The 144,179-nt window shown below is 33.6% G+C and overlaps 11 protein-coding genes, 1 long non-coding RNA gene and 1 pseudogene across 18 annotated transcripts in view; 9 read left to right on the top strand and 4 right to left on the bottom strand.

Moving 5' to 3' along the window:
* The window catches only part of LOC100261590 (uncharacterized), a 76,356-nt gene extending 61,087 nt beyond the window's left edge, over positions 1-15,269 (bottom strand). The window contains exons 1-8 of the mRNA XM_010663024.3: positions 14,962-15,269; positions 13,748-14,039; positions 13,383-13,611; positions 12,916-13,255; positions 12,718-12,831; positions 12,466-12,594; positions 12,198-12,389; positions 11,899-12,093 (exon numbers count right to left, since the gene is read on the bottom strand). Coding sequence (XP_010661326.1) covers positions 11,899-12,093; positions 12,198-12,389; positions 12,466-12,594; positions 12,718-12,831; positions 12,916-13,255; positions 13,383-13,611; positions 13,748-14,039; positions 14,962-15,060 — 1,590 coding nt within the window. The 5' untranslated portion in view covers positions 15,061-15,269. The remainder of the gene's footprint in view (positions 1-11,898; positions 12,094-12,197; positions 12,390-12,465; positions 12,595-12,717; positions 12,832-12,915; positions 13,256-13,382; positions 13,612-13,747; positions 14,040-14,961) is intronic.
* A 7,793-nt stretch (positions 15,270-23,062) lies between these two features.
* On the top strand, positions 23,063-28,456 carry LOC100266783 (RGS1-HXK1-interacting protein 1). Its single transcript, XM_002277963.4, has 9 exons — positions 23,063-23,464; positions 23,951-24,017; positions 24,137-24,214; positions 24,775-24,827; positions 25,690-25,773; positions 27,303-27,355; positions 27,446-27,510; positions 27,621-27,679; positions 28,081-28,456. The coding sequence occupies exons 1-9, from the start codon at positions 23,231-23,233 to the stop codon at positions 28,168-28,170; spliced, it is 783 nt and encodes a 260-aa protein (XP_002277999.1). The 5' UTR covers positions 23,063-23,230; the 3' UTR covers positions 28,171-28,456.
* Positions 28,457-29,715: 1,259 nt separating this feature from the next.
* Positions 29,716-31,107, bottom strand: LOC100244467 (GATA transcription factor 4). The gene is made up of 2 exons (XM_002277923.4): positions 30,633-31,107; positions 29,716-30,506 (listed from the first exon to the last, which is right to left on the bottom strand). The coding sequence occupies exons 1-2, from the start codon at positions 30,846-30,848 to the stop codon at positions 29,910-29,912; spliced, it is 813 nt and encodes a 270-aa protein (XP_002277959.1). The 5' UTR covers positions 30,849-31,107; the 3' UTR covers positions 29,716-29,909.
* An 11,011-nt stretch (positions 31,108-42,118) lies between these two features.
* Positions 42,119-43,177, top strand: LOC132255221 (uncharacterized). Its single transcript, XR_009467883.1, has 2 exons — positions 42,119-42,243; positions 42,424-43,177. It is a non-coding gene; the product is annotated as an uncharacterized LOC132255221 (long non-coding RNA).
* Positions 43,178-60,956: 17,779 nt separating this feature from the next.
* Positions 60,957-63,663, top strand: LOC100241050 (protein transport protein Sec61 subunit beta). Its single transcript, XM_002277854.5, has 2 exons — positions 60,957-61,166; positions 63,313-63,663. Exons 1-2 carry the CDS (start codon positions 61,044-61,046, stop codon positions 63,559-63,561), a joined length of 372 nt encoding a protein of 123 aa, XP_002277890.2. The 5' UTR covers positions 60,957-61,043; the 3' UTR covers positions 63,562-63,663.
* A 2,468-nt stretch (positions 63,664-66,131) lies between these two features.
* LOC100246159 (large ribosomal subunit protein eL15z) lies at positions 66,132-69,941 on the top strand. The gene is made up of 4 exons (XM_002277800.4): positions 66,132-66,275; positions 66,950-67,116; positions 68,962-69,159; positions 69,471-69,941. The coding sequence occupies exons 1-4, from the start codon at positions 66,272-66,274 to the stop codon at positions 69,714-69,716; spliced, it is 615 nt and encodes a 204-aa protein (XP_002277836.1). The 5' UTR covers positions 66,132-66,271; the 3' UTR covers positions 69,717-69,941.
* A 1,523-nt stretch (positions 69,942-71,464) lies between these two features.
* LOC100259848 (uncharacterized) lies at positions 71,465-74,480 on the top strand. Its single transcript, XM_002275150.5, has 4 exons — positions 71,465-71,843; positions 72,497-72,679; positions 72,778-73,019; positions 74,122-74,480. Exons 1-4 carry the CDS (start codon positions 71,556-71,558, stop codon positions 74,360-74,362), a joined length of 954 nt encoding a protein of 317 aa, XP_002275186.1. The 5' UTR covers positions 71,465-71,555; the 3' UTR covers positions 74,363-74,480.
* A 2,350-nt stretch (positions 74,481-76,830) lies between these two features.
* On the top strand, positions 76,831-82,404 carry LOC100251298 (cell number regulator 6). The gene is made up of 5 exons (XM_002277699.5): positions 76,831-76,964; positions 77,311-77,421; positions 78,332-78,446; positions 79,848-80,113; positions 82,019-82,404. Exons 2-5 carry the CDS (start codon positions 77,311-77,313, stop codon positions 82,241-82,243), a joined length of 717 nt encoding a protein of 238 aa, XP_002277735.1. The 5' UTR covers positions 76,831-76,964; the 3' UTR covers positions 82,244-82,404.
* An 882-nt stretch (positions 82,405-83,286) lies between these two features.
* Positions 83,287-100,071, top strand: LOC100265034 (elongation factor G-2, mitochondrial). Its single transcript, XM_002275126.4, has 20 exons — positions 83,287-83,758; positions 84,972-85,193; positions 85,754-85,875; positions 85,985-86,135; positions 86,758-86,829; positions 88,687-88,782; positions 88,890-88,978; positions 89,119-89,185; positions 89,718-89,756; positions 90,007-90,067; positions 90,558-90,667; positions 90,747-90,821; positions 90,911-90,979; positions 91,125-91,246; positions 92,910-93,035; positions 93,198-93,318; positions 93,478-93,578; positions 93,673-93,733; positions 99,625-99,678; positions 99,774-100,071. The coding sequence occupies exons 1-20, from the start codon at positions 83,387-83,389 to the stop codon at positions 99,882-99,884; spliced, it is 2,241 nt and encodes a 746-aa protein (XP_002275162.1). The 5' UTR covers positions 83,287-83,386; the 3' UTR covers positions 99,885-100,071.
* Positions 100,072-100,097: 26 nt separating this feature from the next.
* Positions 100,098-117,703, bottom strand: LOC100242746 (3-hydroxyisobutyryl-CoA hydrolase-like protein 1, mitochondrial; annotated as a pseudogene).
* Positions 117,704-117,731: 28 nt separating this feature from the next.
* LOC100247890 (probable aquaporin TIP2-2) lies at positions 117,732-118,708 on the top strand. The gene is made up of 3 exons (XM_002275077.4): positions 117,732-117,741; positions 118,014-118,267; positions 118,334-118,708. Exons 1-3 carry the CDS (start codon positions 117,732-117,734, stop codon positions 118,706-118,708), a joined length of 639 nt encoding a protein of 212 aa, XP_002275113.2.
* A 1,124-nt stretch (positions 118,709-119,832) lies between these two features.
* On the top strand, positions 119,833-123,775 carry LOC100256452 (malate dehydrogenase). 7 transcript variants are annotated; one of them, XM_010663027.3, is made up of 8 exons: positions 119,833-120,041; positions 120,229-120,261; positions 120,952-121,110; positions 121,209-121,384; positions 122,007-122,284; positions 122,379-122,514; positions 122,629-122,740; positions 123,395-123,775. In XM_010663027.3, exons 1-8 carry the CDS (start codon positions 120,008-120,010, stop codon positions 123,487-123,489), a joined length of 1,023 nt encoding a protein of 340 aa, XP_010661329.1. In that variant the 5' UTR covers positions 119,833-120,007; the 3' UTR covers positions 123,490-123,775. The 7 variants fall into 7 exon arrangements, with proteins under 7 accessions (XP_010661329.1, XP_010661330.1, XP_010661331.1 ...); XM_010663028.3 differs by having other exon boundaries at positions 119,836-120,041; positions 120,235-120,261; XM_019225424.1 differs by having other exon boundaries at positions 119,851-120,022.
* A 3,067-nt stretch (positions 123,776-126,842) lies between these two features.
* On the bottom strand, positions 126,843-127,634 carry LOC104881796 (uncharacterized). Its single transcript, XM_059743176.1, has 2 exons — positions 127,542-127,634; positions 126,843-127,423 (listed from the first exon to the last, which is right to left on the bottom strand). The coding sequence occupies exons 1-2, from the start codon at positions 127,553-127,555 to the stop codon at positions 126,892-126,894; spliced, it is 546 nt and encodes a 181-aa protein (XP_059599159.1). The 5' UTR covers positions 127,556-127,634; the 3' UTR covers positions 126,843-126,891.
* Between the last annotated feature and the right edge of the window lie 16,545 nt (positions 127,635-144,179).

The raw sequence follows: 144,179 nt of genomic DNA, 5'->3' as shown, positions 1-144,179 counted from the left end.
TCATGGGGATCTTGCTGAGGAAGTTTATATGGAGCAACCACCTGGTTTTGTTGCTTAGGGGGAGTCTGGTTTAGTGTGCAAGTTACGCCGTTCTCTATATGGCTTGAAACAATCTCCTCGAGCATGGTTTAGCCATTTTAGTTCTATTGTTCAGGAGTTTGGCATGTTCCGCAGTACAGCAGACCATTCCGTTTTCTATCATTATAACTCTTCGGGGCAGTGTATTTATCTAGTAGTTTATGTGAACGACATCGTCATTACAGGCAGTGATCATAATGGTATTCAGAAACTAAAGCAACACCTTTTCACCCACTTTTGGACTAAAGACATGGGGAAACTCAAGTATTTCTTAGGGATTGAGATAGCTCAATCCAGTTCCGGTGTGGCTCTTTCCCAAAGGAAGTATGCTTTAGACATCTTGGAAGAAACCGGTATGTTAGACTGTAAACCGGTAGACACTCCTATGGATCCAAATGTCAAACTTATACCAGGACAGGGGGAGCCTTTAGGAGATCCTAGGAGATATCGGCGACTTGTAGGTAAATTGAACTACCTCACCATTACTCGTCCAGACATTTCTTTTCTTGTAAGTGTTGTTAGTCAATTCCTACAGTCACCATGTCATAGCCATTGGGATGTTGTAATCCGCATTCTTCGATATATCAAAAGCACACCAGGCCAAGGTGTGTTGTACGAGAACAGAGGTCATACCCAGGCTGCTGGTTACACAGATGCAGATTGGGCTGGCTCACCCACAAATAGACGTTTCACTTCCAGGTATTGTGTTTTTATTGGAGGTAACCTAATATCCTGGAAGAGTAAGAAATAAGATGTAGTGGCCAGATCTAGTGCTGAAGCCGAGTATCGAGCTATGGCTCTGGCAACATGTGAACTCATATGGCTGAAACATCTTCTTCGAGAGTTGAGATTTGGAAAAGATGAACAGATGAAGCTCATCTGTGACAACCAAGCCGCTTTGCATATTGCATCCAATCCATTCTTCCATGAAAGGACCAAACACATTGAAGTTGACTGTCACTTCATTAGAGAGAAGATTGCATCAGGATGTGTGGCGACTAGTTTTGTCAATTCAAATGATCAACTAGCAGATATTTTTACTAAATCTCTCAGAGGTCCTAGAATTAAATACATTTGTAACAAGCTTGGTGCATATAACATATATGCTCCAGCTTGAAGGGGAGTGTTAAATAGTGTACAGTTATTTCAGTTATTTACTTTTCCTTTTCTTTCCTTATTGTATTGTGGGTCCCACTAACATGTATATATATACTCAAGTCCAATGTGTATTATTAACAGTTTTTAATAACAAAAATTAGGGATTCTCCCTTTTCTATCTTTTCACAAATGCAACACACAATCTCAAAATGGACCTTTTTAAGGAGCATAATTAGGATGGCTCTTTCCCACTTCTACATAGTTGGTCCAACAATAGCAACTTGAGTTGCTTCATACAATTTGCACATGGCTTTTCTTTAAAAAATGTCATTTGCTTTCTCTTATAACTCATTAAAGCAAAAGGAGTTATCAAGTATTCTAATTTGGTGTCTCTCCTCAGTATTGAACCTCTTATACGTCTTGATTTCAAGAGAATTTTAGTCCTCCAGATTAGCATGAAAAAGATAACAATGCTCTTTTTATTTTTAATTGGCAAATAAATGAGATTTAAAAAAATACCAAACAAAAAGGGCTCACCCTATGCACAAGGGGGTTATTTAAGAGGCACCACAAAGGAGATGAAAACCAATTATGGAAAGAAATAGTCTGCTCAAAACATAAACAAATCCCAACTTCAGCTATCAATAAAATTCAATAATGACAGTTTGCTAGCTCCAGCAATGCCCTATACCACTCCATAAGAGACTTGTTGAAAACTTATTTCAATTTTTTATCTTAGCTCCTGCCCCTAGAAGGTCCTACTCTTACGTTCTTTCTAGATGCATCAAAACAGACAAAGGGAAACAAAATCTTTCTCCTCATAAGAAAAAAAAAATATATATATATATATATATATATGCTCTCAAGGGAGCACAAGCACCCCAGACCTCTTTGGCAAGGAACAGATTTGAGGACACTGTGCAAAGGAAACTATAATAAGACTTTACATGGAACCTTCCCCCAGTCTCTCCTTCTACAAAAGGTTATCCTCTTCCTCTCCATAAAATCTGAGCCTCATTCATGCAAGTCATGAACTGGCAGACCTCCCAGCTCCCAATCCTAACAATGCTTCCAAAAGCTAGAACACCCAAAAATCATCTTCCTCTCCAACCTCCCAAATTTAGCATCTTTGGTGAAAGTGATTCTAAAGAGCTAACAAAAAGCCTCTTTTGAAAGGCATTCACCTAACCACCTGTCCATCCAAAATTTGGTTCTCAATCCATTTCTAACCTAAATAAAGACTCCAAGACTAAACTCTTTCCAACTTCTTATGATGCCATTCCACAACCCCATCCCAAAAGTCCCCCACCTCTAGTGCACCATCCCACATCTCTTTCTCCAAACTTGCCTTTAATTGCTCGACTACATTGTTGAATATAATGTATTTATAGTGTACAATCTTTCTTTCCTTTCTTAATATAGGTCACATATATGGTAGTTAGTTCAACCTAGCCTTGTATATATATTTCTCTATTGTAAGAAGTTAATATATGAATGAGAATTAAGGTTTTCTCTCTCTCTCTTTCAACATGGTATCAGAGTCAAGGGAGAAAACTTTATTCTTTCTGGTTTACCCGTGTAATTAATTCCGGGAATCCGTCGAGTGACCGTGTTTCATTCCGGTCACCTTTTCCATCTCTCAAAGCTTTCTAGTCAGCCATATCGTGGTCAGAAAACCCTCATCACCGTCAACATTTTTCCGGTGATATTTTCCAGAGACTTTTCCGACGACTTTTTTTCCAGACGATATTTTCCGACACCGACCACATCATCAGGAGCGCAAAGAAGAGATATGCAACTTTTTTCAAAGCACCGGAGCCAAAAATCGATCCACGCGCCGTTTTTCTCCGGCAGCCTAAATCCCACACGCCAGCGCGTGGCCCACTTTCTGGTGCCGAGCTTCTACCAGCAGGCTCATCCGACACCATCTTACACTTCTAAGCCTCCGTCAGTCCTCTCCAAACCCTGCTTCTCCATTTTTTTGGCATTTCAGCCTCCGCAAGTCTTCTTTCAGCCTCTGAAAGCAACTCCCTTCCTTGGCCGAGACCTGTGTGTGCCTTAGGTTGGCCTCTTCTTCATCTCCAGTCCTTTTCTCCTTTGTTTGGGTCCCGACATACCAAGTTCTTCTTCCACAGCTGTGATCCGACCTCCCTTTAGGGCTCTCTTCGATCCAAACATGATTCAATCTCAGGTGAAGTGGATATGGCGACTAAAAATCCTATTTTTACATCCGTCATCTCTGGATCTCCCACTATCACATCGGAAAAAATGATTGGTAGTGATTATGATGCCTATCTCCGATATCAGGCAGCCACATCAGCTTCTGTTGCCCAGACCGGTAATATCTTTGTCTGCTTTACACAATCTCCTTCTCTTGGCCCATGGATTCTAGATTCTGGAGCATCTGACCATATCTCTGGTAATAAACACTTTTTCTCCTTTATTACTACTACCTCTGCCTTACCTACTGTTACTTTAGCTAATGGTTCCCAAACTATGGCTAAAGGTATTGGTTTGGCTCATCCTCTCTCTTCCCTACCTCTCCATTCTGTCCTTTATGACTCTGAATGTCCTTTTAATCTTATTTCCATCAGCAAAATAACTCGCACTCTTGACTGTTCTATCACTTTTTTTTTATAAATCTATCATCTTGCAGGACCGGAGTACGGGGAAGACGATTGGCATAGGGCGTGAGTCTCAAGGCATCTATCACCTCACATCACCTTCATCTCCTGCAGCTTGCATTTCCACCGATGCTCCTCTTCTCATTCACAGTCGTCTGGGTCATCCTAGTCTCTCCAAGTTCCAGAAGATGGTCCCTCGTTTTTCCACTTTGTTGTCGCTTGCGTGTGAGTCGTGTCAGCTTGGGAAACATACTCGTGTCTCGTTCCCAAAGCGTTTGAATAATCGGGCAAAGTCTCCTTTTGAACTTGTCCACACTGATGTTTGGGGTCCATGCCGAACCACGTCTACTTTAGGATTTCAATATTTTGTCACTTTCATTGATGACTATTCAAGATGTACTTGATTATTTTTAATGAAAAATCGAGCTGAGTTATTCTCTATTTTCCATAAATTTTATGTTGAAATCCAAACACAATTCAATGTTTCTATTCGAGCGTTACGCAATGACAATGCTTGGGAATATTTTTCTACACCCTTTACTTCTTTTATGTCCCAACATGGGATCCTCCATCAGTCATCTTGTGCTCATACTCCACAACAAAATGGGGTTGCTGAACGTAAAAATCGACATCTTGTTGAGACAGCTCGTACCCTCCTTCTCCATAGTCATGTTCCTTTTCATTTTTGGGGGGATGTTGTTCTTACAGTCTGTTACTTGATTAATCGTATGCCCTCATCTATATTATATGACCAAATCCCTCATTCCCTCCTTTTTCCTACCCAACCTCTTTATTTCCTTCCTCCTCGTGTCTTTGGCTATACTTGTTTTGTTCATACTCTCACACCTGGACAGGACAAGCTCTCCGCCAAGGCTACGAAATGCATCTTCTTGGGATACTCTCGACTTCAAAAGGGTTATCGTTGTTATTCCCCTGACACTCATCGTTATTTTATCTCCTCTGATGTCAACTTCTTTGAGGCATCTCCATTCTTCTCATCTTCTTAATCTCTTTCCATTTTTGAAGTATTGCCACTTCCCTATATATCCCCCCCTTCAGATGCGTTCTCTCATCCTCTTCAGGTTTATCATCGTCGACATTGTGTTGTTGCTCCTCCTCTCTCTTCAGCTGAGGTACCTGATGACTCACTTCCTGTCCCACCAATTTCTCCTACCCCGGCCCTGTCATCTACCGACCATTTGTCTATTGCTCTTCGGAAAGATAATCGATCTACTCGTAATCCTCATCCTATTTATAATTTTTTGAACTACCATCGATTATCTTCATCCTATTCTGTCTTTGTCTCTACTTTATCCTCTGTTTCTCTTCCTAAGAGCACTAGTGCGGCACTTTCTCATCCTGGGTGGTGACAGGCAATGGTTGATGAAATGGCTGTTCTGCACTCCAATGGCACATGAGATCTTGTTTATTTACCTCCTGGTAAATCTACAATTGGATGTCGTTGGGTCTATGCTGTTAAAGTTGGTCCTGATGGTCCGGTTGATCGCCTTAAGGCCCGCTTGGTTGCTATAGGTTATACTCAGATTTATGGTTGTGACTATGGTGACACCTTCTCTCCTGTTACCAAGATTGCTTTTGTTCGCTTATTTCTCCCCATGGCAGCTATGTGTCATTGGCCTCTTTATCAGTTGGATATTAAGAATGTTTTCCTTCATGGTGAACTTCTCGAGGAAGTGTATATGGAGCAACCACCTGGTTTAGTGTGCAAGTTACACCGCTCTCTATATAGCTTGAAACAATCTCCTCGGGCATGATTTGGGCGTTTTAGTTCAGTTGTTCAAGAATTTGGAATGCTTCAGAGTGAAGCGGATCATTCAGTTTTCTATCATCATAACTCTTTGAATCAGTGCATCTATTTGGTGGTTTATGTGGATGACATTGTCATTACAGGCAGCGATTAGGAGGGTATCCAAAGACTAAAGCACCACTTTTTCAACCACTTTCAAACCAAAGACTTGGGCAAACTCAAGTACTTTCTGGGACTTGAAATAGCTCAATCTAGTTCAGGTGTGGTTATGTCACAAAGGAAGTATGCCTTAGACATCTTGGAAGAAACAGATATGTTATGATGTAAACCTGTTGAAACTCCTATGGATCCAAATGTCAAACTTGTACCAAGACAGGGGGAGCTTCTAAGAGATCCTGGGAGATATCGACGACTTGTAGGCAAACTGAACTACCTCACCATCACTCGGCCAAACATCTCTTTTTTCCTGTGAGTGTGGTTAGTCAATTTCTACAGTCACCATGTGACAACCATTGGGATGATGTGATCCGCATTCTTCGATATATTAAAGGAACACCAGGCCAAAGTATGTTGTATGAAGACAGGGACTATACCCAAATTGTTGGTTACACAGATGCAGACTGGGCTGGTTCACCCTCAGATAGGCATTCCACCTCAGGGTACTGTGTTTTTATTGGAGGTAACTTAATATCCTAGAAGAGTAAGAAACAAGATGTAGTAGCCAGATCAAGCGCTGAAGCTGAGTATCGAGCTATGGCTTTGGCAACATGTGAACTCATATGGTTGAGGCAACTCTTTCAGGAATTGAGATTTGGAAAAGATGAACAGATAAAGCTAGTCTGTGACAATCAGGTTGCATTACATATTGCATCCAATCCAGTCTTTCATGAAATGACCAAGCATATTGAAGTTGACTGTCACTTCATTTGAGAGAAGATCGCATCAGGGTGTGTTGCTACAAGTTTTGTTAATTCAAATGATCAACTAGCAGACATCTTCACTAAATCTCTCAAAGGCGCTAGAATTAAATACATTTGTAACAAGCTTGGTGCATATGACATAAATGCTCCAGCTTGAGGGGGAGTGTTGAATATAATGTATTTATAGTGTACAATCTTTCTTTCCTTTCTTAATATAGGTCACATATATGGTAGTTAGTTCAATCTAGCCTTGCATATATATTACTCTATTGTAAGAATTTAATATATGAATGAGAATTAAGGTTTTTTCTCTCTCTCTTTCAACATACATAACACACCATTTACAAAGAAAGGTGCAATTTACAAAATCCCAATTTTTATTCCCAACCTTCCACACTTTTTATTCATGAAAATTGTCTTCCATTTCACAAGATGCAACTTGCTCAACTCTAGATGGTTTCCCAATAGGAAAAGGGATAACAGACTCATATGTTAGGAGAAACAATGAAAAAATGATTTTTAAGAAAAATAATGACCTAATGAGCACCGCCACACAATTAAATAAATAGGCATCAATTAAGGTTTGACAAGGAAAGCAAGCCAAAGTTCCACAATCATTTTAAATTTCTGAAAAGGTTTTGATAAAATGAAAAGGAGTCACTTAAACAAACAAGAAGGTCAACAATTAGTGATTCTTTGAATCTAAAGGTGCCTAGAAGGACAAGAGAAAGACTCTTTGATAGACTAGTCTCCCTATCAAAGTTCCTCTAAGAACTCAGCACTACATTCATTTCCAATCATAAATGATGTAGAAAAATAGCTCATATTATTCTTTGACTTCCGACAATTAACGTCAAATTTTCTTCCTAATTTAAACATAAAATTTTTGGGCAATGAAGGATAGGATCAGAATTAAGAAAATAAATATTATTCTTTAATGTATTTTCATGTATATTACAACCGATTTCTAGGAGTTCTTTTTTTTTTTTTTTTGGATAAGAAAAAAAAAAAAAGTAATATTTTTTTTTCTAGGATTTCTAGGAGTTCTAGTTGGATATATTTTTTCTTATATATTTTGTATCTACTGATATTGTAAAGTATCAGAAAAAGTCTTCCTCAATAAAATCGTTTATTCTAGTTTCTCCATGGTTGCACACATGGTATCAAATTCGATTCCTTACTATTTTTTTTTCTATTCTCCTCTGTTTTTCATCTGTTAAAAAAAAAAAAAAAAAATGTCATTAGGTGTTTTTTTTTCCAGCCATACTCGTCGTTGCCCATTCATATTAGCTCCACTCATGTTTTTTTATTTTTCGTATTGCAATATTGTTTTTGCCTTGTTTCACTTTTTTTTTTCTGATCGTTTTCTTTTTCTCTTCTATTGAGGAGTATTATAGCCTAATTCAATCCTATTTTTGTAGAAGAGAGACAAATTTTAGATATGAACCTTATAGCAAATGAAGTAATCAATTCTTTGTAGAAGAATGGTACTAATGGTGTCATTAATAAGTTAGATGTTAGAAAAGCTTATGACCATGTCAATTGAGCTTTCTTATTAGCAATTATAGAAAAAAAAGGCTTTTGGCCAAAAATGGATTACATGGATACATTGGTGTATTTCCACAACAAAGTTTTCAATGCTAGTAAATGGAACTCCTTCAAGTTTCTTTTAGAGTTCAAGACGGTTGAGACAAGGGGACCATTTTTCCCTTTTTTTGTTTGTCCTGGCCATGGAGGTGTTGAGTTGGTTGTTGGAGAGGACAAGGGAGGGGGGCTCCTTGTTAGGTTTTCGAGTAGGGTGGGGGGGTGGAAGGAGGAGGGAAGGGGAGAGAGGGGATGGAAGTCTCTCATCTTTTGTTTCCAAATAATACTGTGGTCTTTTTTTAAGATTCATAAGATCAATTGGTTCATCTAAGTCGGTTGCTCATGTGATTTGAGGATTTATTAGGGCTTAAAATTAATCTTGAAAAAAACTAATTGATCCCAATTGGGGGGGTTATAGATGTAGAGGTTTTGGCAATAGAATTGGGCTACTACCAGGTGGGGAAAATTCTTTCTTTTTACTTAGGATTGCCTCTAGGAGCCTCTTGCAAGTCTAAAACAGTTTGGAACAAAGTGGAGAAGAAGTTTTGTAGAAGACTTTCGAAGTAGAAAAGACAATACATCTCAAGGGCAGGGAGTACTTACTTTGATTAGAAGTATTTTGTCAAGCTTGCCAATCTACTTCATGTCCTTTTTTGTAATCCCTAGAAAGGTAAGATTGAGATTAGAAAAAATTCAAAGGACTTTCTTTAGAGATGTAGGAATTTGGAAAAGAAGCTTCACTTGGTTAGTTGGTCTACTATTTGTAAGGATAAAAGAAATAAGGGATTGGGTAGTAGAAGAGTCTCTTTGCTAAATCAAGCCCTCTTTGGAAAGTGGTGTTGTGAATAAACCTAAAGGGGAAGTTTTATGGAAGCAAATTATAGAGGGGTAGAATGGGAAGGAAGGAGCAGGTTAGCACCCTTGTGAAGTGAGAGGTAGTTGTGGGGTTTGTGTTTGGAAAGCTATAAGGAAGGGATGGGATCTATTCTTTAGAAAAACCTCGTTTGAAATGGGTGATGGCAAAAAGATTAAGTTTTGGACGGATAAATGGTGTGCAAAGGAGCCCTTGTGTAACTCCTTTCCCTCTTTGTATGCTTTAGCCTCGTCAAAGAAAGCTTGGGTGGCGGATTTGTTGAAAGACTTTGGAGGAGGGACTTTGGTCTCCGCTATTCACAAAGCATGTTAATGATTGGGAAATGGAAGTTGTTGAAAAAAATTTTCCATTGTTGCAAACAAAGAGGATTATAAGGGAAGTTAATGACAAGATGATATGGAAAGAAGCAAAAAAAAAAAAAAAAAAAGGATTGTTTTCAATCAAATCTTTCTATACAACCTTAAAGGTGGAAAAGGCGGTCCTTTTGCAAAAGAACATTATTTGGAACCCATGGGTCCAATCTAAGGTGAGTTTTTTTGGCATGAGAAGCAAGTTGAGGAAAAGTTTTGACCTTAGACAATCTTTAGAAGAGAGGGTGATCAGTAATGAATAGATACTTTTTGAGCAAATAGGAGGAAGAGTCCATTGATCATATTCTTCTTCACTGCTCCAAAGTAAGGATTCTTTGGCACCTTTTGTTCTCCCTTTTTAGTGTAGATTGTGTGATCTCTTCCTCGATCAAAGATATCCTTTTAAGTTGGTATGTGTCCTTTGTAGGGAAGAAAAGGAAAAAGGTGTGGAAAGCCTCCCCCCTTCGCATATTTTGGACAATCTGGAAGGAACATAATCAAAGAGCTTTTGAGGATAAGGAACAAACGATCAAGAGTTAAAACTTGTGTTCCTTTGTAACCTTTCTGCTTAGGTTAGCTTATATATAAGAGAAGGTTCAATGTCTTTGTTTGATTTTGTAGAGTAAGTTGGGTCTCCTTGAGTTTCTTAAGGGTTTTTTGTGTACTTTTTCGAGGCCTTCCTTTTTGTGCTCTTTGTATACGTCTTGTGTACTCCGGTGTATCTTTTTCTATTTTTAATCTATACATTTCTATATTTACCTATAAAATAAATAATAATAATTAAATAAATAAATAAATAAAACAAATGAATTTGGATGCAAATCAGTATAGCACCTCAACACATGGCATTGATTAGGATGACAACAAGGTAGGTATTTTCAAGGATCCACCCACAATGTTCTTCTATAGAATAAGTTTTGTTGAGGTTTAAATAAAGCAAGTTTAGGATTTTGTTTTTAAACTTAGTGTGGAATTGGGGACTACATTGACCAACCTTTCCCCACCCCAATTATTAATAAAATAAAATAAAATTTAGTCTAATTTAATTTTTTTCATCTTTTCCCCTTTTGAGCAAGTATAAAATGAAAATGTAAGTTTACTTCCCATAAAAATAAATAAAAGATACAAATCTATTATTGAGGACACTTAGCCCTTAGCCATGATTGGTGCATCCTTTATAAGAGAAGTAATTAGACGGTTGATCATCTCTTCTTACATTATTCAATTACTTTGGGATTGTGGCATAGAATTTTCTCACAACGAGGATGGCGTGGGTTCAGCTAGACAGTATTCTTGATATGATGGTGATTTTTTTCAAGTGTCTTGGAAACTATATCAGAGGCAAGACTCTTTGGAGGCTCGTGTGTTTGTTTTCGTTATGGATTGTTTGGAGAAAGAAGAACGCTAGGATTTTTTAGGACACTTGGAAGACGCTAGAGATGATGTGGGATGTATTTCATTTCTTTGTTTCTTTTTGGGCTTACTGTACAAACATTTTTAAACTCTATCCTTTGAGTGTAATTCAGCTTAGTTGCTTTTTGATTTGCACACCTTAGGGTAGGGTTTATAGGGCCAAGAGTTGTTACACTTGTATAGACTTTTTGTTCATTTTGTTTAGTCCCTTGTATTGAGGAGGTTTACTTAGTTCTTTTTTATTAGGTCTATATTTCATGAGGAGGATTTCTCATCCTTCTCATGTTTTATTTATTCTTAATTAATACATATGTTTGTCTCTGATAAAAAAAAAAATACAAATCTATGGATAACTTAATTTATTTATTTAAAAGTTTGGAGAAAAAAAAAAACTTTTAACCATTAAAAAGATTAATGGGGCGAAGGCCCAATGTGAGTATGGAAATTCCTGTACCTCACTGCCCTAATTTGAGTTTGGGAAGATGATGATGAAAACATCTTAAATAATCAGCCAGGGACATGATAGGAGGCCCCACCCCAAATCTGCCCCCATTAACATCCCTTTGCATCAAAGTTGTTGCCCCAACCATTATCCTACAAGCCATAATTTTAATCACAAGCTGCAACAGAGAATTTATCTCTCAAGGAAACCTTCACAACCATTTATAAATGCAAGCCTTAACTCAAGATTACATAGCCTAGTCCCAAACCATCCTCTTTCTTAGGATGAGACGGAAGTTCTCAATTAGCTAAACAGTATCTATTGGAGAAAGACATCACTTAAAGCAATATGCAATACACCTCCCTAGGAACATAAAGAGTTCAAGATAAAAATACCTCAAAAAGGCGCTACCTAAAAGCGGATGGCAGAAGAATGGTGAGAGCAGGAAAACAAATAAGCTAGGTGATGTACCAAACAAACAAGATGCACTCATATGATACAATTAAACTCAGCTGAAGAGTGCATTATCCTGCTTATTCGGATCACTTGCACAAATTATGTTCCATAATAATCCCAATTTGGGTCACCTAGACAATTCTATTCCACTAACCCACTATCTAGATCAACATGTCCAATCAAATCATAACCTTTAATAAACACTAACAAAAGTAAAGAAACATACAAGCACTTAGGAGGGGAAAAAGATAGTGTGATAAGGACAAATACCAAGTCCACTCCAATTTTTACCTTTAGCTCCTTGCAGATATCCAAAATTCTAGTCATGTTGTTTGGATCAATGATGTGAACATCTACAAATCCCCGCAGTACAAGATCAGGATTAACATGCCAGAGGTGAAGAATCATACCATTTCCCATGGAATTCCCAACTATCAAGGGGAAAGCAATGGAAGACACTTCATATTGGAGGACATTATATGCAGTCTGCAGAAACCAATGCAAAATTTTTTTTATCAATCAACAGGTATTACATGGAGAAATAATAGGAAACCATATAACAAAAATGCACATAACAAAAAGAACATTACATTAATATGCGCAAGTCCAAGAAGCAGGATTTCAGGATAGTGTTTTAGAGGATACTCAAGCATTGATTGGACAGAACTACCATGACCTCTTTCAGCCAGTTGACACAACACACTCAAAAGGTCAAGACATAACCATGCATGATTTGCATGCCCAAGTTGGAATTTATGGCCATACACAGCATCAACATATGCCTGCAAGAATAATTGGCTAGTCACACCATCAACCAGACAATCCATAATGAAGAACTGAACACAAAAAGTATCATACCAGTTGTCTTGCAGAATGTGCAAACGTAAATATTTCTGGTGGTGCTGATACAGCATATTTAAGAAAAGATAGCTGGCCTTGAACATTCTTCCAAACAGATCCACAAATAGCATGCAGTGGAAATTGATCCTGCATAACTCAGTTTAACAGCTTCAGACTAACATGGAAGAAACTCCTAAGTTCACTTTCCAATCTCAATAAAATGTACTTAGCAAGCTTTGTAACTTTTCACATTCATGTTATAAAACATACCGGACATGCATGTCTATAAGCAGCCATCAAAAAAGAGAATGCATCATAATTTGGCACATAGAATCCTTCGTGATCTAGCTTTTCAATAACACCTATCCAGTTGGTCCCTGGAGCCTGTATTCAAAATAAATACTTAGGAACAAACAATTCACTTTTCCTTGCAAAATTACAACAAGATGATTGTAAAATAGAACTAACAAGTTGCTTCACTGAATCTATGAGGATTTCAATATTCCAGGAGCTCAATAAGGGCAGCTCGGACAAACTGTTGCTACCAAGGGCCGAGAGGGATTCAACAAATGTGTTCTGATTGTCCCCGAGACCAGCTTGGGTGCGTGCAACTGTGCCGAGTAATCTAGAAATGGTGGCTTCAGTCAGTGGTAAGAAAAGGCATAAAATCTCTTTGCACTGCAAAGCATTAACAGTGCATCCATAACCCAGTTCCATCATAATGTTGTCCACGTTTCTTTCCTTCTCCATTTCTGCTAGAATAGCATCAAAATCATTTTCCCTGCTTTCACAGAACAAATCCAAATCTCTGCAGCAAATTAGACAAGTAGTCAAACAAAATAAATAACTGAACAAAAAAGGCTCGTAATCAATTGCAAAGCTATTTTGAGAAGAAAAAGGTTTTTTTTTTCTATTTTTGATAACATAATTAGTACCCCAATAAGTTTGCCTTGCGCAATTCATCTGAAAGCAATGGAGCTAAAACAAAGGAGGCACCCCTTTCCAAATGAACTAAGGATAACATCTGTATAAAGGAATCTAAAAGCGGGTAAAGGCCCTCAGCCTGATGGAGGTACATAATGATATTCTGAATTTGCTCAACAGATTTCATGGGAACAGGATTGGCACACAATTCCTCAATCTGAGCCATGCAGAAATTCCTCCCTGGAAAGCAAACAAAATTTAGTTTCGAGATTGGCATAAGCAGCGAACATAAAAGAAGCTAGTAATGCAAGGAAACTAATAAAGTAAAAAAGGTGTTGATATAGCAACCTGCACTCATTGAAAAGCTGCAACTTACCACACGTTCTGAATTCAAGATGTTCAGAATCCAAAAGAGCCAGACCAATGCCAATTTTTTCACAAGCTGAAAAGTGTAGGGTATTAGAGAGATTTTCAAGAAATCTTTCACTGATTGCTGTACTTCTTAGTGACTGGCAAAATATCGTGCAGAAATTCGGTCTATCAAAGATGTACTTGAATAATGAAGCAAAAATTGCTTCCACCTGTGTATTCTTCAACTCTGCCCTACTCAGATAATCTAAGCAGGTTTCAAGTAGTAACACACTACCTTCAATTCCATAATCAACAAACTGCCAAAAAGAGATAAGAACATCACCAAGCAATCTGATGAAACAACATGGTGAAAACTTAATAAAGTCATAGTCCGTCTATTTGAGATTGATCAAGGAAATTTTGTTTCCCCTCGTGCATTAAATCATAAATTCCAAAATTTATGTTCATATAGATGTGACTAGATATATTAATATATCAACTATTATTAATAAATACTTTATTGAGTCCCAAGCATGAGCAGGTCACACCACCCAAAACAATAGGATTGATTTATCTAGTTTATATGCTTCAAATCCAGAAATTAAGTTGAAAAAACTCGCAGCAAACAAGGGCATTGGAAAGGGAGAACATTTAAATATCCAGTTTGATAACATTTTCCTTTTCAGATGTAAAGGGCCTTAATGGATGCATAACCCAAAGGCAGCTCTTCCTGATAACCCCATAAGAACAGTAATGGTTGCGAAGGTAGAATTCAATCCCAGCTCCCAGAGGCAACTGCTTAGAGACTCTACCTCTCTACCGCATGACACTCTGGCATCCTTAATGCCCACATAGATTATCATCTGGCCAGATGATAACTTCAATAACTCCTAGAGGCTTCATTTCAACCCTGACTAACTCCTTCATTTCTCTATTGTTCGCTGGCCCACAGGAACCACTGTTACATCGCCAATTTTATTGTGATTTAATCAAATTCAAGCACTATACTAATCTACACTCCCCAATTCTACCAGCACAAACATAACAATTTCAAGACGGCAAACCACCTACAATTCTATCAATCGAGTCGAATCTGACCAAATGGACAACCAAAATCCAGAAACCTCGATCCATCAACAAAATTAATAAATAATAAAACACCAAAAAAAAAAACAAAATTCTAGGGTTGTGAAACAACTAATTATGATTTACAAGCAATGTATGATTAAAAAATCGTACCTCACGGAGCTCCTCGAAAACATGGTCAGCGTTTTCTTCGTTCAAGCTCTGAAGCAAGAACCGAATCTGGTTCGCGAAGGCGGCAGAGGAATGCGTCATCGCAAAAGCGACAGAGCAAGTGCTAGGGTTTGTATAGATAGAGTGAGTGTGTTTGGAAGGTGAGAAAATGTGATTCGATGGGCTTGAGAAAATTGGGACAGAGAATCGCTCAGAAAAAAAAGTGAGTTTCAAGCACTAGCCATGTGTATCTTACATATCAGGTTCCAGACGAGCGTTTCCATATGGGGATTTCCTGAGACACGTACGGCTTATTTTGATATGGATATCTCACGTGTGTGCTTTTTATTCTGAAAAAAAAAAAAAAAATCTCTTAGGGCCCACTCTATGATTTGGTGGTTTACGTTTCTAGTTGAACTCCAATTCCAGTTCAAAAAATGTTAATAGTGTTTAAATCCATTGATTTAATCTAAAATATTAATTCAAAACAATGGAAAATTTTAATTTCCTGGCAAAATATCTTCTTCTGTTCAATCTTAGGGCCCTTTAGATATCATGGTCTAAAATCTAATTTATTTTATACTTAGAAAAAAAAAAAGTAATAATAATTAAAGAGGTGCCACCTTGTACGCTTGAAATCCATGTCATGGAATTTAGTTCCGAGATCTGTGTTGTTGAAATCTTCATGTCATTCTTTTCGCCTTTTTTTTTGCTCAACAACCAAATCTAAACCATCTCCTTCAAAGCTTTATTGTTAGCAAAAAAATATTTGAGATAAGTTCAAAACTAATTCCATTATCTTTTATACATTTTTTTTTAATCCACACATCAATATTATATTTGTATCATATGAACCTATTTTAAGGTCTTATGATTATGTAAATCTTGGCAAAAAATTATAGTAAAAATAATTTTTTTTAAAAAAATCAATGAATAATTTAAAAATGCTCTAGAAGTGAAAATTATTCGAAAAGTGGAAAACAAAAGATTACAAAAAAAAAAAGTTTCATGGTGTCCAAACTTATAAGGTTGAACATCAAAAGTATGTCCAAAATTATAGAAAAGTGGAAACAAAAGATTTAAAAAAAAAAAAAAAGTTTCATGATGTCCAAACTTATAAGGTTGAACATCAAAAGTATGTCCAAAATTATAGTTCCCAATGATGTTAGACTGTCCCATCCTACAACCTCGTAAACATGAAACTTTATTTTTTTAATCTCAAGAAATACAAAAAGAAATGCAATATATATATGTCGTAAAAAATTACATCAATGCACCTGATTATTCATTTATCTATGGATTTAATACATTTTACCTCTTCAACCTATCTTGTGTTTTGCATATACTCTAAAGGTGTAATGTGCAAAACATGGGATAAGTCGAGAAGTAAAGTGTATCAAAACCTTTATCTATTATTGAAAAACATAAATTTTTTTAAATTTTTTATTACATATATGAATAAAATAGAAGATAATAAAAGAACGACTAAGAAGAGGAGATCCATGTATATTCACTTTAATTGTACTTCGATTATTTCATCAAATGTCCTTTTTCGTCCTAGAAAAGTTATTTTTTTGGTGGATATATAGAGATATACCCATAGAAAGTAAGAATTGTTCTAATTAATATAAATAATTTTTTTGAATGTAAATATAAATAATTTTTGAAGTATCATATAAAAATAATTCATTGATTTTTAATATATTTAAATTTTTTTTTTTTAGGTTTTATCTAATTCCTAAAAGTTTTGAGGGAAAATGCAAATGAAAGAAAGTTGAGAGAAAAAATATAACGAAAATTAAAAATAATTTAAAGTTGATTTATTCATTTTATATGCTACTTGAAAATAACTTTACTTATTTTAACAATGTGATGTAACAATTAAATGATTTAAAAATGCATAAATGTCTAATATTTTTAATTATATTTTGTTTTTATTCGGTATTTAAATATTAAAAAAATAAAATAAAACATTTTTCTTAACAATTTTTTTTCCTTAATGTTGTCGAAACCAGGCATAACTTTGCTTTTTTAATTATAATTTTTTATATATATATTTTCATTCACTTAAATTTTTCTATAAGGGAACTCTTTCAAATGTTATGAAGTGTTTTTAATCCCTCGTAAAATAACTTTTCAACAAGCTATTAATCAAATCATTTCTAAATCGGATTTTTATATAATATTTTATAATTGCAAAGTAAATTTTTATTATTATTGAGTAAATTTTTTTTAAAAAAATAGCAACTAATATTGCTAGATGAAATAAAACACGTTTTAGAATTTTTAAACAAAAATAAAATAAAATTAATCACATATTTTACAAGTATTTTCATCCTTCTCTTATCCCAAATTTTCTAATTATTTAATAATCGGAATAAAGTATAAATTGTTATAAATGAAGTGGTGAATGACCACATTGATAGTTATTTATGAACTCCATTTACTCATCTTTAAGATGAGTAATGAGAGTTCATATAGTGAAACCTATAAAAGGCTTCTTACACCCCATATAAGCAACATCCAGAGTAAAAAAAAACTTTCACTCTTCCTCTCATTCTCTCTTTCTTTCATTCTCTCAACATTTCTCTTTTTTTATTTATTTATCCTCTTTATATATACTATTAAAGTAATATATAGTCATCTCTACTTTTATTCGAGTCACATTTATTATCGTTTTACAACACGTTATCAGCACGAATTGCTTTGAAGGTAATTCTCATATCTTAAACTTGAAGTTATTTATATAAAATAAAATTTTACATATTTATATTATTGTTAATTTGTTTTGTTAAAAGTTATAAACAAATTATTTGATTTTTTTTATAATCAAGGTTATACCAATGCTATCAATTTATTATAATTGATTCTAATAATATTGTTTTGTCATATATATAAAGTTATTTGACAATGTCGAATCTCACAAAACTCGAATTTGTGGCATTTGACATTTTGGGAAAGAACTATCTATCTTGTATCTTTGATGCTGAAATACATCTTGATGCAATGAACCTAGGAGCTACGATCAAAGAAGAAAATCAAACATCCCTGCACGATTGCGCAAAAGCACTAATTTTCCTTCGACATCACCTCCATGAAGGTTTAAAAAATGAGTATCTTACAGTAAATGACCCTTTTACTCTATGGAGTAATTTGAAAGAAATATATGACCACCAGAAAACTGTGATTCTCCTAAAAGCTCGATATGATTGGATTCACCTGAGGTTGCAGGATTTTAAATCTATTAGTGAATATAACTCTGCACTTTTCAAAATCAGTTGACAATTAAAGCTATGTGGAGAAAAAAAAAATCACATAATAAGACATGTTAGAGAAAACTTTTTACTACATTTCACGTTTCGAATGTGTTCTTGCAGCAGCAATATCAAGAGTGTAGATTTACAAAATATTATAAATTAATATCATGTCTTCTTGTTGCTGAACAAAATAATGAGCTTTTGATAAGAAATCATAAGTCTCGTCCAACTGGATCTGAAGCATTCCCTGAAGTGAATGCAATATCGTCCCAAACTCGTGAACGTGGACGAGGACGAGAACGTGGTTGTGGTCATGGAAGAAATCCCCGATACTATGGTTTTTATAGTAATAATTCATCAAATTTTGAGAAAAGGAAAGTCTCATTGCACCACCAAAAGTGGAACAATACTGAGGCAAAATAAGAAAATGGGAAGTGTTTACAAGATAAACCTCCAAGAACCATGAGAATAATTGTTATAGATGTGGTATGAAAGGACATTGGTCGCATACCTGTCATATGTCCAAACATTTGGTCGATCTTTACCAAGCATCAATAAAAGCAAAAGGAAGAGAGATAGAGATGAACTTTACCGATGGTGATGGATTGGACCTAACCTACTATGATATTGATTTCTTTGGAGGTCTTAATGAAAAAACAAATCATTTAATAAATGATGAGAAGATTAACATTGATTAATGTTACTTTACATATCAAATAATATATTAGTATGTCTTATATTTACATATTATTTTCTTTTGTTATTTACATTATGTATTTTTTTTATAGTTATATCTGAAATCCATATGTTATTTGGTCTCAAGATGAATGAGGATGATGTATGTCTCACAGACTATGCAACCACGCACACAATTCTTCGAGATAAAAGATATTTCCTCGAATTGACATTAATAAAAGCTAATGTAAGTACCATATATGGTACTACAAACTTAGTTGAAGACTTTGGAAAAGCAAACATAACGCTACCAACTGGAACAAGATTCAATATAAATGATGTTTTATATTCTAGAAAATCCATAAGAAATTTGCTCAGTTTTAAAGATATCTGCATAAATGGATATCATATTAAAACTATGAACGAAGATAATATAGAATATCTTTACATTACTTCCATTATATATGGTCAGAATCTTATAATGGAAAAACTCTCGGCTTTCTTCTCTAGATTGTATCATACAACTATAAAGTCTATTGAATCATATGTTGTCGTGAACCAGAAGTTCAACGACCCAAAAGTTTTTATCCTTTGGCATGATAGGCTAGGTCACCCAAGGTCTTTAATGATGCATCGAATAATCGAACACTCACATGGGCATCCAATAAAGAACCAGAATATTCTTTCACCCAATGAATACTCATGTGCTGCTTGTTCACAAGGTAAATTGATAGTCAGACCACCTTTTACTAAAGTCATATATGAGTCACCAATCTTTTTAGAAAGAATACATGGGGACATATGTGGGTCTATCCATCCACCATGTGGACCATTCCATTATTTTATAATCTTAATAGATGTTTCTACTAGGTGGTCACATGTTTGTCTCATTTCTACACATAACGTTGCCTTTGATAGACTCCTTGCACAAATAATTAGATTACGAGCACAATTTATAGATTATCCAATTAGGACAATATGTCTTGATAATGTTGACGAATTTACTTCTCAAACATTCATTGACTATTGCATGTCAGTAGGAATAAATATTGAGCAAACTCATACCCAAAATGGTTTAGTAGAATCCTTCATCAAACGTCTCCAATTAATGGCTCAGCCATTACTAATAAAAACCAAATTATCTACTTTCGTATGGGGACATGCTATTATGCATGTTGCAGCTTTAGTCCGTATTCGACCTACAACTTACCATGAATACTCCCCTTCACAACTTGTGTTTAGAAAACAACCAAATATCTCTCACTTACGAATCTTTGGTTGTGTAGTATATGTACCAATTGCACCTACACAACGCACTAAAATGGGTCATCAAATTAAGACTTGGGATTTATAGGTTTTGATTCTCCATCTATCATAAGATATCTTGAACCTTTGATAGACGATGTTTTTACAATTCGCTTTGCAGATTGTCATTTTAATGAGAGTGTTTTCCCGTCATTAGGGGGAGAAAAGTCGATTCCTGAAGAACGACGAGAAATTAGTTGGAAGACATCTACTATGTCTCATCTTGATCCTCGTACAAATCAATGTGAACTAGAAGTTCAAAGGATCATTCATTTACAAAATCTTGCAAATCAACTACCAAATGCATTAATTGATACAAAGAAAGTGACAAAGTCACATATCCTAGTTGCAAATACTCCAACACAGATTTATGTCCCTGTAAGACAGTTAACAAATGAATCTAATATAAACCCGAAGTGTGGTAGACCTGTCGGCTCAAAAGATGTAACTCCCTAGAAGAGGAGAACCCTAGAAAAACTTGGCACTCTATAAGAGACCATCAAAACGATTGATTAGTTCAAAATTGATAAGTCTATAGCCCCAGAAGAGGCACAAGTAATGCAGAAAGCCCCTGAAGATACACATATTAAACAAGAAGCCCCTGAAGAGGCACATATTGAACGAGAAGCCCTTAAAAAGGCGCATGTACTTGAAAATTGTGAAATCTCAGTAAGTTATGTATACATGGGATAAAAATGGGATCGAAATAATATTGTTATTAACAATATTTTCGTTTTCCAAGTGGCCTCCGATATCATAAGAAATGATGAAAATTCCGAACCATGAAATGTGGAAGAATGCCGACATAGAAATGATTGGCCAAAATGGAAAGAATCTATACAAGCAAAGTTAAACTCATTAACAAAACGAGAAGTTTTTGGACCTGTAGTCCAAACACCTAAAGATGTAAAACCTATTGGGTACAAATGGGTATTTGTACGAAAGCGCAATGAGAACAATAAGATCATAAGATATAAAGCACGTTTAGTAGCACAAGGTTTCTTGTAGAGACCTAGTATTGACTATGAACAAACATATTTTCCCGTCATGGATGCAATCACATTTCATTTCTTAATTAGTTTGACAATCTCAGAAGGACTGGATATGCGTCTCATGGATGTTATTACAACATTTTTATACAAATCCATGGATAATGATATATACATGAAAATTCCTAAAGGATTTAAATTGCCTGAAGCAAATAGTACAAAGCCTCGTAGCATGTACTTAATCAAGTTACAACAATTCTTGTATGGATTAAAGCAATCTGGATGCATATGGTACAATCGCCTTAGTGAATACTTACTAAAAGAAGGGTATGTGAATAACCCTATGTGGCCATGCATTTTCGTTAAGAAATCAAAAACCAGACTTGCAATTATTGCAGTGTATGTTGATGAATTAAATCTTGTTGGAATTCCAGAAGAGCTCACAAGAATAACAAATTACTTGAAAAAAGAAATTGAGATGAAAGATTTTGGAAAAACAAAATTTTGTCTCGCCTTGTAGATCGAGCATTTTCCAAATGAAGTTTTAGTATATCAATCAACATACATTAAGAAAGTTTTGAATCGTTTTTACATGGATAAAACACATTCTTTAAGTTCTCCAATAGTTGTCGGATCACTTGATGTAAAAAATGACTCATTTTGTCCTTGCGAAAAAGATGAATAATTACTTGGTCCTGAAGTACCATATCTTAGTACTATTGGTACACTTATATATCGTGTCAATTGTACACGTCCAAATATTGCTTTTTCTGTCAATTTATTAGCAAGATACAGTTCTACTCCAACTCGAAGACATTGGAATGGTATCAAATATATATTGCGTTATTTTTGCAGAACTACTGACATGAGTTTATTTTACTCAAGGGAATCAAAACAACAATTGCTTGGATATGCAGATGCAGGATATCTTTCAAATCCACATAAAGGTAGGTCACAAACATGGTATGTGTTTAATTGCAATGGTACTGCTATTTCATGGAGATCTGTCAAATAAACAATAGTGACCACATCATCAAATCATTTAGAAATACTGATAATTCATGAAGCAAGTCGTGAATGTATATGGCTAGGATCTATGATCCAACATATTCGGGAATGACGTGGACTCTCCTCTATCAAAGATGACCCAGCAATATTATTTGAAGATAATGTTGCATGCATTGCACAAATAACATGGGGTTATATTAAAGGAGATAGAACTAAACGCATTTCACTAAAATTCTTTTATATACATGAACTTCAAAAGAGTGGTGAAATTGATGTGCAACAAATACGCTTAAGTGATAATCTAGCAGATTTATTCACAAAATCATATTCAACCTTAACATTCAAGAAGTTAATACACATGATTGGAATGCATCAACTCAAGGATATTGACATGAGGGGGAGTATGCTTGTAAAAGGGTGTTAGTGTACTGTACTCTTTTTTCCTTTATCCAGGTTTTGTCTTACTGGGTTTTACTGACAAGGTTTTTAACGAGGCAGTTATAACATACCAATAAAACAATATTATACTCTTTTTCCTTCTCTAGGTTTTTTATATAGGATTTTTACTAACAAGGTTTTAATGAGACATATTCTTTTAATATGATGATCATAAAAGGGGGAGTGTTGTAAATGAAGTAGTGAATGACCACATTGATGGTTATTTATGAACTCGATTTACTCATTTTTAAGATGAGTAATGGGAGTTCATATGGTGAAGCCGTAAAAAACTTTTTACAACCCTAAGGAGTATCAAGAGAAAAAAAAAAACTTTCACTCTTCCTCTCATTCTTTGTTTCTTTCATTCTCCCAACACTTCTTTTCTTTCTCCCCTTTATATATACTATTAAACTAATATATATTCATCTCTTCTTTTATTTGGGTCGGATTTATTATTGTTTAACAACATAAATAAAGGGAGAAGGGAGAACACTCTGTTCTCAATTATCCTCGTTATTTTTCGCGAGCAGGTTTTCCTTAAAACTGTTTTCTGAAACGGATCCAAAAGCAAGGGTTTTAAACTTCGGACCTTCTCCTCCGATGGCGACAACAGTAGCAGAATGCGAATCAAAACCATCACCTGGAGATTATCCTCCCGACGAAAAACCAAAATCCCTAGAAGAAGCAGCCTCGTCATGGATCGAATACGGGGTCAATCAAGCTCAGCTCTTGCACAAAACCCTAGACGACACTGTCAATTCATTCATTGAAGCCTCTGGATCTCGCTTCTCTCAAATTCTGTCCACTTCTTCTGCTCATCTCCAACAAACCATTGTAAGTTTTTAAAATGTGTTGCCGAGAAAACAGAGGGAAAGAATGTAAGAAAAAACGGAGTTAAAAATTGGAAAACTCGATTAAACTAGGCAAAATAGTTGTTATTTGTTATTACTATTACTGTTTTGGTTTCACCAGATCATAGGCAAGAAATTTCAAAATTTTGATTTCTTTCACTTTCCTACCCTTTCTCGGCAACCATATGGAGAATTTCTAATGTTCTGCCAAGTGGTTGGATTCGAACCTGTTGATGGAGGAATAGAAGTGAAAAGAGCGCAAAAATTTTGAGTCTGGTTTTTGTTCTCTTTATCTTTATATATATGTATATTGGCAACCAAATGGAGCTTTTTTTATAGGTAATTTCATGTTTCCATTGGGACTTGAACCTGGAACCTCCCACAAACCCTCCCCAAAAATGGAGCTTTTTCTTATACATATGACTTTTTTTTTTATTCACTTGCTCTTTGTATTAAAATGTGAATGCAGGAATCTCTGAAAGATGTTAAATCTGAATATGATGTCTACGAGGATCTTGCTGTTGGAAAGATTAAAGGTCTGTTCCAAGTTCATGCTTGCTTGGAAAATAATTGGTTTTTTTTCTTTTTGAGATCTTAAGTTATAGTGTTTATAGATGCGTATACTTCAAATACTCATTATCATATTTTGTTGCAGAGGGTATTCTCGTTGCAGCATCAAATCCATTGATTACATCCGGGGTGTGTGTTGGTTTGGGATGTTTGCTGCTAAAAAGTGTGTTTCTTTAACCTATTAATCTTTATCTCAAATTAACCATATAAAACTGTTTGAAGCTTGATCCTATTGCTACCTATAATAGATGACAATTAATATCGTTGTTAATATATCTTTTTCAAAATTAAGAGATCCTATTTTGTTAGTGTTCAAGATTGTTTTCTCTATTCTTGCTCTTTGGCATTGTATATTAATTTCACTCAACCATATTAATAATTCTTGCGAGGCTCTTAGTCTTGGATCGGCTGGAAACAGGTTGGGTGGGGATAGAAGGTTGCAGTTTCAACTGAATGGATGGAAAAAAGTCACCTATCAAAACATTGTTAATAAGTTTCGTAATATTGTTGTAATGGGATTAGTCTCAGTACATCGTTGTCAGGAGTTTGATTTCTGTACCGAGTATCTAGAATGCCTTCTTTTTGATAAATAGGTTTATATTTTCATGTCAAGATGCAACATATATTCCTGGAAACATTACAAAATAGTCTATTCTGAATGGTTTGATGTCATATTAGACATCAATTTGTTCCTCCTGCCTATAATGTATTTATTATCTGCAGGGCCAAGGCATTTCTTATACTATAACACCTTGCGGCTTCTTGTCAGTGAAGAGGTGGGTGTGTATAAATATAAGTGCAGTTTTCAGTTTTTTTCACACTATAGATTATCTGAAAGAATTCCTTGTTTTAAATGCTGTTTATGGTCTAGCTAAGCTAAAAGTAGAAATACATGGGTTTATTTGCTTTTTATGAATGTGAGTCATTCACATGGCCACATGTGAAAATCTGAAATGTTATTGAAGCAGGGGTTTATGTCATGCTTCTACATCCTGTTTTCATGGTGAAGAGGTCAAAAATATGTTGTTGTGAACTTGCTAATGGCAGTTTTGCATTTTTTTGCCCAATGTTTGTAAAAATTGTTTAAATTTCATTTGTTTCAACCCAAAAAAAAAAAAAAACTGAGAAAATAAAATAAATTTCAAATCTAAAGAGATTTTTATTTGCTGAAGCCAGATGAAGAGACATGATTAAATTTTCCAAGCTCCATGGTAGTATGTGCATTGAGATAATTGGAGGCTTATTTGATTTTTTTAAATTTTTATTTTATGGGTTGGAGTGTGGGGTTTCAATAATACACGAAATATTCCTTGAATGCCTATGGAAGATGACATGCCATTTTTTGGTACTTATTTTCATTGGAAAATATTCTTTATTTGTTCCTGGCACCAACAATAGTGATCTGCATTTATCACTTGATTGATTTTTTTATGCTTATATGAGTTATACCTTAAGAACTCAAGAAGTATCATGCTGGAACTCAAGAAGCATGTTATACTTTAGGCGTGTTTTAGGCGCTCTTAATACAATTGCTTTTACCTATCAAAAAAGAAGCATGTTGGCCATCTTCTCACTACACTGGTCAGATTTTGAATTTTAATTGACAATAGCTTCATAGGTCTTCCTTTCTTGGTGCAGTCCATGGTTGCCAGAGCTGATGCTAAAGTGAATGAGTTGCGGAAATCAATTGACCTTCTGAAGGCTGAAAGTGAGAAATTGGAGGTGACCCATTTACTTTGTGTCAGTTGAATTGGTGATGAACAATCCCTTACATCAGTTCTCAATTCAATGCTTTCATATCGTATTATGTGTTGGTTCTTTTTTTACTTCTTTTGTGTTCTAGAGAACTGTTCTTTTTCACTTCTCAGTGTGGAGAGAGAGAGTCTGTAGGTGGGGAGGGTGTGTGTGTTGTATCATGCATCAGTTTGTTTTACTTATGTGTCTGTGTGCATATGTCTGGAGACAGGTCTGTTCCTTTACACTGCTCAATATATACAGAGGTTGACTCAGTCACTTCTCAGTGTGTGTGGTAGAGAAAGTGTGTTCTATCATGCATAGTTTCCTTCTTCTGTGTGTGTGCAGAGAGTTGATGCTTTTTAACTACGAGAGTTTTCGATTGTGTGTGTCTAGAGAGAGGTCGTGTATTAGTTCCTTCTCTCCTTTTGCTCTGTGTTGACAACTGGGTTCCTTTTTCACTGTGAGAGAGACAGAGAGAAAAAAGTTTTTTTTTTTTTTTTGGTTGGGGGGGGGGGGGGGCGGTGGTTTGTTTGGTTGTTTGGTTTGAGGTTGAATGAACAAAGGTTTGGCAGACTCATAGAAATATGTTGTATGATCAGTGTTGGGAAAAAAGGGAGAGGGAGGGAGAGAGAGGAAGGAAGACCCTCCCAAATGAAGGATTAAAATTCAGGGCAGGAAAATGAAAGAATAAATTAATTAGAAAGAAGAACTTGCTTTCACAATTGCAAATCCCATTCAATAATTCTTCCATTTGCAACATAACATAAATTTGTACGGCCAAGCTGGGTGCACTTCATTTATGAGAGTTACCCAAATCATTATTGACATTTGTAAAACATGATCTCATTAAAAATAAAAAATTAAAATCAACATTGTGAGAAAGTTGTCATACAAAGTTGACACTCTGATAGCTGTCTTATTTAGCAGAATGGTTAGCTATTAATTTTTTCTTTTTAACTTTCATGAGATCGAGAAAGAATTTCTTCCGGTCATAATGAGATTAAAAAACGAAATACCCCATAGGCTGTACCTTGAGTTGACTAAGCCTGAATTTGTTCATAAGTAACCAAGTTGTTCCCATTGTAATGTATATAGAGATTAGCGAGCAAGAGCTATCTCATGATCATGGAGGGTGTCTCTGATGCCATGTTGAAAGGAGAATGAATAAAAGGAAAATGGGAAGAGTTGCTTTTTTTAGTCAACCTGCATTGAATGGGACTGTTTGCTGAAGTTGGCTATCATTATTTAGCAGTCAACCAAAAAATAAAAAGTGAAGAATCCTTTACAAAAGCTCCCTTGATGTGACAATGGAAAGATAGATTTGCAGAAAATCTAATCCATAAGAAACTCATATGTTACACTACATACCTGACCATGCAGCTAGGCCTTTGGCCTAATGCTTGTTGTGCTATGATTTCTCAGTTAAACCAGTGCCTGCTCTTAAGTCAATGTATCAGTTCCTAAACAATAAGTTACTGTAATGCAACTGATAAATATATAATTATTGTTTCCAGAAGAGGGCATTACAAGCTGAAGATGAGATGAAACGAGGGAGGACAAAGCTCAGGTAGATGAAAAGCTATGAAGAGAGTGTGCCTTTCATGTCATCCTGAACTAGGCTGATTTGTCATTCGAACTTTTTTCTTTTCTGTTACAGACAAGCTGGGAATCAGATTCAAAGTGTCATTCGCTCAGCTTATAAGATTGAAAGACAAGCAAGGGGTATGCAAAATTTCCTTCCCTCTTTCTCACACACAAACACATACACAAGACTGAGAATGTGGATATGAGATATCTATATCTTATCTTGAAAGTGTTCTATGTTGTGTCAGGCTTGAAAGATATTCTTGGAGAACTTCCAAGTAGAGAAGCATCTCGATTCCGATCACAGGTAAATTTCTTGGTTATCAACACTCATTTCTTCTGCCTTAGTTGAAGAAGTTGGAAGTAGTGGACCATTCATGTGGTTTTTATTCATTTCCACTGTCAGCAATTATGAGTTTTTTCAGGAATCCTAGGATTAGCTCAAGAGTCATTATAAAACTGTTCTGATTAGACTTGAAGATTTGATACTTTGGATATTATTATTATTATTATTATTATTATTATTATTTAAGTTTTTGGTGTTTACTCCTTGTCAAATTTGAATTGAATAATGCCTGTATTTGGTGATAAATTTTGCTTATTGCCTTTCCGCCTTTTAAGATGTTTGCCTGGTTGTGAGCTTTTGATAAATTTTCTTTTGTTTGCATACTGAGGAAATCGCTTATGTCAAGACACTCTTGCTGGCAGGTTTCCAAGCTTGCTTCTGAGGCAAAACGAGAAAGGAGTGCTTTGAGCAAGGAGGTCTCAAAAATCAGTAACTATGGGATTTCTGTCTAAGAATTCTTGTGGCTGCCCTCTGGGTGCTCATGCACTGGAGTTCTTTGGTGATAATTACAAGATCTTGCGTCTAAAATGATGGCATCATTTCTTTCAGAAATAAATGCAATCTATATAATAACATTTATTCACCGAATTTTGTTAAACGGTGACACAAGTTTGTTTCAAACTGTACATCCTTTTTTGCTGGGATGGTATTTGTCCAAACGTTTGGAAGAACCAGTACAATAATGAATAGTTACATCATAGGGATATATAATGACAAAAGTGCCAAAATTTGAGGTAATTTGGTCCGCCATGTTGTAGCCTTACCCTCCCGGAAGTTGACTAAAGAGGTCATCCAGGTTCTTTACTGGCCTTGCTGGTTGCATCTTACAAAGAGCAAATTGGTTCAAATCTTTTCAACATTGAACTGATGAAGGATTTTTGGAGTTTCAAATGATATCAAAGGTGCCTGAGCTCACTCTTGGATTAGGTGAACTTGTTAACAATCTAGATGTTTCAATACCGCCTTATTTTAACGTATTAAGTGTTTATTGATGGTCTTCAATTGTCTTGACTTTTGAATTAGAGCTAAATGGTCCAGTGCCTGTATTGTATGGCCAGAATTTTACACTGACAAAAAAAAGGCTGGAACCCTCAGTGAGTTTGCGATTATGAATGTTGAGTTATTATGTTTGGTTCTGAAAAGTAATTAAGAAAGAAAAATAAAAATACTTTTTTTTTTTTTTTTTTTTTTTATGTTTAGTTGTTTTGCAAAAAATATAAAAAAACAAATATAATTAAAATTATTAAGAAGTTTATATATTTTTAAATTATTTAATTTTTACATTAAAGAGTTAAATTAGTATATAAAAATAATTTTTATTTGTTATTCATTTATATTTATTTTTTTCCTATTTTCTTTTTCTTATATTTACCCTTAAATTATCTCTAACCTATGTGCCTATCCTTCAGGTGGTTTACCTTGCCACGTTTATGTTTGGACTCCAAATGAAAATAGAAAGAGAATTATCTCAAATATTGACACCTGTCCATTCCAGTAAGAATTTTACTTGAAAGAGTTACTCGGTTGGTGATTGGAGGTCCCAGAAGTAGACTACCCCACCCAAAACCAAACTCGAAAGACCCGCACAGTGGGTCCCAAATCTGAATCCATATCTGGAACTGGACCAATCCCAAAGCCCAAAAAACACAATCCACCATCTGATCCAGAGTCAGGGCCCATTAAATGTCAATCAATCTAATATTTACTCACAACCTCATCTTAAGCGAATTGTCCCCAAAAGATGATAAGATCGAATCACAACCGTCGATTTCTCTAAAATCCATAAATGTGCACCTTTTAATTTTCCCTGCAAACCTCTCGCCGTTGGCCCTCCTCAGTTTCCATGTGAGCGCCCTTTCTAGAGAGACAAAGAAAAAGGGTAATGTTTGTGTGATGAGAGTGGCCTTCCACGTGACCCTCCCTGCAGATGAGGCTGACCGAATATTCTCTCTCCTCTCTTTCTCTCTCTCTCACTGGTAGTTGAAGATTTTAAAGCATCAAAGCAAAGAAAAGAAAATTTAATGAAACTTCCTCTGAGAAAATTACAAAGAAAGTGAAGGAAAATGAAATTGAAAAACGCAAAAGAAAAAAAAAGGGGAGACTTTGATAACATCGAACTAGACAGTACTATCTGGTGATCTGGTTATGATGGTGATGATAACACGAGATGTCGACACGTATTGTTGTGACGTCAGCAGACCTCGAAGTCGTGGTGGTGATGGTAGAGCTGTTGTTGTTGTTGCTGTTGCCGGAGGATTTCCTTCTGGCGACGGAGCTCCATCACCTTGCGGTGCGAGTTCGAGTGCTGAGTCAGCACAAACGTTGGACTCGCTGCAGGTCGGTACTCCGGAACCAGTCGGCCTGACTTGTAACGCACGCCGCACGCGTTGCATAGTGTTTTTGGACCTAGAGGACCCGTGCGCCACTGTGGCGTTTTCTCCGAAGCGCAGTGCGTGCACTTACGCGCTCCCGTGGGCGACGATGCCGGCGACGAGGACGAGGATCTCTCTCCGCTAATCACAGATGATGACGATGAGCTTTCTTTCTTTACAATACTGTTTTTGTTGCTATTCGTCTTTGATTTCCCGATCATCGGAATCTCAGATACCGGCAACGAAGTCCATACTTTGTTCGTCGACGATGCTCTGGACCGCTTACTACGTGTCCGCCCTGGAAATGATGAGTCAGGCCGGGCCATTACGGTTCCGGCGAGTTCATTCTCCGGAAAATCCGCAAATGAGTCGTCCACGAAGTTCGAAAGCCACTCGAGCTCAGCAACATCATCACTCTACAAACCAAAGAAAAAACCACCAAACCACAACAAAAATCACACAAAATTCCCCCAAAAAAAATGAAAGAAAAAAAAAAAGGTAGGACATAAGGTCTTGTTTTGAGGGAGTAGCGTAATGCTCACAGGAACACAGAGGTCGTCAGTGAAATCAGCAGAATGAAAAGTATTAGGCTGGTCGCGGTTGCCGGAGGCCGCCAAAGAGCGGTTGCCGGAGGCTATCTCCGGCGGAGGGAGATTGCCGGAATCAGTGGTAGTGGAGGAGAAGAGTTCGTCATTAGTAAAGTCAAGTAGGTCATCGATACGAAAAAAGTCGGACGTCTGTAGACCGTACAAGTCCATCCCCAGCAAGTTCTCTCCCCTAGAATAAGAAGAAGAAGAAGAAGCAGAGAAAGTAGCAAAGTAATAGTAGTGGGTAGTAATAGTAGCAGTGGAAGTAGGCGGGGGGCTCCCTCTCTCTCTAGAGTCTGAGCTCAGCCTGTATAGCTGAGGAGTGATAGAGAGAGGACTGGAGAGAGGGGGTGGGGGTAGGGGCAGAGGAACGCGCAGCGAGTGTGAGCATGCAGTGAGTGAAAGACTAGACTCTCACAATACCTAAATATATAACTCCCATTAATATTAAATATTAAGGTGTAGGTGCATGCAAGTGCATGGTTTGTTTGTTTCATTTATTAATAGACAAATGGCTTGACATGCATTCACTTATCACTTATGTGGCCTCCCCCTCCCCCTCTCCCTCCTCCTCCTCCTCCTCCCCCCTCTCCCTCTCCCTTTTCACTTCCCCCTCTTTCTCACCTTTTCCCTTCCCTTTTCCTCCAAATTCAATTTTATTTTACACCCATATTTTAATTTTATTTTTACATGTAACATCCCTTCAAATAAGGAAGAGTTTGTGGTTGGCCTTTTTTTTCCTAATTTCTGAAAAATTAAACAAAACCGAATTGACTTTTTGGTAGAAGAAAAGCGGAATAAAAACCAAATCAAAATTAAATTTGTTTAAATTTGGGGGGTTAGTTTAAAATGTATTTAAAATTTTAATCCAAAATTTAATAAATACATAAAAATTAATTTCATCATAATCTAATAATAATCAATTTCCTTAACCGATTCTAAAAAAATACATAATAAAAAATATAAAAAATTTATCACATATATAAATAATAAAAATATTGACGAGTATTTATGTAAAAAATAAGTTATTCTTTAAGTTAAAAAATGAAAAAGGTTAGTTTTATAAAATTGAGATTATTTTATCCCTTTTAATTGATTAATCCAGTTTTAAAAAGAATTTTTCAGCATCATAAATATCTGCACTTTTTTTATAAGAATTCTAATAATTTATGAAATTTTTTATTTTTAATATATATATTCAAACACATCGTTATCTCAGCTTGTTCATTACAAGTATTTACGAATAATAAAAATTAATTGAATAAATATGAAAATAAAGAAGCAATTTAATTGAAAAATAATTCAGAAATTGCATCTTTGTACAATACTATACATTACTCCACCTTCAATTTCCCCTTCTATGTCACACCATTGTTTCCTATTATTAGTGTAATCATGAATACATTATAAATCGCCAAACCCATTTGTCTAACTTTTTTTCATAGTCTCCAATTCTCTCAATTACATCCATATCCTTTTTTTCTTAGTCTTTTGACTATGCACAACCTTATTTTATTTTATTTATCAATAAAAATAAAATATTTTTATGAAAATATATACTAATTTCTCAAAAAAATAAAAAATTGTTTGAAGTTTTTAAATATAAAAAATATTTTCTTAAAATATTTTTAATTGAAATTTTCAATATGGGTTTCTACTTTGAAAATCAGAATTTTCAAAATTTCAAAATTTCAAAATAATCATAAATGCATAATATGATAATACCCCATGTGTGATGATTAAGATTTTTTTCTAATTATACACAAACCACCATCATTTCACAGTTGAAAGTTGAAAAGGAGTTGTGAGAATATTCATGATTTCGATTAACATTTTTCAGATCCCACCAAATCACAGGATAAAAAGATGTGGTGGAAAATGATTGAAAATGAACTTTTTCTTTTCCCCCTAAAATGATATTAACAAAAATATTTTAAAAATTCCATAAAAGATTATAATGAAAAAAATGAAAAAAAAATAAAAATTAGAAAAATAACTATATATTTAACATTTCTCTAAGAAAAAAAAATATACAAACAAACAAAAATTCCAAGCAAGAGATAAAACCCTTCAAATGGTGTTAAAAATTTTGACATATGAGCTACTACCACTTCTTACTTCTTTTTTTTTGGTGCCATAAATGATACAAAATAAAAATATCTTGAATTTGTACACCTATGTTTTAACTATTTTAAAAACTAAAAAAATAAAAAATAATTATATACATTTATTCAAAAAATAAAAAAAGGGTAAGTATATAACAAGTTGAAATTTTTGTTATATTTAATTCCTGAAAAAATTGAGGAAAAATATCGGGATATATTTAGTTCCTGAAAAATTTGAGGAAAAATATAAAGGAAAGGAAACAGGGAGGACAAGCAAAAGGAAAAATAAATAAATGAAAATAAATAAAAATATTTAAAATCAATAATTTTTTATATATAATATTTCAAACTCATTTAACTTATTTTAACTATTTAATATAAAAAATTAAATAATTTTAAAATGCATAAGTTTCTTAACTAATTTTAATTATGTTTGATTTTATTTAATATTGTTTTATTGTCCAACTTAATCGGACAAAATAATTTCTCTTAATATTTTTTTCTTTCATTAGTAATTTTTATTTTTACAATTTTTGAATATTCATTAGGCATACTTACTAAATAATAGTAAAATATAAGTGAATTGTGTGTTGATTTATTATTTTAAATTTCTTTTATTAAATTTGGGAATTAAAAGAGTTTTCATCCTTTACCTAGTTAATTTTTGTTATCAAATTTTAAAAATTTTTGAAAATGATTTCAAATAAAAATTGAAAAATAGAAGTAATACCAACATTCCTTTATATTTTAGAATCTCTAATTTATTTTTAATCATTAACGTTCCATAAAATCAATATTATTTACCCGAGATAAGAATAAATAGATTATTTTTTAACAGATAAGTTTAAGTAATGTTTTGTCCATTTTTCACCTTCTATCCCACCCCTTTTAGCATATTTAAAATAAAATTTTATTTTTTATAAAATAAATTATAAAATTTTATCATATTCATTTCTTTGTGAAATAATATTATTTTGAATATAATTACATATAAAAGGACAGGAGGGGCAAAGATGATAAGTGGGTATGGGAAATTCTCAACCCTTTCCTAGCATGTCCTATTTAATTTTATAAAATGGATTTAAATAATTATGATACGGTGACCCGTCTCGAACCGACATGTTTTCATGCCTAATATGCATATGATAATTTTTTTTTTTATATAAAAAAAAACCTTCATTTCTTTGTTGCTTACTTTGCTCTACTTCGAACCTCTTTATATTCATATCTTTTTTTTTTTTAATTTCATTTTTGTTTTGTCTTTGATTAATGGTACAAACTTTAGGATTTTCCACAACTTCATAGATTACAAAACGCAGGCATGTGAAGTATGAAGAAAAAGTAAAATATTGTAATTGAATTAATTTGAATAATGTAAAAGAGAAAAACATCACGAGAGTCCCTCTCTTGATACATTTGACCATGGAGTCATGGACCACCGACACTCTCCCATGGCCTCAGGCCTCCTCCCCTTAATTTACTAGCCTTCACCACCGACAAATTAATGCCTCCCCCTCTCATTTAACCACACCCATATTATTTATCCTTGACTACTAGAGTTTTAAGATTAAGAAATTCGATAATTTCACTTATTAATTTGGTGATCAAAGTCTTATTAATTAATCACAAAGTCAATGATGAAAAAGTAATGAAATTATATCGTATTTTTACTTATTTTATTCTTTGTGTCAAATAGTGTATAAAGCTAATAGAATACTATACTCATATCTCTCAAAATATAATGAAATATAAATTTTGACGAAGTTACCAAAAAAAAAAAGGTTATTTGATTAAAAGAGTATATGAAAATCTAATTTTGAAAATTTAACATCCCATCATTTTTTTGCCTTATTTAGATAAAAACGATCTCATTATTTTTTATTGTAAAAATAACATTTTTTTAAACTTATATATAAATACTTGAAATGACGAATGACATTTATGTAAAAAATAAGTTACTTTTAAAAAAAAAAGGGAATTATTAGATTTACAATTTAAAGATTATTTCATCATCTTTAACGAAATATTAAAAAAAAAAAAAAAACTAGGACACAAATGAATAAGATCAAATATAGATACACTAGAGAATAGCTATGCTTGACTTACGGGTTAAGATATCCCAAAATATAACATTCATTGAATAAGAAATGTATATCTTAAAATATATTTTTTAATGAAATATAATATCTTAAAATATATTTTCTAATGGAATATAATATCCTTAATATTAAATCTAAGTATTCAATGAGATATATTATATTATGGTTATATTTAGGTTATGAAATGAATAAAAATGTAAAATGAAATATATATCATTTTTAAATATTTAAAATAAAATTTATATTACATTATAATATTTTTTAGTTTTTTTTAATCACATATTTAATTTTATAATAAAAAAATTATTTTGCAAAATAACTAGTATAAAAACCAGATAATTAATAAAAAATAAATAAATTTATACTATATATTTTAGGTTAGGATTAACATATTTAGTTAAATATAGAATATGATAAAAGATAACTTATTTTATCTCATCGGTTAAATATGGGATATGATACGTTATCCCCTTTCTTATCTATCTTTGTTAAATACAGTCAATCAAATATAATTCAAATGTATAAACAATAAAACGAACATTGATACAAAATAATAAGACTTAAAAAGTGTACACATGGTATCATATAATTGTTTGTTTTTATAAGTATGAATTGGTATGGTAGCGAATACCTATATATATGGTTTTTTCAATATTATTTACTATTTAAGTACTATTTCTTACATTTTCTTCAACCATGTGTCACATATTTAATAATCCATTTTTTTTTATACTATCAACATTGTAGAAAATAGATAAATTCATTTTTTTTTTCCTTAAACGTTAAGTAAGAAGCATATTTTGTTTAATTATTATTTAAAAAAATCAAAAAATTATCTTTAATGATTTTTAAAAAAAAATACTAATATATAACTTAATTATAACTACTTCTCCTACTATCTCTTCTACTTATAATGATAAAAAGTCAAAATGTTATTTCAATGAGAAAAAAATATTTTTTAATTGACTTAAAGTTTACATTAAGTGAAATATATTTTTATTATTTATTTTTTATGAAGATAAAATATGCACTAAATGGAAAAGATAAGACAACTTTTTTTGCCATTCCAATGTATTTTTTTTTCACTTAAATTTTCTATGAACCAAACATAAGGTAATGTTTTACTTTCATTTCTTATAAATGGAAATTTGAAGAAAATGTAAATTATAAAATAAAAATTATAATTTTTTTCTTATTTAATTATTAAAAAATAATTGAATAAAAAATTTGTTAAATATACCCTTTTCACCTTTCTTTTCAACAAAGTTAGTTTATTTTGGTTTTGTTATTATTGACTTTTGAAAATTTGTAGTAAATTAATCTATAATCTAAATTTAATGATTTTGGATGTTTTTTTTTATTTTTGAAGGAGAAATTTATAAAAATTAATCTCAAAATGTTTTAAATATTAAGGCAAAATAAAGTAATAAACACCTCCTAATTCTTAAATGAGGGTGGGGGGGGGGGGGGGGGGGGGGGGAAGTGGTAGGGAAGAAACACGTGGGAGCCACATGGCATGGATGCATCGCCGTTGATTTGCAAACGGCCGTTACTACCGACACGATTACTGGATCCAGCTGGCGAGAAAGGAGAAAAGGATAGCGGCTTAATCGAGATTATTATGACGGCACGTAGCAGAGAAAGCAAGGAAAAGAGTAAGACGGCGATGATGAAGGCCGACTTTATAAGTACATTCCGTACAGTGATATTTCCCAAAAAGTACGTTATCATTTGATCTGACCTGTACCTCTCCCATTGACATGGACACAAATTTGTTTGCCAGCCTGGACTTGCCAATTCCATGTCAGCATCACCACTGACCTTTTTCTTTTCCCTTCATGTCATCTACCGTACTCAAATCCACTACATGTCTTGAATTAAAACGTGAACATGAAATATTAATGTGTACTTTTAATTTTATAAAAACTATAAATAATATATTATTAAGTTTATTAAAAAATAATTAAAAAAATATCAGTATGATTAAATATAAATCATTATAAATAAAATCAGAACGATCTTTAACTCTAATGTGAAAATTTACTTGATCTCATAAAAATATTTATCTGTTTGTTTTCATAATTTCATAAGAAAGGTATTTATGATGTTCATATAAATCTTTTTAATTTTATAAACATATTTTAAATTAAAAAAATCATTTGAATTCATAATGAACGTAAAATGCACAAACTTGGTAATCACAAATTCTCATTTTTATTATTACAAGAAAATTTACCACATGATTATTGTATTCATTCTATTTCCAAGTGCAAAACGTATCTTCTCAGCACCTATCTTGGAATAAAGAAAAACAAAAAAAGAGTCAAGAAATAAATTATGTATAGGAAAGGTGAGAAATTTCTAAAGCGTCGATGGGAGAGATCTCGAATCACGTGACATGGTAGGGCAGTGGTGATCCCGAGGACAGAGTGGCACGTGCACATCATGTGCTCATGTATTAAACAAATGCAATCAAATATTTAGTAATGGCTGATTTATTCTATTAAAATACTCCAATCTTTATCAAATAATTTTTTAAAAGTCTTGGTCTGTCCATATAATACTCATTCTGATATAATGCGAAGGTATGGATCTTAATTATTTTTTTTATATGGTAGTAAATTGAAATTAAAGATTTTTTTATTATTATTTTAAAATTTATAAAGTTAATTCCACGTAGTATGAGAAGTGGACAATAAATAAGTGTCAATGTCGGTGAGATTTTAAGGAAGAAATGGAGGAGGGACACGTCGGGTAGATTGAATATGGGGAGTGGGGCCCAGCATGCACGAGATAAGATAAAAGGGTAGCCCAAGGCACATGGATTGCGTCAGGAGGCATGCATGGTGGGAGACAGCTCCATCATGCTACAATGCTCCTTCATGTTGCTTCCCTTTCCTTTATCCACGTGTCACCTCTTTATTAGGCAACTCCATTTTCTATTCCTAGCCCCTACCCATTCCTTTTCTTCTAAAAAACAAAAAAAAAAAAAAACTCTAAATTCAAAATTCAATTTTACCCAAATTTTTTACCACGGTAAAATAAATAAAACGGAAAATACTTCAAGAAAATAAAAAAATAAAAAAATTATTTTTGTTTTTAAAAGTTGAACGTAATAATTAATTAAATATTTATATAATTTAATTTTCTATAAAAAAATAAAATGTCAGAAATTATTATTTTTTTTATCTCGGTTAAGTTTTGATGAAATGAATGGAGCTGGCGTTAGGATGGAAATTGTAAATAAAAGGGAAATGAGCATTAATTTAGGTGGAAAGGCACGTGACACGTGCGTTGCCTCATTATTGTACGGGGCTCTCATGTGGCCTCTGACTTTTATCTCATCACTACTCCTTTTCTTAATCTAATAATTGCCCAATAAACAAAGTTTCTATTACTAGATTCCCGGAATAATTATGCCTTTCTAATTTTATACACTGTTATGGACTTTTGATTTTATTTATTTATTTATTTTTTAATGCAAGAAAGCATTATGTCACCAAAAATCTTTGGAAATCAATTTTTAGTTTATACTTTTTTTGTTAATAATATTTATAATTGAAATATTTAAAGTTTATAAATAAAAAATATTATATTATATTATATTATTAAATATATTAAAAATATTTTATATATATTAAATAATCATATATATTATTTTTATTTCATAGAATATATTCTCTCATCTTTTACTCTATAATGTATTTTATCCAATCAATCGCAAATAATCTTAATATAAAGGATTATAGGGCACTATTTATATTCTCTATAGTATCTCTCATATCCTTTATAGGATTTGAATTTTTAAAAATCAATTTATGAAAAGCTTAACTTTAAGATAAAACTTCAATAAAAAAATATTTTAATATCTATAAATACTATAAAATAATTAAATTTTTTTAAATAAAAACCAAAAAATGAAGTATGATAATATATCTAGATAATATTATCATTATATTGAATCAATGATGTGTTACATTAGATCGATAATTTTGTTCCATTATTGCATTGAATCCGATATATTTTATGTTTCAGGAGAGTTGTAGGCGATTTGAAGTTGCTCAAAAGTCAAATTCATTTAAGATACGAAATTGTTAGATGTCTATGACATATTAAATGAATTATGGAAATTTAGAGAAAATGTAGATCTTAATATTAGGGCATGGTAACACGTTATGGATCCAGTCAAGGTACATTTCACTCAATAAATGTCTATAACATTCAACAAAACGGTTGGAAAAATTAAAAGCTTTAAAACTAGGCATTTATATGAACTCTATATGTTCGCGTTTGTGTCGGGAAGCAATAGGTGAGTTTTAGGTATGATGTTTAGGAAAAATCTTTATGGGGAGTTATTAATTTTTCATACTTCCCCCTTGCAAATTGTAGAAGAAAACTTCATATTAGTTAAATCATTTTAAAATTAAGTGTATTTTATAGTGATTATAGAAAATATTTCTAACATTTTTAATATTTCAAAATTTATATTTTGGTAGTGATTATAAGAAGCGTTTATAGTATTTTTAACATTTGAAATTTTTTTATCTTTTAAGTGTTAGAACGGATAAAAACATTTTTTACAATCATTATCAAATAGGCTCAAAGAGTGCATTTGATTGTGATTCTAAGAAGTGTTTTTAACTGTGAAACCAATGTTTGGTTAATTTCGATTTTGATGATAACAAAGTAAGGTTTAAAACTAATGATTATATTTCAAGTGTGATTAGGTAAGACAATTTTCAAAGTGGCAATCACAAAGACAAATCAAGCCAAGGAGAATTCATGAAGAAGAAGACCATCTCAAAGAGAAGTGTTTTTCAAGATCCAAGCTTTATAAAATCTCTTTGTAAAGTTGTTTGTATAATAAGATTTTCATGCATTACATTCTTTACTTATGCACCAAAATCATCCAAGAGTTATTTTGTTTTAAATATTTTAAAATTGGATGATTTCATGTTTTTAACTAAAATCTTGTGTCAAATATTTTTCAAACTTGTTTAAAAGGTTTTAAGTTGAAAAAGTTGGTTGTTGAACAAAAAACGGCTCAATTGGTTGAACCGGATGAGGAATCGGTCGACCCCCAACTCAACCGGTCGAAGAGTGCAAAAAAAACTTTATCTCTCTTTCATAACGATTGTTCAATCGATCAAGGTTGAATAAGAACCGGTCGACCCCCACCTCAACCTGTTGAGGTCCAATCAAGGGCCAATCGAGGTCTAACAGTCATTTTCCAAGCATTAAATGCCAACAGCTAGTCAATCGGTCGATCCCCAAGTCGACGGGTCGAACCTCCAATGACTATTTTGGTTGTTTTCTTCTATAAAAAGACTCCAATCTTCATTGTTTCATAAGCTTAACCTTCATAAATCTTTCTTGAATATATTTGAGCATTGGGAGATTTTTTTTGAGTGCACCATTGTTCTAAAACTTGCATATCATTAGTGTACCATTCAATCATAGTTTTCTTGTTTTGAGCCTAAATTTTTGTACTAGGATTTTGTGAAATCATTTGTAAATCTTTGAGAAGAAAAGTCTAAGTGTGAGATATCACTTAGGGATTCTTAAGTGATGAGTATTACTTGAGGGGTTGTTCAAGAGTGGGATATCTCTTGAAAAATGTAAAGGGTGCTTGGAGCTAAAAGTCCAAGAAGATAGATTGGAACCATAATTCAATTGTATTGCTTGAAGGCTTGGTTTAGAAGCCTTGAAATAGTGAAACTTCAAGCTCGGGATTGAAGCTAGAGGAGAGTGGATATAGGTCAGGTTGTGCCAAACCACTATAAAATCTCGTGTTTACATTATCTCTTCCCTATTATTTTACTTTATATGCAATTGTCTTTATATTGTTTTATCATATACTTGCATATAATTGTCTCTTACATTCAATCTTTTTAAATTTATAAAAAGAGACTATCACCCTTTTCACCCCTCCTTTATAGTGATTACCTTTGGTTGGATTAGCATAATTTTTCTAACACTAACTTTTGTAACACTTGAAAAATTTTATATTTTAAGTATTAAAAAAGTTAAAAACACTTCCTAAAATTTTTATATTTCTAACACTAACTAGAATGTGTTTGGTAGTGATTTTAGAAAAAGTTTATAGTATTTATAACACTTGAATGATAAAATTTTTCAAGTGTTAAAAAAGTTAGAAGCACTTCCTAAAATCACTGCCAAACGAGTTGATAATGATTTTAGGAAGTGTTTTTATTTTTAAAGTATTAAAAAAATATAAATACTTTATAAAATCATTGTTCAATGCACTCTAAGAGTACACTTGACATTGATTTTAGGAAATATTTTTAATAGGTAAAAATTTTCAAGTGTTAGAAATACTAGAAACACTTCTAAGAATCACTAAATATTTTAAATAAAATAAATGGTAAAAATGTAAAAGAATAATAATAATTTAGAGTTTGTTTGTTAGTAATTTTAGGAAGATTTTTTTAGTATAAAAATTGTTTTTGAAAAAATATTAAGCGTTTGACAAAATTTATAAAACATTTTTTAAAATTTGAAAAATCACTTATAATGTTTTTTGGAGACACTTGTGATTCTCTTAAAGATGATTTATGTGAAATTACTTTTATTGAAAACAATTCAAGTAAAAACACTTCAATACGTATTCTTATATTTGATAGTGATTTTTGAAAGTGTCTTTAACATTTATGATATTTGAAAATAAAAACTTTCAAATGTTAAAAATGATATAAATACTTTCTAAAATCATTATTAAACTCACTTTTAAAATACATTTAATATTAATTTTAAAAAACCTTTTTAGACTTTCTAAACACTTAGAATAAAAGTTATAAAAGTTAGAAGTGCTTCCCGGTCCAACAGGTTATTAATGATGCACCCTTAATGAAAAATTTATTGTCATATTGGAGAAGATAAATTGGAATATTTATTCAATATATTTTTCAAATTCAAATTTATTTTCTATTTTAAAAATTATTTTCATTATATTTACAATTTTAATTAAACAAATTTTATAAAGAAAGCACTAATATGTAAAATTTTAATATTACGCGTGTTTTAACTAGTTTTTATTAATATTATGAAAATGTCAAATAATTAGGAAAGTCTTTTTATTTTGAATTATTTTTGGATTAATTTTAAAATTTTACAACTTGATAAAAGGAAAAAAAAAAACTTTCCCTTTGTTTTATCCTTCAAGTAACCGTATTGTTCATTCCTTAAATGTTGAGGTACCAGATAACGTAGCAGCAATTTGTGTGATTATGTGTATCTTTTTGTAGGTGTTCCTACTTCGACTGCTGTAGCTGCAACACGTTCCGGTTCCAGTACTACTGCTGTTCAGACATCATCATCCCCGGTAGTAGCTCCCAGTAGAGGGTCAGTATCATCTTTCTTGAGTGCTAATTTCTACTTTTGTTTATCCTTGAAGTAACCATATTGCTCACTCCTGAAATGCTGAGGTACCCAGATAAAGTAGCAGCAGTTTGTGTGATCATGTATATAGCAAGAATAATCACTTTTCAGCGAATGTAAATATTTTTTTCTCTAATATTTCAGAAGATTTATCTGTCATGGTTCACTCAAGGCAGCCACTGGCCCTCATTCCTAAGGCCAGGTTTCGAAAAATATGCTTCAAAACAAGAGCCATGGGATTGAAAAAAAAATAAAAATTTATGAACTCTCAACTCCGTGGTGTGGAGGCATGCCTGATTATCTCTGATTGGAAGGGTGATGAGGAGCGGCCAATGCTGGCCTCCAAACTGAAAAGAGGTGAAGTCTGGTATCAACTGATATAAAAGAAATAGCAAGAAGACAACAGGACTGAAAACCCTGGAAGGCAACCAAAGTACAGAACCAAAGATAAACTTGAAGCGATTAATTACCAAATGGAAACACTGTTTGTGCAGCAATTTCTAGCGGAAGAACCTGATGAACCAGTGATGGATGAAGAGGAGGACGCAGCAAGAAATTGTTGTTGATTCAAGTGGATCCTTCTAAGCTGTGAAGCAAATAGTTCAGCTGCTCAAACATGCCTTCATTTTTGTATCTGGTCCTTTGTATTAGAAAGCGCCTCACTGTAGGATGTAAATGTTTGTCTATTTTAGATTTTCTGGACTGGTTGGGCTTGTTAATAGGAGGATGTTTTCTTTTTCTTTTCCTTTTGCCCTTTATATACTTACTGCAGGCTGGGTTTTGATCCCTTCTTTAATTAGGCATTTTTTTTAAAATAAATCTATGTTTGCCAATCAATATATGTACATATACCAAACGTCAAGTTAATTCTATGTTTTTTTGTGACTGTTACTCATCAGTTAATGTAAGCACATTCTTTTCTCTATTATTTTCATTGTGATCTCATATTATATCCTTTGCTTTAGGTTTTGCTAGATTTTTTATTTCTGCAAAACCATTGACTAGAAATAATATTGAAATATTGTAATGCATTACTGCTGATTTTTTTGCCTCAAAGGTTGCCCATAGTATCTAGCATATAAACCACATGGTAAGATTAAATTTTGGTATTCATCATTTATTCCATTTGAAAAACTTTCAGTAACATATCATGGATCTGAGTTAACCTCTCTTTTTCTCAGTGTCTGTCTCTGTTTTCCCCCTATTAGTCTGTTGGACAACCTCAATTGTCAGAACAGTGGTAGCACCTACTTTGAAAATACTATCAGAGATAACTGGAAGAACTGTTGAAGAGGTACTTTAGAATATGGATTTTTTTTATAAAGTTGTGCTTATTTTTATCCTTTATATATGCAAACAAATGAAATCCCAGAGTAGAAACTATGCCTTCGGAGAAAGAAAAGGAGTCTGGGCATAATAAATGCTTTAAGTATGGCATAGTCATATGGTTGAGAATGACATATTGCATATTTATCCAAATCTTTGAGCATTGTCCTTCAACTTTTACTGGCTTCCCTTGTTCTATTTGTGTATAGGACTATTTTTTTTTTTTACCAGAAACGAAGAAAAATAAATTAATAGAAGAAAAGAAACAAGAGAAAGAAGAGATACAAGAGAAAGAGAAGAAACCAAGAGGAGAAGGATGAGAGGTCCTTCCCACAAAAACTAAAACTAAACAAACGGAGAAAACACCCAACTATAGAAAACTAAAAACAAAAAAAAACCCCAACACTCCCAAACTTTTGAATCACAAACCGCAGTCCAGTTGAGTTGTAAAACACTTAGAGGAACTCTTCTAAAAGCTGCAGTACAAGAGGCCCAAAGAGAGGAATGGAACATAATCAAGTCCCATAACATCTCTTCCGTTCTCCCCTTATCCTCAAAGATCCTATTGTTTCTCTCTTGCCACACCATCCATAACAAAGTAAGGCAAACGATTTGTCAAAGTCTCTTGCCTTTTAATGAGTTCCCCAAGCCTTTAAAAGAAATAACCAACATGTCCTCAATACTTCTTGGAGGGACCTAAGCCAACCTTGCTAGATTGAACAACTTGTGCCAGAGTCCAATGGTAACAGGACAATGAAGAAAAAGGTGGTCGATCAATTCTCCATTTCCTTTGCAAAGAATGCACCATTGAGGACAAAGGGATTTGTAGGGTCTTCTCAATTGCAACTTGTCATTGGTGTTTACCTTCCCATGTGCCACTAACGAAGCGAGGGCCTTAACCTTTGAGGGGGCTTTTGAACTCCACAAAAACTTGGCAGGAAGGAACAAGATAGGATTTGAGACTTTTGACAAGGCCAAGAAAAAAGATTTCACTGAAAACAAGCCTGATGATGACAAAGACCACACTCTTGAATCTACCAAAGAAGGAAAGAAAAACACTGAACTAAGGGAGGACATTAATCTCTGAAGGAGATCAATTTTTGAATATTGCGGTGAAAATTAAAATTCCAACTTGTATAGGACTATATTACAAAATCACTTTTCAGTTTATTCTTTATTATTTTTACTTCGATTGTTGGTTTCTCTTCCATTGTTACTTTCTCTTCAGAGTTGAACTCAATAGTTTCACAGGCTTGGGTTGGCAGGTTTTTGTGTCATTATGAGCTCAAGTTGGCCTTCAGTCTAGCTATATTGGTTTTCAATTTTGAATGCCTTACTGAATGCATTTGATAGTGTAGAGATTGCCAACTATCAAGTGACAAGTGGCAAGGCTGTTGACTAAGCAAATAACAGATGGGAGCATTTGTTAGTTAGTTAGAGGCTTGTGATTGATATAAAAGGGTGCAGTCTCGGGAGAAACAGAGTGGAGGCATTCAGTTGTATAGAACAGAGAGCAAGAAATAGAAAAGAGAGCTTTGCAAATCCATAACCATAGGTCTGTTTAGGTTATCTTGAGATAGAGAGAAACAGAGGTGAGGAGGGTTCTTGGGAAAAGCTTGTAATTTCTTTGTTTTGATTCTTGTGTAATCTCTGGTTGGCACACTTGAATAAAGGCTTCAGGAAATCAGTGTGGATGTAGATCAAGTTGATCGAACCACGATAAGTCTCTTGTGTTCTTGACCTTGGTTGATTGCGTACCAGCTGTTTGATTTTAGTCCTAAGAGAAGTTCTTGCAAACTGGTTGTTTTTCCTTTTAGTTTCTGCTCTAACAGTCCCTAGTTCAAGGCTGGTTCTTCTTCAACAATTGGTATCAGAGCCTTTGGGTTATAATGGGGACTGCAAAGTTTGATGTAGAAAAGTTTACGGGCAAAAATGATTTCGGGTTATGGAGACTAAAGATGAGGGCATTGCTGGTTCAACAAGGGCTCCAAGATGCCCTACTTGGAGAGAAAAACCTACCCAGTACCATGCAAGAAAAACAAAAAATAGAGCTGTTGGAGAAAGCTCACAGTGCTATCATTCTTTCTTTAGGTGATACTGTGTTGAGAGAGGTGGCCAAAGCAAAGTCTGTAGCTGAGGTGTGGCTCAAGCTTGAGAGCCTATACATGACCAAGTCATTAGCAAACCGATTACATAAGAAGATCAAGTTATATACTTTCAAGATGACCCCAGGTATGTCAATTGAAGATCATCTTGATCACTTCAATAAGATAATCTTGGATTTGGAAAATATTGATATCACAATATCAGACGAAGATAAAGCAATTCTATTACTGACTTCTTTAGATGCATCATACACTAACATGAAAGATGCCATAATGTATGGGAGAGACAGCCTGACCTTTGATGAGGTGCAGTCCATTTTGCATGCTAGAGAATTACAGAAACAAGAAGAATCCAAGGAGGAGTCGGGTGAGGGTTTAAACATCAGGGGCAGATCTGAAAAACGAGAAAAGAAGGGCAAGAATTCAAAGTCCAGATCAAAATCCAAGACCAAGAAGTTCAAGTGTTTTATCTGTCACAAGGAAGGGCACTTCAAGAAAGATTGCCCGGATAGGAGACAAAACACAGTCAAGAAAACCGTGAATGAAGGTGATGCTGCTGTGATTTTGGATGGATATGACAGTGCTGAGGTGCTGAATGTGGCAGAGGTGGACTCGAGTAAGGAGTGGATACTTGATTCAGGGTGCTCTTTTCACATGTGTCCTATCAAAGCTTGGTTTGAAGACTTTAAAGAAGCTGATGGAGGTTATGTTCTGCTAGGCAACAATAAACATTGCAAGATTCTAGGTACTGGTACTGTCAGGATCAAGCACTATGATGGCATTGAAAGAGTTCTTGAAGATGTTAGGTATATACCCGAGTTAAAAAGGAACCTTATCTCACTTGGAATGTTGGACAAGTCAGGATATACATTCAAGTCAGAACCTAACTCTTTGAGAGTTGCTAGATGTTCACTTACTGTCATGAAAGGGACAATAAAAAATGGGTTGTACACTCTTATAGGCCAAACTGTGACAGGGAAAGTTTCTACTGTGCTGAAGGAGGATGTGGGGACAACCAAGCTATGGCATCAGAGGCTTGGTCACATCAGCCACAGGGGACTACAAGAGCTGGAGAAGCAAGGAGTGTTGGGAAACTACAAGCTAACAGATTTGCCCTTTTGTGAACATTGTGTGTTTGGCAAGGCTACAAGGGTGAAGTTTGCCAAAGCAATACATGAAACACAAAACCAGCTGGACTACATACACTCTGACTTGTGGGGACCATCACGGGTACCATCAATAGGTGGAGCAAGGTACTTCTTAACTCTTATTGATGATTACTCTAGGAAAGTGTGGATTTATTTTCTTAAAAATAAAAGTGAGACCTTCCTAAAGTTCAAAGAGTGGAAAATTCTGGTTGAAACTCAGACAAGCAGAAAAGTGAAGAAGTTGAGAACGGATAATGGGCTTGAATTCCTATCAAATGATTTTAATTCATTGTGTCAAAAGGAAGGCATAGCTAGACATAGAACTGTCAGATATACACCTCAACAAAATGGCCTAGCTGAGCGCATGAATAGGACCATTTTGGAGAGGGTGAGATGCATGCTGTCAAGTTCAGGGTTGTCAAAGGTTTTTTGGGCTGAGGCTGCAGAAACAGCTGTCCATTTGATCAACAGGAGCCCATCATCAGCATTACAATTCAAAACCCCTCAAGAAAAGTGGACTGGGAAAGCTGCAGATTATCAACATCTCAAAGTTTTTGGATGCACAGCTTATGTACACACCAAAACAGATAAGTTAGAACCACGGGCTGTAAAGTGTATTTTCTTGGGGTATCCGAAAGGAGTTAAAGGTTACAAGTTGTGGATAGAAACACAAGGCAAAGGGAAGTGTATAATTAGCAGAGATGTAACTTTTAATGAGCAAGATATGTCAAAACAAACTCCAGCCAAAGATGTGGAAGGGTTAGATCAGTTACAGTTTGAGGTGGAGCATGAGACTTTGCAACCTGAAAAGTCTAAAGAGACTTCATCAAAGACAACTCAAGAAGAAATTGTACATGAAAGACAAAATGAACCAACTCAAGGGCTGGAATCCTATAATCTGGTAAGAGACAGGCAGAAAAGACAAGTCAAACCTCCCAAGAGATATGGCCAAGCTGAAATGACAGCATTTGCATTGAGTGTAGCTGAAGAAATAGTGGATATGGAACCAAAAACATACCAAGAAGCCATCAATAGCAATGAGGCTGATCAGTGGGTAAAAGCTATACAAGAGGAGATGGATTCCTTAAGGAAAAATGAGACTTGGGAATTAGTCACTAAACCCAAGGACCGAAAGGTAGTAGGCTCCAAGTGGGTTTTCAAAAGAAAGCAAGGGACACTAGGGAATGAGGCTCCAAGGTACAAGGCACGGCTGGTGGCTAAGGGGTTTTCACAAAAGGAGGGAGTTGACTACAATGAGATATTCTCTCCTGTAGTCAAACACAGCTCAATCCGATTGCTGTTGGCTTTTGTAGCTCATGAAGACTTGGAGCTGGATCAACTAGATGTGAAGATAGCATTCTTGCATGGAGAGCTTGATGAGCTGATTTATATGCAACCACCTGAAGGCTTTGGGGAAGGAATCAAGGATGGTCAGGTATGTTTACTTAAGAAATCTCTTTATGGTCTAAAGCAATCACCTAGGCAATGGTATAAGAGATTTGATAAGTACATGCTGGATATTGGATTCAATCGGAGCAGCCATGATGGATGTGTATATTTTAAGCTAACTGAAGACAGCATGGTATATCTTTTACTATATGTAGATGACATGCTGGTGGCATGTAAGGAGAAAAGACACTTGGAGCAAGTCAAAGAGATGCTTAAGGCTGAATTTGAAATGAAAGATCTTGGTTCAGCCAAGAGGATTTTGGGAATGGAGATAGAAAGAGACAGGAGCAAGAGGGTACTTAGGCTTTCTCAAAATTCATACATCTCAAAGGTACTAAGCAGATTTGAGATGAATAATGTAAAGACAGTGAGTACTCCTCTAGGACAACATTTTAGACTTTCCATAACACAAGCACCTGAGACTCATGAAGAGAAAAGGTTTATGGAAAGGATACCTTATGCTAGCATGGTGGGTAGTGTGATGTACACTATGGTGTGTTCTCGGCCTGATCTTGCATATGCGGTTAGCATGATAAGTAGATACATGAGCTGCCCTGGAAAGCCACATTGGCAAGCAGTAAAGTGGCTTTTTCAATACTTAGCTGGTACTAGAAGCTTGGGCCTGGTTTATGGAGGTAATAGTCAATTGGAAACTCAGCTACAAGGGTTTGTAGATGCTGATTATGCTGGAAACATTGACACCAGAAAGTCTCTTACTGGATATGTATTCACAGTGTTTGGAGGAGCAGTGAGTTGGAAGGCCAACCTTCAATCAGTGGTAGCTCTTTCAACCACTGAAGCTGAATACATGGCAATGACAGAGGCTGTGAAGGAGGCAATTTGGCTGAAGGGTATTACAGAAGAATTGGCTATGTACAGAGGTAAAGTTGTTGTATATTGTGATAACCAAAGTGCAATCCATTTAGCCAAGAATCAATCCTTCCACGAAAGGTCCAAACACATTGATGTAAGATTGCACTTTGTGAGAGATATCATTGCTGCAGGAGAGATTGGAGTAGGAAAAGTTCATACTAAAGACAATCCATCCGACATGTTGACTAAGTCTCTAAATGTGACTAAGTTCAAACACTGTTTGAATTTGATCAACATGGGAGATTGCTGAAGACTTCCCATTAGGGAAGGTACTGAGACCTGAAGGTAGTTCAGACACTTGTCAACTTAATAGGTTGTCAAGGTGGAGTTTTGTAGAGATTGCCAACTATCAAGTGACAAGTGGCAAGGCTGTTGACTAAGCAAATAACAGATGGGAGCATTTGTTAGTTAGTTAGAGGCTTGTGATTGATATAAAAGGGTGCAGTCTCGGGAGAAACAGAGTGGAGGCATTCAGTTGTATAGAACAGAGAGCAAGAAACAGAGAGCAAGAAACAGAAAAGAGAGCTTTGCAAATCCATAACCATAGGTCTGTTTAGGTTATCTTGAGATAGAGAGAAACAGAGGTGAGGAGGGTTCTTGGGAAAAGCTTGTAATTTCTTTGTTTTGATTCTTGTGTAATCTCTGGTTAGCACACTTGAATAAAGGCTTCAGGAAATCAGTGTGGATGTAGATCAAGTTGATCGAACCACGATAAGTCTCTTGTGTTCTTGACCTTGGTTGATTGCGTACCAGCTGTTTGATTTTAGTCCTAAGAGAAGTTCTTGCAAACTGGTTGTTTTTCCTTTTAGTTTCTGCTCTAACAGTCCCTAGTTCAAGGCTGGTTCTTCTTCAACAGATAGATATGATTAGAATGATGTGGCTTTATATAAATTAGTTCATTTAATGCTACGAAACCCCCCCACTCTATGGATCAGGAAATCTTTCTTTTAACCCTAGAAATTTTCTTGAACTGCCACTGGAACAGTGCTTCTTGTCTGTCAGGGAAGTTTCTATTTAGCAATGTGTATGACCAAATTGTTAGGATCGGTGGAGATTTTTTCCTTGGCAGTGTGTTTATTAGCAACACTTTTTCATTCTCATCCTGTAGGACAAATTGGCATATTTTCAAGTAAAGGAGCTCAAGTACATACTGGCTCAACTAGGTCTGTCAAAGCAGGGAAAGATTCCGAAAGAAACAGGGGTGTGGTATCTGAAATAGTGCTTCTGTTGCCTGTGGCTTCATTCATCTTTCTTCATTTCTTTTGTTTAATCAGAAACAAACTGATTCTTGTTTAAAGGAGCTCAAGTACATACTGGCTCAACTAGGTCTGTCAAAGCAGGGAAAGAAACAGGGGTGTGGTATCTGAAATATTGCTTCTGTTGCCTGTGGCTTCATTCATCTTTCTTCATTTCTTTTGTTTAATCAGAAACAAACTGATTCTTGTTTAAAGGAGCTCAAGTACATACTGGCTCAACTAGGTCTGTCAAAGCAGGGAAAGAAACAGGGGTGTGGTATCTGAAATATTGCTTCTGTTGCCTGTGGCTTCATTCATCTTTCTTCATTTCTTTTTTTTAATCAGAAACAAACTGATTCTTGTTTGAAGTGCTGATGGATTTTTATCTTTATCCACATTTAGGCTGTTAATTACTCGCAGATTGGAGCAATGATGAGAAATTTTGACAGTGTTTTTAACAAGTTCTGACGGATTTAGGTGAGAATAGGATTAGTGTGGCCTTCAGGAATGTTTTTGTTATATGTTATGTTTTCTTTTCTTTTTTAAAGCTATAACATTGCATTCCTTTGTCCCTAAATGATTTTTTATTTTTGAAAAATTGAGTGGTTCCCTTGTTATGATTTGTGATCTTCAGAGAATCAATATGAAGTTTACTGCTAGGCTATGATTGTAAGTGTCCATGATGATCTGGATTTGAATCGGATGTAAATTTCAATGCTCAGACAGCAATCTCAACTACATTACTTTCTTCTATTGTTGGTTCAGTTCCTTTTGCAGAAATTTTATTTCAGTCGTTACTTCTATTTTCAGGGAGTGTTACTTCCAAAGGGTTCACTGAGTTCATGTATGAGAGAATATCTGTGTTAAGTATGACTGCTTCCATTCAGGATGTTTGCAAAAAAAACCTGTTATCTTGTTTCTTTTGGTATGGTTTTCTTAAAACTATTTTCTCTCTGCTTTGTCCTGTGCATGCTGTTCTACTAGCCTGCATTGAGAGCCAAGATCCTGTAATTCGATCTCCTGGTCCTCAAAATCTTGTTCATCTTTTTGAAGCTGATGTAATTGGTAATCCTGATTGTGTTGTATAATTAAATTCTTATGCTTTGATTTTATTTCTTAAATGCAGCTTAAACTTGAAAGTGTGGTGCCGAATTGGTTGCTTATGACTGAATTTGAAAAACTTTACATTATTTCCAAGTTGGTTGCTTATGACTAAATTAAATTTATTGGAAAAGATTAATTTGGTTGGATATTGTGGCTATCCTGTTAGTAGAATTTTTATTGTGACTAATTGTTGCTGTATTAGTAAATATTAATAATAATGATAATAGTTTTTTTATTGTGTTTAATTGCTCAAAATAATGACATGGTGCATCCATGATATGACAAATTCGCACAGTAGCCATGAGCAGTCGGGAAAATTTATAGATTTGGTGTAATTAGTTTTCAGCAAACAATGTTAGTGCAATAGTTGGCCCAGGGAACTTCTTGTTTGAGCATTTATGCTAAATCACTAAAAACTTTGGAAATTGGTGCAAGCTAAAAACATGAAAATTTTCCTCTTCTGTTTTTTTCCCCCTGGAAAATCTGACATCAATGAATTCATGACCTAGAATGTGCAGCTCCCTGGAAAATCCTGAACAAGAATATTGCACCTATCATTGTAAATATTTACCCTTTTCTTAGTCTATATGGGAATGGCAACTTCCCTTTTGACTATGCATTCTTTGATGGAGTAAGCAGTTCCGTTAATACCTTGGTTTCAGCTATAAAAGGGGTGGGATGAGGGGACATAACTATTTTGGTAGGGATCTGGACTGTTCCACAGATGGGGATAAGAACGCAAATGCTGCTGTCTGTTCAATCCAATTTCTGTTGATATAAGCAAACTTGGAGATAACATTACGCATATTCTCAAATTGGACTGCAGTTGGATATGGGTCTTCTTGTAATCACTTGGAGAGAGAAGCATAACAGTTCTTGCATCTTCATAACTGAGAAAATAGCTCACATACATTGTCTTCACTCTTCAGTGACATGCATCACTCCCAGTCTTCTTATCTGAATCAAGCTGCCAATCTCTCTTGCTATGCTGCCACCAGCATATACGCCAGTAAGGGTTAGGAGGCTTTTAATTCTTCCCATGCCTTTTGGTATGTCCATTACAAATGCTTATGCTGTTGTAACATGTTGAGGTGTCTTAATCGCAGAAGATTTAGTACCCCAGTTAGCATTGCTGTAAGGTTTTCACATCATCTGATGTCCGAAATTGCAGGACTCATAGATTGCCATGTCTCTCAGGAAGCTCACTTATACCTGTCTGTTTCAGACATAGATGCCCTAGGTGCACCAGGTCTTCCACTTCATCTGGCAAGTGCTTGATCTTGGAATCTTCAAGATCCAGCTCCCACAAAGTTTTGACCCATAAAGATTAAGCCAATTCCAATTTTCATCGGAAGAATCTGTTTTACCAAACAGTAAGGAAGATCTAGTTTGGACATTATTCAAGATAGGCTCAACTTGCTGTCATGTCACAATGGATTGAAACACAGCAAACAGTATGGGGGATGCTAGAATCTGGATTGGGACATGCAGTAATGAACTTTTCTTCCTTTACAGTGAAGAGAGACTTCTCTACAATGAGAGGGTACCACTAACTTGATTCCATTGCCTGGATGATCTACTACTTGAAGCATTCCCATGTTAATTGAATTGTTGAGTTCTCTCATTCTATGTACAGTTTCAGCTAGATAAAAACCTGTGTTTTGCAACTCACGTCTGAAATCATCAATCAACACCATCTGATCAGGCCCATTGCGTGTATCCATCAGAATTATTAATTCGCCAACAGAATCATCCATTTCATTGATTATGTCTTTTAGTACATGCACCCAACTATAAACAACATCAAATTTTCTGTACTGCCTGATTCTGCAGAGAATGATCCTATCTCCCTAAGTATGCCCATGATCCGCAGCACTTCATCTGCATAACCAGAGAAGCTTTCTGCCTCCTGAAGTTCAGGAAAGCCTCAACCATTTCCTTCAATTCATTCAGAGGACTGGTTCTTCAAAAGAAGAGAGGATCATTGTGCTTAATGTGGTGTTGGAGAACTGTTCCATATACCTGCTGCAGAAAATTTTGCTAGTATACAGAGGCAAATCAGCAGATTGAGACTTACTGGTGTATGGATTGGGTGAAAGTAAGTGCTAGGATTACAAGATCGAGACGCCAATCAGTGAGCTACAAACCTAAAACTAAAATTGCTATTTCATTAAAACTGAACTTCAAAATAATAGCTGCTGCTCTTGTGTTACATTGACGAGTTATCTCAGGTCTGTCTGTCTTAGCATTTTGTGTCATCATGCATAATTTCCCTAGATTTTATTTTCATAGGCCATATTTTGAAGTTTTCATTTAGAAAAGTCTTGAGTGCTTGGGTTTGATATTAGGCCAGGAAAGAGTTCAAATTGATAGCTCTGCTGACATTTAAGTTTTGCATTTTACATTTGTTTACATTTGCATCAACGTGCACAGGAAAAAAGTCATCAATGTTCGACGGTCCAATCATCGAAATACAGGAATTGATTGCCTTGATAAAAGAAGATATCATGCACACAATATAGCAGCTGCCTTAAAAGTGATTCCTGTGGAGAGAGAACGAAATCAAGGCAAACTGAACAGGTACTTTCTAGCTCATTTATCCAAACTCACACAAACACATGGATTTTTGTCTTCCAAACGATACAGTAGAAGCATTATTTTTGAGCTGATAAGAGTTTCTCAGAGTTTGATAACTTAGGAATTTTCCAGGCAAAATTCTCTATAGTATATGATGCTGAAAGATGTCAATTTTTGTAGTCATAGTTTGGGATACATCCAAAACTTCGGATTTAAATAATGTTCCCATAGAAGAAAAGGTTTTTTAACTTCACTTCTATTTCCATTGCTAGAATACTAATGACCATTCTTTTCAGTCTGAAGAATTTAATTCTTTGGAATAAATCTAAAACTTGGGATTTAATAATTGTAATTTCCCTAAATGTTCCTATAGAATAGAAGGTTTTTTTTTTCTTTACTTCCATTTTCATTGCTAGAACACTGACGTTAATTCGTATCAGGCTGAAGAATTTAACTCGCGCATTAATTCAGAAGCTTGTGAGTCAAGGTCCTACTGCAGAGCATGGATCAGCAGGTCCAAAATTCTGGATGAGTTAAATCTTTGTTGAAGTCAATCTCTACCAAGTAGAGTTCATATGACAAGAGATACATCTAGGGTGCATGGCACTGCTTCTTTTTCTTTGGAGTGAATGAAGTTCCTTTCCCCAGCAACTATTTTGGAAGTTCTGAATGAGGATGATGTAGTTCTGGACTTCTGGCAAACCCTTAAAAAAGTTATGGAACATTCTGAAAATTGAAGTTGTTGAAGTTTGTTGAAAGTGGCAATTGGCAAAGGTCTCCTTGCATTGAAATGAAAGGAAGGAATATAGTTAAGTAATCATCTTAGTCCTATACTGTTTCTTGTTTACTTCCCATGTTGATTATCATTTGTATGTTGTCATGTCCAATTTTTCTTGAATAAGAATTTTCTTGATTATCATAGATATAAATACATGCAAATATTTCAATATATTAAGCTTACAGTGTTATACAAGGTAGTGCTGGTGTTTGGTGTCTGGTTTTCATGGAAGACTTACAGCCAAAATGTTGATAGATTTAGTGATCTCCCTTCAATGTCCCACTAGGTGATCCTAATGATTCATGATCATATAATTTATAGTCATAGTAGTTCTTTCCATGGAATTTGACGTATGTCCTTTGTGGACAAAAGTATGTCAATTGATCATAATATAAAAGGATTTTAACTCAAGTATTGAGAGGTAATCCTAAAAGGTTAATAGCTACTATCTTGTCGGATTACGGACATCAGTTCACATAAAACTTGCATGCAATGGATAATAGGTCACAAACTCGAATTTTGTATCTTAGTCTAATATCATAGAATACTAGAGTGTAATGATTTTCTTTAGTGAAATGTTGAGTCAACTTTAAAATTTAATTATGAGAGAGTCAAAATTTTCTTATGGGTTCTAACGGTCACTCTTTAAGCTCATACTCTTTTGTAGCATTTATTTTGAGAGGGTTTTTTTTAGTACTTAATTATAAAATACAAAAAGGTGCTTTTGTATAAGCATAAGGTTGCACAAGAACTTATAATTAAATAACTTATGGGTTGTCTTTTTAGGATATTTAGTTAATTCAAACCCTTTGGACTAATTAATTAAATATGACCCACTGAGCTAGATTAAGTGAGTCAAGCCTGTGACTTTAGTTACTTAAGCTTAGTTAAGAGTTTATATAAACCCTCTAAGTTTTTAGGGTTAAACTAATTGTTATCTTCCACTTTGTTTTGAGAGAAATCTGAACTCCCACTCCCACTCCCTCTAAAGAGAAACCCTATTTCTCCATTGCTAAGATCTAAAAGAAAGTCATTGGGTTGAAGATCATAAGTTATTCAAGTTTTTTTCCACAAATCATAAAAAGGATTTGGGAGCATCTAAATCTAAAGACATGTTTTCTAAAAACATCACAACATAAGTTTTTAAAAAATTAGGCATCTTCCAATGCACTTACTGTTGAGAACTCCAAATTACTCTATTCCCTAGCTGTGGATCATATATGGTGCATGCTATCTACCCTAGGCTCCTCTAAATCTAATGTAGTGGAAAAGATGGTATCAAAAATCAATATAATAAGTAGATCTAGAGAATTAAACGAACATGCCTTTGAATTGGATGTTCTTAAATCATTTTCAAGCCGATGAAGATGTCGAAGAAAATCCCAAAACCATAGAAAACTCTATAGAGCTTGTCTACTTGGTGTCCTTTCACTTGATCACCTTTCAAGCAGATCTAGACATGAGAAAAGTGTGGGTTTTTCTCTCTAGAAGGTGGCTAGGGCTTTTTTTTAAGATGCTCTTTGGAATAAGACAGACAAAAGTTTGGAACCCTAACTGCTAGGGGGTATTTATAGGGCTCCTTGTGGGCTTATGTGACTTGAACCCAAATTGAGTTTGAGTCACTTAATCTAGTCTACCTAAGTCTAAATTAATTAATTAGCCTTATTAGACTCTAATTAATTAGTCTAGTAAAAAAATATAACTCATAGGATCTAGTGTAACCTTATGCTTTTTCCACAACGTCTTTATCCACACGTATGAACTTAAAACCCAAATCCCTTAAAACAAACATGTCGCCATGAACTAGGAGATCGATCAAGGACCACTGAGATCCATAAGAAAATGTTAGTTCTCTCATACTTTAATTATGAAGTCGATTTAACATTTCACTAAAGAGAATCAATTGCACTTCAATATCTTATGAAATTACAACGAGGCAAAACTCAAGCCTATGTCCTACTATCCACTACATGCAGACCCCTCATGAGCTAGTACCCGTGATCTAATAAGATAATGCTATCAACCTATTAAGATTATCTCTCTAATCATTAAGTTACAGATCCACTTATTATGTGACTAATTGATATACTTTAATTCCAATTAGCATATGTCAAATTCTACTAAAGGAAATGTTATTACCATAATCTTCTTGATCACATGTCATTTGGGTTACCTAAGAGGACACGCTATCTCAATCTTGTAAAATATCATAGTGCCGCTATTAAGAATACTTGTTGCTACTAGCTTCTATTAGTGACCCAATCCATAAGGATATATGACTGCATTGGATCTCACCCATAGGTCAAAGTCTCTTGTTAATTTTGACACAAACTCAATATCTTTTTAAGGTTGAGAGTCAATGTAGTATAGTAGCTTGATGAATCATGACAACTTGATAGTCTTAAGTCATGATTTATCATAGACCTTGTCCAATATGTAACTGTAGACACTAGTGTACTCACAATGAGAATCTTATTTTGATGGCTAAGATAAGTCATCCCTTCAATTAGGAGGTAATGCACTACAGTCTCTATCGGCTTGTTTAAACCCATAAACCTATTATGAACACTTATCATTTTGTAAGGAGCCTATGATTTGTATTCTTTGTGCAACTCTTAATGCAATGTACAATGTAAGTGATACAAGTGTGTATGCTTGGATAACCAATTAATGCCAAATGGATAGAAAAAGAAACAAGAAACATAAATAAATAAATTTATTAATGAATCTCAAACTGTCACATTATGTTGTACTTTCTAAGGCTCTATCCTAACACCTAGGATCTTAGTTGCTACCCTTTAATCTATATCCATGGTTTGTTTTCCCAACACTTAGAATTGAGAATCCAAGTGTATAGGATTAAAGTTTGGTTCAAGCTTTAAAAGTTAATGGAATCCTCAACTGACATGAAGAGAGTGAACATAGGTTGGGTTTGGGGTTGATCACTATAAATTTTAATTTTGCATCTCTTATCTTTTCTTTTAGTTTATTTCATTGCTAATTTAATTGTATATTGTTTAACTTTAGTTTATTGCATTTGTTTGGATAAAAATTGCTACTTTAGACCTCACCTAATTTGACCCCTCTTGGGTGATTAACATAGATAGATTAGCTTAACTTCATAGGCTTTTTTTGTTTGTTTGTTTTTGTTTTTGTTTTTTGTTTTTTTGCCTCTTCTTTAATTACAAATGATGATTAAGGTTTATTCCATTAAATGATGCAAGTCAAAATTTGAAAATACCATGTTATGATATTAACACAAAGAGGATAGAGCTTTGTATAATAAAATTAGATCTAGACAATTGGGGTTGTAAGAATTTAATTGATTGAGACAAAATATTTTAATTGATTCACATTCCACAAAAAATATTTTAAATATTTTAAATTATTTTTTCCAAAATTCAGCCTTTAGATTGTAAATTTATTTGATTTTAGTAATCTTTAAGTTATGTTAAATCTAATAATGCATATCATTTTTATGAGAAGAGGTCATACTCATTGAGGAAATGATAAGAATGGAAGATTAATGATAATGGTTGGTTAATTTATAATTAATTAAATAAATAACCGCTAAGGAAACATTAATTCAATTGCCTTTGAAAATGCACAAATTGAATGGATACCCTCAAAAGAGGAATAAGTTGAACAATAACCTTAAAGGGGTATGCATACACAAAAGTAGAAAAAGATCTTTATTGGTTATACATATGATTGGAAGACTAATGTTTAAGAATGTCAACATCAAAATAATGGGTTAAACTGAAAAGAAAAAATTGATAAAGGACTAAACTTGTCTATATAAGTATTAGGACTTAAAGTCCAATACTTAGCGGATATAAAGCCAAATGGACATGAAGTTGATGCATGAAGATGTAAAAAATGTTTAATACCAATGGGTTTTGAGATCAAGCAAAAGTTATAGCGTAACGTTTCATGCACAAACCTTCTATAACTCCCATAATGACTCAATCATATTCCTAACTAACATGATTGATCATTCCTGAAGGACTTGATAGATACTTTATAATGTATATAAATCCATGCTTATCTAAAAATCTTTGAAGGATGAAATGGCATGAATCCAAGTCCTTAAATAATTTAAAATGTCTAAAGCAAATAATTCCCTAAAGGATTAAGATGCTTTAACAAATAATTTCTTGAAGGATTAAAATTTTTGAAAAAATGAATGAGAATCTCATATCATATTCTAAGTCAAGTCACAATGATAATATATTTGATCAAATTATGTCCTTGTATGATTGAAGTAAAGGTGTAAAGGTTTGTAATTGTTACAATCTTATTAGATTTTTTGAAGAATTTATAAGAATGATTAATTATCTAATTATGAAAAAATCTGAAGTGAAAGATCTTAAAAAACCAAAATTTGGTCTTGGCCTACAAATCAAATATTTTCAAGTGGCATGTTAGCTTATCGGTTCACATATATAGAGAAAGTTTCGACATGCTTCCATATGGACAAATCACACTAACTTAACTACCTTATGATTGTTTGTTCACTTGAAGTGAATAAAAATATGTTTCATCTCGGATAAGCAAATAAAGAATTATTTAGTACAAAAGTATCATATCTCAATGTGATTAATGCATTGATTTATCTTGCATATTGTATATGATCAGATGTAGCATTCTCAACCAACTTGCAAGCATGATACAATTATGCATTAGTTTGAATACATTGGAATGAAATCAAACTTGTTCTATGATATCGTTATGGAATAACCAACATGAGTTTATTTTATTCAAAAAAAACCAAAATTTTAATTAATTGGATATGCATATGTTGGTTATTTTTGAGATGTTTGCAAAGTTCAATTTCAAATTGGATATGTGTTTACTTATGGTAATAGAACAATATTGCATGTGAAGATTACTTAAACCAACAATAGTAGACACTTTTTCAAATCATTTAAAGATGTATGAAGTTCATGAAGGAAATAATGAATGTGCATGGTTAAGGTTAATAATTCAACATATTCAAAGATCTTATAGATTATCCTCTATTTATGATAATTTGGTCAAGTTATATGAAGATAATATTTCTTGTATTGCACAAACCGAAGGAGAATTTATAAAAGGTAAAAGAATATGTATATCTCCCTTAAGTTCTTCTTTTTTGAGTTCTAAGATAATGGTGAAATTAATGTTCAATAGATTTTGTTGTATGATAATCTAGCAGATTTATTTACAAAAGAGTTATCATCTATTACATTGAAAAAGTTAAGAAATAACAACATTAGCGTGTGGAGATTCAGAGATCTACAAAATGAAATGTTGAAGAAAACATAATCGTGTATACATAAAGAAGAGAATACTATTATGATTTTTTTTTTCCTCTCATACAAGTTTTGTCTCACTGGATTTGATTGATAAGATTTTTAATGAGAAGTTCTAATGGTTAAATCATTTAAAAAATGTTGAACTTTTTTTCTTCATTATAATTTTTCCCACTAGGTTTTTCTTAATAAGATTTTGATGAAACTTATTCTTAGGATCATCAAAGTGATAATGTTATAAAAATATAAGAATTTGTCGTATTGGAAGATCATCTCTATATTAATATAAATTTTTACTTGACTATCAGTAAAACATAAAATATGATATTAAATTCTTTGTGAGTATTCCAATTTCTTCTTTTAATTATTTTATTTTATTTTATATATATATATATATATATATATATATATATTAACACAAAAAATTTTGATTTTATGAAATCATAATATCATGTCTCAACCCTTATAACATGCTTAAAAGTTCTTAATAACTAATCACATGACATTATTATCACTATTATTATTTTGAAAATTAATAAAAAATATAAGCAATTATTTAAATGGTAATATCCTGTCCCATGTGTTTTATTTAAAAATATTATATACAAAAGTGATATTTAAAAAATATTAAAAAAAAACATAACAAATTCCAAGTGTTTTATGTTAAAAAAAACATTAAAAATTGTTTTTAAAAAATTATCCTTAATTTTTTTTTTTTTAAACAATCTTTAATTTTTAAAATTGTCAAATGTTGTCTACGCTAGTTATTGTAGTTTGATTTAGATTTCTCCATCCGACCGGAACAAAGGAGAGATCTACCATCTGCGTTTAATTTGTATTACGTGGCGAAATACAATTGGTTGAATAGACGTGGAATGTGTGGTGGTCCCCACACGCTTGTACGAAATAAAGGGCCATTGAAAACGCCTGAGCCGATTATTCACGAAGTCAAAACTCGGAACTCCGATCGCGATTCTCTCGACTTCGAAGCCTCGAAGGTGAGTTCCTCTCCAACTTTATTCCTCTCTCTGGAATCTATATGCTTTTGGCCACGATTTCTGATGTACAAATCACAGATATGTAGATCATTAGTGTTGTGATGATTGCTTTAGGGTTTTGATTCTAGGTTTTTGAATCGGGAGAATCCTCGCTCCTACTCCAACTCCTCTTTTATCGTTGTTGGTCCTTGCCGCTCTTTCTCATTCATTCCCACGTATGAGCTAAACAAAAAGGGCGGAAGGAGCCTACACCTATAGTTGATCTCAAAACCCCCGCCCATAGAATACATACTCAGATCTGATTTTGCCCAATTCATCCTGGTTTAGGGTTTCTGAATATGGTTCAGGGTTTTGATTGGAATTTTGGGATGTTTGTGGTTGGATCTGATTTTTTTATTTTTTATTTTTTCCTGTCCAGATTGTCTCTTTGTTCTGTTTGGTTTCCGAGATAAGGGAAGAAAAAACAAAGAAAAAAAAATTCAAATTTTGAGTCTTAGAAACTGAATTCACAATTTGGTTGGTATTTTGTATGTTTGTTTATTTTTATTGCGTATGACAAGCTTAAACTCAAAACATTAATGGTGTGTTTGATACGTGCATATGACAAGCTTAAACACAAAACATTTATGCTGCGTTTGGTACGTGGAAATGAATGGGAATGGAGGGGAATGATGATAGCGTGTAGAAGAGGAATCGAAAAGCTAGTGAGAGTGGGATTTGATTTTCACAACAATGAATTTTGATTCAAAGACAATCCAAACATGTGAAAGAACAGGAGATGGAATTGATTTCCCATTCCTATTCTCAATTCCAGCATTCCAAACATGGCCATAAGGTTGATGTAAAAGCCAACTAAAAGCTTATTTTTATGATTGCATGATTAGATTTTTCCTTTAACAAGAGCAAAATTAAGTTGTCAATAGGTACAGATTTCTACCGGCAAATTTTACGTATCTTTTTGTTAAAACTTTACTTTTTGTTTGTGACCAATCTACCTAGTGTTCCATGGCTTAAACAAGTGACCCAATGCTCATGATTTTGGTGGGCTCTGTTTCTTTGTCTTTAGAAAAGGAAAGAGTAATCCTTGTTTCTTGAATGATTACACTTTCCCAGATAAGGATGGGGATAAAAGCTGCTGGGATTCAGACAAACTTGGTTGCCTGATTCTGGCATAGGGTTAAAAAATTCAAAAGGTCACTTCATATTGGATATTTTTTCCCAATCCTGGAAAAGAAAATTTACCTATCGAAAGAAAAATAATTGTTTTACAGGTATCTTTATACCTATTCTAATTTGTGAATTGACTCCCAAAAATATCATTTTTATTATCAAGTTTAGATGCTGATGAACCAAACACGCTCTTGGAAAGGGAAACCCTTTGGTAATGAGAGCAATAGAAAGATTACCCATTTAAGCAGATTTCCCTTCAGAAGTTTGGGTATGGGAACACAAAGTGTAAAGGTAGTTGCAGGGAGAGAATGTAGAATAGTGCAATGTCTTTTCAAGTGATTTTCCTATGTTGCCCCATTCTTTTATCAATCTTTTTTTTTCTTTCCATTTATTTTTTTTGAGAAAGGAAATTTTTCATTTTATTACACCAGAGGTAGGGATATCATTTTTTTTCTTTACTTACTTTATTGATGTTTATATGTATAACCGAAACTAGCAAGTATTTTCCTGCAATTTGAGACTAAGCTCTATGGTAGTAATCATGATCAATCAGGGTTTGAGATTATTTTTACTAATGGCTCCCAACCTTGATCGATCCTCTGTTGAAACCCAAAAACTTGGTACCTTAAACGCTGTTTGTTGAAAACCATTCCATTTATAAGTGGTTTCTATCATTTTGTATTTTAGATTCATATGCAAGTGACTAAAATGCATTTGCTTGTATAAAATTACGAAATCTGTTTGTTCCCTTTCCATGTTTTGAATCCCAGGAACATGGCTCTAGTAAAGAGTGTATACCTCATGGTTACATTAATAAAATGTGCTTTGACATAGGATTGATGTGACAAAATGAACTAAAAGAAAATGGTTTAAGACACCTAGATCTTACCCATTTTGAGTGACCAGAGGCTTGCTCTTATGGATATCTTTACCAAACTGTTTTTGGTTGTTTCTAAACTTCAAATGGATGTAACAGATGGTTCAAAATGGAGCAGCTCCCCCAAGAGGAAGTGCAGCAGCTGCTGCCAGCCTTAGGAGGAGGAGGACAACAAGTGGTGCGACTGCTGGAGGTGCCAGTGGGAACATGCTGCAGTTTTACACAGATGATGCCCCTGGGCTCAAGATTTCTCCCAATGTTGTACTTGTCATGAGCATTGGTTTTATAGCCTTTGTTGCCATTCTTCATGTCATGGGCAAGCTCTACTTTGTCCGGAAAGAGGCCTAAAATGGTATACTAAATAGGAAAGCACAGTTGAATGTGCTTTATTTTGGATCTTTAATCAACAATTGGTTTAGATGATGGAAGTATAAACATTGGTTTGTTTTAGATGGCGGCTTATTATTCTGCCTTGCAAATTGTGCATGGTTGCGAGAATAGCAGGTGGGTTTGGGTGATTCATGAAAAATACTTCTTGTTTCATCGTAACACAGTGAAGCTTTGTTTCTGCAACGTAATGTGGGATTGCTGGGTTCCATGGTTATTACTGTTGGATATGCATCTAGAAACCTTCACATCTTTACTTACAAGCTCTTTGGAGGCCTCCCGTTGTTTCCTGAAATTTTAGTATTGCCTTGACGGTAGGTTAATGATGCTTTGGGGTCCTCTGTGCACCCCCTCGGTTATGTTTGATTCCGTATCATTTGAAAGAAAAGAGAATAGAGAGGAAAAACAAAAGGGAAAAAAATAAAAAATGGAAATATTTAAAGTTAATAAATTATTTTTATATGTTATTTTAAATTATTTTATTTATATTAATTTTTTGAGATTAAATAATTTTAAATTTTAAATTTTTTAATATCTTTTATAAGATAATTAAATATTAAAAAAAAAATTAAATTTTTTGTCCTTCTTTACTCTTATGTTTCCCTGTCTGCATGAGTTCTTTAATCTTATCAAAAAGGATACATCTGATTAAATTTTAAAATTTCTGCAAATTTTCATTATTTTTTAGGCTGGGCTTCAGCACTTCTAATTCACAGTACTCGTAGAATGCTTCGTGTACTTACTGATGTTTGTGTTTGTAGTTTAAAAGGTATTACTAGTAGTAGCCTAGTAGGACCTTTTTTTTAAGAAATATTTTTAGGATTTGAATTTTAAGATTGAAAATAACAAATATATATTATATATATTTAAAAAAAAAAAGTTATTGTAGGCATAAACTGAGTTTAAAAAATAATAATTGTCAAAGTAGTTATTTCGATCCATGTGATATTTTGTTTTAAACCAATCTTGGGTAACGTTGGCTTTGGTGTAATTTTAAAATTGATTTAAAACCCCCAACAGCTATGCTTTTAGAACAAATTTAAAATTGAGTCAAAACAACCATATAATTTTGGATTTGGTTTGAAGTTACTTTCGTTAATAGACCAAATTTAAAATTGGTTTTAAACTGTGGTTAACATTGTTAGAGTTTGTTTCGCCCTATGATTAAAATATAGTCTTCATAAAAAAATGTTTTTTTAAAAATTGATGACAGTTCTCTATTTTCGACTTTTAAAAATAAAGTAAAATAGATAATAATTTTTAAAGAAAAGTAAACATTATTGTCATAATTTTATTTTCTATTTTATAAAAAAACATATATAAGTTTTTCTCTCTTCACCATCAAATACCAATACTGAAAATATTCAAATATAATCTTCCTTTAAATTACATTTTATTTTTTAGATTTATTTTAACTTCTCTAAATTTTGTTATTAAACAAATAATTTTTTAAACTTTGATACATAAAATTTATTAATTTTTTTAAAATAATTTAAAACTTAGAACCGATGTAATTAATTTTAGAAAGTCATAAAACTCAATAACATTAGAAAGTCATAAACCTAAAATTTATTTTAAATAATTTGATTAGTTTTTTCTTTTTATACAACATATTTTTATAAATTATTTTATTTGACAAATAAACTTCAAATTATACAAAACTTAATGCCTTTGATTCATTATGGAGTATAATAATTTTTAAAAATAACTTAAAATTAAAACAGTGATCTAATTAATATTATAAATTTATGGACTAAAATTGGTTTACAACATATAATTATTTCTCGTCCAAATAGAATCAATTTTTTTTTTCAAAAATTTTCATTAAGCAAATAAACTTCAAGTTAAACAATACTTACCATATCAAATTCATTAATAAGTAGTGATTTTAAAAAATAAATTAAAACTCAAATAATAAACCCATTGATACACAAAATTTATGGATAAAAATTAGTTCACAACAACTTTATTATTTCTTTTGCAATAAAAGATTATATATTTATAAATTTTTTCATTAAAGAAATGAACTTCAAATTAAACAATACTTTATATTAAATTTATTAATAGGTCTAGTACTTTTTAAAATTAATTTAGAACTCAAAAATATATCTAATTACTAAATTTTCTCATTAGAGAAATGAATTTCAAATTAAGCGAAATTTTATATTAAATTTATTAATGGGGTTAATAATTTTTAAAAATAATTTAGAACTAAAAAATAGTTAATTTATGTAGCTTTGAGCTTTATTTTTAACTAAGAAAATAATAAGAAATATTTAAAATGCAACCCTATAATTATTCTTAAATTATTAATTTATATTTAGAAAATTCATATTCAACAAAATGATGTTCCACATAACATTAAATTAAAATTGATTTTTTAAACCAATAACTCTATCCCTTTTAATAAAATATTTCTATATTTATTGTTCACAAAATAATGGGCCGTCAAATTTCAGACCTAACCCCAAAGAAAAGCCCACCTAATTTGGGCCTCAAATTAGGCCTAGCCGAATCTGAAAGCTGTACAGATGGCCGGCTAAGATCCATCCTTCATTGATTTTTCTTTCGTTCATAACACTAGGGCGTTACACCAGAACGTAGCTCTCCTCTATTTAAAGAGAAGGAAGAGAGCACCTCCAGAGGCTGTGGACCTTTGAGCCTGTGAATTATGGGTAAGCAACCAAGCATTTTCCTTCGCTCAAAAACCCTAAAATTTGATGTTTCAGTGTAATTTACTTGTACATATCTGTGCTACGAACCCTAGTTTCTGTTATTATTTTATCTTGATTTGTTGATCTGACGCAGACAACGAAGTATGGTTTTTTGGTTTCTATTCTTTGATCTATTGTTTAAGCTTTCACGTTTAGATTTTTATAGTCTTGATGTCATAAAGTGTTTTTCCCCGATTACTGGGCTGTGTTTGGTTGGAGGAAATGTAGGAAAGTGAAAGGAATCTAGGTTGAATCAGTTGATCGTTCTTTGTTTGGATGCTAGGAATAAAAGCAAAGCTTGATCTAACTGAGTGGGATAGAGTTGTTTGGCTCACTTGATCAGGTTTTCATTTTTTTCTTTGTTTGAAATAAGAAACAACGAAAACATGACTTAAGATTCTGTTTTCTTTTCGTTTCTGCATTTTCTGGAGGATCAAAGATTGTTGATTAGTTTGATGCTTCTGATCTATCTTTGGCGAGGCATTTCATTGTCTTGGTGAACAATATGTTACTGCTTGATTATGTGTCACAATGGTGTAAATTAACTGAATGAAAGTGTTATTAAGTTATTTTATTTTATTTTTATTTTTAAATTTTTTATTTGAGTTGAGGTTTTTCGGTTTTGGTGATGTCAGGGGCTTACATGTATGTTTCTGAATTATGGAGAAAGAAGCAGTCCGATGTTATGAGGTTTCTGCAGAGGGTCAGGTGCTGGGAGTATCGCCAACACCCTTCAATTGTTCGTGTTACGAGGCCCACACGACCTGACAAGGCTCGCCGTCTGGGGTATAAAGCAAAGCAGGTAAGAATTGAGCTGGTCTATACATTGATTCTAACCATGATGTATTCTGTTTAAGCATTGTTGCCTTTGATCATGTAAGAACTCCATTTTACATAGAACATATTAAGAAATTGTCAGTTCTGCCTTCGTTCGGAACGTCTTAGCTGATACAAGACCTTATGCTTTCTGCAATCACTTGCTTTTTTTCAATTTTCCATCCTGAAATAAGTTCAAAGTAAAGGATAAACAATATAAAATCACAATCATGAAAGAAAGTGCAGGATTGCTGGTGATATGATCCCAGAAATACATAATATAATATGTTGGCAATTTCAGCTTCAATTTTAAAGTTTCGAGTTTTGCTCTATTTTCTAATTGAGCCGAGAGGCTACAGACACTCTTATGCGAAACCTCCTTGTTTTGAAAATTTATCATTAAATGCTTTACCCCATCAGAAGGTCTACCTCCATGGGAGGGCATTGGGACAACAGCATTATTTTGTGGGTTCGTATAATCTTGGAGACAGGATTGATATTTGGATCCAGTTCTCCCAGACATATTAAAAACAGTTGAATTCTTTTGCTTATCTCCAAAACATCTTTGTTTACTAATGAAGGGATATTTATAGTGGGTAAGTAATCTCCCTATTTTCTGAATGATAAAAACAAATTTCTTTCTAGGGAGTGGGGAAATTCATTAGTTCTATAATCTCTATTTCCCTTCTGGTTTTTAATTACTACATGACTCTCTTTATGCGGCATTACCCTTTTAAGCTTTCCTCCCTCATTCTCTTGATTGTATTATGACTTATCCTATTCATCATCCTATCTCTCCTGAACACTGGAATTTGTAAAAGTAGTGTAAAATGGAAATTAGTGAAAGCAGATCGATTCTCTCTGTCACTTTCATGTGTTCCTGCAAGGCTAGGTTTTCCTTTTCTGCTTCTCAATATTGTTTTTGGATGTTGAGTAGGAGGAGAAACCCATGGGGAATAAGGAAAATATCCTTATTTGTAAGGTTGTGTCTTGAGATTACTTTCAAATGTTGTCTTTTTCCATTTAAAAGTGGAACTGCTGCTAACTTACGGCCATACGCACTCATGTGTCTATTTGTTTGGTTATTCATGCACCCATTTTTAATAGGTGGACTATTCCTCAAACTATGGCCTTATAGCTTGTTGTCTCAACTTGGCTGAGGCTGGGTGCTGAGATTAAACCAAATGTATTAAGATACTTAGTAGTAGCTTCTACTGGAAATGCAATCATCTGAGTTACTTGTGTACAAGCCTACCTAAAAGGGAAGGTATGCATATTTGTTACAACTCCTACCACCCACCAAAGAAAAGGGGAAAAAACACATTTAGATCCGTTCTAATGTGTTTTGTTGAGATGGAATATGAGCCTATTCTTAAGACACAAGTTTACTTGTCCAAGCATAGTGTACATGATGACGATTGACCAATTATTGGAGTTTCCTTTGTCAAGCCTGCATGTGAATTGTTATCATAATGTTTACAATAGTGTTTTTTTCTTTTGAAAAAAGGCTTTTAGCCGTCTGTTTGATTTTGGTACCCAGTTGCACCTGTCAGGGTATTGGATATAGAGATATCATGAATTGATATCTTATCATGTCATTAGTTAATAATTTAAAATTGCCCATAGAAGTGCAAAATGATTCAAAACTAAGATGGATTAAAGCATTCTTGGGGTTTTCTTTCCCCACCATTTTTTTGAGGCTCATTTCAGTGGCTTATAAACTTCCCCATTTGTTTAAAATTATGACAAACTGGCCCATTAATTTGATAAGCATCAAGACGATGATTCTTTTTACTTTGATTATAATGCCAAACACTATTTTCTATTTTAGGGGTATGTTATCTATCGTGTTCGTGTTAGACGTGGTGGTCGGAAGAGGCCTGTTCCCAAGGGCATTGTTTATGGAAAGCCTACAAACCAGGGTGTCACCCAGCTGAAGTTCCAACGTAGCAAGAGGTCAGTTGCTGAAGAACGTGCTGGTCGGAAATTAGGTGGTCTGAAAGTTCTCAACTCGTACTGGATAAACGAGGTTGGTTGTGCAGTTTATTTTGTGCATGCTTACTCCTTCCAACTGGCTATGTTATGTTTTGAGCTATAATAATACTCTTGGTAGCTAGATTTTGTCAAAGCATAAAATAACAAGAAAAAGAAATGTTGTTAACAGCTGAGAGAGGCAGTATGAAATCCTACTTTCAATTATTGATCTCCCCCTCTCTCACTCGCGCACACACGTGGAACTCTCAATTCGTCTTTTTTTCATATATATATATATGATGCTGGCACATACACATATGTGAGCTCCTAGTCGGTAGCTAATTTCTCTGAAAATTTTCCATTCAGGATTCTACATACAAATACTATGAGATAATCCTAGTTGATGCTGCCCATAATGCAATTCGAAATGATCCAAGGATCAACTGGATCTGCAAGCCTGTGCACAAACACAGGGAGCTTCGCGGTCTCACATCTGCAGGAAAGAAATACAGAGGACTCCGTGGAAAGGGTCACCGGCACCACAAAGCACGCCCTTCTCGCAGGGCCACTTGGAAAAGGAACAACACGCTCTCCCTTCGTCGGTATCGTTGATTTCGGCAGTTCTTCATTGGATCTCTTGCTTGCCTTTTGTTTCCTCCGAACTTGTTATCTTCAGTATGAGCTCAGAATGGTTTGTTTTCATTATGAACCTTGTTATAGACTCTCTCTGGCATCTAAACTGTGGAGCTTATCACATTGCTAGCCTCGAAATTTTGTTATTTTGATTTCTTGAACTTGATTAGTGCATATGCATTTGTGGTTTTCTGGATATGGAAATTTGTGTGTTTAACTTGTTTTCGTGGGTGTCTTGATAGTAGCAACAAAGTACATCTCACTTGGATGCACTTCCTTTTTTTTTTTTTTTTAAATAATAACTCCTATTTTTTATGTAGTAAAATTTTTTAATACCTTATTTTTTTAAAAATAATTATCTTTAAGTTATGTTGCGTTCTACGAAAATTGAAAAAAAAAAATGAATTGGAACTAAAAAAATAAATTTAAAAATAATAAATTATTTTTATATATTATTATTAAAGTTGTTTTTTTATTTCAACTCTTTTATACAAATACTAAATATTTTGAAAAATATATAAATTTGATTTTAATTACATTTGACTTTTATTTATTTATTTTTTGTAATAAATTAAATATAACAATAAAATCATTTTCCTTGTCTTGTTTGGTTTGAGAAAATATCAAAGTAAAGAAACAAAGAATGATTTTATTATGAAAATATATATATATAATTAAAATTAACCAGTAATTTATATATTTTTAAATTATTCATTATATAAAAAAGTTTAAAAGAGTTAATTGAGCTTGAAGTAGTATTTATTGATTTTAAATATATTTTTATTTTTCTTCTGATTTTTTTAATTTTCTTTTATTGTTATTTCCCGGAACTAAACATAACTTAGCACTTTTTAAATTTCTTTCATGCTTTTTTGAAAAAAAAAATAGCATTAAGGAGTAAAGACAAGTATTTAAGAGCGTACATTTTAAATAATATCTATAACTATTTTAGTTTTTAAAAATAAAAAACAAAAAGTATATACAAATTTAGTCCACGAAACAGGAAGCAAAAAATTTGAATTCTGGATTTTCCAGGGATGAAGCAAAAAACTCTACTCGACTGAGGGAATACAAATATTATCTCCTTAGTTTATGTAGAAAAGGAAAGGAAAAAAAAAAGGTCCAAAATTTCCCCTCATGCTCTGCGGTTCTCTCAGAAACCAAACGGAGGATGAAAGGAGAGATTAATCGATAATGCCTGAGAGTGGTGAATGAGTAAGGAAAGTTGGAGACGAACACAGTCGAAGGACAGTGATGGTCTCTTCCTCCGCCACCCTCCGTTTTGTTCTTCTTCCCCATCCCGGTTTGGCAGGCGATGAAGTGGAGGAACGATGAACCTAAGGTGCTTTACACGGTCAGGACGCTGTGTTTAGAGAGTTTACATACTGTGGGTTTGAACTTGGGCCGCTCTGGGCCCAAACTGGATGGTCCGAATCCGTTACATTGGATTGCGTTTCGGCCCAAAATGAAGTAAGAATTAACTTTTAGCAGCTAAAATTTTAAATTATGATTTTGATTCCCTTCCTTTCAAATAGATTAAAACAAACTCTAAATAGGCGAGCCGAAGCACTCCTCATCAATTGGGCTGATGATTATCAATGTTAAACCCGGCCCATTAGAGAAGAGACATTTGCGCCCATGAAAACCCATAAGGGCTTGGGTCTAGAAATTGGGTTGCACAAAACCTTTTTCTCAAGTAAAGGGCTTCTGAATTTTCCAAGCCGCCAGTGTTGAAAGCCCCAATCTCTCAATTATAAATCCGATGAACACTCAGAAGTCAGAACAAAAGAAACAGCAAAGGAAAAGAGAGATCAAACCATGAGTACGGAGGGTATAATCCATCGGAGAATTAGTACAAATGGTATATGGATGCACGTAGCTGAGCTGGGAAAAGGACCTCTTGTTCTCCTCATTCATGGCTTCCCTGAGCTATGGTCTTCATGGAATTACCAGATAACCCACTTGGCCAAGCATGGCTACCGCGTCGTCGCGCCCGATATGCGAGGCTACGGAGACTCTGATTCTCCCCCTGATCCAGCTTCATACACCATACTCCACCTTGTTGGAGACCTAATTGGCCTTTTGGACCAGCTCGGAGAAGAAAAGGTACTTCACCTCCTATCTTGGAAAAGCCTTTTCTATCATCTTCTTGGAAGCTCAAGCGCATGGTAAAACTTGATTAGTATGGCTTTGGTATTTCTGCAACATTTAAAAAATAAAAAAATAAAAAAATCGCTTTTACTTCTCACGAAAAAGGAAAAATGATGATTTTAAAAGCGTCGTGAATTGAAAAATAAGATAAATTATAGGGTTAATTGATTATAATAAGATTAAGATATTTTGCCAATCATAAACATATAAATAATACTGGAGAAATTTTATATATTATGTAAGTGTATGGTAACTTCATAAAGGAAGAAATTATTTTTAAATTTTTTTTCTGAAAATAATTTTTATAACTACTTTAAGAATTAGTCTCAATTTGTCTTTTTGATAATCATCTCGAGAACATCCCTCAGCAGGCTTACACTTATACATTAAATTCCCAGGTTATGTTTGGTTTTCAAAAAATTTGAGGGAAATAGTTAAGAAAAGAAAATTTGAAGGAAAAGTAGAAGGAAAATGAAAAACAGATTAAAATTCGATAAATCATTTTTTTTTGTTATTTATTTTCTTTCCTTAGTATTTTCGGCAGGCCAAATACAAATAGTTCATTTTTGTAGTGAAACATGGTGCTGAATACTGGTGTTGGTGAGCAGGCATTTGTAGTGGGGCATGACTGGGGTGCAGAAGTGGCCTGGCACCTTTGCCTCTTGAGGCCAGATAGGGTCAAGGCACTGGTTAACCTCGGCGTTCCCTTCAGGCCACGCTCACCGGAGCTCAAACCACTCAAATTCATGAACCAAGTATTTGGTGACAGTCTCTACATAATTCAGTTTCAGGTACATTTATATCAACAGTTGCTGTCGGTATGTTCATAACTTCATATTGAAACAGTAATATCTCGACATTATCTTTAATTAGTGGTGCATTAATTCAGGAGCCAGGAAGAGCAGAAAAGTCATTTTCTAGGTATGATTGTTTGACGATATTGAAGAAGTTTTTACTGGTGAATGCGCCTGATCTTCTGGCTGCTCCTCCTGGTGTTGAGATCATTGATTTTCTCGACACCCCATCAGAATTGCCTCCATGGATTACTGAGGAGGAGCTTCAGTTTAGTGCCAGCAAGTTTCAGCAGTCTGGATTTACTGGGGGTTTGAACTACTACCGTGCCATGGACATGTAAGTTCTTGCATTTAAGTTGTTTTTAGACCATGTACTTTAATAAAACAAATTAAAGGAAACTAGTGGTCTATCTTTGGTTTTAGGGAAGTTTGCCGGAAATAAAATTAGAGTTGCGACTTGACGGGTCTAAGTGATGTTGAATGTCATAAAAAGGTTTGGTCTATTACCATCAATTGTTTTTTAGATGAAATGGTCAAAGTTGATACAAAAATTGATATCAAAGTCAGGATTATGGTTCGAGTTAGGCCACCCAAATAATGATTCTTGGAACATGCGAGTGTGATGTACATTAAGGTTGATGGGAGTTGATCAACGTTTGTATAAACTCTAGAAATCCAAACTCACATATTATTTATTTGTAAATATATTATATGATGTTTCATTAAAATATTAAAAAATAGAAAAGATAAACAAACACTCTTATTTAGTTTTTAATTATGTTAGATTAATGAGTTAGATAAACAAACACTTTCTCTTAGTTTTTAATTCATTTAGATTAATGAGTTTATTAATTTTTAAAAAATTATTAAAGTGTCTTGAATACTCAAGTGTCCATATGCACTTTTTATTTTATGTTTTTAGAAAATAATAGTAAATTTTGTTTTTGAGATATTTAATTTTTCATGTCTTATTTCATAATTTCTTTTATAATTTTGAGATACATTTTTATAGATTCTAAAATAATTATTTTGTCTAATAACCCATAAAAACATATGGGAATTTGAATTGCCCACAAATTTGACATAGGTTAGGATTTCATAAATCGACCTTGGGATGGGTTTGTTGTGGATTGGACATACCAAATTCATGTTATCTACATTTGTTATGGATTGTGCATACCATATTCATATTAAATACATGATTTGTATTATACTTTTTTCATAATATTCTATATGGTATAGGAAAATGAAAGAAAAAATAGTATATGTTTGATAATGATTTTAAAAAGTGTTTTAATATTTTTAATATTTGAAAATTTTTATAATGCAAGTACTAGTAATACTAAAAACGTTTTCTAGAATCACTTTCGATCACACTCTTAAAGTAAAACAAATTCTCCTCTTTTTCCATGCTTCCTAACTTTTGGGATTTGTGATAGGAATTGGGAGCTTCTAGGGGCGTGGCAGGGAGTGAAAATTACTACACCAACGAAATATATAGTTGGGGACAAGGACCTGGGATTTGAAGCATTTGGGACACGGGAATATATAAAGGGAGAAGCATCCAAGGGACTGGTGCCTAACATGGAGGTGGTTGTGATTGATGGCCATCATTACATCCAAATTGAGAAAGCTGAACGAGTTACTAGTGAAATTCTATCCTTCTTTGGTGAATGCTGATCCATCACTGTTTTGGAAACCTTAAATTAACTATTCATACATTATCTCTCTTCTGTCACTCTTCAATGTTTTTTTTTTAACAAATTTCAATGGCAGCTTTCTTTGTCTTTCCTGTCAATTCATGTTTGTTGAATTGCATTAGGTTAGGGTGTGGCCCGTGTGGGCATTGGCCTCATGCAATCTTTCAACCATTTGAATTTTCCAACTTATTTTTTAATTTTAAATCCATGGTTTTTTTTTCATGATTTGATCTGTGTGTTTTTCTTATTCTAAATAAATAATGCGTTTAATAGTAATTTTATGAAGTATTTTTAATATTTTTAAGGGACAACTGTGTAATTTTCAACGTATTTTTTAATTTAAAATCCATGGTTTTTTTTTTCTTCATGATTTGATCTGTGTGTTTTTCTTATTCTAAATAAATAGTGCGTTTGATAGTAATTTTATGAAGCGTTTTTAATATTTTTAAGGGACAATTGTGTATTTTTCAACTTATTTTTTAATTTTAAATCCATGGTTTTTTTTTTTTCATGATTTGATCTGTGTGTTTTTCTTATTCTAAATAAATAGTGTGTTTGATAGTAATTCCATAAAGCGTTTTTAATATTTTTAAGGGACAATCGTGTATTTTTTAACTTATTTTTTAATTTTAAATCCATGGTTTTTTTTTTTCATGATTTGATCTGTGTGTTTTTTTTAATTCTAAATAAATAGTGTATTTAACAGTAATTCTATGATGCATTTTTAATATTTTTAAGGAATAATTATATGCTCAGCCCAAAAATTAAGGTTTGGTTAATATAACTTACATAATTGATGGAAATGATATAAAATATCAAAATACCCATTAACCTTTCACATAAACTTTTTTGGTCTTTATTGCATCACTATTCATGCAACATAATTCTATTTTAACTATTTGGATTTTTAATTGTTTTTTAAAACTTTTTTTTTATAAATAATTGAAAATCAACATTATTTTCTATTTTAAATTATAAATAAAGAAAAATTACGTTGAAAAACTATTTTAAAAATTACTTTCTAAAAAAATGGTAATATGATTTTTTTTTTTTTGAAAAAACATTTAATTAAAAAATGAAAACTATTTTTAAAAATAAAAATTGAAAACTTTGTTTAGTACTATTTTTTATATGAAAATAATAAAAAGAATTAAATTTTATTCATTGATTGTCCATTAAATTTTATATGAAAAATTTTTATCCTTACTTATAATAAGAGTAAAAAGATTCAATATATTTAATAAAAAAAAATTAGAAATGAATAATACTTAATTGGGGATAGAAAATGGTAAAAAATAAAAATAAAAAAATTTACACTCATTATGTGTCTATGTAGGGGTTAAAGGTATTTTAAAGATTAATAAAATATAATATCATTCAATTTAATTTTCACACCTTATTTGGGTATTAGGTTTAAATATGCATGATATGGATCTGTGGTCAATTTTTGAGCTTAGTTGAGCCCAAAATACAATTCTCCATATTTTTAATACTTAAAAAATTTTATTATTCAAGTGTTAACAATACTAAAAACGTTTTTTAAAATCACTTCCGAACGCGCTCAAAGATTAAAATAATTTTTTCTTCACATTTATAATAAACTAAACATAAAAATTTTCATTTTTCTTGACATTTTTTTTAATACCAACATCCCAACCTCATCCATGCTTTTATCTATTTTAATTAAAATACATGATTATGACTTTTTTTAAGCCCAAGGATTCACCAAATCTACGGAAAATCCAACTCCATAACATTGTCAATAAATTATCAAGAGCATGAATCAAAAAATGATTTCTTAGACTAATTTCTAGAAAATTCTAAAGAAATAAAAAGTTTTAAAAATATATAAATTTGATTATATTTGATTTATTATAAAAAAATGAAAAAAAAATTAAATATAATTTAAATTAGTTACAAACTTATAGATTTTAAATTATTTAATGTTTGTGAATAAATATGAAAAATAAGGACCTATAAAAATATCAAAATAGGAATGAAATAGTTCAAAATTAAAATCCTTTAGTAAGTACATTATATTATTTGTTTATTATATATGGATGATTATAGGTGAATATATTTTTATATTAGGATAATTTATTCGTTTAATTATAAATATATTAAGATGTTTAAACCACTTTAAAATAATATTATTTTTATACAATAATGTAGATATGAATTATAATAATAATATTATATTTTAGTAATATTATGAATAATATCATTTTTTAATAATAAATCTAATTTTAATAATTTTTTAAATTAGTACTAAAAAACGAATAAAATTTTACAATTAAAAAAAAAAATAGTTTTCACTTTTCTTCATCAAACATATTTGGCAAAAAAGGCAATTTTTTTTTTTTTAAATAAAGAAAACTCGGGGGAAAGGTAGAAATAATAAAGATGAGAGGGGAACAACGTCAAAATGAAACGACGTCGCATTGGAGCTTAAATCGTTGGCTTAACTTCACACACAAACAAAGGCGTTTTGAAGTGGATACAGAGAGAGAGAGAGATGGGGTTCGTGCTTTGAGACTCTCCCCAGATTTCGTCAATTTTTTAAGCCTTTCTACTCTTTCAAGGTTTGTCTCTCTTTTCCGTTTGGTTCCCCAGAAAATCACCGAATAAAAATGAAAGCATGGGATTTTTCCTTTTTGTCTTTTTGGTTTTACGTTGTGTTTTGGTTTTGTTTTACGTCTAGTGGCGGTTTTGTTTTGCGTTGTACTGAATAATAATGGTAATGATAATAATAACAATAAGTCTTGGATTTAGCGTTTTTGTTTCTTTGCTTCTGGTATATATTGATGGTGACCAAATAGAAAATGGTTTCATATGATTCCTGTTTTCGCATTTTTTTTGTTTTTATTGGGAGAGAAACGAAGGAGAGGGTGATTTCGAGTTTTCTCTCTGATTTTTGTGTTGGATCAGATGTCGGAGGGAATCGCACAGTCCTCGCGGTACGTGAAGCTTAAGAAGGATCAGGCGCCAGTGGAGGATATTACGCCCGGAGAGCTCAATCAACCAATTGAGGTTCCTCAGGTTAGATCATTATGGTTCTTGAATTGTATTGCGCTTCATATTCTCAAAATCTTGCGTTCATGAATTTACAATTTATGTTCTTTTTTCAGTTTTGATGGAAATTTGCTTGAATCTTGAATTTCTGTTTCGGATCTTTGTTGCCATTGTCCAGATTACTGTGCTTTGTTTGGTTATTGAGGCAATGTGGGGAAAGAAATTTTTTTTGACGTGTTTAAGTATTGGGGTCTGGTGAGTTGGGACCCTAGAATTGGATTGTCCTATCAGGTGGGGATTAGGTCAATTATTAGGAATAAAAAAGAAGAAGATTTGCCTTAGTTTTAATGTTCTGTTTATATTTTAATACCAGTGTAGTATTTTTTAATTTTTAATTTTTATCTTTTTTGCTTGATATGGTTTAGGATTTGAAATCATTGAATGTAGCTTCAGTGTTGGTGGATGCAGCATTGATTGTCTTGCAAGCCTGCCTATGAAAAAGGGCTTACTAACCACAACCCAAAGGAGAAAGAAAAAATTGAATGCCTTTCTGTCTTAATTTCATAGAATTGTGGACCATTCAAGACGGTGTTTTGTGATTTTGCATGATGTCTATGCTGTTTACTATTTGCTTCTTTTTATTTGGAGTGGCAAATTTTATATATGCAAAAAATGAGGAGGGAATAGATTATTTTATTCAAACGAGAATGAGACAGAATGGGATTAGAAACTTCTTAAAAATGAAAAATGACCTTATTTTTGGAATAAGATTGAAAACTTGTGCAGTGTGAATCCAATCCATGTTTTCTCAGTAAATGATAATGATGTTTCCACATCTTCAACCTCAAATCAACAATCATTATTTCCTTGCTTCTTTGGAATGCCCACTGTTTCGGATTCTTTCTGTGCATTGCTGATCATGTCTGTCACTGGACAGTTGATTGTTCACAGATGCAATGAGTGTGGGCAACCCCTACCTGAAAGCTACCAGCCCCCAGCTGATGAAGATTGGACAACTGGAATTTGTGGCTGTGCCGAAGATAGGGAGAGTTGTAAGACTTCAATCTGCCTTTATCTTTAGCAAGTGAACATACAAATTTTCACATTCACCAATTCATCTGGCATTTTCTGTAAATACCCTTATGCTTTCTCTGCATTGTTTGTGTTAGATAAAGACACAAAGCCGCATATGGTGCTTGTATTAGAAATTTGGAAAGGTTATGTAGCAACATTGTGTTTGAAGCCAAACCTCTACAATGTGCTACTATTTTTTTCATCAAGTTCTAAAGTCATTTTATGTATTGTTATATCAATTTATGAGCATTATGGAGCATAACTACTACATAATTGTATTTATTTTTGCAACTGAAAATTTCATTAGGTTAGATATGTGAAATAGAAAGTATATTAGGTTGGTTACAAAATTGGGTTAGCTAACAAGGTTGAAGCATTGGAAGTGCAAGTGGGAGGTGACCAATGTTTTTAGAACTAGACCGGTTAAAAGTTATCGGGTCACAGGTTGGACTGATGGTTCAATATCAGTCAAAGAGTGATGTTAGCGTGATATCATAAATATATAATTTATATATTATTAAAAATAAAAATAATTATAAGAAGTTTAAAATATATATATATAAATTATTAAAAAAGTTATAAATCTTTCATCCTTCTATCTTTAAAAAAGTCATGGTAAGTATAAAAGCCTAATTTACTAAAATTTGTAAGTTTATTAAAAAGTGCAAGTATAGTATTTATGATTTACTATTAAGAATATAAATATACTAAAAATCGAGTGAGGATAGCGCTACTGAATGAAACTCTCGCTTTCCACTGCTCAAAGGATTTTCTTCCTCTTAGAATACAGCAAGGCAAAAGAGACAGTGCTATTGAAATTCTTTGTCATTTTTTTAGTTGTTTGCTCTTACTTGCAGTAGATTTCACTTTTTAGTTCCATCAAAGATGATAATGTTTTAAGTTGAAAACATTTACATGGACTTAAGGATGGCGGCATAAGGACTGTCAGTTAAGCAGTGAGAGAAGAGGTGATTGTGGCACCTGAATGGAAGGGTATGACAAAATTCACATGTAAATGCTAGCCTGCACCAATCTTTTCATGTGTAAATGCAGCACTGCACCAGTCTTTTCTGTTCTGGGCACATATTCAAGATTCTAATATGAAAAATTAAGAGGCCAATTCACCATACAGACTCTTATGTATCTGATTGCTTGGATGGCAATGGTGATGATGATGAGAACTACTGGTACATAAAAATGATCCTGTTATTGAACAATTTGAGTCTCATCGTTATAAAAAGTTTTATTTATGGAATAAATTTAATTATGAAGAACAATTTGGCAGGTATGTTCTATTGTACTTCTCTTTTCCTGCAGTGCATGTGAATCTTTTTTAGTTGATCCTTGATTATTCTGAAACCATTAACCATGTCTCACAGGCTGGACTGGGCTGTTTTGCCCCTGTGTGTTGTTTGGGCATAATGTTGAGCAACTGAGAGAAGATATCCCCTGGACCAATGCTTGCGTTTGTCATGCCTTATGTGTTGAAGGTGGAATGACACTTGCTGCAGCAACAGCACTTTTCCATGGCATTGATCCCAAAACGTCATTTCTCATTTGTGAAGGCCTGCTATTTACTTGGTGGATGTGTGGTATCTATACTGGCCTGTTTCGGCAATCATTGCAGAAGCAGTATCATCTCAAGGTGATTTCCATTTTTATTTCTATTAGGATCTCAAAGCTGAATGCTTTCACAAGGAGAGTTCGCCCAAGAATATGCCTTTGATTGTGAAATGACATGCAAAACACATAAATATATACTAATTTTATGCAACACTCCTACTTTCCACTTCATACCAGGATTCTTTTCACTTTAGACGTGTATTTTTTTTGTACTAAATGAATTTTTTTATTTTAATTTTTCTGTGGTTATAGAGTTGTATTCATTTTCGTCTTACCTTGGAAATTTCTGGTAATGCAACAGATATTTTATCAGAATTATTATGTATGACTTGAATGTTGAGAGGATTAAATTTTCTCAGCCTTTGAAGTGCACTGCCTGGTTTGACATTGGAATTCTTTTGAACAAAGCTTGTGCTGTTATGCTAAAATAAAATGAATTAATGGATAATCCAATGTTTCACCATTTGATAACCAGGCATTGGATTTTTCCAAAGAGAAGTGAAGATAATTGTCATTTCCTTGTTTGTATCTCCTATTTGAGGGGATTGTATTAGTTTTATGTTTTGTCAACAAGGTCAAAATCTCGGTTGATGTCTCTTTTGGTCGAGATCTGTCTCAAGATCTCCTCAGTTGTGAACTCTTTGTAGTACTTCACCTTGGGTTATATATAAACCCCTAGGAACTCAATCTGCTGTTTTTCATGTTCTATTGCACTTACAAATGTAAAAGTTGCTAAGAAAAGAAATAGGACAGTGTTTGATAATACAAAAAAGCATATCAAGTAATCAAACAATTCTTTTATGTATAACTTTTTGGAGTTAGTGTTCATAGGAGATTGCTCATTGTCCATAATGGACTTTATTGATTTGTTGAGCTCTAAGTACGTTTAAAGAGTTTTTTTTTTTTCTTATGTTCCCCCTCCCCGCCCCCCATTTTGGTTGGCCTTTTGTCTACACTGTGTATACTTTCATGTGTCGTTTTGTTAGCCACTGTTAATATATTTGATCTTTACCTATCAAATAAATAAATAAAATTAAAAGCTGCTAGATATTTACAAGGTTGGATTTTATAGTATTACATGAATGGGAAATTGTACCCTTCATCTGACATGTAGCTTGATTACAAGAGCCTTCCTCCATTTTCCAAAAATACATTGACTTCCCTGTTGGTAATGTAACGTGAATTCCATTAAGGAATAGAATGGAGTTATATTTATGAACCTTCTGTATATAATTGTGTTTGGGCACAATAATGACTTACTCAAGGTAGTATGTCTCTGGTAAACAATAAAAATGAACCATGAGTTCGCAATTTCCATCAGTGTTTTGGCAGAAAGAGGGAGTGAGGTGCAACTTCAGCTAAAACTCAAGTGGGGGGAATGTATTTTTTAAAAATAGAGTGGAGATCTTATAGCTAGGCTTAACCTTAGAGGAGGGGATTTAGATTTTCCTGTAAATGGGTGTTCTAGAATATGCTTAATACTTCATAGCATACGCTTTTTGCCTCTACATGCCCTATGCTTACTATGCATGCATTTAATTCATAATATTTTGTATTGTAATGATGAATTCCTCCATCTAGTAACAATATTCGAAGTTTCATTTGAAATTATCAGTTTTGCTATTCATTCTGTCAAATCTTTTTCCCCAAATTGATTCAATACTTGCAATTTCCAAATTCATTTCAATATTGGAAATTTATTATTATATCCATTGATCTCTATGTGTTTCCAAACCTCATTATCACCACTACTGTCGAGAATTGAGACCTGCCAGTGTAAAGACAAGTATCTGGCTGTCTTACTGATCTTTTATAGTTTGGCATTTCAGAAGATGCGGCGGGTCTTTTATGAATTCCCCCTTTAGCAGTGTCATTCATACTGGAAAATCATGTGTTCTTCACCCATATTTCTACTGCTTGTTTGCAGAACTCACCGTGTGACCCATGCCTGGTGCACTGCTGCATGCACTGGTGTGCTATATGTCAGGAGCATAGGGAGATGAAGGGACATCTATCCAGTAATTCTGCCATGCCCATGACCATTGTTAATCCTCCTCCAGTTCAAGAGATGGATGCAGGTGGAAACCAGGAAGCTGCACCGTCTTCTAAAAATGGCACCGAACACACCACCATGGAGATACAGCCTTTGTAGGATTTGCCTCTTGCTGTATACAGAACTCAAAACAGCATTTTTGTCCCTTTTTTTTTTGGGGTATATTTTTGTTTTTTGGATTTGAAGCAAAACAAAGTATGTGAGACTCCAGGATGCTTGATGGTATCAAAAGTGCTGAATTCGCAGGTTGTTGATAGAAATTTTATTTCTCTTCCTTGTATTTGCAGTCTAACTTTAGTGGCTGCAGGTGCAATTTCTTATGCCTTTGTTCATCTTTTGAGATTATTATTCGTTTGCTTATCCTGTTAATTTCTTTGCATTATCATGATCAACTGAGTTCCGAGTAATTTCTGAGGGGATTAAGGGGATCCAGATTGTGTATTGTTTGAATTGGTCAAAATTATTCAGTACCTGTTTGGAAACTGTTCTTGAAACAGTCAACTGAAAATCGTTTTTTAACATGGAAAGTCAGTTGGCAAACCTTGCGCACAAAAAGGAATTTTTGTAAAGAGTTTATTTTGAAAACATATTTTTAAAAATAAATATGAAGTATTTTATTTTTATTTTTCAATAATGTTTTGAGTAATAATAAAAAAATATGGAGGATATTTTGAATTTTGAGCCATAATTATGATTTTTTTTTATATTTGAGTTTTAAAATAAAATTTTGAAATAACTTGTTAAGTGTAGCTCCAAAACTTTAAAGTTTTTCTTAAGATTGTATTTTTAAATTTTTCATTCAATATTTAATATTTTAAAACATTTGTAATCTTTATTAAAATGTTATTTTATAAAATATGTTAAAATATTATATTTGGCCTTATAAAAATATCGGGTTTAATTAAAAAAATGTATTTTATTTTTAAAAATAGAAAATTATTTTTAAATTTTTTTGTTTAATCATTGTCTTTTTAAAAATAAAATGAAATAAAAAATAATTTTTAGAGAATTTTATTTTATTTTTAAAAATAGAGAAGTAGAGAATATGTTTTTAAAAATATAAAAAAATTAAAAAAAAAATTCATTTGGAAATTTCTTTTTATTTTTTATTTTTAATTTTGTACCAAAATTTTCGCTATCTCGTGGGTCCAGAGGGTTTTGGGTTTAGTAGTGTAGCAGCAGTTGAAAACCCTAGGGGTTTAACCAGCACGGCGATCAACCCCGCCCAGAACCCTAACGCCCATGGCTCCCTCCGCACGGTCTCCGGCAATTCGCCTGCTATACACCCTCTCCTCCGCCCTCAAAACGACGTCGTCGCCTCTTCTGACTGGTCACCGGCGGACTTTCTCAGCCGGCAACCCAGCGAGAGTGGAGGCAACATGGTGGAAGGAGTCAATGGAGAGGCTTCGGAACATCGGAATCTCTGCCCACATCGATTCGGGGAAGACGACGCTGACGGAGAGGATTCTGTATTATACGGGAAGGATCCATGAGATTCATGAGGTTAGAGGCCGCGATGGAGTAGGTGCGAAGATGGATTCCATGGATTTAGAAAGAGAGAAGGGGATCACGATTCAGTCTGCTGCTACCTACTGTACTTGGAAAGATTATCAGGTGTGTGTGGATTCAGTTGGTTCCGTTTCTATGGTTGATGACAAAATGTAGGAAAAAGGAAAGAAAAGAAATTGTTGAATTTTGACTTAGTTTGTACTAAACTGCACTTGCTATGAGTATCGGTGCGATTAATTGCGTCTCTTTGGTTGCTGCCCAAGTGTGGGAAATTGTAAGAAATTTTAAATTGTGGAATTAGAGAGAAGCCAGTCGATGTTCTCGTAGTGGTTATCCAATGGTTTCTTTTGTCTGTTTGTTAAATCTAGGAGAAGTTTTTTGAATATCTATTTAAAAAACCAATTGGGTCTGATGCTATTTTCCACACTTGGATTGATTATCGGATACATAATTGATTTTCTTTTGCTAAGGTTTCATTGTGTGCTGTTTCCTTTGTAAGAAATTGTAGGGTAAGTGAAGAAACCAAATTTTGGAATCTTAGCTTTAGTATAGAAAGGGAAAAATGGATTAGTATTCAATCAGCTGCTACTTACTGTACTTTAGAATACTTATCAGGTGACAGTTTTCTTTTACTTTGTTACCATTTAATTGTGAAAATGTAGGACAAGAAAGAATTTAAAAACCTTGAATCTTGATCCTCTGTTGTGTTGATGAGAAAGCTGTGGATAAGTGAAGAAAACAGAATACTTGATCTTCTGTTTGTGTTGTTTGGGGTTTTCCAAAAACGAAAGTTTGTCTCAAATGGGACAAATATTCTTGTATCAGGGTCAGTTCTGCAGCAGTGTTTCTTCCTTGTGTCCCATACGTTGAAAGTCATGTGATTAAAATTTACTGTTTAGAATGTTTATCAAGTATCAGGTCCATTTGGCTGCTGTAGAATGGGGGAAATAATTAAATCAAAATTGCGATACCATTCATTTGGTTTCCAGAAAAGAGAAAAATAAAAGAAATTACAATATATATTTTATTTTTGTTTTGGTTTCCAGAAATTGAAAAGATTGCATCAACTAAGCCAAATGCTTTATTTGGCTGAGTTGAACAATTAAGGTTCTCAGGTCACAGCTTATCATCAATTTACTTGGTCTGCAAAATACCGTTGCCACCTTTTTATGATCTATTTCTTTAGGTTTTTATCCATCCAGAAATTTGTGTACCTTGTTGCACCCTTTTTGCTAGATGTTTATATATTCTTTTGGTTGCCCATTCAAAAGAAAAAAAAAAAAAAGAAGAAAAATCATCCAGAAATTGTTTTTTGCAGGTTAACATAATTGACACTCCTGGTCATGTCGACTTCACCATTGAAGTTGAGAGGGCTTTGCGTGTCCTTGATGGTGCCATTCTTGTCCTTTGTAGTGTTGGTGGTGTGCAGAGTCAGTCAATAACTGTTGATAGGCAAATGAGAAGATATGATGTCCCAAGAGTTGCATTCATTAACAAACTTGATCGAATGGGAGCAGATCCATGGAAAGTTCTCAGCCAGGTACAATTTATATTTATGGTAGCCTGTGAAAATGTTTGAAATTTCCTCTCTTAATTTGATTAGTTTACTATTGCATAGTAAGTTTCATTAAAGATTGAAAGGAAATCTACTGTACAATTTCTTTTTGGTGCAAATGGGGTTCCAAGTACAACCAGGATATTGGTTGGATACTCTTAAATTTAGGGTTGAAGCTCTGCAAGAAACAAGAACAAAACTAATCCCTTAATGACAGTTTTAGTTGTTAGAACAAGAATACTGCATGGGAATTGCAATGGTGCAAATGTGGAAATTATACTGGACAGAGACTGAGCATATCTGTCTTCTTGAGATACCTGAGGGCCTTTATGCACTGGTCTTTACTTCTCACAACACCTAATACATCTATATTTATATAGATTTTTTTTTTCCTTTGTTGATGATACAGGTTTTGGATAAGAATTTATGAAGAACCTGAACGTTTTTATGTTCTATTGTGGGAATTTGTCAAACTAGTCGCAAGTCGTTGGATTGAGCTTGGATGCTCAATGATAAGCAGCTGATTCTATTGGCTTGTTTTGTAGGCAAGGTCAAAGCTCCGGCATCACAGTGCTGCTGTGCAAGTTCCAATTGGGTTGGAAGATGATTTTCAGGGTCTTGTTGATCTTGTGCAGTTAAAAGCTTACTATTTTCATGGTTCCAATGGGTATGCTCCATAAGCTATGGGGTTGATTAGCTACTTAATTCCTTTTCGTGTGGATTATTTTATAATGTTAATAAATTTTCTCTTCTTATTATCTTGTTGCCTTTTGCAGTGAAAAAGTTGTGGCCGAAGAAATACCTGCCAATATGGAGGCATTAGTTGCAGAAAAGCGGCGTGAACTCATAGAAATGGTTTCCGAGGTTGATGATAAACTAGCCGAAGCATTTCTAACAGATGAACCTATATCATCTGCTAGTCTTGAGGTATGTTAAGAGGAAATAATCCATAGAAAAGGGTGCAAAACATGTATTCTTCATGCATTTCCTCAGTATACAAGCTCCAATGCTCTCAAAGAAGAAATATCTGGTCGCCTCTTAGACTATTACCCTCATATCTTGGCATAGTTTATCCTTTTCCTATACTTAGTCATGAAGAAAAGACAAGGCAATCTGTCAGGCAGCTATGATCAATAGCTGCTGCTTTAGATGGATCCACCTATTGAATTTTAGCCATCCTCCTCTTTGTGCCCCACTCTCTTTGCTGCAGGGATTGCTGGAGGAAACTCATAATCTATTTTGTATCAATTCTTTTGGCGCGTCTAATATATTCTCACTTCATTTGCCCATCAAAAAAAAAAAAAATCCATTTTATATCAAATCTTTAAAAACGTGACCCCAGATGAAATTTACCACTTTCATTTGACTTGTTCCTTATGAATGTATGTCGGTTAAATATCAGTAGCCCAATTTTAACATCATTCTGGGAGCTAATGTAGCAATCCTAAATACTGTTAATCCTTTTGTTGAATGTCAAAAAAAAATTTAATTTTTAGTTATATTTTATTCTTGTAGTTTTGAAGTTCAGAGTTTATTTTCTCTTGAGTAGGAGGCAATCCGCAGGGCTACAGTTGCACAGAAATTTATACCGGTCTTCATGGGCAGTGCATTCAAAAACAAGGTATTATGAGGTTGTTAATTTCTTCCTTTGAATGATATTCAGCTCTTTATAGCAAAATCCAGGCAAATTAAATTTTCATATGTCAATAGAAGGAACCAAATTTTTGTTGAGTATGCATTTAATCTTTTGGGCATTCTCCCATTCCTTTAAAGATGCTTTTCTCAGACCTTATATAATCAAGTCTTTGAGATTGCAAGGGAAATGATTTCTTGAAAGGATGTAGATCATCCTATGGAAATGATGCAGGATTTTTTTACTTCCTGCACATGGAAGTTCCTTAATTTATAGAATCAAATGAAAGATCAAAGAAGATAAAATAAAAGAAAGAAGAAATCCTTGGAAGTCACACCAAGGTTTCAGGACACAAGATCCAGCGTTTTTTTGAGAACAATGGTTTTCTAAGCAATTACACATGTGACAGGACAATCTCACCTTCAAAGGGAAGCATAGTAGATGTTGAAAACTTTTATTAATTTCTGGATCTTCCAGTTTGAAAAGCTACATAGATATATAGATTCTGATTATTCTTTTCTCTTATAGAAGAACTTTCCTTAGTCCTTAGTTTTCCTTATACAAATAGGAATAGATATAGGAAAGAACTATTGTTTAGAAACTAAAAGAAATAGAAACTTTCTTAACACAACAAGAAGACTAAAAGGAATAGAAACTTGACAAATTGTAAATTACTAACTAAAACAGAAACCTGACAAAAGACTGAACTTAAAATAAACTAATAATCCCAATAGGAAGTTAAATTATCATTGGTGTTCCAAATTAAGGCTTGGGCACTGGAGCTAGCCTTTCTCTTCACTTGTAAATTCTCAAAGTGTGTTGGCCACATTGTTCCCCATCAAGAATGCATGACATAGCATCTTTAAGCTGAGAGCAAAGTATACTTTTCGGTGCTCTTCCTTAGGCACACTCAATATAATTGCTTTTACTTGTTAAAAAAAAAAAAAAAAAAAAATTAAGCTGAGAGCAAAATTGTATTCATAGTAAGTGGTCAATACAATGAGTGTTGCGAGTGTTTGTCTATAAAAAAAAATGAAAAATATTTACTGTTGCAAAAGGCATTTGGGTGAGTTGAACTAGAACCGTGCTTGAGGTTAGAGATGCTGAGGTAAGCTCCTAACTGATATTTAAAATTATCATATAACTTGTTTTAATAATTTAATCATCTTATAGCTTCGGTTTACTTAAGAATGGAGCATACAATTTAAGAAGTTGGGCATTCTTGTCATGAATGGAGTTGTTAAAGTCCTCCAGAGGAAAAGGACCCAGACACTTCCTCCCATTTTGTTGATTTTTTCCCTAATCATCGATGGTGTTCCTTCCCCTTTCATTTCATCATCTCTCTTCTCTCAAACTGTGCACTAGTTCAATATCTATCTTCCTTTTTTTTTTTGTTTGGTGAGAAGGGAAAGAGAGAGCAGGGGGAAAAGACTCTGACACAAGGGTGTCTAAATCACTAACTTTTGCATCTCTCTCTCTCTCTCTCCCCGTTCATGCACAGACACAAGTTGTGCATTGACCCATATCTAAATTTGGACTTTTCCGTGTCTTCAAGATTCTTTTTGTAGTAAGTGGTTTTGGGTGTGGCTTGGTTGTGGTAGGAACTATTTCAATGACCTTATTAATGACACTAATGTGAAGTCATAGTGAATGTGAGTTGCTTTGCTCCCTTGTTCTGCTGCTTGATATTATATATAATAGTCAGGATACTTCTCCTCTCCTTGGACACTTTCCTTTTTGATGTTAATTATAATAGAAACAACATGTACTATTTGTGCTGCTTGTATGTGGGACTTGAATATTTGTTAAGCTGTATTCTTCATCTTCTGCTGTTTTGGAATACAGGGAGTGCAACCCCTTCTTGATGGTGTGCTTAGTTATTTGCCTTGTCCTACTGAAGTTAGCAACTATGCTCTTGACCAAAACAAGAATGAAGAGAAGGTGTCCTGTTGATGACTGTTCTTTCTTGAATCTTCTGTTCTAGTTTTGCAGAGCAATCTGATGAAGGTACTAAAATATCTTTTCTCCTTGGATTGGTTTCCTATTAGGTGACTATATCTGGAACTCCGGTTGGACCTCTTGTCGCATTGGCTTTTAAATTGGAAGAAGGGCGCTTTGGTCAATTGACATACCTAAGGTACAATTTCAATTTTGTTTGGTTTTATTTTTATTTTAATGTGTGTACAAGGCTCTTATTTATGCATTAATGGAGTGTTATATGTTGATCTAAACCATATATTACTGAACTCGTCCTAACTTTTATTTTTGTTAATGAAGAATCTACGAGGGTGTCATTCGGAAGGGTGATTTTATAATCAATGTAAACACAGGCAAAAAGATAAAGGTGAGTTGAAGTCCAAGTCATGTATGGTTTTGATTTTATGGTTCTTATTGAAGTTCAAAATTTCTGCTTTGTGTGAACCAGACATTGATTTTTTTTCCTTCGTTTTTTTATTTTTTTTTTGATGTGCTATGATTTTATCCTCGTTTTACTTTAGCCAATTTCATGATGTGAGAGAGGAAAGTTTTCCACTTAAATCAATTTTTCCATTCCTTAATAAATGATTTCCATTGAAGTTCTGTTGTTCATTGTGGTGAAAATTTTTTTGCAACACTTGAAAGGCAAAAAGTGCCTATAATGGGTTGGTGTTTGTTTGTCTTACAGTAGCATCAGATATATCTTGCAAGGTGACTCATGTGTACTTTTAATAAGTGTGATCAATTTATTGATGTGGTTGAAAGCTTCAGATTTTGTGTTCCAATAAAAACATGTTCGATGATTTCCTTCTGCATGATGTGGACCACTGCCATTTTAAGTATGATATTTTCTGATTTTGTTAAATATATTGCTGAAGCCTTGTCATTTTATTCTACAGGTTCCTCGCTTGGTTCGGATGCATTCTAATGAGATGGAGGTTAGTTTTTGCTTGACACATTCACCTCACTAGCATATGCAAATGCAATTATTAGTTTTTTCTCCTTGAGAGGGTAGGCCAAACAAATCCTTTGGGAGTCAAAGATCTTATAAGATTTTTCAGTTTGATACTAGATCATAGATCTGAAATTTATTGTTTCTCCTAAAACTTGATTTGTTGAACTCCAGTGAGCTCATTTTCCTTTTCCCTGGGTTATTATTTGGTTTGATTTGATTTTTAAATTCTACAGGACATTCAAGAGGCCCATGCTGGGCAAATAGTTGCTGTCTTCGGTGTTGATTGTGCTTCAGGTTTGACTTACCCACTGCATACATGCAATCAAACATGAGAATTTGTTTCTATGTTGTTTTCCGTAGTCTTAAAAAATTTGACTGGACCAGGGCGGAATCACTGCAATGTTGTTTTCCTTGTTGATCTGTTTTTTTGTAATCTTGGAAGGATTCCTCATCTTTCATCATACTTACCGATCTCAATGCAATGAATTTTCTTGTATCTCATAAGAAAAAGTTCAAGTCTAGGAGAGAGAAGGAAATGATGAGATGGACATTTGATAATGTCGATGGAAAAATATTTAAAATTCTATTCTCTACTGCATATTGTCTTCAAAATACTGGAGTTTGGAGGAGGATTCATTTTGGTAACCCAAAATAGTTGCAATGAGGCTGTTACAACTTGTTTTATGATGCTTCATTCCAATTTTGCTTATATTGCTCTTTGCTTCATTTGTTTCATATATATATATATATATTTCATGATATCTAAACTTCTTTTTGTCATCAGGTGATACTTTTACTGATGGGTCAGTGAGATACACCATGACCTCTATGAATGTTCCAGAACCGGTCATGTCATTAGCTATTTCACCCGTTTCTAAGGATTCTGGAGGACAAGTGAGTACGGCCAATTGAGATATCAATTTACTTTGTAACTGATGGTACCAAATGATGGTAATTTTTTATCCTTGTACAGTTTTCAAAGGCTTTGAATCGCTTTCAGAGAGAGGATCCTACTTTCCGTGTTGGGTTGGACGCTGAGAGTGGGCAGGTTTAATTTATGACATGCATTTCACACATTCCTTAGAGGAAGAAGTTTTATCATGCCTAACCATGACATCAAAATGCTTTCTTGTGCAGACAATTATTTCTGGAATGGGAGAGCTGCATTTGGACATTTACGTTGAACGCATTCGGAGGGAGTATAAGGTGCCTGGTCTTTTTGTCTTTCTTTAATACAGTGATGGGATTCTAGTATGATTGCTAATTCGATTCTAGTATGATTGCTAATTCAAAATCTTCACCTGTATACTTAAGTACTCTCTCTTTCCCTCTTTAATTTACCTTTATGAAGGTTGATGCAACTGTTGGAAGACCTCGTGTTAACTTCAGAGAGACTGTTACGAAACGTGCTGAATTTGATTACTTACATAAGAAGCAAACTGGAGGACAAGGTCAATATGGAAGGGTCTGTGGGTAAGCATAGATCTATTATTGGCTTATTCTTTTTGTGTATATTCTTATTATTTAATATAAGTATCAACTGCAGATGGATTGCCAAATTTATTTTTTTTTCTTCGTGCCATTTGTTTGAAACAACATTTATTTTTCATTTTTATTGGGCAAGTTGTTTGTTTGTATATTTTATTTGGTTACTTGGAAATTCTACAACCTGCAAAAGTTTATTCTCTCCCTTTGAAACTGAGTTTCTTGGTTAAGCTACTAATAAATCATAATTATAGTCTTTTTAGAAATCTCAGCTGAAGTTTGTTAATAACGTTGTACAGCTGCTTGAAGAAGCTTCTTAGAGGGCAGGGAGCACTTCCTGGCTGTCAAAGAACTTGGACATTGTCTTTATAGATCCTAGAAGTACTTTTTGTTAAGTTTGAGGGTCAAAAGCTCTTCTCATTGAAGCATTGTCAGCTCAGACTCATGAGAATAACATGCTTGAAATACATATGAACCCTAAGTAGTCTTTTGGGTTTCAAACACATGGCTTTGTGATATCTTTAAAAGGATAAATATGTACATTCCATGTCTTACCTTCTCTGGAGCCCTTCTGAAAATGTAACACCCAAACATTATCAAAACATCTTTGAAATAACCTCTTTCTACATCTTTCTTTTGAGAAAAGCACTTCCCTTGAAATCAAAATGCATAAAACAAACCCTTAATGGGAATTCTAAATGCTCTGAGTCAATAGTAGCTGTGACTGTTTGGTGGGTTATGTGTATCTTCACTTCTGTTGTATGACCAAGCAGGAAAATATCAGGGGTGATTGTTCATGATTTCTGCTATCTTCTCCAACATGGGCATCACATTTTCTAGGTTTTCGCATCAGATATAATGTCTCAAAAATATATATCTTTGTAATCTATCAAATATATATATATATATATATATATATATGAATGTATGTATGGATCTTTGTCATACGATTGGTTTCTGATAAACAATACATTATGCCTGTGACTGGCGTGGAGTTGCTCAAAATGCGAAGAACCCATTTGTTTTGGGTTCAAAATACAATTTTTAACTAACTTTTTTCGTTTTAAAAAATGGAAGGCAATATTATTGTGAGTATGTTGTTGAACAAATTTCTTTCAAATGTAGTAATGGGCATGGAAAATAGAAAACAACCTTTTGGAGTGTTCAGAAGCTGGAAATATAATAAATAAAAATAACAGTTTATAAAATACAGTGCAATAATTGTTATGATGTCCGAAGTTGTTAGTCAGTGATACCCTTTCTTGATTTTTCCCTCCTTAGATTACCTGAAATAAAATTTTCCTTCTTGTTCTATTTTTTCTTGTTTAGCTACCTTATATTAGCAAGGTTTACGTCTAAAGTATTTCTAGCATATGTATCAATCCTTACTGATTAACTATGATATATTGGGGGAGGGGGGGAAGAAAGAACATGCCTACTACTAGTGACTTGTTACATGTAGCATGCTCATCAGGCCAAGACCTAGGCACCAATCTAGTGCCTAAGCAAACTGCAAAGTTGCTTCTGAGTTTTGACAACTAGTATGATACATATATCATATGTACTATTACTGAATGTATAAGGGTTCCTATTCATGAATGAGAGTATCTATTCTTTTGGAAGTTTCACTAGCATTTCTTTTTATTGGCAGGTATGTAGAACCACTCCCAGAAGGATCCACCACTAAGTTTGAATTTGAGAACATGATTGTAGGACAAGCTGTACCATCCAATTTTATCCCAGCCATTGAGAAGGGTTTTAAAGAAGCAGCCAATTCGTGAGTGGTTTACCATTTCTTTTTCTTTTTTTTTTTCATCTGATCTTTTTTATTATAAATGGATTGATATTTTTTCTGATTCTATGCATGAACTTTTGGTAACTATCAAAGAAGTGTGAACTATTGTTATTAGTATTGATCTGATTTCTCGTACTTGTACAGGGGTTCACTGATAGGGCATCCAGTTGAAAATATTCGTATCGTTTTAACAGACGGTGCTGCCCATGCTGTGGATTCTAGTGAACTTGCATTTAAGTTAGCTGCAATTTATGCTTTTAGACAGGTTTTTCTCTTGGCCTGATGCCTACGTGAATTTGTTGGTAAAATAGATTGCACAAATTTCTTTTAGGCTTTTAACCCCTCTTCTTTTTTTTTTTCTCAAAGCTGTGCTTTACCCCCTCATTTTACTGCAAGATTTTCACATTGCTGCTTTATGGAACAGTGCTATACAGCAGCCAAACCTGTGATATTGGAACCTGTAATGCTTGTGGAATTGAAAGCGCCAACAGAATTTCAGGGCACTGTTACTGGTGACATCAATAAGTGAGTGCTTCTATTTACTCTCTACCAAATGTCATCAACGCTTTCATACTAACTCCTGGAAATGAAAAAAAAAAAATGTCTGCATCTATAATAGGAGGAAAGGTGTGATCGTTGGAAATGACCAGGATGGAGACGATTCTGTAATTACTGCCCATGTATGTGCACCTTTTCCCGCTCTTCTTGTATTCCTTTTTAGAGTGTGACAAGTTCTTCATGCTAGAAAAAATTTGTTGTTGCTCTTGAGATGTGTCACAATTGGCAAGGGATTGGGGCTGGAATATCCGCTGCTTAAAGTTTGATTTGCAGGAGAACAAAAATGCTAGCTCTCAAAGAAACATGTTAACATAACGTTTAGTAAATGACCCCAAATCATGCTTATCATACAGCCTGCATAATTTTCAAGACCTCAGTTGTTAGGTTTGGAATTTTTCTCATGCAATTTTTTTTTTTTTTTTTTTTCTGGTTTGTTTCTACACTTATAATTAGATATCCACACATGTGTTTCTTACTTGTGCATAATGTCCATTAATCAGAATGTTGCATTCATAGTATATACTACTTTTGACAAGATTTATAACACTTGAATAGCAACTTGGTTGCATCATAATGGAAATCTTTCCAACACATTCCTCTATCTTAATATTCCCACCTTTGCAACACCCTAGTTGGCTTCTTTCAAAGCATTAGGGGATTAAAGTGAGGGGAGTCCCTTTCCCCTTGTTTGTTTTAACTATAGAAGCACTCAAAAGAAAGCAAGGGGAAGGAGGATATATTTTGGCTGTTAAGGTAAGTGGAGGGGGAGGTGAAGGAGTGGGGGTGTCTTATCATTTATTCTTTGATGACACTCTTATCTTCTATAAAGTTAGTCAAGAGCAAGTACTTTATCTAAGTTGAAAGTTGAATCTTCATGTGGTTGGAAGTCATCATTAGTCTGAAGATCAATTTGGAGAAAAGTAAGTTGATTCTAGTGGGCAAGGTTCCTAATGCGGAGGAATTGGTGGTCAAGATGGGGTGTGGGAAGGGGGAACTCCTTGTTGTGTATTTAGGTCTGCCTCTAGGAGACTACTATAAATTGAGGGAGGGTTGGCATGTATAGTAGAAGAGAATTCACAAGAGGCTAGCTATGTGGAAAAGGCAACATCTTTCTAAAGGGGGCAAGGAGAAGCCTTTTAAAGTCCATTCAAGAAGGAAAGGAAAGACGTGAATAAACTTTAAGTAGGATTAATATTAGTTGGAATTAAATTAGAATTAGTATTAATTGGAATTAAATTAGGATTAGTATTTGTTAAAGTCAAATTAGGATTAGTTAATTAGATTATAAGATAATTAGAATTACATTCATAATAGGTTATTAGAATTCTAATAGACTTTGGATTTCTTTTTTTTTTTTTTTTTGATAAGTAAAACAAGATATATTGATAAAGGGGCAAAAAGTTACAAGTATACAGGGGGTATACAAAGCAACAAACCCCTCAAAAGGCCAAAAAAACAACAAGCCTCACCATCCCTTAGTTGGACGCCAACCATTCTAGGAACCCTATAAGGGACATACGCTCCTTGCCAATATACAATCTAGCCCAACTCCACAAACTACACACAAAAGAATTCTTAAGCTTTTGGATATTTAACTCTCCTCCCCTAAAAGCTAACCTATTTCTTTCTTTCCAAACCGTCCAAAAAATACACAACGGGATGGATTTCCATATCTTTTTCCTTTTCTTTCCCACAAAAGGGCCCCTCCAGCTAGTTAACACCCCCTTTACAGTTTCTGGAAAAACCCACTGCACACCTGATAACCCAAGAACAATATCCCACAAAACTCTGACAACTATACAATGAATAAGAATGTGATTTACAGTTTCTTCTTCACACCCACATAGAAAACAACAATTAGGAAACTGCCATCCTCTTTTCTGAAGTCTATCAAGAGTGAGCACCCTCCCCCAAGTAGCCTCCCAAGCGTAGAATGCAACCTTGGTTGGAACTGAATCCACCCAAATACTTCTAGAAGGAAACCCAATATCATTTGGTCTGGTCACCACTCTATAGGCTTCTTTCACCCTAAATTTACCATTCCTTCCTCCCTTCCAACGGACTGAATCTTCCTCCATAGAAGGCTTGTAACTCCTCAGAACATGCAATAAGTTCCCTATCATCTCCAGCTCCCAATCATTAAAGTCCCTCAAAAATCTTAGATTCCACCCCCCTTGGCCGAAATTCTGATCCCACATCTCCTCCACAGTCGCATCCCTATGCGCAGCCATAGCATATAGGTGGGGGAATCTTTGGGACAGCCTTGTATCTTCACACCAAGCATCAGTCCAAAAATTGATTTTGTTTCCTTTCCCAACTATGAACCCCATGTTATCCCAACACCAATCAGATTCCTTCCATATTTCCTTCCAAACCCCCACGCCGATAGTCCCAATAGCCTTCTTTGCTCTCCATCCATGTCCCTCTTGCCCATATTTCTCTATTATCACTTGCTTCCATAGATCATCTCTATCAATAGCAAGTCTCCATACCCATTTGCCAAGTAGAGCTTTGTTCAGGAGCACCAACTTCCTTAAGCCTAACCCTCCATTGCTTTTAGCCTCACAAATCGCCTCCCACTTGATTAGATGAGCTTTCTTTACCTCACTTCCCCCTCCCCATAGGAAATCTCTTTGGACTTTATCTAATCTCCTGGCCACTGCCTTAGGCATTCTGAACAGAGACATGTGATAGATTGGTATGCTAGCCAAAACGCTTCTAATAAGAGTGATTCTCCCCCCTTTTGAAATATATTGACGTTTCCACCGTGCTAGTCTCCTTCTCACTTTCTCCTCCACCCCATCCCAAACTGAGGAGGCTTTATGCGGAGCCCCTAATGGCAATCCCAAGTAATGAGACGGAAGAGATCCCACCCTACATCCTAATTCCACTGCCATCGCCTCAATCCCCTCCACTTCACCAACTGGGATGATTTCACTTTTGTCCAAATTGATCCTTAGGCCTGAGGCTGCTTCAAACCACAAGAGAATCCAACTCAAGTATGTTAGATGCTCTTTGTTAGCCTCACAGAACACAATTGTATCATCAGCAAAGAAAAGATGGGAGATTTTTAGAGTGTGCCTCCTATCACCCTTAATGCTGCACCCTGAAAGGTATCCCCCCGCAACCGCCCTCCTAATCAAGGCATCTAGCACTTCCATTCCCAAGACGAAGAGATAGGGAGACAATGGATCTCCTTGACGAAGCCCTTTAGAACTCGGGAAGAAACCAGCTGGAACCCCATTAATAAGAACTGAGAACTTGGCTGTAGAGATACAACTCCTCATCCACCCCACCCACCTTGGACCAAAACCCATTTTGTGAAGAGTCTTCAGCAAGAACTTCCAATTAATGCTGTCATACGCTTTCTCAATATCCAACTTGCAAATGAGCCCTTTCTCTTTTCTTTTCTGCCATGAGTCTATCACCTCATTTGCAATAAGAGAAGCATCAAGGATTTGCCGTCCCATCACAAAAGCATTCTGAGTAGGGGCTACTACTTAGAGAAGCCTATAAATAAGGGTAATCAATATAAATCAAGGTAATGAATTGACTGATGTTAATAATATTTTTTTTATTGCAACGGTTGCAATCCTCAATAGTGATTCATTGATTTTCTTCTAGGTGAGACTCCTACAAGGCCTTAATGAGACTCTTACCTCTTTTTTGTCGTATCTTCTTTCTTTCCATTTCTTTTATTTTATTTTTCTCTACCATAAACTTTATTCATTGTTTCTCTCCTTACACCCTAAAAATAAAAACCCTAGCCCACCTATTTGATTGTAGGCAACTATCCTAGGTTGTCCTACATTAGGGAGACTTACTCTCATCAAGAGCACTTTGTCAAACTTGCCCATTTACTATGTCTCTATTGTCTTGCCCAAGAAGGTTAGTTCAAGGATTGAGAAGATCTCAAGGTACTTTTTGTGGGGTAGGTTCATTATAGAAAAAACCGCACTTGGTGAGATAGGAGATCACTTTGAGAGAGGAATGTAATAGAGGTCTTGGTATTAGAAAGCTACCAACAAACCAACAAGGCGTTGCTAGGCAAGTGCATCTAGAGGTTTGCCTCAGAGAATGGGTCCCTTTGGAAGCGGGTTATTGTTGAGAAGTATGGGGAGGAGGGTTCCCAAATAGTAGGTGTGGTTTTGACATTGGGTTGTGGAAAGCCATAAGGAGAGGTTGGGGAATTTTAATAGCTGAACCTCATTCAGGTGGGCAATGGAAGATGGTTGAAAATCTAGAAAGCTAGATGGTGTAGTGATTCTACTCTAAGAGTGTCTCTTCCCTATTTTGTATTTCATAACTTTGAGAAAGGATGCTTGGGTGGCTGATGTATGGGCGATGTTATCAAAGGCGATCGCCTAGGCCATCAGGCCAGGTAGGGTAGATAAAAGTCGTCTTCTGAAGACCTAGGCAATACGACTTCAAAGAGATAATGCCTAGGCAATCACCTTGGGATAAGGCACAAGGCATAGAGGTGGTCGCCTTTGACCATGAACTAAGATTAAACATATGTAGATTATAATTTCATTCAATCTAGCATAAGATTAAACAAAGTATGAGATAAAATATTATATTATTAATCATAGAGATAACAAGATGGAGGGTTATCAATCTAGTCTTGATGGAAGTAATGACAATTTTAATTTCAATAATGACTATGATGATGATGCCTAAAGCTTCTCTAGAATGTTCAATCTCTTATTTTATTTTTTATTTTGCTTTTTAGATGTTTGAAAAATTAGAATATACATTTAGATAGGATGAATATTTTTAAACAATATGATTTTTTTATTTTATAATATGGGGTATAATATTTAGCACTTTCAATAATTATTACTATATTGTTAATTTTATAAGACATTGTAAGTGATGAAAAATTAATAGTGTTGATTGTTGGAGACAACACTTATATTGGTTGAATATCGAATAGGTAAATATATATATATTTTTTATCGCCTTACTATAGTTAAGCTATCGCCTTGTTTTTCGCCTTTCTCCTTAGGTTAAAAGGAGTCTTATTGCCTTGATATGGCCTTTTGCTTTTGACAACAGTGTATGGGATCAGCAGGGTGAGGGAGGGCGTTGGAGCCCTTGAATGATTGGGGTGATGGATAGGTTAAGGCCTTTCTCTCGAGCCTTAAAGGGAAGATTGTGAGAAGGGATGAGGAAAATAAAATGGAATGGATGGATGCAAGGAAGAATAAGTTTTCAGTTAAATCCTGCTACACTTTGCTGAGGCATTAAAGAGTGGAAGTGTGCCAAGCTTGTTGGAAAAATTTCTCTAGATCAATTGCCTAGGAAAGGATGGTCTTATTGGTGACTCAATATTTTCTTTGTAAGGAAGATGAAGAGTCTATAGATCACATCTTTCTACATTGTATGGGGAGGTAGGGTGTTATGGAATTTGGTGTTTTCCTTGTTTTGGGTTGTGTGGGTGATGGCAAGTTCAGTAAGAGAAACACTTTTAGGGTGTCCTGGTACATTTTGGACAAAAAATGAAAGGTCTAGAGGTTTGTCCCATTGTGTACATTTTGGACATTATGTAAGGGAAGGAATTGGAGATCATTTGAAAGCAAAAAAAATGCCTAATCAAGCGCTAATCACATGTCTTTATAGCCTTTTGTTGTGGGATAGATTGTAGATTGTACATAGATGATCCCTAACCATGTTAAGAGTTTATAGATTGGTTAGGGTTTTCATGAAGGGATTTTTGTTTTTCTTGCTCTTTTGTGTTTTTGCTTTTTGGCGTCACTAGTTATGACTTGTGTACCTTGGAGCACTTTTGGTAGGTGTTTTTTGTTAATACATTTATTTTATTTGCCTGTCAAAAAAATAAAATAAAATTGAAGAGTAGTTAATCAGAAAGCATTGGAATTGTATGGAAGAGACTCAGGGTTCTAAGAATCACCTTGTCAAGCTTGCTTCAATCGTCAGTATTAGCAGTACTATTGGTTTGCATCAGTTTTATTGTAAGTAATTATTTGTGGAATCATTTTCTGCTTCACAGGTCCCTCTAAACAATATGTTTGGGTACTCAACATCACTTCGTTCAATGACTCAGGTAAAACTAAGTATCATTTTATAAGGGCTATGCCATAGCTGGAGTTGCTCTGCAGAATATGTTAAAATATATGTTATTTGATCCTCTATGTGCAGGGGAAAGGTGAATTCACAATGGAATACAAAGAGCATTCACCGGTTTCTCAAGATGTGCAGCTGCAATTAGTGAACACCTACAAGGCCAATAAGGCAGCTGAAAATAGTTAGGATTCTGCTGTGACTTTGAGGAACACGTCCCTACATTCATAGTGTAAGCCATATCTTATTTTTTGATATTTATCCGGGCCAAAAGTGTTCTGGTCCATAAATTTTGAAAAGCCAAATAATTGTTACCTACATTCTTTAATACGAATAATGTATGAAATGACTGTACTTTAAACAGGTATTCATCACAGTCAAATTGTCTTAATATTTATGACAAAGAAGGAAAATGATGGATCTTCAACTTGAATGATAATTCAAATTTTCAATTGAAAAGTTACAATAGGTAGTTAAATTAAAATAGGAAAACCAATCTTTGTTTCAAATAGCCTATACTGCAGAGAAGGGCAATATAATGTTTTCAACTGTGCCCTAGAATGACCCATTAAAATAAAATCATGTTCTATTACAAGGGATCCATTACATTAACCCAGAAAATTCCAAAGCAGACAACCCAAAACTTGAAAGACTGCACTTCATAGAAGCTTATTGACGCTTGTGTTTGCCTGGTTTTTCTCCAGAGACAATTTCTGTTGTTTCTCGTAGGAAGAGTTTCCAGGGGACAAAAAAAACATTGGTATTAGGAATCTCTAGCTTGTCATTGCATAAACAAAGTAAACCTGTGTAATGCAAGCATAACCAATTTTCCCAAAGGGCGGGCTAGCATGTGATATTGCATCCACATTTCCCTGCTTCTCAAGTCACTCAAATCAGATAACAAAATTTTTTTTTTTGGCCATCTGGGTAAATGCTTCTTCCTTTCTTGTTGGCATCTCTAGTTCTGGCTCCAGCTCACTAATAGGTGAAAAAATACTGATCCACCATGTCATTGGATACTTGTTCCAAGCTAGGGGGGTTCCTCTGCATGTATAAAAATGACGAGAATCTTACTATCCAAACTGCTTGATAGCTAATTGCACATGATAAGCAGCGTAGCAATATCACCAACATGGTTTTGATAACCTAGTGGCAGAGGATTATGATAATTCAGTGATTGTGAGAACCCCAACTAATGCATTTTCTCATTAACAGCCATTTTTAGGCATTGAAAAGTGGAACTTTTTATTGGATTGTCACAACCCCCATGGAAATATCATCACCCTCCAACGTATTGGAAAATAATGTACACTACTGATACCTTAGGTGCATAGTCCTTTTCCACCATTCGTGCTCGGACCCCCTAATAAAAAAAGGGACATAAATAGAATGAAAAGATCAAGAAAGTTTCTATATTCACTAGGAAATAAAGAAACTTAGTACCTCACGAAAGTCATTGAAAATCTGTCCATAAAATCCTTGAACAGACATTCTATACTCATGGACAAGGCATTGATCAAGAGTTTGAAATCTGCCTTCTCGTATCTGAACCAGCCATCAATGCAGTGTTAGAACCCAAAGCAGAGTGATCTGGGGCCAACACAGAAATAAAATGAGTAGAAGGGACTCACTGATCTCTGGCAAACCTTCAAGCTCAATGGTGAAACTTCTTTAAGCGTCTTTAAAGTTGAATATCACCAAGGGTCTTGACTTCTTGCAGTCTCACTTTCCTGACAAATTTAGTTATTTTCAGACATGATCACAAGCACCATTCATAAAAGCATTGAATGGCATAATTTCAGGAAAATTCAAATTTTCATCTATTTTGGGTGAGGTTTCTTAAAGTCTTTTTAAAGTTGAAGAACACCAAGCATCATGGGTTCTTGCAGTCTCACAAGCATGACCACAAGCTCTGTATGGATTCATTGGTATAATTTCAGGAAAATTCTACTTTCATCTACTTTGGGTTGTAGGAGAAAACTGGGATGTTGAAGCTATTAGTCAACTGTAAATTCCATAAACATCAGGATTGAACTTAACAATTGGAAAGACGTCACAAGCCCACTGATTATCGGGGGAAAGAACAAAAAAGGCAAATGAAGCTTTATTCAAAATGGGTTGGGGGTGGGGGAAACAAACGCAAAATTATTTCAAGAAAATTGGAAATATGATATTAACTTCTATACAGATCTGCATTAGGTTGGTACTTAACTCAGTACTAATTCTATTTCTCTTCATCTATCTGGGCATCAGCTTGTGCAACATTTGAGGGTACTCTTTTGAGAATTATACTGCTAGATTTGGAACCTAGCGTGCAAATCTACTAGGGCATCTAAGGAAACACTACCTATTTGGATTCCTGTTGCAGAGGGTGTTGTTGAACTGGATGTTGATAGATTTCTCCAGGTAATCCAAGACAACTAGGAATGGGATGAACGCTCACAGACCATGTTGGAACATTAGTACAAGCATTCACAAAAGTCACTGAGACTTCAGTTTTGCTAGAAGATTTGAAGCTAGCCAAAGCTGAAGATCTCTCCAATATTTTAGTAGATGGAGATTCTGAAATAGTCATATCCTAGGTGAATAAGAAAGAAGTTCATGAAAGTCAGATAGGTGGGCTCCACCAAATCTGTAATATTGCCTCAGAGTACTCTTTTCGTTGGATTCCTCATGAAGCTAACAAAGTGGTGGATTCGTTAGCAAAACGAAAGTAAAACACTTCCTTTGTGGAGGATTTTCTACCTCTACGTGGAGTTTATACATATGTATATATGCAAATTTTTTGTCCCCATTGGAACTTGAACCTAGAACCCTCCTTCAAATCCTCCCCAGCCCTGTACCACCTGAGCAGGCCTCAAGGGCTGCCTCCATGAGGAATTTGATTTTATATTTTAAACTCTTTCTTGTTTTTTGATCAGGATGTTGTAATCTTATTAAGGGGGGAGGATTTCTCACCCTTTCCTTGTACCTAATTATTTCTTAGCAATGAAATGTTTGCTTCTAATTAACCAAAGAAAAAAAAGGAACATTATCTTGTCATCAAATTGGAACATCTCCAATATACTTTCTGACTTGAGAAGATTTGCCTTGATAAAATAAGTGTCTCTAAGAAGGAATAAGTTCCTTGTATATTATGGGCTTAAAGTCTCTGGTTTCCTTTATCCATTTCTTTCCTTCTCTGAAATTTTCTTCAGTATAATTTTCCTTATTATTAAGGAAAATTAGAAAGGACTCCCATAAAAAGAATAGACTTGAATATCATATTTAATACTTTATAAACATTAAATCATTTATATTTCCAAAAGAAATATACATTTAAAAAAATATATTTACATAGGTCTTATTATTGAAATATGCAAATGAAAAACGATATGCTTACCAAAGCATCAATTATTTCTTCAACTGTACCACGGCTGAAACATTTGTCAAGTGTTTCAATCCTAGGCAAATGAAAGAACAAAGGGTAGGACAACTAGCATCACTATCTAAAAGAAATGAGCAGAAAAGTTAGAAGCCCCAAACAGAAAGTTGAGACTTCAATTCAATTTGTAAGGATGGAATATAAATGGGATAGCAAGTTGTTCTTGAGACCAAAAAGACAGTAGTACCCTGATCAACCAAGGTAAGTTCCAAGTGAAAACTATTAAAGCAACCCCACAAATGCCCAACAATACCACAAATATATCAAAAAATTATGCAAATCCTGAAAAGAAAATATGAACAGGCTTACAATGTGAGATGTGTTGCAGTGAACAGGACTAGACCTATGATGGAGTGGCGTACCACTTTTGAAGAGACAAACTGAAAACTCTCAGAAGTTAAATTGCTCTGAGAAGATTTTTAGAATTTATAAGAGTTATGTACCTTGTGAGTTAGGAAGCTAGCTTTCTAAATTTAGTTTCTCTGATTAACTCAACATATTAGCTACCTATTTCCAATAATGCAATAATATGAGAACTCCCAATATGCTAACATTGAGGTCAGCATCAAGCCACTATCTTTTAGTCTTGGTCATGGATGAACTAGCTAGGCAACTTGAGGAAGATGTCCCCTGGGATTTGTTGCCAGATGTACTTGCTGATGGTATACTCTTAGTCAAAATGAGTCTAATTAGGGTAGAATTTTTATTTGGAATTATCCATGGATGCTTTATAATCAAAAGATTAAGCAAGGAAATAGAAAATGTGGGCTGTAATTTTGGTGAATTTAGGAGCAGAAAGGGGAATAATGGAACTCAGTGGCCAATAGATAGCTAGAAATACCGGCTTCCTTATCTGGAAGGGACCATTCATAAGTAAGAGAATATTGAAGAGGATATTGCCCATAAAATTGGAACAAGAAAATGGAGTGAAAATTGCCTGTGGAGTGTAAAGTAATTGTTGAAGATCTACCAGATTAAGGAAAAGCTTTTATAAGTGAACATAAGGCAAACAATGCTTTAGGGATGTTGAGATGGATGGGCAGCAAGACAACAAAAAATTGTACTTACCTCTGAAGTATGCCACTATTATCTGGATAGATCAGGGATCCATATTGTTCCAGAGAAGCTTCAATGACAGAAGGATCATCGGTAACCAATTTCCCTAGCCCTTCTTCAATTAAAGGAAGCTTCTATTTTTAAACAACATGAGTAAGGGTCACCTGACACAGAAAACACAAAAAGGAAAAAAAAAAAAAAAGGTGGGGAATTGTTGTGGGTGGGGGGAGTTAGGGGAAGAAAAGAAAAGAGAGAAAAAAAGTCAGACAGAACTAACTGCACTAGGTGCTTAGTGTGTAGCAAGTCCACAGGCAATCATCTCTGGTTCATTGAGTTTCTCTCCCATTAGAGCCAAGTATTCCCCTGCAAATAGAATACAGTTTCACATTAAGAACTAGATTTGAATGGCAAATAGTAGATATCAAGCATTTTCCCTGTTTGCAGTTCACTAGAACCAGAACCAGCAAGCATTGTCCATGTATGCATTTTGCTTTATTAATCAACAAATAATCCATCAAGGTTTGAAATCACTTTAATTCATGATAGGCTACCAATTTGATCCAAAAACCTAAGCTGTGGGTCATGGTGGGCCAACAATGTACATCAAGCAGAAATGGGCTACAATCCTAGCAGTCCAAATGGTCAAGGAGAAAGTGATATGGCCCAAAACAACCTTTGATTGATTATTTTTACATAAGAAGGAGGCTCATATGCTATCCATTTTTTCCAAGGTGAACTCTAAATACCTGTAAGATGAACTGGATATAGAAACTAAGCTCCCCATGAATTTATATTATAAAATAAAACCAAAACTAGCACAGCTTATAATCCAGTTCATCATGATAGGATCATTCACATTGAGTTAGGATCAGATCAACACTTGCGTAGGAAAAAATTGTCTGGTCAAATCTGCACATTATGAAAACTAGTAATTAATTCACAGATATTCTTCCTAAGGGAGTAATAAGTCATACATTTCACTACATGTTAAGTGAGTTGGATGTTTGTAGTATATACATGCGCCAACTTCAGAAGGAGTATTGAGATTTTAACTAAGTATAAAATACAGGATGGGTATGGACTGTAGACCTTTTTCTCTTTTTCTCTTTTTCATTTCTACCAAACAACTCACTGACCCATCAAGAAGCATATAGAAAGGGTTTCCAGTCAATATCTCCAGATAACACAAAATATGAACCAGTTGCTATCAAAGCAAATTTCATCACAAAGTAAAACATACTGCAACATGCAGCAACTTACCCCCAGTACCCAGGTAGATGTGAGAGGTGAAAGGAAGCCCCAGCATCAGTATGGAAACCAATCAAAGTTTCTGGAGTAGCAAACACCTGAAATTATATGGATATAACTGGACTTCTGCACTATGAAGTAAATTCAAATTCCAAAGAAAAAGGCAGATAAGAAAGACAGAAAATTGTTTCCACCATCGCATCACTGTGAAGATGGAGCAAAATATTAACATGATTGGTTTCATTATTTTAAGTCCATACTACGATAGTGAAGATCCTATTGTTTGGCAGCTTGAGTAAATAAAATTAACCATGCATAAAGACATGGAAGAACCAAAAACCAATTGACTCACATGAACAGCCATGTTGTACAAAAATGGGAGTACAAAATGAAACAATGCAACCGCCATTCAAGCAAATAAGAATTTAAAGCAAAGGTGGTTCTAAAAGAGAGTTTTTGTGTTGTCAAAAGAATACATGAATTGGTCTTTTTTTTATGGCCTTCAAATAGGCAACTTGAGATCGTTTCAAGACATGTTTTTTCTCATCATTCATTAGGAAAAAAATTTGGATTAAGTGTGCTATCTGTTGAATATAATGTATTTATAGTATATAACCTTTCCTTGTTAATATAGGTCACATGTATGGTAGTTAGGACTCCTAGCCTTGTATATATATATATATTTCTCAATTGTAAGTAGAGATTACATGAATGAGAATTAAGGTTTTTCTTCTCTCTCTCTCTCTCAACATGGTATCAGAGCCAAGGAAGAAAACCTAATTCTTTTCTGTTTCCCATGTCATCAACTCCGGGAAGCCTTCCGGTGACCGTGTTTCATTCCGGTCACCTTCCCCATCTCCCAATACTTTCCGGTCAGTCGGATCATCGTCAGAAACCACTCACCACCGGCGAACTTTTCCGGCAAACTTTCCGGCGACGTATTTTTCCGACACCGACCATACCAGAAGGAGCGCCTGGAGGAGATCTCCAACTTTTGTGAAGGCACCGGCACCAAAAGATCATCCACGCGCCGGCCACGCGCAATTTTCCGGCCGGCGGCTGAATCTCACGCACTGGCGTGTGAGGGCGCGTGGAGACTTTTCCGGCGACGCGCTTCCTCCTCCAGCTTCGCCTGACGCCGACCAGCCTCCCTACCTCCCTGGTTCTCCCATCCGAGCCCTGCACGTACCTCTTTTGGGGATTTTTGTCTCCGTCGACCCTCCAAACAGTCTTTCCGGCGAAGCTCCGACTACTTTTTCTCCACTCCAATCCCTGCACGTGCCTTGGGAAGTGTTCTTCTACCTTTCTGGTGGTACCAAACTGCGATCTGAGGCCGTCTCCCTTTTTCGGTAGTGCCACGCCGCAATCTGAAGCCGTATTAGGGCTCTCTTCGATCCAAACATACTTCATTCTCCAGATAAGTGGATATGGCTACTAAAACTTCCATTTTTTCCTCTGTCATATCTAAATCTCCTATGATTACTTCGGAGAAATTGGTTGGTAGTGAAAATTATCTTTCTTGGTCTGCCTTTGTTGAACTTTGGTTTATGGGTCAAGGATATGAGGATCACTTGATTACATAGGAGGCAGATATCCCTGAGGTTGACCGGGTACAGTGGAGGAAGATAGATGCACAGTTATGTAGTGTATTATGGCAATCGGTTGATCCCAAGATTCTTCTTCATCTTCGGGCCTACAAAACTTGTTTTAAATTTTGGACTCAGGCCAAAGGATTATACACGAATGATATCCAACGTCTTTATAAGGTGGCTTCTGCTATTGTCCATATCAGCCAACAGGACTTGGATCTATCTACTTATATTGGCCAGATTGCCTCTCTTAAGGAGGAGTTCTTGACTGTGATGCCTCTTACTCCTGATGTTGGGGCTCAACAAACACAGCTTGACAAGTTCTTCATGGTTCTTACTCTTATTGGTCTCCGTCCGGATCTTGAGCTTGTCCGTGATCAGATTCTTGGTAGTTCATCAGTTCCGTCCTTGGATGATGTGTTTGCTCGCCTCCTCCGTATCTCCTCCACTCAGACTTTGCCATTTGATAGCACTTCAGATTCTTCTGTATTAGTTTCTCAAACTAGCTCTCGAAGAGGCCGCAGTGGTACCCGAGGTAGAGGTCAACGTCCTCATTGCACCTATTGTAATAAACTTGGCCACACTCGCGATCGTTGCTATCAGTTACATGGACGGCCTCCTCGCACTGCCCATGTGGCCCAGTCCTCTGATTCTCCGCTGCCTCAGCCTCCGAGCTCTTCCGCATCTCAGGCTTCTGTTGCCTCTGTTGCCCAGCCTGGTAATGCCTCTGCCTGTCTTACCCACACATCTTCTCTTGGACCTTGGATTCTAGATTCTGGAGCTTCTGATCACCTATCTGGTAATAAGGATCTTTTCTCCTCTATTACTACTACCTCTGCTTTACCTACTGTTACCTTAACTAATGGTTCTCAAATTGTGGCTAAAGGTATTGGTTTGGCCCTTCCTCTGCCTTCTCTACCTCTCACTTCTGTCCTTTATACTCTTGAATGTCCTTTTAATCTTATTTCCATCAGCAAAATCACTCGTACTCTTAATTGCTCTATTACCTTTTCTGATAAATTTGTGACCTTGCAGGACCGGAGTACGGGGAAGACGATTGGCATAGGACGTGAGTCTCAAGGCCTCTATCACCTCACCTCGGATTCATCTCCTGCAGTTTGCATTTCCACTGATGCTCCTCTCCTCATTCACAATCATCTGAGCCACCCTAGTCTCTCCAAGTTCCAGAAGATGGTCCCTCATTTTTCCACTTTGTCGTCGCTTCCGTGTGAGTCATGTCAGCTTGGGAAACATACTTGTGTCTCATTCCCAAAGTGTTTGAATAATCGGGTAAAGTCTCCTTTTGAGCTTGTCCACACTGATGTTTGGGGTCCTTGTCGGACTGCGTCTACTTTAGGATTTCAGTATTTTGTCACTTTCATTGATGACTATTCTCGATGTACTTGGTTATTTTTAATGAAAAATCAAGCTGAGTTATTCTCTATTTTCCAGAAATTTTATACTGAAATCCAAACCCAGTTCAATATTTCTATTCGTGTGTTACGCAGTGACAATGCCAGGGAATATTTTTCAGCCCCATTTACTTCGTTTATGTCTCATCATGGGATTCTTCATCAGTCTTCTTGTGCTCATACTCCTCAACAAAATGGGGTAGCTGAACGCAAGAATCGACATCTTGTTGAGACAACTCGTACTATCCTCCTCCATAATAATGTTCCTTTTCGTTTTTGGGGGGACGCTGTTCTTACCACTTGTTATTTGATTAATCGTATGCCCTCTTCTGTCTTACACGATCAGATTCCTCACTCCCTTCTCTTCCCTGACCAACCACTTTATTTCCTTCCTCCTCGTGTCTTTGGTTGTACTTGCTTTGTTCATATTCTCACTCCTGGACAGGACAAGCTTTCCGCCAAAGCCACGAAGTGCCTCTTCTTGGGATACTTTACACTTTAGAAGGGTTATCGTTGTTATTCCCTTGAGACTCATCGATACTTTATCTTCGCTGATGTCACCTTCTTTGAGGACTCACCATTCTTTTCCACCATTTCTGAGTCTCTTCCTGTTTCTGAAGTCTTGCCCATTCCCATTGTCTCCCCACCTGATGCTATGCCTCCTCAACCACTTCAGGTTTATCATCGTCGCCCTCGTGTCGTTGCTCCTCTCCCTTTTGCTGAGGCACCTGCTGACTCACTTCCTATCCCTTCGGCTTCACCTGCCCCGGCTCTGCCTTCTCCTAATGACTTACCTATTGCTATTCGGAAAGGTACTCGCTTTACTCGTAATCCTCATCCTATTTACAATTTTTTGAGTTATCATCGATTATCTTCACCCTATTCTGCTTTTGTTTCTGCTATATCCTCTGTTTCTCTTCCAAAGAGCACCCATGAAGCTCTTTCCCATCCAGGCTGGCGACAGGCAATGGTGGATGAAATGGCTGCTCTGCACTCTAATGGCACTTGGGATCTTGTTGTTTTACCCTTTGGTAAATCTACAGTTGGTTGTCGTTGGGTCTATGCAGTTAAGGTTGGTCCTGATAGTCAGGTTGATCGCCTTAAGGCCCGCTTAGTTGCTAAAGGCTATACTCAGGTTTATGGTTCTGATTATGGTGACACATTCTCCCCTGTTGCCAAGATTGCTTCTGTCCGCTTACTTCTCTCCATGACTGCTATGTGTTCTTGGCCTCTTTATCAGTTGGATATTAAAAATGCCTTCCTTCATGGTGATCTTGCCGAGGAAGTTTATATGGAGCAACCTCTTGGTTTTGTTGCTCAGGGGGAGTCTGGTTTAGTGTGCAGGTTACGTCGTTCTCTATATGGCTTGAAACAATCTCCTCGAGCATGGTTTGGCCGTTTAGTTCTGTTGTTCAAGAGTTTGGCATGCTTCGCAGTACAACAGACCATTCAGTTTTCTATCATCATAATTCCTTGGGGCAATGTATTTATCTGGTTGTTTATGTGGACGACATCGTCATTACAGGCAGTGATCAGGATGGTATTCAGAAACTAAAACAACATCTTTTTACCCACTTTCAGACCAAAGACTTGGGGAAACTCCAGTATTTCTTGGGAATTGAGATAGCTCAATCGAGTTCTGGTGTGGTCCTTTCCCAAAGGAAGTATGCTTTAGACATCCTGGAAGAAACTGGTATGTTAGACTGTAAACCGGTAGACACACCTATGGATCCGAATGTCAAACTTGTACCAGGACAGGGGGAGCCTTTAGAAGACCTCGGGAGATATCGACGGCTCGTAGGTAAATTGAACTATCTCACCATTACTCGTCCAAACATTTCTTTTCCTGTGAGTGTTGTTAGTCAATTCCTACAGTCACCATGTGATAGCCATTGGGATGCTGTAATCCGCATTCTTTGATATATCAAAAGTACACTAGGCCAAGGTGTGTTGTACGAGAACAGAGGTCATACTCAGGTTGTTGGTTACACAGATGCAGATTGGGCTGACTCACCCACAGATAGACGTTCCACTTCAGATACTGTGTTTTTATTGGAGGTAATCTAATATCTTGGAAGAGTAAGAAACAAGATGTAGTGGCCAGATCTAGCGCTGAAGCCGAGTATCGAGCTATGGCTTTGGCAACATGTGAACTCATATGGTTGAGACATCTTCTTCGAGAGTTGAGATTTGGAAAGGATAAACAGATGAAACTCATTTGTGATAACCAAGCCGCATTACATATTGCATCCAATCCAGTCTTTCATGAAAGGACCAAACATATTGAAGTTGACTGTCATTTCATTAGAGAGAAGATCGCATCAGGATGTGTTGCTACAAGTTTTGTTAATTCAAATGATCAACTAGCAGACATCTTCACTAAATCTCTCAGAGGTCCTAGGATTAAATATATTTGTAACAAGCTTGGTGCATATGACGTATATGCTCCAGCTTGAGGGGGAGTGTTGAATATAATGTATTTATAGTATATAATCTTTCCTTGTTAATATAGGTCACATGTATGGTAGTTAGGACTCCTAGCCTTGTATATATATATATATATTTCTCAATTGTAAGTAGAGATTACATGAATGAGAATTAAGGTTTTTCTTCTTTCTCTCTCTCTCTCAACACTATCAAATATGTTCAAGAATCCACACTAAGACATACCACATTGATTTGGAGTGCAGCTCAGGATAGGTTCACAGAGAACCAAACCAACCCAGCAAGCTACTTTGTTTCACTTGGTTGGGTTTACTGCAGATCCTTATTTTCATTAGATAAAGAGCTTGAGAATGATCTGATTAATGTTTAGTTCTAAGTAACAGGTCAGGTAAACCAACCGATGCATGTGTAGACAGTGGGATACCTCTTTATAGACAGAAGAGTGACAGGTTGCTATCCACATCAATTGGATGAAGAAAGTATCCCCTTTGTCTCTATACAAAGAAGACAAGCTTTCATAATCAGCCACGAAATGGTGAGCATGATGCCTTTTCTGTCTAGGCCTATTAGTGAGATGTTTGTGTTAATGTAATAGTTAGGTTGGCAATCATGCCCAAAATCATTGATCCAGGACTACTTAACTTCCAATGAAGCTAACAGGTGTTTGGAACTCTCAAAAATCTTTGAAGAAATCGTTTCAAGTAGAAAGGCAAGGGTTGGTGCATCAATCCACTAAACTCAACATAAAAGTTGTGGTGATCTACTAAGGAGCACAAAGGAGTGTTGCATTAAGAATGTGAAGGAGTGTAGGTGCTGGTCGGTATGTATCTGAGACATTTTAACAATCAGACGAAACAAAACATCTTCCCTACTTCTGTCTCTACCATCTAGAACTTAGTGAGAATGTTATATAAAATGCAAGGCATCGTTTGTCTTTCTTATCTATTAAAATTTTCTATAATAATCTTCTATGCATCTGTAAGTATTTACTTCCCCGAAATGTTTACATTTTACACCTTAGAATGTCAAGACAAAATGGGAAAACTACCTTTAAAATACCAGATGATATGAATCATATATATATAAGCTCAACTACAAGCTCCTGAGGCTGGCCAGGTGACAAAAGACTGGGGTGGAGGTGAGGATATTCCAGGTTCAATTTCATGTAAAAGATAGAAGGAAAAGTGTTTACCCCTGCGTCTAAACAACTCAAACATGTTCAAGAATGTGGTTACATATGTCAAGCTTGTTTAAGAATTGCAGGGTAATTGAGGACTTTCTCAAACAAAATAGTAAAAGGACACAGACACACATATATATAACAAGGTATCAGGACCAGTCATTAACGACAAGGTTAAAAGGGAATATCCATCACATTATCCCTGTTACATACAGTTCTATCAGTTGCAACTCGGAACATCCCAAGAATGGAAACCCCTGCTCTGCTGCCCATGGTAATGCCATCCAAAATTGCCACCTAAATGCAGGTTCTTAATGCATTAGCATAATGATGGTGACTAATGTAGCTAAGATAAATAGATAAACTAGAAGTTCCATCTAAATGATTTCTCTATCCATTCTATCAGAAGAAAAAACAGAAAAACCAAAAGCAGACCCCAGCTGTACTAAATAATTCACGTATCAAAAGACAAAAAGGCAAAGATCATGAAAATCAGAAGTTAATGCTTTGTTTTTTAACAGTACAGGAGAAAGTAAAGTAAAAGAAAAAGGGAAAACATGGACAAAAGGAATCGCTCAAGTATTAGACCATGAATAATAGTTCAAAGAAAAACATAAGAGAGTTGTTTGCAGCAATTTTTTTTTTCTTTATCTGTTGGTGAATCAATAATTTATTGTCGTAAGAAGGGCAGCCACCCATGCACATGCCAATCATACACTAGAAGGCATGAAGTAGCAATTTGAAGTCATCACTGAATTTACTAAAAGAGAGTTATAACCCTATCCCCAGGAAGCTACTCCATAAAACAAAAAAAATAAAAATAAGATATCTTCCACAAATGAACTTCAGCTTCATGAAGGAGTCTCTTAATTTAAAAAATTATTCCATTTCTCACCCTCGAAATGCACCAAACACCACATGCAATAAAATTCTTTAACCCTTAACCTTTCTTTTCTTACAACCCTTGACACCCCAATCCAAAATGAACTAACACTTTTCTGCATCACTACCTAATCCACGGAGGGAAAAATGAAGGCCCATAACTCCATCACTTTGCACTGCAGAAAAGAAGACATTTGGGATAAACTAATTCCTATTTATCTAATTATAGAACGTTAAGCATTGAGCAAACAGTACCATCCATGTGCTTGCTTTAATGGGATTCCATAAATCATAAAACAACTATCTTATTTTGATTTAGTCTCCTTAAGGAACATTTTCAAAAGACTATAGTGCCAACTTGCCCCAATTCAACCTTTCCTTTGCTACACATGCACAGTAGTATTAGAACATTCTTGTCATATTTCTATTAATATGTCAAACATTTCAATGTTCTTTAGGATTCTTTTATAATTCTTTACTCTGAATGAATTATGAATATTTTAGGAGGGGACTGTCCTCTCTTCCTTACCATTATCCCAACTCATCCAAAGAGGAAGAAGAAGAACGGGAAAAGAAAGAAAGACAGACCTCAGTTTTTTAACCTTTAGAGATATAACACTTCCACCAACCATTACCAGCAATCTGTCACTTCATTGCTCTACAGGACCACATATCAGAATGGTGCTATTCCCTCACTTTGCTTTGATGTTCTCCAGATGAAGCAATTTTTTTATGACTTAAAAGGCAATTTTGACCATGTCACTGATTCAACAAAGTCATCATCCACCTTGGGTTGCACAACCCAGTAGCAGAGCCAAAAGGTAGTCCTACTAACAAAACATTAAATCCAGCATGTAATTACGGTATAGATTCAAAGCATGTAATTCTCTTGTCAATATATGATACCTACATTTCGAGGATCTCATGAAAAAATCTCTATGACCATACCAAACCAACAATTATTGAAAGCAAAATAAAGCACACCAAACAGTTGAGCCAGCAGCATGTTTCAACTTTCAAATGCTATAAAAATAATGAATACTCACATTTGGATTTAAATATGTGCCTACAAGGTATATAAAACTATATACTGTCCTAAAACATTCCTTACAGTCCTCTATCCTCCCTGCATAGAGTGGACCAAAGGTTACAAAATTCAGTTTCACTAATTAAAATGAACAAAAAATTACAATAACATTACCAAACACAAGAAAATATCTAAACAATTAGGTCCAATGCAACCTGCATATCAATTAGATGTTGAAACATGGCATCAACCATGTAACAAGAGCACAAAGAATACGATATATTGACCTTGAAAGGAAATGAATTGTGAAGTAGAAAAATAACAAGGACATAAACAAAGGTACATGGTAAAAGATTAAAACAAGAGAATCCCCATGTCTACACAAATATCAAGCTCTAAACTAAAAAGGATAGAAAAAATAAACAAATATCGTATTGTTGATTTTGAATGTAGATACAATCTCTAGGTTTTTCATAAAAGAAGCCTCTTTTATTCTTCAAGAAGCTTAGATCTAAGAGTTTGGACAGCTTGTTTCGTGGACTAACAATGAGCACTTCCATAGTGGTGACAAAAGATAACACATTTGAGCTTCAATCCTTGATCTGAGTGTACATTGAATCTTTTCTGAAAAAAGGCCATATTGTTAAAGAATGACAAAGGCTGAAGTCTGGCATGTGTCAAGTATACAAAAGCATTACCAGGGTTAAACTAAAAGACAAGAATTGAAAAAATCAGAAAAAGAAATAATAATCATAGGAAGATGGAATACAGAACAACTTCTTTGGTGTCCAGTTCTTTATTGGGCAAGGATGGGTTTGGGATGGTTAGTAGTAAATCATCCAAGTCTCCCTCTTTATTAGGCCAGGCCTGCGGTGTCTCTAGGAGGCCTGCAGTGATTTTTAAGTGCAATATATGAGGGAGAGGGATCAATCCATCAAATATTTCTTCGTTGTTATGTTATTGTTCTTTTATCTCCTAGAGGCCACCTCTTTGGGAGTAGGGAAGCTCCTTGATAAGGGTTATCACTTAATTTATTCATTTTATTGGGTTAAACATCTATGAATTGAGATGTGCCCTGATCTTAATCTCTCAAATGTACATGGAAATATTCAACAAGAAGAACTACATTTCTCCTTTTGCAAGCACCATGTGACAAGTGCTAGTATTTGATTTCATGAAATCTGTTTTCTCCTAATAGCTCTGTTTCCATCATATAGCTGGAAAGCCTTTGGTTCTCTTCTTCTATAGAACCTATGGAACATGCAAATTTTTATTCACCATTAAATGTGCTCCATGGACCCATTTTATTCCATATTTCCATTTAAATGGTCTAAAATGTTCCATTCCTACACCTGATCATCCACCCAAAATTATATATTGGCATTCAGTTTCTCTCCAAATAGGAAATGAAAGGAAAATAAACATAGAGAAGAATGTCATGGTTAAAGAATCCTAAGGAAAATATGCAATGTAAATCAAATCCATTAGTGTCTCAGACTCCTATAATACTCAGTTTACTAACAATTGAAGAGCTTTCAAAATTTTAAATCATTTGTAAACCCAATTAGGAAATTTTATAGGTCAGATAACCCCAAATATTCATAAGAGGGTAACTTGAGAGTAAAAGGCAAAACTAACCACCAAAAAAAAAAAAATGCAGATAGTGAAGCTTTCTCTCTGTAGTATCATATAACTTCTTCAAAAATGGAAAAGATTGACCTTCTGAAAGCCCCCATGACAGAAGGCTCCCAGTCCTACTTATTTAGGTTAGCCATTTTCCTCTAGACACGGAAAAAACCATGGACCTACAGAATGTAATCGTAGATCATTTATTGCCACATGGCCAATGAGGAACCTTTTCCTCTTCTTGATAGAGATTAGTCTGTAAAAAATTTATTATAATCCAAATCCAATAATTCTATTTTTTTTATCATCTGCAATAATTTCCCCATTCCAGCTCTCCCTATAATGCATCTTAATAAGTTCCACACTAAAGAACAAAGCTAACTTTCTTTGAAACAAAATTTCATGAGAAAAATGAAATAATCTATACAACCATGGAATTTCTGAATAGATTGAATGTTTACCATTGTGCTATGTGACCCAAACAGCAAAGCAAATCTATCTAGTACCTTCATTTATTAACTTATAGAGACCAACAATATCTCCACCAGCACAAAATGCCCTGCCACTGCGATTCAAAAATTCAAGATAATGCCTTAAGTCTTCTGTTAACATACAAACGGACCCAATAGCTGAAAAGATGAAACGGATGTTACCTTCATTACCACAAAACCGATATCAGGATTTTCTTCCCAAGACTTGTACAGGTTTTGCAGTCTAGCTCCCTGAGGGCCACAAATAAAAACCTCAAGAAGTAAATTTCCCTTGATGGGGTCAACCAACATCAGAACTACAAATGCCTGGACAGTAAAGTTGTCAATTTGAACTAAGCAATACATTTTTAAGTTGCTACATTGAATCCAAATTACAAAAACTCCTGCCAGCTCTGTACACCCAAATTAGAGTTTGAACGACAATCAGGTTTTAAAGAGTTACATATGAAACAAAATAAACAAATAAAATAAAATAAAATACTGAAAGGCTATTTTAAAGGGAGAGAAGGCACACCATTGAAGCATTGAGAGCATTGAGAGCATGGGGTCTGTTAAGAACTGCAGTTCTGGAATAACCTTCGCCTTCAACCAGCACCAGATACAACTAGAGAAATGATCGTAAGTGCTGGATGAGTGTAAATACGTGAAAAACAAATGGGTATTTGTGGAAACTCACTTCGGAGACAAAATCATTGACAGCAACAGGGTTGGGAATGTGGGAAATAGCTTTGTGATGGGTGAAGAAGGTAGGACAGTGAATACCACTGCGCCTACTCCGCCACAAAACCTTCAAGCCCTGCGTTTTCTCTGCTCTTTTTCCTTCTCTCTCTTTCTTTAGGCTCAACAGGGTTGATTGCAGGATCAAAAAGCTGCTAGTTGAAAGGAAACTTTGATCCTTTTAGTTAAAGAACCATGCAAAATTACCTTAAAAAATAATTTATAATTTGTATAAAATTATAGAATTAATTGACTAAAAAAGGGTAAAAAAATCTTGTATTTGTAATTCTAATTTTCTCAATTTCTTGTTTTGAAAAGTAACTAATTTTTTATATAATGGGCTCGGGTAGAACCCGTCCTCAAAAGCTTGCTCAGAGGAAAAAAGGGTGCCCAATCCACATATAAACATCGTAACAGTCTAGTAACTTTACGATGTAGGACAAATTCAACTTTTAATGATAGCAATATCAGTTTATTGTATCTAATCACTTACTAAACTACTTACAAGCAGTTTTTATTAGTGAGAGGGAGTATTAAAACAATAAAATGATTAAATAAAATTCATTATAATGACAAAATTTTCCAATGCCCCCATTTCATATCACAACGAAAAGACATCATTGCCATGGACCATCCAAACATGCCCTTAATCCGGAGCCTCAAGCGTGTCGATTGGCAGTTTAGAGCAGTTATAGACAGTTACCGAATCTAAACACAAAAACACACCTTTTCTCCATCTTCCCTCTCTATCCTCTCCCATACTCAGAACTTGAAATTAATTTATGAGACATGCATTGTATCAAGGTCTCTTCTTTACTAAGATTAGGCTCTGAATTACTTAATCTCACCGAGGAATTATTCAGCCCTACATCTCTCCGATCATATTTTGCCGAGTTTATCTCTACATTCATCTTCGTTTTCCTCGGAGTCGGCTCTGCAATGTCAGCCGGTGAGTGAAAATTGTTCTAAATTTTGAATTCCTACCGTTGCAAATGCCTTCCAATTGAAAATCAATATTATTTTATTATGGCTTGGTGTAGACGGTTTTTAAAATTAATAAAATTATTGTAGATATACTTTTATTTAAAAATAAAATTGAAAAAAAAATCAGTATTTTTTTATTTTTATTTTATGTCATGTAATTCTTGTTTCTATTTGTCCTATAATGATGTTGGGCAGTCAATATAATGGTTTTTTTTTAAAATGTTGCCACGTTGGCAGCGAAGCTGATGACATCAGATGCCACCTCAGCTGAAACCGGTGTTCTGGCTGTTGCCGTGGCACACGCTTTTGCATTGGTTGTTGCTATGTATTTGGCCGGAGATATATCTGATGGCCATGTCAATCCAGCTGTCACATATGGATTGGTTGTTGGAGGCCATGTCAGCGGGTTGACTGGCATATGTTATTGCATGGCTCAATTATCGGGGTCCGTTACTGCATGCGTGGCGTTAATATTGGTCACGGCGGGCCAGGTAGATCAAAATAGTTTTATCTTTTGCAACGTACTTATGTATTGATTTGCAATTTGATTATTACAGGCGATTCCTACTACAAGGCCGGATCCCAAAATATCGGGTTTAGCTGACGTGGCGATCGAGGCCTTGGCCACGTTTGCAATCGTGTATGCGGTGTATGTAGCACGAGACCTAAGGAACGGGTCACGTGGAATCATGGGACCAATAGCGGTCGGGTTTATATACGGGGCGAATATATTGGTGACAGCACCGTTAACGGGCGGGTCAATGAATCCAGCCCGATCATTTGGACCGGCATTTGTAACGGGTGATATGAAGAAGCAGTGGGTTTACTGGGTCGGACCCCTGGTTGGAGGGGGCATTGCAGGTTTGGTGTATGAGAGCTTGATGACAACATCAAATGGCCAGCCTCCTTCTTCTATTAGTAGTGTGGGCTAGTGTGACATGCCCTCTAAATTGAAGTCCTTTAAGTTTGTAATAACTTTCTACGTATTTTCCCTCTATTTATGTATGTCATAAATTTGTAATAAGATAGTGAATGGGTTAAACTTGAATTGTTGGGTTAGATTATGATTGGTTGTTTGATTCAAAATTCATTTATAGTATTTTTTTTAATTTTATATATGATAATTTAAAAATAAAAAAGAAAATAAATATTATTATATATAATAATTAACATTATAAATATTATAAAATATTAAATAAAGTTTAAATTAAAATCGATTTCAAGTTATATTAGAGTTATTTGAATCTTGGTTCGAACTCAATCCAAATTAAATTCAAGTTGAGAAAACTTAACTCAATTTCAATCTGAGTATCAAAATTTTTTGTTTAACTCTGTCGTCCAAGCATCAGGTTGGTGGAGTTAGGTCGGAGCAACCCATTCAAGTTCTACACCTATTTACAATTTATATGTGATTAATGAATATAATTTTATATGGCTTATTAGTTTGAGTTATTTTTTATTAATGTATTTTCAAAATAGTTTATATCATAAATAATTTGTACACTTAATATGTGTTTAAGTTTTGATAATTGAATTTAATGATTTATGCATCATAATTTGAAGAGTTTCTAGATGTAATAATTTATCAAATTAGTGAGAGACTAATAATTTTATAATTATTAATTTTTTCATCATCTGGTGAAGGATCCCATAAATAAATAAAACACTTTCAAATTTAAAAAACGATTTTAGAGAAAAATCAACTGATTTTATAAAATTTATAAAATACTTTTAAAAATTTAGAAAATCACTTATAATAATTCTTAAAAAAACATTAAAATAATTCTCCTAAAAATATTTATAAAAAAAAAAAAACACTTTGATTAAAAATATTATCAAAGAAAACATTTCCGGATAAAATTTTTATTAAATGTACTCTAAATTTTAAAATAACTCATAATTTAGTTACTAATATGGTTTTGAATGCGGTCATTCTCAAAGGGTTTTTTGCGTTACACCTAAAATAAACACATCAAATACTAATTTCCAAAGTTACCCCATTGCAAAAATTATCCCATGCTAAACATAATCTAAAAAAAATTAACATTTATTTTGGAACTCATTTTCATTTAATTTCTTTCAACTTTCTCTTCTCCTTGGATTTTCTTTATCCAAACAGAGCACAAATCCAGTTAGATTAGACTGATTTTCAGCCTACACATTACATATAGGAAAAAAAAAATGGAGGACAAGGTCAACCCTGAAGATTAGCAAGAAAACAACTTGGTTTCATGCATGGAGCATGGGTGACGACTCTTTCCAACTGTAAAAGCTCAATCTCTCCTCCTACCTTATCTCTTTCCTCGATTTTCGTCTCTCTTTGATTCTGCTACCCTTCTTCTTATCTCCATCTCCCACTCTCTTATATATATATAGTTTACAACCCATTTTTTGTTCAGTTAATTATTTTCATACTAATCTCTCCCCTTCTATTCTGCAACCATGGCGAAAGATGCAGTTAGGGTTCTTGTCACCGGGGCTGCTGGTACTCTTCCTTCTACCTTTACTTCTGTGTTTGGTTGCTGGGAATTGTGTTCACAAAAGAAATTAATAACCCAGTTGTGATGAGGACCCAGATGTACTAGCTTTTCAAAATTATATTTTAGTCAATCATTTACTTTCTCAGCTTTCTAGGCTAGATGCCAGGCAGAGGGTTTATGGGTTCTTTGCTTCGGGGTGAAGAGTTGGATTTTCTTGTGGGCTTTGTGTTGGTATCTCCACACATGCACGTTGTTGTGGTGGTGTTGCTGTGGATTCTTTCTTTGTTTAATCGTATGCGTGTGATTGAAATTAAAAGCAGTGGTTTTTTGTGTTGGGTCATGGGCATATATAGGGGGATTGCAGTGGTTATGTTTGTGTAATTGCTGTTGAGAAATGGAATATGATATAGTGCTTCAGAAAATTGTTGTGGTGTTGGTTTGTGTTTATTTGCTTTGGAGGATCATCAGATATATATGGAGCTTCCCTAATGTAGAAGAGGAGCCCGTTATTGTTCTTGTTACTGGTGCTGCAGGCATGTTTCATTTATTCTCTTTTACTTCATGGATTATGGCACATTAATACAAGGGTGTTGTCAAACCATTCCTGTCTCCCTTAATAGTGGTTTGGTATATATATATATATTTGACTTGGTGGATATTCCCTTGAATTGTTGGATTGTGGACTTATTTCACAGGGCAAATAGGGTATGCTCTTGTTCCAATGATTGCTAGAGGGCTCATGCTTGGCCCAGATCAGCCTGTCATTCTGCACATGCTTGATATTGAACCTGCTGCTGAGGCCCTAAATGGAGTGAAAATGGAGCTGATTGATGCTGCCTTTCCTCTTCTCAGAGGTATGCTTCTTAGTTTGAGTACTAGGTAATTAATTGACATTAAGAGTGGTTGATCTTGAGCTTTTGTTAACCTTTTCGGGTGTGTTTTTGTTCACCAGGAGTTGTTGCTACCACAGATGCCATTGAAGCTTGCAAAGATGTCAATATTGCAGTTATGGTTGGTGGATTCCCTCGGAAGGAAGGAATGGAAAGGAAGGATATGATGAAGAAAAATGTATCAATTTATAAGGCTCAAGCTTCAGCCTTGGAGCAACATGCTGCTCCAAATTGCAAGGTAAGGTTTGCCTATTTAAAGTCCTCAGGATTGCTTGTGCATTGTTTTTCAATTCCCGATGATGAACATATGGTAGGATCCTACATAATACAAAACTAATGAATTATCCATGGTCAGCAACCTCACTCTGTCATGGTTTTTGTTTGTATTAATGTAGCATATATGAACATGTCCCTGCTCAGTCTCAGTCTCAATAATTCCCAACTGTTCTCTTTCTTTGGTAAAAGCATTTTGGTTTCAACATTTCTCATTCTATTTTTTCCCCACTGTAACATACCATTAATCCAGGACAACAGAAGAACTGCCTTCCGTTTTTATCTCATTGTTGCTTCAAGATATCACTTCTTTCACACCTCCCTTTTTTTGGTGAGTCCATGAGGTTAAGAGGAGTCCATACATATGTAGTATCAAAAACTTTTTCCCCTATCCGAAGTGGGATATCATGAAAGAAGGCTCATGTGTTTTTGCTTCATAGTATATGATCTTAGTTGCAGAAAACTGATATATATAATCATGTTAAATGGCTTTGAGGAAACCTCTTGATCTTTAAGTTAGCTGTTGTAGAATTTAAAGATCACATTGTTCCTAGCAAGTGAACATGTTTTGCTCTATCTTTGCACAGGTGCTGGTGGTTGCTAACCCAGCAAACACCAATGCACTTATTTTGAAGGAATTCGCTCCTTCAATACCAGAGAAAAATGTTACCTGCCTTACCCGACTTGACCATAACAGAGCCCTTGGTCAAATCTCGGAGAAGCTGTTTGTCCATGTTGGTGATGTGAAAAATGCTATCATCTGGGGCAATCATTCTTCAACTCAATACCCGGATGTCAATCATGCAACTGTCTCCACCTGCAATGGAGAGAAACCAGTTAGAGAACTCATTGCTGATGATAATTGGTAGCTTCTTGATTCCACTCTTATCTTGTTCTCTTCTGTTATCAAAAAAAGCTTATCACTTGTATGGAGTACTAACCATCCTGCATTCTCATAGGATAAACACCGAGTTCATCACCACTGTGCAGCAGCGTGGGGCAGCCATCATCAAAGCTCGGAAACTATCAAGTGCATTATCTGCTGCAAGTTCTGCTTGTGATCACATACGCGATTGGGTTCTTGGAACTCCCAAGGTTGAATCTCCTCCTCCAAAATAGCTTTTGTTTCTGCTGCCCTTAATAGCTTCTGCTATTCTGCATAAAATTTCTTATGCTCATGGATTGGTGTCCTCTGCCCGCTTTGCTCAGGGAGCATGGGTCTCTATGGGAGTGTACTCAGATGGTTCTTATGGGATCCAACCAGGCATCATCTACTCTTTTCCTGTTACCTGTGAGAAAGGGGAGTGGTCCATTGTGCAGGGTAAGTTCTCTCTGTCATACAAAATGTTTAAAAGTTGTAAGATGCCATGAGAATCTTAGGAATGTTCTCTAAAAATGGTTTTTGAAAATAGTTTTTAAAAACAGTTTTTCTCAAATAAAAATTTGTTTGGAAACATAGAATGTTTTTAGTCGATTTTATATGTTTCCAAATATTTTTATAAGTAATTTTTATCTATGATGCTTTATTTTCTATGATTCTTTGTATTTGTACTATTATTTCTTAAAAGAGCCACCAAAATATAAGTGAAAATAACTAAAATATATTCTTAAAAAACGCCTTCTGTTTCCAAACAAGTTTTTAAAAAACCGTTTTCTATCAAAATGTTACTAAACGTGTTTTCAAGTCAGGAAAATAATTTCCATTTGGAAAAATAGAGAACTGTTTTTAACAAAAGCTCCCAAACAAGCTCTTACTCACTCTGAAAGCTCGAAAACTCTACATTATGGTAATTTGAAATGACTCCCATGAACATAGAATCCAGCCATGAAAATCATGGAGATTGACATGATTATGAAAGAGACATGATTATGAAAATATCCATATCTTATGCTAGAACATCTGCAGTTCTATTTCCATGTGTAGGAAATAAAATTCAATGCCATATCAAATGAAATTTGTTTATTGCAATGGCAGGGCTGAAGATCGATGAATTTTCAAGAGGAAAGATGGATGCCACAGCCAAAGAGCTCATGGAGGAGAAAGCATTGGCCTATTCATGCCTCAACTGAATATGCCTTAATGCTTCCAAGGCAAAAAAAATAAAAAAAATAAAAGAGGAGATTCAATACAAATCAATAAACCGAAATAAATAAATAAGAAAAGTTTAGTATGTAATGAATAAGCATCCACCATTTTTAAGTGCTGTGATTAGGGCCTTCTTATGTTATGGGTTGGATTCTAGGCCTGCTATGCTTGATTTGGTATGAACATGATGGTTTGTATATGCATATTACTAGTTACTTGGATGGCTTGCTATTAGGGTACTCTTTTTGAAGGAAATAAGGCTTTGGATTACCTTCTAAATGCCCCAAACTAGATTGGTTGTTTCACCGCCAAGTCATAAATGAAACTACAAAAATTTGAGAACTATTCTATTTCTACAATACAAATGTCTTAACCTTTTTTTTTTATATAAAAATAAAAAATAAAAGAGAAATATAAGAGAGAGAGAAAACTTTCATTCAACTTTTCTCATAGGGAGAGCGAGAGAATTTTTTTTTCATGATCATATAGTGGTAATTTCTAGGAGTTAAAATTGTACTTAAACTATTTCTTTCATTTCTCATTTTGTTGGATTGAGTCATGTCACCAACATTATTTGATTCCAAATTCAAAGCAATGCCATTGTACTTTCTTCTAATTCTACTAATTCATCTACCATTACTTCATCAAGCAATGTCATCGCTACTAATTCACCTACCATTACTTCATCAAGCAATGCCATCGCTTACTTGAAGTACGAAACTAGTATTTATAATCTTTACTTTACTTCTTTATTATATTGTTCAATGCGCTCATGGATAATATTACTAATTTCTTATTTTTTAAGGGCTAATAAGTTATTTCTTATTTTTTTTCATCAACCCAAACATGCTAATATTAGCACTGATAATACGTAAATGTAATTCCTTGTTCAAACAAGTATTGATAGTTCCTAGAAATCCTTGTTGCAAAACCCGTTGTCAGACTTGATTAATTGCTATTTGTTGTTCAAAATGAATGGTTTCATCTTTGTAATTTTCTAATTGTTCAAAGTATTATAAGTTGAATTAATCAAATTCAATTTTTCTCATTCTATCTCATAGTAGCCATTTAATAAATTTCTTTGTTGTTCCTAAGAAATGGTTTCATTCATTTTGCCAAACCCAAACCCAACTCCAACGCTTTTCAACATATATGCTTCAATTTTTGGATTGTTTTGCACCATTTTGATTTAAAATATGAGCTTTTACAAATTGTTTTGTAAAATTGATTTTAAATATATTTCAATATATATTCCTTGAGGACACAATATATTTTAAATAGTTTTGATTAACTATTTATAAGATTTTTTAGGGTGAAATTAATACTCATAGAGACTTATATTGAAAATTTTAAAACTATTTAAAAAAATTAAGGTCCTTAATTTTAAATTTTTTGAAAGTTATTTTTAAAGATATAATTAAATTTATATTTTTTTTATAAAATATAAATTGATATGAAATAAACAATGGTTAAAAAATAGTTGTTGCATTTATATGAAATAAAAAATAATATTTTTTTATAGTTTTAATCATAATATGTCAAATTGTGTTATTAAATAATGATTTAATTGGTTCACTTAAACAATATGTTTTTATCTTTATAAAATATTGTATATAATATTTATAAATTTTAAAAAATGAATCATTTAAAGACTCTAGAGAAAAACTCTCAAGGAAAACTTTTTTTTTCCATCAATTGCCTGAGCTATATGAAATTATGGGTGCTTATGTTTTGAGTGTTCCAATTTTAAGCATTAAATTCAAAACAAGTCAATTTAAAAGTTTGTGGGAAAGTAATTTTAAAAAGTGTTTTTAACTCAACAAAAGTGTATTAGAAACAAAAATGTTTGATAAAATTTAGAAAATATTTTTAAAAATATAAAAAATTACTCTACCGTTAGAAAATCAGTTAAAGTGTTTTTTAAAGAAATATTTGTAGGTTATTCTTTTAAAAACACTTTTATCAAAAACACTATTATCAAAAACACTATTTAACTTAAATTTAAAGTATGTTTTGGAGTAATTTTAGAAAATGTTTTTAACATTTTTAACATTTAAATGATAAAAATATTTAAATATTAGAAAGATTAAAATTAAAAGGATAAATATAAAAAATTTAAAAGTGAAGTGATAATAATTTTTTAGAATATAATTAATGAGATGAATCATAATATATTTAATATTAAAATTATAACTTATTTAATTCAATAGTGTGAAATAAATTGTGGTACATGTATGATTTTTTTTAATATTTATATTTTTTATATTTAATTATTATATAAATAATATAAAAAAGAGTTATTAAAAATTTATATATTGATTTTTATATTTTTATTAATCAATTAAATATAATTTAAAATAAAATAATTAGAATTAGGTTTTTTTTTTAATGATGAACCTTAACAAATTTAAATTGAACATATATTATCAAAGAGCATGATACTCCAATGGTAGTCAGGTATTGAACCCATGCAAAGGGTTTGCAATTTCGATGAAATACCACCGCTATTTCAGACACTGGTTTTGATTTAATCAAAATAAAAATGGATAATTAATAATTGTTTATATAGAGAGGAAAATTGTTCTCCTGATTTGTTTCCTTTTTTTTTATCTTTACTAAATCTAAAAACCAAAAGGGCCACCCACTTCTCTCACTCGAGGCATCAAGAAGCCCTTTTCTGAACTTCCCTCCAAGGCCCTATTTTCCCTGCCACTCTCAATTCCCGCAGGTACTAATCTAATCTCCCTATTTTCCTCTGCCACTCTCAATTCCCGCAGGTACTAATCTAATCTTTTTTTTTTTTTTTTTTTTTTGGCAACCCCCGTTTGATTCCCAAGAAAATCTACCCCCCATTTGATTTCCGGGAAAATTTTGATTTCCGAGAAAATCCATGCAAAACCCCCAAGGAAAACCAAAAAAATTGCTTTGTTTTTTGGGTTCCTGTGTTTGCTGGATCTGTTCTAGGGGTCTCTTTGCTTTTATGCCATTGGATTTAAATTTCACGAACCCTAAATCCACGATTTTTGAGCCAGACTGAAGAACACAACAACCTCTTCCCTATTCCACTGCAAGCTCCACTTCTCCCCGTATCTCGCCGGCGCCGATCATCTCAGGTCAGTGAATTATTAACAAAAATATTACACAATCAATTGAAATATCACTACTGAATTATTAAAATTAAATCTGATTATTAAAATAATTTCACATGTTAAAAAATATAAATAAAGTTAATTGAGTGAATCACTCAAAAAAATTATACATATTATGATAAAAATATAGAAAAGAAAATTTTAAATTTTATACTTTGTATGGATAAACTCTTTTCAACAACATATCATTTTATCCTTGTAAGTGGGAAGCAGACAAAAATTTATGATAAGAGACAATTAGTTGTGAGAGAGTTGTAATCCATCCGTCGGAGGAATAGAAATTGAAACAAGATCTACACAAGGCTGTTGATCAGTATCACTTGGAGTGTTTTGAGAAAGATCTCCACAAGGCTGTTGATCAGTATCACTTGGAGTGTTTTGAGAAGGCCGTACGCAGCATGAACCAAGCCAATGATATAGTTGTCGTAAGTAGTCCCATGCCATTTTTGCTGCAAGGATGACCCATAAACCAAGCGCCGGCCATCCTAATTCTGGAACTACAATCAAGAAGAGTAAGATTGGGGCAATTGTGGCAGCGAGGAGTCGAATGGGCTCAATAGCCTTCGTCCCAAGCTTTTTACCAACAATAATCGTTGCAACATAGATTGAAATAACAATAACAAAAACATATATAATCTTTTTATGTTCTTCGAACAGGGAAACGCTAACGCCGCCTTGATTCTTTACTGCAAGGAGACCACCCAAAATTGAAAGATAGCCGAAAAAAACTTGGATCTCAAGGGATTCACTTGATCCTTGATCTTGCTCACTGTGATGCCAAGAAATGAAATTACTTTGAGTGTTTAATCAACAATTAATTACTGAAATTCAATAATAAAAGCTCAATTAATTACTGAAATTCAATAATAAAAGCTTTCTCAGCATACCGTTGTCTGTCCATGAAGCGCAGATGCAGGTGTAGCTACTCTTTCTCAGAGTACCCCAAAATATATATTTGTAGCTCTACCCTTTCTCAGAGTACCCCAAAATATATATACAAGCTCTACCCTTTCTCAGGGGTAGTGAGCCTCCCGTTTTTGACTTTTGTCTGCGACTACGATTTTTGACTATTTTTGACTGCGACCTTTTTATGCTACGATCCCAAATCATCCTGGGTTTTTTTTTAACTATCAGGTATACGCGCCGTTTTTACACGCGCTTTGAGATATATGCAGAGTATCCTTTTATCATCTACAAGGCTCGATGCCTTAAATTTTCTCTACACCCATTTATCCTCTGACTGCTTGCATGTTGGTTGTACTTGTATTTTGTAAGGAATTAATAAATCTATATAATATTTTTAGTTTTGAAGTGGGATAAATAATTTTCATTTCTTTTAAAACTGCAGATAACACCATATCAAAGACAAAAAAAATATATATGTTATAATTAACTTAACTCAAAATATATATATATATATATATATCAAAAAATAAACCTAACTCAAAAAATAAAAAGTCTATCAAATTTTATTATTATCTTTTACATTTCTTTATTATTTATATTTTTTTTATAAGTAAGTGGTTATATATTTGTTTTTTAATCATTTAAACATTAATTTTATCACTATTTCATTTCAATTATTTAAATTAAAATTTATTATTATGATAAATCCACATAGGTAGAATATTGATAATCTAATTTTTGAAAATTAATTTTAAGTTTCAATTTTTAATAGATTGTATCCTTCGAATTCCAAAATTAATTTTTAATACTTAGTAATGATGTGTATCATATCATACCTCTTGGTATTTAGAATGATTTTTTTTTTTAATATGAATTAACTTTAAATTAATTTTAATTATTAATTTTTAATAATTAATAATGATAGTATCATATCTTTTTATTATTCCAATTAAATGATTTTTAATAAGAATTTTGAATTTTTATTTTATTTATTATATTTTTTTCTATGATTTTTCCTATCAAATGGTTATGGTAATAGTATTTTAGATTGTAGAAGAAATTTTTTTTTTCTTTTGTGGTTTCCTTAGTAATAATTTCACGATAAAAATGGACATACTTCATTTTGGTTTTTTTTTTTTTGTATTAATGAATTTTCAAAATAATGGTATTAATATGTTTTTTTCTATAAGAAGTTTCTAATAAATAATAAAGAGAGAGAAAAAAATAAAAGATTGGAAAGATAATTATGATAAAGAGTTATTTATGTCATTTATATTTATATATTATTTTAATTAATTTTAAAATCGGTACTATCTTAAGAACAAATTGTAAAACATTTTCACCTAAAAATCCCTCTAAAAAAATATTCATTTTCATTTATATCAAATAAAAGTTATTGAATATGAAAAAAGTCTTTTTATCTATAAAAGTTAAAGTATTTTATCCTTTTCTTTTTTTCTTTCAAAAATGCTCATCATTTATTTAATACCATAAAACTATTCAATTTCCACTATTTTATTTATAATTTACCATTAAATTATTTTAAATTATCACTACATGTATCATTAAAAAAAAATTGTAAAATAAACATTACCACTCACTAATTCAAGGCGTGTATAATGTTGATATAAATTCAAGTTTAATTTTTTTAAAATATATTTTATTTTTTATTTATTTTCAACTACATATATTATTGAAAAATTTGCTCTACATGAACGAGATAACTTCAATATAATTTTTAATGTATTTTTTTTCTTCAATGTCTTTTTAATTGTAAAACATTATATCTTATTAATGTTTTCCAACTTCAAAACTTAATAATAAAATTTGATAACAAATTTCAATCTATCAAAAAATGTTTTAAGCCGTCAAATTTTCTTGGATATATTTGTATTCTTTTTTGTAAATTTTATCACCAACAAATTTTTATTTTTTATTCGTAAAATTAAATGAAAAAATTAAAATTGTTAAAAATAAAAGATAAGTATATCCCAACTTCAATTAAGAGGAGATATATTGAATAAATGAAAGAAATAAAAGAAAAAAAATAATGTATTAGTATTGTATGTCAATGGTTTACCTTGTTAAAGTGTAGCAAATACATTTCATGGTGGTGTAAAGATTTCTTTGTATAAGAATTTTTAAATTTTAGTATGATTTTTTTTTCTTTTCTATATATATATATAGTTTTTTTCTATGATATTATGTTATTTCAGTGATTCAAAGGAAATAAAAATTAGTTATCCCACATCGCTTAAAAACTAAGAATGTTAGATTTATTTAATAAGACTTCGATTTTCTTGAAGAAACAAGGTAAAGTCAATCTATAAGAGTGACTTCTATTACAATTGACAATCGAATTACAAATTGTAAATTTATTTTTCTTAAACAAATCACAAACAAATTGAGCTTCCATGTGCATTCCACACTTCCACACCCTCTACATTTATAAGATTCTCCCCCATGCAAGCCCCCACACCCAAAAGATGAATCTATAAACCCTTATTTGGATTTTTTTTTTTTTTTTTGTTGAAACTTTTTAATTCTAAAATTTTTTATTTTTGAAATTTAATTAAATTACAACTATATAAAACGTGTTTGTATTAATTTATTTTTTTATTAATTTAACGTTTGATTATTATTATTATTATTATTATTAAATTTAATTAAATAACAACTATTCAATTATTATAAATTTTTATTTTTAAAATTTAAATAAATAACAAGACATGTTTATATTAATTTATTTTTCATTAGTTTAACATTGTATTATTATTATTTTTTATTTTGAAATTTTGAAATTGTTTTATTTTTGAAATATAACTAAATAACAACTATTTATCTTGATTTATTTTTCATTAATCTAACATTTCATTATTATTATTTTTTAATTTTTTAATTTTTAATTTTTATAATTTAATTAAATAATTACTATTTATTTTAGTTTATTTTTCATTATTTAAAGTTCTATTATTGTTATTTTTTATTTTGAAATTTTTAATAAGGCATATTTATATTAATTTATTAATAACTTACAAGTTTACATGAATTTAAAATTATGATTAATTGAATTATAAGTTATTGTTTTCTTTAAAGTTATTTTGATATAACTTAAATTTAGTTTACATTATCTTATTATCACAAGTTTTAAAATTTTATTTTGAAATATGATGGTAGCCACTTTGAGCTGAAAAATAAATTTGTGTCATATAATTAGAACCAAAATACATTTAGGTCATGTTTAGAACATTAAAACATATAATAGGAATGACAAATCAAATTCATTTCTATTTATTAAATAAGTTGAAATTATTGTTTAGGACCAGAATAAAAAAAAAATTATTTTTATGGAAACCAAAATTTGCCCAAAGTCTTTTTTACTATTAAAGTTTTTTTAGCTCAATTTGTCCTCATTTCTTTGTTCCAAATTTATGAATTTAATCAATTTCATTTTTAATTTTATGGTTTTTTTTATCCTTTTGTCTGACCCATTTTCATGTTTCACTTTCAAGCCCATTTGATTAGTATTTTGTAGGCCCCTTTGGTTTAATTTTTAGGCTAATTTTTGAGCTTAAATCACGACTACTTTCATTTTCAAGTTTTACAACTCATGAAGGTTTGAAATATCTATAAATATGGATATATCAGTATTTAAATTTTACAGATATATTGGAAATATCAATTGATATTTTGACAAAAATATATAAAGTAAAAATTATTAAAAATTCATGAAAATATTTGAAAAAACTATAAATTATAAAATAAATAAAAATTCACATTTTAAAGTTAAATATAATTGACATAAATATTGTTATGAATAAAATATATATATGTAATGATATATCGGTCATAATATATAATTTATTATTTATCTTATTAAATTAATTTTAATTTATAAAATATTAGAATTTTATTATTATCATTATTATTTATATTTTAGCTTTTTTTAAAATAAATTTATATTTTTAATATTTTAAAATAAGAACATTCAAATTTAAAAGGATAAATATAAAAAATTTAAAAGTGAAATGGGAACAATTTTTTAGAATAGGGTTAATGAGATAACTTATGATACATTTAACATTAAAATTATAACTTATTTAATTCAAATACATTTAATAATATGAAATAAATGATGATATATTTTTTATATTTAATTATTATATAAATAATATAAAAAAAGACTTATTAAAAAATTATAATATTGATTTATATATTTTTATTAATCAATTAAATATAATTTTTAAAAAATAATTAGAATTAGGTTTTTTTTTTTTTTTAATGATGAACTAAGATGAATTTAAATTGAATGTATATGATCAAAGAGCGTCATAGTTTAACGGTAGCCCTGGATTGAACCCAGGTCAGGGTTCGAATGCCCCAAACTGCAAAGTAAATAATGATGCGATGGGGCCGAACTGGGTCCGCTGCCTCTTGCCCGTACACCCAGTGTGTTGCTTGTGAGCTTCAACACAAGGAAGACTACAGGAGGGCACAGAGCAACCTGGGCATGTGTACTTTGATAGATTCAATTTGCACTCCTTGCACAGAGGTGGGTGTTTAAGAGTTTTGGGCTGTTGCAGGTGAGTCTTCTCGTTCTTCCATGGGTGAAAGGTTGAGGGCATTAAGCAGTGTTTTCAGAAGAACTGACCATTGAATGGGAATTGGAAAGGGCCGATCATGTTCCAAAGGGTTTTATTAGCCGGATTTTTGATAAATTTATGGTAAATTTAAAAATAATTTGTACAAAGCGGTACTTTAAAAAAATTGATAAAATTATGGCACTTTGTGCCACAATTTCAGTATATTATTCCTGAAAATGCTGATTTTAGTAAACTGTCATAAGATTGTATGCTCAGCACACTACTCTTGTTTAATTTTATTTTTTTTATTGTTACTTTCTAGACATGACTCAATTTCATTTTTTTCCTACTTTTTTTTTATATATAAATTATTATTATTTTTTTCATGTTTTTCTAATTTTATAGTTTAAAAAAAAAATTTATTTTATATACATGAAGTATAGTTCATTTATAGAGGTTTATTTTCAAAGAATTTGAACAAAGAAAAAGCAACCGAAAAATAAATAAACATTAAAAATTTTAAAATAAATAATTTTTTTGAAAATAAGTAAAGTTAATTATTTACATAAATTTCTTGTCTTGATCCATTTATAATTTTATACAAATTTGAATAATTAAATAAAGATTTGAAAAAAAAAAATGTAAAAGATTAAAAATAAATAAATTTTAATTATATTATTTCAGCTATTAAGTTAAATCAATGTTGTTGATTCATCCTTGTTATTATAATTTATTATTGGATGTTGAAATAGAGGATACACTTGGGATATGATTAAGTAGTTTTATTTTAGTGTCTAAAAAATGTGATTGGTAAGAACATCTACGGATTTTATTACTTTTTAGTTTTTATTGAAGTATTTTTAAAAGATAATTTTAATATAAAAAAAATACAAAAATTGTGTCTTCAAAACATTATTTCATTATTTATATATTTTTTATATATAAATAAAAAGGTAATAGTGATTAACCCACGTCATATATTATATTATAGAGTGGTAAGAAGGGAAATATATATATTTATATGGAAATATAAAACCATATTCATCAACTTGATTTAACAAAATACCAAATTTAACAACATACCAACTATTCGCCTCATTCTGTCGCCGTGGGAGCAGAGGGAAGCCGGGTTCGGCAAGCTCAAAAGAGTGCTCAACAGTCTACACCCTGTTCCACTACGAATCTCATCTGTCTCTCCATATCTCACCGGCGGCGATCTCTCGTAATCTCAGTTCAGTCAATCTCATTGTCAGTCCAGGGTTTTCGAAATTGGGTTAGTTTATGTTGAGGCTTTTTTTTTTTTTAAAAAAAAAAATTGTTTTGGTTGGTGAAGAAATTGGGGATCTTTGTTTGGTTTTCTTCATAGCATAGGAAATAAAGAGAAATTGGGGTTTGTGTTGATTTGCAAATCTGTCTTGTCTCTATTTTGTTTGGTATAAAGTTTAAATCTTTTGAGAGGGATAGTTTCTGTTCAAGAGAAAGAAGTAGTCTCTGTCCAATGGTATAAAGTAGTTTGTGTTGGTTATCGGCAAGCAAAATGCTACTCTGTTTGTGTAGTTCCCGCTAGACCTCTCTTCAAAAGGTTGTAATGCCCTGTTCTCTGTCCAAGTAGTCTCTTTCAGGCCTCCTAGTGGACTATGAGCATTCCTCCACCGAGCTATTTTTGCTGCAAGGACATCATCGTTGTACGCCAAATTGTGATTGCAGGCTTCTGTGATTTGAGGTTAGTTTATTGTGAAGATATGTGAATGTAATTCTTTTTCCTCTTCATTTTGCCATGGAATTTCGATCAGTGATTTGTGTTGAGAAAATAAAAGAATCTTTGATGTCAAAACATGTTATGATCTATTTTAATTTACGCTTTTGGATTCAAAATGTTTTCATGTCTACAATGCTTTGATTTTATATTACAAGGTTATATGGTTCAATTCTCTCTCATGAGTTGTATTTCAAGAAAAATAATAGTTTCATATATGTTTCCATTTGCTTGTCGTTAATTCCCTTTCTCTTTGTTCTTCTGCTTTCTTGACTAGATGATGGCTCTGGACCTGAAAATTCTACTTTATAAAATGTGGGTAAGTGCTAAGTTTTTTATCCTCCTTTTTTAGCTGTCAAAAGACACATGCAAAGAAAGAAATTTTGGCTTTGTTAAGATTTTTCTAAGAATTTGCAAAAGGTTGTTTTGTTGCATAGCGTGGGCATTTCAAATTACTTGAGTTTCGGTTGTCAATGTGCTGATGAAGATAATAAACTTTATGGTATTTTCCAATTTAAAGAAAAATAAATAGGGAGGATATCTTCTGGCTTGATCACAGACCTTCAGATTTCGTTGAAGGTTTTTTTTTCTGCCTTAATATATCTATATATTCTGTTAAAAATATTAAATTTAAAATTTAAAAACTAAAAAATTTGTATAAAATTTATTATAAAATATTATTATTATATATATTATTCAGTATATAAAAAATATTTGTACATATTATATAACATAATACAACATATTTCAAAGTATATTATGTTCATTAAATATAATATTTTATTAAAAATAATATCATAAAATATACATATTTTATCCTATCAATCAAATATAACATGTGAGTTTGATAACCATTGATTTATGAGCCATGGGATTATGGGTATGATGACATTGTGAAGGGTTAAAATTTTTTAGTACTTATTTATAAATTCTTTGAGCTGGTAATGTTTCTTAAAATTTTTGTCTTTTGAAAGGATCGTAATCCCCTTTGGCTTATGTAATGGTAAAAAATCAACTCTCCCACCAACTGGATAAGAAATTCAAATTATTGAATATAATTCATAATGCATAAGGAGATTATATTTCTATGGATTCAACCATTGATAAACCTACTTGTTTAGATTATTATTGAAAGCGTCTCTTTTACTAGGATTGTTTCTAAGATAGTACTAAAGACAAATTGCTTAATCTTCCTTCGGTGATGGCCTACAGGGGTACAGGGGTAACTGCTCCTCCACCATTAGTCTTTTTGATAGGAAATAACTTATTACAAAAAAAGACATTTAGGGTAACATTTTATATATAGAAGTAAACTAAGATAGTACAAAAGACAAATTGCTTAATGGTTTATTCAAGTAGCATATATATAAATAAAATGGGCCTAATAGCCTCCGTCCTAAGTTTTTTACCAACAATAATTGTTCCAACGTAAATGGAAATAAAAGGATTAATATATGAAACCATTAGATAAATTAAAAGGATTAATATATGAAACATATGAAGCTTGCGTCAGAATGCTAAGGATTAGATAAATTAAAAGGATTAATATATGAAACCATATGAAGCAGCAGAATTAGATAAATTAATGCTGCGTATCTAGAATTAGGCACTCCAAGATAAATTAATGCTGCCTATCTAGAATTAGACGCATTGACTTTACTTCATTTTTTTTAAGAAAATCAAAGTTTTATTAAATATATATAATATTTTTAGTTTTGAAGCGATGTGGGATAAATAATTTTTATTTCTTTTGAATTACTGAGATAACAAAATATTACTGAAAAAAAACAACTATATATATGCAAAAAAAAAAAGCAGCCTACTAAAAAAATCCATATTACAATTTAAAAACTCTTATACAAAAAATATCTACACTACAGTGAAATGTATTTAAAAAAAATGAAAATCTCTGCCACACTCTAACAACATAAATCATTAACACATAATACTAATTTATATATTATTTATTTTATCATTAATCATTTTTATCCTTCATTTGCTTAATATATCTCCTCTTAATTGATGTAAGTTGAGATATACTTTTGTGGACCCCGCATTTCGGCTCAATGCGTTTCCCACTTGATGGCGAGCTCGATTTTTTATTTTGAAAAATGATTTAATCGGTTAAAAAAAATTATTTGGAGTCGTCACTTATTTTTGTTTTATTTTTAAAGGGTAAACAAAATAAGAAAGAAAAACCCTAAGTGTGACTCCTCGTTTTGAAAAAGGTTGGTCTGCGAAAAATCGGATCGGGTTCGGGGGTCAGGTTACTTATCGGGAAGGTACGGTAAAGACCGTAGCACCCCTCTAAGTCCCTAAAACGGGTCTCTACTAATAAAATGAAGCTGACATGACAATTGATGAGGAAATCAATGAATACCCGGAACTATCATGCACATATGAGAAATCAAAGCATGCATATAGAAATACCAGAATGGGAATAGATATGTACCTAGACGACGAGCCGTTATGCGCTATCAAGAAGTGGGGTTAATGCACAATTAAGGAATATTTTTGAGCATGCTATAGAGTAGAATAACATCAATCATGCATGGCAATTAAATCAACCAATCAATCAATCAATTATACAGTCACTTATGTAGGGCCCCCACCAAAGCCCTGTTTTATTTTGCATGAACTAATTCCATAAATTCCATTATCTGAAATTACAAAATTAAAATTCCTACTTACTTTAAAACATTTTAAAGCCATGGGATTGTGAAGATTGCCTGCCAAAAGGAAAAAAAAAATGGCAGCAAAGTTATACTGAGAAGTGGACTTTTGAAACCTAAAGAAAAATGCTAAGGATGAAGGATAGAAAATTTTGATGATTTGAAATTATTTTGAAATAACCTGAATTAGAGAAAACATTTACACAGTTGGACTTGGGGAAGGCGGCCATGCACAGATGGACATGCTTAAAGTCATGAGGTGGAAAGAAGTTGACCTTCAGATCCGGATGTGATACATCCGGATAAGGTAGAATGTTGACCGGGTAGAATTCCGGATGTGAGACATCCGGAGAAGGTGGAATGTTGGTCGGACAGAATGGCGGCTGTGAATATCCGGATGGAAGGAGTGAGAATTTACGTTCGGGTGGAAAGTCGGCAGGGAAAATTCCGGATGTGAGATATCCGGATGGAATGTCGGCGGAGAGAGAATTCCGGATGCGAGACATCCGGATGGAATGTCGGCGGAGAAGAAATCCGGATGTGAGACACCTGGGTGGAATGAGGCGGGGAAGATTTCCGGATGCGATATGTCCGGGTGAAATGAGGCGAGAAGGATTCCAGATGCGATATGTCCGGGTGGAATGAGACGGGGGGAAGAATTCCGGATGAGAGACATCCGGATGAGGTAGAATGTTGCCGGGCAGAATTCCGGATGTGAGGCATCCGAGTGGAATGAGCAATGCCATGTGTGGGGGTTTACGCATGATGAAGATAAACGGGAATGGGAGTGGAGTGATGGATAGGGACATAGGCGTGCTGGATAAAACGATGAATAATAAACGAAAATGGGTATGGGGATGCTGATGAGGTGAGCTTTGCTGCCATGACAACTACTCCAGATTTTCTAGGATCTCTTTGGAGCAGGGATGAGAAAATGGATGTGTACCATGGACGGATATCAAGAAACAGGGGAAGTAGAGAAACAGGGCGTGAAAGAAGATGAATAAATAAAGAAAAATATCAGAAAATCCATTTCATGAATCATCCATGAATCTTCTGAGCAGGTGGATAAACCATATCAAATGCAACCACCCTCATGATTCTCAAGCATTTCATAATCACAGTAGGATTAGAGCAAGTTAAAATGGACAATGGCAAACACAAATGCAGGGTCATACTTCAACAAGAAGACTGGTGGCCTTCATTATCCACCCCAAACAGATTAATGAGTATTCAAATAATCACAAGAGATGTAAAAGAGTGATAGTCATACCTGAAAGCTTCTTCTCTAGCTAGGCGTCTCTGGCTAAACTCTCATCTCTTCTCTTTAAACCATTCTCTCAAAAACCAGCCAAAAGCCCTCCTGAAAAGATCTCCTTCTTCCTCAAAATATCTCCCTACCAACACCCAAAAGTCTCTCACCTCTCATAGTTTGCTGCCCCTCAGCTAAACGAGTACCCCCTCCTCTCAAAATATCTCTCCAATACCCCTTTTTTCCTTCAACCTCCTGCTCCTTCCTCCTGTTTTTCACTTGTTCTTTTTTTTTTCCTTCCTCTGCCCTACTGTTCACTGGTCAGCAAGCATGGCTTGCCCAACCACTCTCCCTGTTGCTGCACTACAATGTTGTCCTCTCAAACGATCTCTGCAGTAGCCACCTTTTCTACAACACTCCTTCTGCAGCCACCTTTTTCTCTCTGATCCGTGCCCCTTGACGGCCTGCGGGACCCCCCTCCAGAAAGTTTCTCCATGTGTCAAAGTCTTACTGCAGCTTCAAAAAGCGAAGTTGATTCCTTATGACCACTAAGGATGCGACACGTGGCCCGCTGGGATAGTGACACCTGGCTAAAAATGTGATTTGCAAAAACAAATAGAGAAAAATGTGACCCATGCCTAAATGGGGGTCTACAACTTCCCTTTTATTTTTAACGTCTTTAATTTTATCATTTAATTTTACTAATTGAAAATAAAGATACATTCATAATAATATATATATATATATATATATATATATATATATATATATATATATATATATATATATCCAAGAAAAGATTTCATAGTTTAAAACGTTTTTGATAAATAAAAATTTGTTATTAAATTTTATTATTAAGTTTTCAAGTTGGAAAACAATAATAAGTTTTAAATTTTATATATGAAAAAAAAATTAAGAAGAAAAATATAAAAATCATTTAACAATACAGTTCTCAAATAGTCCTTTTATAATAGTTTTTAAAAAAATTTCTCAATTATTTTTATAAACAAAATTATTTGATAACTCAAATATGAAAATAAAATTTTCAACTTATGTATTTACTCATATATATATATATATATATAACACAATTTTTTAGAGAATTCGTCATATTTTTAATTGTTGTATACCTCTAATCTTGGATTACGCTTTTATGTAAATGTAAGAATGAGAAGAATTAATTTTTTCTAATAATTCATACCTCTAGTCTCCATGTCAAGATTAGCTTAAGCATTAACTAATCTCTCATATTATTATTATTATAATTATTTGACTTATTATTAATCACTAGCATTTTTAATTGGACTAGCTTCCACGTCCTAAAATCATTGTAATTTACTAATTTTGTAATGCTTAAGAAATTAACACATCTTACAATGAGATTAAATATTAAATGAATATTACAATGAGATTAAGTGTTAAATAAAAATATATTTTGGTTGTGCTTGATGTGGGATAAATTCTTTTAAATGAAGTAAAAGAAAAAAATTAAATATATTTTAAATTTATAATAATTTCCAACTACTAAAAATTGATTTTTTTATAAGTAACAATATAAAAAGAAAAGTATTGGACTTGTCAAATAATGTTCAAAAAAGCAACTCTCAAATTGTTTTTCTAGAACATTTTTTTTTTTTGAATATTTCTCAATTATTTTTAGGAATAAAATTATTTGAGAACTCAAATATTAAAATGGTTTTATTAACTTATACTAAGCGTGATACTAAAGTTTTTAAAAATATTTTTCATGTTTTTTCATAACATTTTATAAAAAATAATTTAAACCATCTAAAAAATAACTTGTTTTTGAAACAAACTTTAAAAAAACTATTTTCTACAAAATCTTCATCAAGTTTGTTTTTAGATTTAAAAATCTATTTTCTATTTCAAATATTAAAAAACTCAATAATAGTTTCCAAACAGGAAGATAATATAATATAAAATTAAATAATACAATTAGTTACCGGACGTAAAACTATGTTTGGGGCTAAACCCAAAAGGAAAATACTCCAATTAATAAACTTTGAAATGAATTGAATGGATTTCAATTAAGGAAATTTGGTATAAAAGCGAATTGAAATGAAGGAATTCTTTCCTTTATTTGGTGTTACAAGAGATGGGTTGGAAAATAAATAATTTTTCTTTCTTATTTTAATCACAATTCAATCATAACAGTAATTCGTGACCCTAAGTGACTCAAAATGATAAAAATAATAAATTAATTTTTTTTAAAAAAAAAGGATATAATGTTACCAGCTACACGTTCACCACTCTGAAGTGGTCACCACCCTAAAGTGGTCCAACACTTAACCACGTCCTCCACCAGTCATCTCAGTTCCCCACGGTTAAGGAACATGTTCTACAAACTGCTCAACATGGTGGCAAATCAGAAAAAGCGTGGTATGATGGGAAACCACAGTTACATAAATCTCTTATGGTCCCGAACTTGTCTCTCTTTGCAGTTTTTATCTTCAGAAATATACCATCTAAAAAAAGTGAGATTAGAGTTTGGAAAATCCGAGACTTCACCAATTACAATTCAAAAACAATGGTTGGAGGTAAGTAGATGATTCTAAGTCTTTTCTAAATTTGATTCATGTTGCAAATGTTCGGATACTTGGATCGAATATATATTGCATGTAAATATCTTACATGTAATACTTTTAAATTCCAATTAAAATTTGAGGGAAAGAAAATTTTATGTTTGATCATATTTTTGAAAATATTCTAATTAATCATAATAATAATAATAATCCATGCAATAAATAATATAAGAGTAATGATGGAAAAGATGAATTCCGACTCAATTATTTTATTACTAGCACTCATTTATGTTTTGCAATGGTTCTTGATTCTCTACCTTCGTCTTAGCATGATGAAAGTCAAAAGAAAGGAGATCCCAAGATAAACACCATTTGTTTTTGGACTTTAAGACGTCCTTTCTAACGTAAAGAGGTTTGAGATAACATAACATATGATAAAATAGGATTTTTGATAATTATATGGTGAATTTAAAATTAAAAATTTAAAATATAGTACAATGAAAATTATTTTCAAATCTACGGCATTTTTTGTCACTTTTAAAGGTATCTCTTAAAAAGACACTTTACATTATTTTTATATAAATGATACACGTTCAAAAAAATTGAATTTACATTAAAACTGTCTCTTCAAGAGACACCTTTTATAATTCTACAAAATCGAATTTATATTAAAAGTGTCTTTTAAATAGACATTTTCACAGTTTTCATATCAATTGCATAATAAAAAAAAGTTGAATTTATACTAAAGATGTCTTCTTAATACACACTTTCTACAATTTCATAAAATTAAATTTATATTAAAGGTGTCTCTTGAAAAGACACCTTCAACAATTCTTGTATCAGTCATCCATTGAAATAATTGAATTTATACTAAAAATATATTTTCAAAATACACATTCCACAATTTCATAAAATTAAATTTATATTGAAATGTTTTCCTTCAAGAGATACTTTTAGTATAAATTTAATTTTTTGATAGGTGACTAATAAAAAAATTGTGGAAAGTGTTTCTTCAAAAGAAACATTTAGTATAAATTCAATTTTGTGGAATTGTATAGACTCCTTCAATATAAATTCAATTTTTTTTTCACTGTGTGATTGATATGAAAATTATCAAAGATGTCTCTTCTAGAGACACTTTTAGTATTAATTTGATTTTATGGTATCGTGGAAATGACATTTCTTTAGTATAAATTCAATTTTTTTTAACGTGTATGATTAATAAAAAAATTATGAAAAAGTGTCTTTTGAAAGGACACATTTAACATAAATTTAATTTTATGGAATTATGGAAGGTCTCTCTTCAAAAGACACCTTTAGTGTAAATTCAATTTTTTTTAACATTTATGGTTGATATGAAAAATATAGAAGGTGTCTCTTCAAGAAATACATTTCAAAGTGACAAAAAGTGTTGTAGATTTGGAATTATTTTTCAAAGTACCATTTTTTAAGAATTATTTTTTAAAATAGCCGTACAAGTTAAAAAAGCCCTGATAAAATAGTAGTGAGATGTTTTATTTTTGGTTTTTCTATATTCCTTTTACCTCAAATATATTAATGTTAAACTAAGAAATATATCACATTTATCATAAATTTATTCTTTTTATTAATTATTTTATAAAATTAAAAATTTTAATTTATTTATGTGTAAAATTTTTGTATAATATATGCAAATTATTTGTGTATATTAAATAACATAATATAACATATCCTCAAAAGTCTCATATTTATTAAATATAATATTTTATTAAATATAATATTGTAAAATATACATATCCTCTCCCACTAATCAAATATAACATTTGAGTTTGAGAAGGGGTTGATTTTGATGCCATAGTGGAAGGTGAACCTTTTTTAATATTAATTATTTCTAAATTATTTTAAGAGGTTATGTTTCTTAAAATTATTATGTTGTTATTCTTATGTTAAATCATTTGGGTATTTTTTGAAAGAATTGTAGGAAGTGGATTGAGTCGGGAAATTTATTTGGGTCCATTTGTGTTTCACTACTGACACGATGGGTGATGCGGCTAAGTGGACCTATATTTAAAAGGTAGGCATGTTAACAGACCACATTGGCTTAGTGTAAACCCCTTTTTGCATACCAAGTCCTAGTTGTTTATATATATATATATATATATATATATTATTATTGTTGCTTTTATAATTTGCATCAAAGGGTATTTCATGGCCACCCGAAAGAGTTAAAGATCTTTTTTTGAAGTGGGGGGACCTCTTTCTAGAAGAGCAAGCTACATGGACATGTGGCCAAAAAAAAGAAAAAAAACATGGCTCACCATGGTGGTGGTTGAATGTGATGACATCCTCCCTAAACAAGGAGCAATAAAGCAAGTTGTTGCTTTGGAGGAAGATATTTTCAAGAAAATATAGAGGAGCGTAAGCTGCAAGTTGGGAGAAGAGGGAGATATTTTTGGTGGGGGGTTATAGAGAGGAGGTGATCTTCCCGTTGTTGTTACAGAGAGATAGAGATAGCCTGGGGGAGACAGGAAAGCTATGCTTGGGAATGAGACTTCCAGGTAAGGCCTTTGTAAACTTCACATTTCCTCATTTTCTCGTGATTCTACTACCATTTTCTACAAATTCCTAGGTGTGATTTTATTGATTGATTTGGGCATCAAGGATTACTGGTTTGTTTTGCTGAATCTATTTGTGTGCATATATGCTCTATTTGATTTTACTTTTGTTTCTTGAACCCATCCGTGTTGCAAGAAAATGGAGTTTCTATTTATAATGTACTCCAGGAGGCCTTTACAGGTAGAGATGGAACAATATGCAATCCGTGTTCAAGACACTTCCATGCAAAAGAATCACCCATGAACAAGACCAATACCCTTCATACCCACTGTCATCCATCACACCCATTTCCATACTCATACCTCCAATTGTCATTCCACCACAAGTCCTCATCCTACAAATCACCATATCCTAACCTTCATACACATGCTTCGACAAGCCTTGCACGAAGGCGATCATCGTCAATGACCACGACTCCGTTTGTCACTGCCAACCACAAAGCAAGTGATGATGATGGACTTCTCGAAACACCAGTTATTGTGTCACGGTCTTTAGATTTTAGAACATTTGGCTTGAGATTGATAGTGGGGCTTTGATGGGTACATTATGTCATATTGTGATGTCGTCTCCCTTGCTTATGATGAACAAGGATGAGTCAAGTCACCGGAGGATGCAGAGGGACCAAGAACGTCCTTCTACGTCTTTGGATTTGGATTCTGATTCGAATTCGGGTTCCAGTTGTGATAGTGAAGATGGCACAGTGTCGACGTCGAAAAATGCAGATGCTATCTATGAAGAGAAAGTGAAGTTGAAGTGTGATCTGATGAAGGAGACGATGCGAGCGATGTACTCCAAGTCGGCTTCAAGTGTCCAAAAATGAAAACGTGAGACTGATTGAAGGGAAGAATATTGAATTGGAGGTTTGAGATAAGCTGAAGAGTAAGATTGGTATGGTGGAAGGAGGTTTGACCATGTATATGGAGGTGGGCACGAAACACTAGAGGAATTGCTGAAAATCATCACATGGTGCAACAACATTCCTTCATATGGCTTGTTGGGGTAGTATTATGGGCTCTTTGAGAGAGGTTGAGTCCAACTATGATCGAGCCCACGTGCACAATTCCAGTTTGCATAGCCACCCTCCTTGGCCCATTTTCAAAGCCCACGGACTTTAAAAAATTGATTTTTGAAAATCCAGTTTCCAAATAATTCAACTCCACAATCTTTCATCTTTAGAATTTTTTTTAGGTCCTAAATTCTAATTCCCAATTTTCAAAA

Source organism: Vitis vinifera, chromosome 15 (assembly GCF_030704535.1).
Source record: "Vitis vinifera cultivar Pinot Noir 40024 chromosome 15, ASM3070453v1".
NCBI lineage: Eukaryota > Viridiplantae > Streptophyta > Magnoliopsida > Vitales > Vitaceae > Vitis > Vitis vinifera.
The sequence above is the reverse complement of the archived record's forward strand: the minus strand, read 5'-3'. Positions and strand labels throughout refer to the sequence as shown.

Excerpts from the sequence above, each read along its gene's own strand:
- LOC100246159 (XM_002277800.4), top strand. Across the intron at positions 67,117-68,961 it reads TGGGGTATAAAGCAAAGCAG|GGGTATGTTATCTATCGTGT; the intron begins GTAAGAATTGAG and ends TTTCTATTTTAG. Across the intron at positions 69,160-69,470 it reads ACTCGTACTGGATAAACGAG|GATTCTACATACAAATACTA; the intron begins GTTGGTTGTGCA and ends TTTTCCATTCAG.
- LOC100259848 (XM_002275150.5), top strand. The coding sequence starts at position 71,556 with ATGAGTACGGAGGGTATAATCCATCGGAGAATTAGTACAAATGGTATA. Across the intron at positions 71,844-72,496 it reads ACCAGCTCGGAGAAGAAAAG|GCATTTGTAGTGGGGCATGA; the intron begins GTACTTCACCTC and ends GTTGGTGAGCAG. Across the intron at positions 72,680-72,777 it reads TCTACATAATTCAGTTTCAG|GAGCCAGGAAGAGCAGAAAA; the intron begins GTACATTTATAT and ends GCATTAATTCAG.
- LOC100247890 (XM_002275077.4), top strand. Across the intron at positions 118,268-118,333 it reads TATTGGTCACGGCGGGCCAG|GCGATTCCTACTACAAGGCC; the intron begins GTAGATCAAAAT and ends TGATTATTACAG.
- LOC100241050 (XM_002277854.5), top strand. The coding sequence starts at position 61,044 with ATGTGTGGTGGTCCCCACACGCTTGTACGAAATAAAGGGCCATTGAAA. Across the intron at positions 61,167-63,312 it reads TCGACTTCGAAGCCTCGAAG|ATGGTTCAAAATGGAGCAGC; the intron begins GTGAGTTCCTCT and ends TGGATGTAACAG.
- LOC100265034 (XM_002275126.4), top strand. The coding sequence starts at position 83,387 with ATGGCTCCCTCCGCACGGTCTCCGGCAATTCGCCTGCTATACACCCTC. Across the intron at positions 86,136-86,757 it reads TATCATCTGCTAGTCTTGAG|GAGGCAATCCGCAGGGCTAC; the intron begins GTATGTTAAGAG and ends TCTCTTGAGTAG. Across the intron at positions 89,757-90,006 it reads TGCATTCTAATGAGATGGAG|GACATTCAAGAGGCCCATGC; the intron begins GTTAGTTTTTGC and ends TAAATTCTACAG.
- LOC100244467 (XM_002277923.4), bottom strand. The coding sequence starts at position 30,848 with ATGGACTTGTACGGTCTACAGACGTCCGACTTTTTTCGTATCGATGAC. Across the intron at positions 30,507-30,632 it reads CTGACGACCTCTGTGTTCCT|AGTGATGATGTTGCTGAGCT; the intron begins GTGAGCATTACG and ends TTTGGTTTGTAG.
- LOC100256452 (XM_010663026.3), top strand. The coding sequence starts at position 120,651 with ATGGAATATGATATAGTGCTTCAGAAAATTGTTGTGGTGTTGGTTTGT. Across the intron at positions 120,790-120,951 it reads TCTTGTTACTGGTGCTGCAG|GGCAAATAGGGTATGCTCTT; the intron begins GCATGTTTCATT and ends CTTATTTCACAG. Across the intron at positions 122,285-122,378 it reads CTCATTGCTGATGATAATTG|GATAAACACCGAGTTCATCA; the intron begins GTAGCTTCTTGA and ends GCATTCTCATAG.
- LOC100251298 (XM_002277699.5), top strand. The coding sequence starts at position 77,311 with ATGTCGGAGGGAATCGCACAGTCCTCGCGGTACGTGAAGCTTAAGAAG. Across the intron at positions 78,447-79,847 it reads TGCCGAAGATAGGGAGAGTT|GCTGGACTGGGCTGTTTTGC; the intron begins GTAAGACTTCAA and ends CATGTCTCACAG. Across the intron at positions 80,114-82,018 it reads AGAAGCAGTATCATCTCAAG|AACTCACCGTGTGACCCATG; the intron begins GTGATTTCCATT and ends GCTTGTTTGCAG.
- LOC100266783 (XM_002277963.4), top strand. The coding sequence starts at position 23,231 with ATGGCGACAACAGTAGCAGAATGCGAATCAAAACCATCACCTGGAGAT. Across the intron at positions 24,018-24,136 it reads TGCTGTTGGAAAGATTAAAG|AGGGTATTCTCGTTGCAGCA; the intron begins GTCTGTTCCAAG and ends ATTTTGTTGCAG. Across the intron at positions 27,356-27,445 it reads CGAGGGAGGACAAAGCTCAG|ACAAGCTGGGAATCAGATTC; the intron begins GTAGATGAAAAG and ends TTTCTGTTACAG.